The 112,045-nt window shown below is 41.0% G+C and overlaps 4 protein-coding genes and 1 long non-coding RNA gene across 7 annotated transcripts; 4 read left to right on the forward strand and 1 right to left on the reverse strand.

The window, feature by feature from the left end:
* Positions 1–378: 378 nt before the first annotated feature.
* On the reverse strand, positions 379–30,651 carry ADSS2 (adenylosuccinate synthase 2; the record flags this gene model as incomplete). Of its 2 annotated transcripts, XM_083496934.1 has the most annotated exons (13): positions 379–975; positions 2,004–2,153; positions 3,595–3,692; positions 4,183–4,307; positions 5,226–5,380; positions 5,688–5,814; positions 7,549–7,630; positions 7,846–7,953; positions 10,692–10,758; positions 12,890–12,940; positions 14,114–14,182; positions 16,650–16,752; positions 30,478–30,651. In XM_083496934.1, the coding sequence occupies 13 exons, from the start codon at positions 30,649–30,651 to the stop codon at positions 923–925; spliced, it is 1,362 nt and encodes a 453-aa protein (XP_083353060.1). In that variant the 3' UTR covers positions 379–922. The 2 variants fall into 2 exon arrangements, with proteins under 2 accessions (XP_083353060.1, XP_083353061.1); XM_083496935.1 differs by lacking the exon at positions 7,846–7,953.
* A 302-nt stretch (positions 30,652–30,953) lies between these two features.
* CATSPERE (catsper channel auxiliary subunit epsilon) lies at positions 30,954–82,908 on the forward strand. 2 transcript variants are annotated; one of them, XM_083496812.1, is made up of 22 exons: positions 30,954–31,219; positions 32,713–32,761; positions 33,176–33,249; positions 35,803–35,875; positions 37,756–37,838; positions 38,094–38,118; positions 39,584–39,661; positions 40,258–40,373; positions 42,163–42,652; positions 44,288–44,777; positions 50,371–50,810; positions 51,837–51,895; positions 58,845–58,920; positions 61,861–61,913; positions 70,709–70,753; positions 73,884–73,920; positions 74,545–74,624; positions 74,911–75,010; positions 77,394–77,492; positions 78,242–78,402; positions 79,871–79,924; positions 82,334–82,908. In XM_083496812.1, the coding sequence occupies exons 1-22, from the start codon at positions 30,957–30,959 to the stop codon at positions 82,518–82,520; spliced, it is 3,132 nt and encodes a 1,043-aa protein (XP_083352938.1). In that variant the 5' UTR covers positions 30,954–30,956; the 3' UTR covers positions 82,521–82,908. The 2 variants fall into 2 exon arrangements, with proteins under 2 accessions (XP_083352938.1, XP_083352939.1); XM_083496813.1 differs by lacking the exons at positions 70,709–70,753; positions 73,884–73,920; positions 74,545–74,624; ... (3 more) ...; positions 79,871–79,924; positions 82,334–82,908 and adding an exon at positions 59,555–59,763.
* A 2,919-nt stretch (positions 82,909–85,827) lies between these two features.
* Positions 85,828–99,372, forward strand: DESI2 (desumoylating isopeptidase 2). The gene is made up of 5 exons (XM_083497006.1): positions 85,828–86,550; positions 93,620–93,692; positions 94,206–94,299; positions 94,956–95,097; positions 95,857–99,372. The coding sequence occupies exons 1-5, from the start codon at positions 86,512–86,514 to the stop codon at positions 96,088–96,090; spliced, it is 582 nt and encodes a 193-aa protein (XP_083353132.1). The 5' UTR covers positions 85,828–86,511; the 3' UTR covers positions 96,091–99,372.
* A 749-nt stretch (positions 99,373–100,121) lies between these two features.
* On the forward strand, positions 100,122–101,428 carry LOC310704034. The gene is made up of 2 exons (XR_014524502.1): positions 100,122–100,821; positions 100,898–101,428. It is a non-coding gene; the product is annotated as an uncharacterized lncRNA (long non-coding RNA).
* Positions 101,429–105,142: 3,714 nt separating this feature from the next.
* Positions 105,143–110,919, forward strand: COX20 (cytochrome c oxidase assembly factor COX20). Its single transcript, XM_083497013.1, has 4 exons — positions 105,143–105,334; positions 108,141–108,255; positions 108,975–109,038; positions 110,112–110,919. Exons 1-4 carry the CDS (start codon positions 105,299–105,301, stop codon positions 110,245–110,247), a joined length of 351 nt encoding a protein of 116 aa, XP_083353139.1. The 5' UTR covers positions 105,143–105,298; the 3' UTR covers positions 110,248–110,919.
* The last annotated feature ends 1,126 nt before the right edge of the window (positions 110,920–112,045 follow it).

Below are 112,045 nucleotides of genomic sequence, written 5' to 3' on the forward strand. Positions count from 1 at the left end.
TATTTGCCAAGATGATTTTTAAAAAATCTATTTACAGTAAAGTATTGGCTTCAGTATTTATTTATCTAGGTAGCCCAATGTGTCCCTAACAGGACTGCCAGTAGCTCCTGTGTCTACATTCAAGGACCCGACTATGCATCCAGTTTCCGATAATCCTCTAAATATTTGAAATTTGATGGATTTGACACTAGGCTAATGAACTGATGGATCACTGGGCAGAAGGAATAAAAGCTGAAATGCAGAAGTATCATAACAGCTAAAAATGTATTAATGAACTCCTTTCAGTAGTGAGTATAATAGACCTACAATATGTTTTCTGTATCTTACTTTATAATTTAAGTTGTTGCACTGTTTACATATTAAACATCCCTTCCAAACTATCATTTCATAATAGTTTTAATAAAAACCTGTAACAAAAAAGAGTTTTCTTCATCATTATAAAATCATCCCTCTCTTTAATCACACATTACTACAGCAGCCATACAGGTAACAACAGCTTTAGGAGTACAAATGAGGATGTAAAACTCTGTGCAAAACTGCATTAATTATTTTAAGCATCTAAAATTTCAGGAAGTAACACCACCAAAAGCAGAGACAATAAAGACATATGGTCATGAAAGTAATATACAACCTTTGATTTAGAAAGGTAGTGTTGGGACAAACATCTGAAGGAGAAAAAAATCTGGTGGCACCTTGACAAATGGTGGCAATAGTGACAAATGCCCTGGAATTTGTGAAGTGATACTGATAGTTGCCAAAGTCTTTTACAGCAGTAACAATTATTTGTCCAGACCATCTTTAGCTCTTAAATACAATGTCCAACTTCCAAAAATCATTGCTGCTTAGGTTAAGAATAATAGATATAAGAATTGACAGTCTCTTTGTGGAGTGTGCTTTCTTTTCTTCCATTTATCTAGTATCTTTAGAAGAGCTGAATCATCGACTCCCTGGATTTTCCTACTCCAATCCATTTAACTGCAGAAAGAAAAATATATTTTGCATGACACTCTGAAGGAACAGATGACTTAGGATACTAGTGCAAATCCTACACCTGTCTACTCAAAAGAGTCTTACTCCCAAGGTAAGTGCATACAGAACTGTATTCTACGGATACTTTCAAAGACTTACCAAAATCATTGTTTCTCAATAGTCATGCAGCTACTTAAAGCTAACTGTATGATATCTTACTCTTTAATGTTATTTACCTGATGTCAGTAGTTCTGTTCCCCTAAGGCCAAAGCTTTTCAAGCAATTTTGAAAAGCATTACAGAATTGGTTACTGATTTCACTCAAATTAGTAATTGGTATTCCCCCCCCCCCCAAGATATAATCCACAAAATCTCGGTATATTTCACTAAAACATTCCCTTTTTAATATTATTTCTATTTTTTCAGTTTTAACAATGACATCTAACCAGAATGCAGAATACAAAATATCAGAAATATCACAAGTAAAAACTTAGCAAAGCTAGGAGCGTAATCTAACACATACAACTAGAAAATACTACTTTGATTAGAGAACAACAGCAATTACAGAATTTTATTCTCTAGTTCCTCAAGGTGATTCGAAAGGCTCTTCCAAATCTATTTAAATTAATGTCTCAAGTTAAAACAATTTCATTTTCAGGACTCAAGACCATGAAGTGATCTGGAAACAAGTGAACAGGTTTACAATGAAACAGAAATGTTATCCATGCTAGTCACTAGCTTGAAAGCCAAGACTTCAGATTCCTTGATTTATCTCTTTCACTGAGTGTGACTCTCAGGAATGACTAGTTCTAGAAATAGCTACCTACACAAATTATGAATTACTGTGAAGCAGTATACAGACCCTCAGAGCAACTTTACCAATTATGATGTTTCGCGTTACAGACCCAAGTCTACAAACCGGCAGTTACAAACATAGTGATGAGTAATACTCTCAATGACAAAGCATTTCCTTAGAAGTACTTCTGCTTCTAATAGATCCCTGAAAACATTTTTTTTTTAAACTGCTTTGCTTACCAGGAATTCCTAGTTCCATTTCTATAAATCGAACATAGTTTTGTGCATTTACAGGCAGTTCATCAAAAGTCCTTGCATTTGATATGTCTGTGTTCCATCCTGGGAGGGTCTCATACTGAACCTCTACTTTATTTAAGACTTCTTGGTTTGCTTTATTAAAAAAAAAAAAAGGCAGCAGTGTAACAGATAGTCTTACTGTTGACAATAATATCAGACTTGTTTAATCATTCAGATAAGCAAATTTTACAACCTCAAGTCACCCAAAGGAATAAAAGATGAAGAAACAAAAGAATGGCTGTGCAAAACAGCTCAGTAACCAACTTAACAGCCATCCCAAAATCCTTTACATAGGTGAAATATAGGGAAAGGAAGCTAACTACTGTGAGGGAAATGACAGATTCCCTATAAAGCAGAGATGATGAACCTTTTGGGTCCAGAGGCCAGATCTTAATCTCCTCCACCACGCATGACAGGTTGGTGAACCTGTCAAAGTTGGTCCATGGGAAGGAAAACTCCCATGGAGTTCAGCAGGGCTGAACTCCTCACGCAAAATTTCAATACTGCTTTATCCAGGTATCAGCTGTACAAGTAGGCAATGCAGCTGTATCTCTGTCTTAACATCCGATACCACATAAGATGTCAGGTGTAGGTCCGGTGGGTTTGTGGGGTTGTTGTTTTTTTTTGAAAATAGCCTCAGGAGCCAAATAAAGAGATTTGGCAGTCAAAATCTAAGCTTGGAGGTCAGATGTTCCCCACTCTGCTATGGGGGAATTAAGGGCAACTAACTATAGAGTGCTCTTCCCAAAGAGCCTCCCTTAGTACTTATATTAACATATTTTAGGAACTAGGCAAAGTATTCTCCTGGACATTTAATTGCTAATACCTCAGGTGCTCTTGTTAGAGCATTTTTTTCATTAGTTAATTTTATGGTTATCATGCTCATTTTGTTTGGGGTCAGTGGAGTTTTGGGGATTCATCTAACAAGTCCCATCAGTGGAAGCCTTGTACCATGATTTCAGCTTGTCCAACATGGTTTCTCCTCCGCACTCCCCAAAAATGGCTCGGGGTGTGTGTGTCAGAACATCCCACAGAAGAGGGGAGGGGGGAGAGAGAAAGAGGATTATTCTATTTGGCAATTTGCTATGCTTGCACAGACAGAACGACTGAAAGAGTGCAATGTTGAATTCCACTCTGACTATTCTGAGGAGTAATGTATGATCTGTTGGTACAGCATGAGACACTTGATCTCAGTTTCATGGGTTCCAGCCCCACATTGTGCAAAGGACTCCTGCACTGCAGGGGTTTGGACTAGATAACCCTCAAGGTCCCTTCCAACCCTAGAATTTTATGATTCTGTTATTTTAAGTATTATTTACTGTGTTTTAATATTTCACGTAATTTTGTACGAATCAAATTTTACATACTGCAATTTGCCTTGTGGCTTTTATATCAGCTGATGAATAAATTACAACAGAAGCAACAATAAAAACAACAGTAGTGAACCTACACTATAGTGAGGGGATACATCTAGCATTAAATATACCACTGGAAAAGTTATAGTATGGACACACACATGATCATATGTACTCACCTGGAAAATGAGGTATGATTTTATCATTTATTCTGTAAGCAACACCAACTTTAATTTCTGGAAATACATCCAAAATATCCAATTTGGTAAGAGCCAATCTGTTTTAAAATAAAATATTGATGTGTTAGTTAGGTATAGACAAATATAAGCTATAATCTTAGGAAGTAAATTTGTTTATTTTTAAAGAAAGATATAAATCACTAGGGCTTACATGGTTGCTTAGTCTTTGAAGCCACGCTTACCCATGTATATGTGACAGCCTACCTTTAAATCTTGCTTTAAAATTATAGACTAAAAAAAAGTAACCTGGGAAAACCCTGGAATTCCAGAATAAAAGCCAAAGAGAGACTACGAACATTTAACATCAGATAACTTTCTTCCAGAAGGAATATCATAGTTATTAGCATGGCAGCTGGCAAGTCTTACTTCAGTACTGTGACTTTAAAAACCATTTTGTCTTCCACAGTGAGTCTTCAAAACATTGTTCTTTACTTAAAGGGTGCTAGTTTCATTCCCATTACTTCGTATTGTTTCTACAAAGTATTATACTCTATTACAGTGCACTTGCTACCACTACAAACTACTCACGCAGTAAATCCATTGATCATGTGAGCGTATCTAAGCAACACCAGATCTAGCCAGCCACATCTTCTTTTCCGACCTGTGGTCACACCAACCTCTTTCCCACGTGTCTGCAGTAATTCTCCAATTTTCTAAGAAACAGAATATAGTCATGTTATACACTGGAGTAATATTGTTCATTTCTATGTAAACACAATTTACTGACAACAGAAAACAAAATCTACTTTACATTTCCAACCCCACATAGTGCACAAAACTTTTAACAAGGATGAAGATACAAGTACAGGAGCCACCTTTAATGCCAGGTATCAATGTGAAAATACCATTGAGCAGGCCATTTTCTCAACACTCCATGTTGATTCCATTGTATAATGCCTACCTGCTACCTCAAAGGAGTGTTGTAGCTCAGTTATTGTTTGTGAAGCTCTGAAATCCTTGGCAATCTTAAATTGCTAGTCCTGTTAATTCAGCTTGGAATCAAAAAGGCAAACTGGTTCACGTGCATCGTCACTAGTAATAAAGATTCTGCAACTGGAACTTAGTTAACAATTCTGCTGCTGATTCATGAGCAAGAACAGAATTCAGCTTGCTCTCCGACAGAAATATAGGCTCTGCAGGACTGAGGAATAAGCAGTAGTTAAAAACTTTTTAAAAGCACATATAAACACCCAGGCAGCAGATCTGTGGACTGAGAAACTTACATTTCAGACAGAAAGCAGCAGCACTTTAAAGTATGTGGTATACAGAATCTGATGCCTGGGAGAGTACAGCCATGCATACCTTAAATCATTGGTCTTCAACTGATGGGTCAGGAGCCACTACAGGGTCACAACCTGTTCTGAGGTGGGTCGTAACAAAAGCACAACCACCATACAAACATATGGTTAAAAAAAAAAAGGATATGGGTCCCCAAATGCATATTGGATTAAAGGTGGGTCCCAGGTGTTGGGAAAGGGTTGGAAGACCACTGTGTTAGATAATATTTCTGAGAACTGTACATTCATTTACTTTGTTCCAATAACTCACATTAATGTTAATGCTATACTTACATTGTCTTGTTCTGTGGGAAAGGCACCAATTCCAACTCTAGTTGTGTATGCTTTCACAACTCCATATACTTCACCAACGTTCTGTGGTGGCATACCCAAGCCAGTGCAAACACCTCCCACGGTACAATTTGATGAGGTCACGAAAGGATAAGTTCCTGTTTCAGAAGGGCAAGGAAGAGAAGATAGGAATGAACTAACAGTAGCACAATTATATAAAATATTGCATCTTTCTACTGAAAGGTAATTGAATAGCAAGTAAGACTGGTTGTTATTTAAAATGACAACACATCCTTAAAAATAGTGGTATACTTCCAATCCCAAGATGTACAATGAACATTCAATGTATAAGAACGACTATAATGCAACCAGTCTTAAACAGCTGTATTCTGCACAGTCCTTCAAATACACATGTAACAAGTACCTCACACATTGTGACTATGATAAAAAAGACTTTATACATACCAAAATCAATGTCCAGTAGTGCTGCATTTGCACCCTCTACTAAAATTTTCTTTGGTGGGCCGTGTAAAGCTTCATACATAAAGTATACACCATCTCTCACCATTGGTTTGAGCCTTTCAGTGTAACCCTAAGACAAACATGTCCTAGAGATTAGAATGTAGTAAACTACAATCTTCAAAACACACTGTAGACACTGTACCAAACAGGCAGGCAAATAATTATTCTAGTCTTGTAATAAAATAAAAGTGTCATTTGCTATTTGTTAGCCATGTCAACTATAGGCTATTCTTTGTGTCAAGGAGAATGTGCATAAGAACAAAGCATTTATATGTCATTCATTAGTTCTTTCTCAAGTTAAAATTATTAAGAGTCCTGCTGGATCAGACCAAGAGTCTAACAACTAATCCACTATGTTGTTTCTAACACTTGCCAAATATCTGCAGAAAGCTCACAAAGAGAGCAGGAAGAAAAAGTCTTCCCCTCTTTGTCCCCCCTGCAAGCACTATTTAGGGACACACTATTTGTGAATTTTGAGTGTCCATTTAGCTACCACAGCTAATAGCATTGGTAGACCTATGCTCCACAAAATTTGTCTACCACTGTCACTGCCACATCTTGCGACAGCATAATCCTCAACTGAGCTATGCACTGCATGAAGAACTACCTTTTCATGTTGTGTGTGAATGAGAGTCAGTAGAGCAAGGTGGATGCTCCAGAGGAAGACACCTGATAAAGGCAGAAGTTGCATGACCTTGGATAGTTCCAAGCAACACTGTTACAAATCCATTTCAGTCAGTGTACCTCTCATGCAGTAAGAGGAAGAGTAGAAATGAATGTGCTAGTCACTTCACTGTGTTGGTCATTACTATTACCCCCCACACGCTGGAGTGCAGACATCTGCAGTGGGGCACCTGCTGAACCTAGTAGGCCCCTTGCGAACTTGAGAGCCCTGCATAAGCAGAATTCTAAATCTCACAGGGAGGCTGCATAAATATGGCAGCCTCCCTACTGCAATGACTGGAGAATAGCAAAGGAAGGCATGATGGGGCAACAAAGGTATCAGGTAGCACATCTGCCCCGTTTTTGCTCATGTGATTCTACCTCTGTCAGGGAAACTAACAATTGAATATGATTACAGTATGCCTTTTGTCCATTTCCCTTGGGCCAGACTATCCCTCCTAAGTTCTGCCTACTTTTTGAAGAGCAGAAAGCTTTACAGGTCTAGTCCTCTGGCATGAAGTTTAGCACTCCATTACATCTCAATCAGCTTCTGCCTTATGAATTGTCTGTATTGCTGAACAGGCATAGGTTACTGTGACGTTCAGGGTTGGGGTCATGTCAAGGTTCACTGGGTGACCCTGAGTTCCAATACTATAAGAGAGAGAAAATGTGTTTTGATCCATATATTTTCCCAATACCAGGAATGACTGTATGCAAAAAAGGCTTTAACCAATGATTTTCTGATGTAGGGCACAAACCTTTACCAAGCTATACACTAGCTCTCAGAAGAATTGTCACATCAGTGTAGAATATGAGCTTCTAAAAGATAAAAAGACCACAGGATTCCTTTTCTACATGAAATGTAAGATTCAGCAAACAGGTTTAATTCAGTAAATAACTGACTACTGTGATAAAGCTACTGGGTCATTTGTTTCTGACTTATGATAACCCAAATGCAGGCAATTTGCTAGTTAAAGCAATAAGTTAACTGACTCTGCTTGTGTGTCAGAAGCAGTGTTTCTTTATCTTTTTATCAGAAGAAACATACAAAGATAAATCCATCTGTGTGTGTGTGTGTGTGTGTGTGTATGTATGTATATGTATATAATGGCAAATAATTCACAACTCCTCTATAGTTTACCTTCAGTCTTTTCAATTCTCCTTCAATGTCTATCTCTAAGGTAGGGTAAACAGACTTGTACTGGTTGGCCAACACTTTGAATCTAAAAAGTAAAATAAGTACAAATAAATTATGCTTGCAACAGGTTTTTTTAAAAAAAACCTTGATAAAGATTTTAACTTAACACATGTGAAAACAAAAAGAGACTCACAAATGAGAGATCCAGTAAGGGATTTTTTAGAATATGAAAATCAGAATATACAAGCCCTAGTAATAAATTTATTTGAAATATTTACATTACTCTAGAGAAGTGGTTACCTTTCTGAAAATTCATTGAAGTCAGAAACTAGATCACACATTCTGAGCCCACTTCGAGCTGCTTTAGAAGAATACACTGGACCAATTCCCTTTTTTGTAGTTCCCAAGCTTTAAAACACAAAAATAAAAAACATACACATACTACACAATCTGTGACTATCAATTCAACTAGGTTGTTGTTAAGTTTCTAAAAATAAAATTACTCTGGAAGTATGTTGTACATACTTGGTAGTTTAAAATTATCATTCACTGAGGTAAAACATTTCCCCCAGTGGGCACCCAGGAGAAGAGAAGATTAAGAAGAAACAGAATGCTGGCAGGTAGTGCAAAACATCCTCAGAAGTGTTACTTGTAATACTGATATACAAAATACTTAAAAAGCTACAGTCTAAACATTATTTAGTATTTACCTTAAAGGATGAACGAACATATTATCACATTGTTTATATGTATTTCATATGCATTTCTTCTGTGCAAATCTCAATGAATTTTCTTAACAGAGACTGTAGTGGTGTGAATCTTAGCATGCTAAGAGTGAAGAGCTTACTTAAAAGTAAAGCAACATACAGGGTATATCTCAAACGTGGTGGAACACTGCTGAGAACTGAGACTAAACAAAAACAACACTATCATTCAATGTGGTCAGAATAGTTTATGCTTTTAGACCACGGTTATATGGAGTAAGGAGCTCATTATTTCCTGTTATATGACCTGCACTATACTTTTCTTCTCAGCATGGCTACTGCACATGATAAACCATTTGCCTATCTCCACCCAAAGGCTATAAAACTGCTCTGTGCCAATCTTCCATTAAAAAGCCCATAGAATTGAGGAAACCTATTCCTGGTCAAATTATGAATCAAGGATCTTGGATGCCTAACTGTAAAGTCTGTCTTAGAACTGTGTTGCCTGAACCAAGGCTAATTAGTCCTTCTGTCATAGCAAGAGGTCTTAAGACAACTCCAACAATTGGTTTAACAAACTACAAGTTGTCCCACAGATGATCAAACAAACCATGGAATGTTTCCCAAATTTTTGTTTTGTTTTCCAGCTGCTTTTGCCGCAAGCCTTTAGTAGTCTGGTGAAAATCTGGGGTGGGATGAGCAAATACACCATTGTTAAGGATTCTGGGTTCATATGTAATAGCAAGCCATAATTTAAATCAAGGTTCATAAGCCATCAATAAACCATGATTACAGATCATGATTTGATGGCAGTGAACAAACCATAGCTAAGCTATTGGGGAGGTTCACACAACACTAAGTTAAGGTTTAATCAACAATGGTTAGGTATTGTTTGCAAAACAAGCCAATGGCATCAATCAAGAAGTAGGACAGGTTGAGATTTGCAATGTTAAGAGTAAACAAATCACAGATGAAAAAGGGAGTGGAGAAGAATGTAAACACAGCCTGTTATGAGTCTCATACAATGACCCAGTCAGATTTTGTTTTGTCTATATCACATTCTGTGATACTAGCAAAACTTCAGATATGCAAATTTACAATACAGACAGGCCAAGTTCTGGAAAATGGAAAATGTTAACTGCACAACCAACTTTTTCACAAAAGGAGAAAATTTTCCTTAAAAGAGCCACTATCATTAATGCAGCAGATCAATTCCCTGTCAAAGTAGGGCAACAACCTAGACTTCTAGAGTCCATTCGTTATACTATTCCTAAGTATCAACAACCACAGAACTCTTGAGTCAGGTTTGTATTATTTTGATTTATTTTAAGAAGACATGATTAATAGTTCAGTACTTCCCCACTCCATCCATATTTGCAAAAGGAAATATGTCAAGTTTGATTCTTGCCTTTTTAAAAACAATCAGCTGTGCAATTTAAAAAAATACTAACTGCATGGATGGAAATGAAATCAACATCTTTATGTTGTACTAGTGCCTAGGAATATATCAAGAAGAGAGGGGTACCCTTAGATCTACAGATTTAGCACCGTCACCATGATTGAGGAAGGATACATAATCCAACGAAATAACATGCAAATAAACAAGTCCCACCCCAGGACAGGCTGACAGGATCCTGACCAAGAATATTTCCTCTTTTGCCCATGACCAATCTAATTCTGAATGTACAAAGGAATTAAATGTGCTAAAACCCAGATATGACTTTTCAAATTTCACAGAGGGTGTGAAAGTTTCCCAATCATTCAATATCATACCACTATCATTTCAATGGATCAGTGTGGGGTAGAAAAATAAAAAGCACACACACTAGTATTTCCTAGTTCTGACCTTAATTCATTCATCATAACCTTATCACATGACATCACCATTACGCACATTAGGTAAGAGAGCTTAAGAGCCTTGAATCTCTGGAAGACACCCAAAATATTCTGTACTCATTATGCTGTAACATGATCCCAGAGATTCAGATACATTTCCCATTCCTGCTGAAGAACAAGATTCACATCAGTGATAAAGAGCAACAGTTTTACGGGTATGCTACTTGGAATTTAATATATGCTCTGCAAAAAATATATCCAAGTGAACTGCAAAGGTATTGAGGCTTACAATTTAAGAACAAAATTGTTGTGCAAAAACTTATGTCTTAAGTGTATTCTAAAGTTGAAGAGAATTTTGTTGCGCCCTTGAGGTTGAAAATAAACTAACTAATTTTGAATCCTTGAATCACATGTCTTAAAGTACATACAAATAAGTGGGAATGTACAAGTGTCCCAGATTTCCTTGCAAAAACATTAAGAAAGAATCTTATTGCAATGCACCCTTATTGAATAGATTCTGGAAGTGTACTGGCTGAAAGGCCCTCCCGGTCACTCAAAATTTCTTCCAGTATTTACAATTAAGACATTTGACAACACATAACATACTTCTTTCCTGCTTGCTCTTGTCTTTGCTGTTCCTGGATGCCATCAGCAGCTTGATGGAAGTCAAATACTAGGAATTTGAAGGGTACAAAATGAACTCTGTTGTATTAATACCTGCATTAAGTACCAAACTAAAGTAAGCTATTATTTCTCATTAATGTATGCCAAAGTATTTTGGAAATCATCATTTGTTCTAGATATATAAACTTTAAGTAACAAGCACCTGGAGAAAATACAGCTGTTTAGTAAAATAATATTTTAGAAAAAGCACTTGAATTTGTGAACACAAAAGTCAAGGCAAACAAAAGTATGCAAACAAAGCACTACAGTATGCTACAACTCAAGAGATGCCAGTCAAACCTTTTCTGTTCAAAAACATTTGCATTTCTCCAGGGCTACTGACATTCCAAGCATCTTAAAATTCTCTTATATTGCAGAAGTTATAGAGGCTGAATAGAATACATAGAATGCATCTTGTTATCCCAATAACTGGGGGGTTTGCACTAATCATCAGGGACGCGGGTGGCGCTGTGAGTAAAACCTCAGTGCCTAGGACTTGCCGATCGTATGGTCGGCGGTTCGAATCCCCGCGGCGCGGTGAGCTCCCGTCTTTCGGTCCCAGCTCCTGCCCACCTAGCAGTTCGAAAGCACCCCTAGTGCAAGTAGATAAATAGGTACCGCTTTATAGCGGGAAGGTAAACGGCGTTTCCGTGTGCTGCGCTGGTGCTGGCTCGCCAGAGCAGCTTCGTCACGCTGGCCACATGACCCAGAAGTGTCTCCGGACAGCGCTGGCCCCTGGCCTCTTAAGTGAGATGGGCGAACAACCCTAGAGTCGGACACGACTGGCCCGTACTGGCAGGGGTACCTTTACCTTTACACTAATCAGCATCAATATTCTAAGACTGACAAAGGCAACAAAGAAATACACCAAAAGGGTGGACTTGCTTTGTCAATGGCCGCACGTGTTGAAAGGGGCTATAAACACACAATTATCTGAAGTGGAAACACATTTCGAACATTAAAGTGAAAAGGCTGGTTTTAATATACCCTGCTTCTTATCAATATTAGGTAACTTTATTACACTGCTTAACAATCTTTGTTTAAATTGGTTAATCTCTGTGATACAACAGCAGTTGCTAGTGTTTTAAGGCAGGCAGGGAGGGAATTGTTCCTGAGAAACTACTTAAGAACCATGCTATTCATTGGTGATTTGCAGCAAAGGAGGGGACAATCCAAGGGCAGCACAATGTTTTCTTGTCTCCTGATCAGCTTAGCTGGATAGATTGGGGAAATGTCCGCCATCTTCATCTGTTATGAGTTTGCTAGACCTTTGATGCTTGCAGTAGAAATCATTTTATGTGCAGAAGAGAAAGCCAAGGTACTTCCTCCCTTGCATTTCTTGTTTGATGGGACACCAAAAAGGTAGACGAATAAAGACACGCTTTAGGCTAGATGTTGCTCATGTTGCCATTTGGTCACCCCTGGTATAAATTGCATTAGTATGCAGTATAGAAGACATAAAGGTAAAGGTAAAGGGACCCCTGACCATTAGGTCCAGTCGAGGACAACTCTGGGGTTGCGGCGCTCATCTTGCTTTATTGGCCGAGGGAGTCAGCATACAGCTTCCGGGTCATGTGGCCAGCATGACTAAGCCGCTTTCTGGCGAACCAGAGCAGCGCATGGAAACGCCGTTTACCTTCCCCGCTGGAGCGGTAACTATTTATCTACTTGCACTTTGGCGTGCTTTCAAACTGCACATTTATTTATACATAAGGCAATAAATAAGATGATCCTCCAACCATTCATCTTGACAAATTCTTGACATAAACATTCATTTGTGGAAGAACACATTTACTATAAAACAATTACCAGTTTAGATAAAAAACACCTCTTGTTTAAGAGTTTGATTTCCACTTTGATAGCCAATGCAGTATTTGATACCAGAAAGCTAGCTTTAGAACCCTGTCTACTATGTTGGGAGGCTGTTCTCTTTCAATAGCTGCTGTTGAATAATGTAGGGGGGTGTCTACATTTGAAGTGGGCACAACAAAAGGCCCCACTATGTGCATGGAACATTCCCCCACAGCCCTTTGTATTCTAACCTATATTACTGCTAGATATTTACAAATGAAAAACAAATCAGAGCTAGAGATTAAAAAATATTTTGAATCATTTAATATATTTCAATATTTTTTACTTACCAATATGAGCTCTGTCAGATATAATTAATCTTTTTTCCCAACCTTCCAATCCTTTGAAAAGCAACAAAAGAAATATTATGGGGGGAAACACATTTAGAAATCAGTTACTTTTAATGGCCAACAACAAAATTCTATGCATTTTTAAAGAGAAGAAAATTCCACTGCCTTTGGTGGTACTTACTCCCAAGTAAGTGTGCAAAGGATTACAGCCTAATGTGATCAGTTGAATGAAGAGACAGTTTAGAAAATATCACAAAACTAACTCAATGTATCTTGGAAAAACCAAACAAATTTCAGTCATTGCTATTTGTCTCAAACATACAATATCTTGAAAATGGATCTATATAAAACACTGGCTTATGAACACTCTAACTCGCAATAGAAACACTAGATATTTATTTAATATTACTTCTTCCATTTAAATTCTATTTCATCATGTGGCTTTAAAAAAAAAGTGGTGCATTTAGATAATCTGAACACTAATCCAACATTCTTGGCCACTGAAAATTTTAAAATTATATACAGCGTGTATTTGTATTTTATTTTTTATTTTTTTAATAATATTTATTGCTTTTACAACAATTTAAACACTACAGAAAACAAAGAAAAAACAATACATTACAATACAAAGACACTACCTTACACTAAGACATTAAACTAACAAGACAAAACAAAAACAATTTTAAAACACATCAACAAAGAAAAGAAAACAAAAGAAATTTCAATGTTTTATCTTTCTTTCACATATTTCCATGACCTCCTCATACCTCCCTTTTTGTATTCCACTTCTATTAATTATTTCAGCAATTCCTTTCCATCTTCCCGTTTCCTATCCTATAATTATCTTAACACATTTCAGCCTTATTTTTCTTTTAATACTCTATTAATCTATTTGTACTTAATTCCTTATAACCTTTCTACTAAAGCCATATCACTTCATTCCAACATTCTTCTAGCATTCCTTAATTTGTATTTGTATTTTAAAGTGTTGTATGTCATATACCACTTACTTTAAGTGCTAAATAGAAATAAATGGGGGGGGGGGAATTCTGAACAAAAGAAATAAATCTTTGAGAATTGGTTACTTTTTCCCTCAATGCACCAAGTGGATACCATCAGGCAACTCAGGAGCAGAAACACATTGGTAATTACCAAGTTCTGCTATATACCAATGCGAGAGAATCCTCGCCATCTCCCTACGATACCTTAGAAAGCTGTTCTTACCTTTTCCTTTTTTAACATTTTTCTCTGCTTCTTCAAACAATCCTGGCAAGTGAATTACCACACCATTTCCTGGGGAAAACACGAAAAGGGAGTGATCAATGAGGAACACAAGAAGGTTAAAAGTCTCAAAAACCCCAGTTTTGACCTTGCAAAAAGGAAAAGCATTTACCGTATTTTTCGCCCTATAGGACGCACCTAGTTTGGGGAGGGGGATAAAGGAAAAAAAATTATCCCCCCCCCAGCCGCGGTAACTCTCCCAGGGCTCCCTAGGCTGCAGATAGCTTCCCGAAGCGCGGGGCACTCTGCTTCAGTGCACCCCGCGCTCCGGGCAAGCAGGCTGCTATCCGCAGCCTAGGGAGCCCTGTGGGAACTCCCGCGGACTCCCCAGGCTTACGGATAGCTTCCTGAAGCCTGGAGAGAGAGGGGGGTTGGTGCGCACCGACCCCTCTCGCTCTCCAAGCTTCAGCGAAAGCCTGCATTCGCCCCATAGGACGCACACACATTTCCCATTCATTTTTGGAGGGGAAAAAGTGCGTCCTATAGGGTGAAAAATACGGTAAATACTAAAATATATCTTATATTACTTACTTTTCAGTTAAAGTCTAGGGCATTGGTAGGCAAACTAAGGCCCGGGAGCTGGATCCGGCCCAATCGCCTTCTAAATCTGGCCTGCGCACGGTCCAGGAATCAGTGTGTTTTTACATGAGTAGAATTTGTCCTTTTATTTAAAATGCATCTCTGAGTTATTTGTGGGGCATAGGAATTCATTCATTTATTTTATTTTTACAAAATATAGTCCGGCCCCCCACAAGGTCTGAGGGACAGTGGACTGGCCCCCTGCTGAAAAGGTTTGCAGACCCCTGGTCTAGGGCTTCAATCCAATGGTGACTTTGTACAGTGGTACCTCAGGTTACAGACGTTTTGGGTTACAGATGCTTTGGGTTACAAACTCCGCTAACCAGGAAGTGGTTGCTCCAGGTTAAGAACTTTGCCCCAGGATAAGAGCGGAAATCACGTGCCGGCAGTGCAGCGGCAGCAGGAGACCCCATTAGCAAAAGCACGCCTCAGGTTAAGAATCGTTTCAGGTTAAGAACGGACCTCTGGAACGAATTAAGTTCTTAACCCGAGGTACTACTGTAATCACACGTATAAGGCACTGAAAGCACCCAATATTTGGGTAGTAGGGCGGGGATGTGGGAAAAGGAGCACAGAGGGCTGGTGTAGATTAGAGTCATGTGCGCCACTCTATACAAGCATTAGTGCTTTCCACTAAAGGTAAAAAGGACCCCTGGGTGGTTAAGTTCAGTCAAATGAAACTATGGGGTGCAGCGCTCATCTCACTTTTCAGGCCAAGGAAGCTGGTGTTTGTTCACAGACAGCTTTCCGGGTCATGTGACCAGCATGACTAAACTGCTTCTGGCACAATGGGACACCATGATGAGTGCCAGAGCACATGGAAACACCATTTACCTTCCCGCTGCAACGGTACCTATTTATCTACTGGCACTGATGTGCTTTCAGACTGTTAGGTTGGCAGAAGCTGTGACAGAGCAACGAGAGCTCACCACCATTGTGCAGATTCAAACCGTCGGTGTTATAGAGCCCCAAAGGTATTTCCTAAACTGGGAGTTTATCTTTTGGAAATATGATCCTGATATAAAAACCTAATTTGGCTCAAAGCTCCCAGTAGAGGCAAGGTTGAAGACGTGGTACTTACTTGCATAGGAGCCAACTACTAGGGGACAAGGTTCCTTGGCCCCCCCCCATAAAATATTTGAGAGGGCTGCCATCCAAAGTTGACACCCTTGCCCTCCTCCCAGTATTTTATTCAAGTTGGCACCCCTGCTTACTTGGAAGGGCAGGGTCACATCCAGAAGAGTTTAGTCTGATAATCTAGTCCAGGGATAGTCAACCTTTTTATAGCATCTTTCTTGACGGCAAAATTTCCTTACTGCCCACCAGTGCTCAATGGAAGGAGGATTCAGCCTGTGCCGTAGAACCCCTACCGCCCACCTAGAATCCTGAAATGCCCACTATTGGGCGGTAGGGACCAGGTTGACAACCCCTGATATAGAGGTTAACAACCGGACAAAAAAAATGGATTTTACGCATTCTAATGGTAGCCAAGAGGCTGATATTGAAGAACTGGAAGAATAAAGACATGATCTCCTTTAATCAGTGGATTGATAATATGATAAGACTTGCAACCTATGAACGGACTGCTTACAGACTCTGCTTGGATAAATACCAGAATATTTGGAACAAATTTATACAAAATGTAGTAGGCTATTAATATTAATATTTACATTAGTATTAAGATAATAATATTAAATTTATAAAAGAATGTATGGGTTAGGGTATTTTTATATATATTCATATGTGTTTTTTCCCCTTTACACAGTTGTGTGTTTTGTTTTTTCCTCTTTATGTATCACTTACTGCTTTATATTTGAAAAAAATTCTATAAAATAACAATTACCCCCAAAAAAGACTTCAGACTGTAGAGGTACAGTATATTCTGAAAAATACTACTTACCAATAAAAGCCGTAACTTTTGGATTGATGATACCACTGGGTAAGAGATGGAAATCATATTCCACAGAATCTACTACGACAGTATGCCCAGCATTGTTGCCTCCCTGCAGGTAAGATAGGATGTATTATTCTTCATTTTTTCTTAAAATAGTTACTAAAAGCTCACATTAGAACTAACAACCCTTTCATACATGTTGTTCCTGTCTGTTACTTGGAAGAAAAACAAATCAAGCTACTTTTTGCTTAACTTGGTAACATAAACAACAAATCTCAAACCTGTTACTAACAGTCTTGAATGTATTGACAGTTGATTGGTCACTGATTTAAACTTGCTTCTAAGATGTATTTTCATTTACAAATACACCCACAGCTTTTCAATCAAATTCACAATGCAAAAACTGTTTCTAAAGAAATAAATGCAAAAACTAAGCTTCACTGTGTGTCATGTGAAGTCAGTTGTTTTGACCAATGAAAGACCTCATTACTCCTAAAGCATTCATATTTTAATAAACTGTCGTAGTTGAAACACTGGTTCAGAACCAATGTGTTATGCTAACTATAATTTTAATATATTTATACCTCATAAAATTTATACACTGCTTGATTGTAAAAAAAAAAACCAAAAACTCAAAGCACCAAGAAAATTACCGTATTTTTTGCTCTATAAGACTCACTTTTTCCCTCCTAAAAAGTAAGGGGAAATGTGTGTGCGTCTTATAGAGCGAATGCAGGCTGCACAGCTATCCCAGAAGCCAGAACAGCAGGAGGGATTGCTGCTTTCACTGCGCAGCGATCCCTCTTGCTGTTCTGGCTTCTGAGATTCAGAATATATTTTTCCTTGTTTTCCTCCTCCAAAAACTAGGTGCGTCTTGTGGTCTGGTGTGTCTTATAGAGCGAAAAATACGGTAAAATGAATCCACTTGAATTGACAAAACTGCCACAAAGAAAACTCACAACTTACTTCTGTAGTGTGATGTTTGATTTTGGAAGATATTCCTTGTAAAAAATATGAGAACCCACGCCTTGGATCCATGTTTTGTGGCACGGCAGCACTGGCAAATGCTAGGTTTCTTATTTTTTTGTTCAGTCAACCAAGAGACAAATGTCACATTTTCAGGAAGATCCATTTTACTGGCTCCAACCTGTGTGTGCATGCATGTGCCAAAGAAAGTGCACGCTGGTTTTCATATTCTGCTTTCTCCTTTCCTCTCTCTTACTCCAGCCTCTCTTCCCCAACTCCTGTGTCACCCAACCTCCAGCCCCCTCCTACTTCCTGCCAGCAATTCTACTTTCCTTTTGCAGTCTCCCATCCGGATAGTTATCCTTTCTCCCAGTTTTCGGTTCATTTGCTCAAGTGTTGTTCTGAGGTTTAAAAACCATACAGAGATGAAAGACAAAATGAAGAACAACACTTTCCCTACTTCCTCTTCCATTGTTTGTTGATCTGAGGCACACTTGGTGCTTAAGTAGGAAAGTGTGTCACTCTTCACCACTTCTTTCAGCATTATGTATTTTTCAAAGAAAAAGCACAAGCACTATCGCCACCTCATGAAGGAGGGGGCTGCAGAGATTTTTCAGGTGGTAGCTGAAGTCTTCAAAGGAGTCATTACTGAATTGGTAATTCCAGTAAAAAGCAACCAAGCGTTACCATTTTGTAACCTATTCTAATGCATAGGTAAACCAGTACAAGGATGATTATTTTAACACAGAAATACTAATAATTTGTAGCAAATAATTGGACAACCCTATGTGTGCTTCCTAAGTCCTGGTGCTTTCAATGGGGTGTATTCACAGGTAAGTGAGCACAGAACAATAGTCACAAGCATTCTTGTTTAGAAGGAAATAGTCACAAGCATTCTTGTTTAGAAGGAAATTCATTGTGTTCAATGGAATGCTAGAGCACATAGTCCTCTTTTGTTAATTAGATAATACAGTACAATCCTAAACTCACTGAGAGTTTAGGATTGTACTCTATTATCTAATTAACAAAAGAGGACAATGCTTTTTTAAAAAATTAGGCCAGTTTAACTGTGCTGTGTAAGAAACACACAGAATGTTCAGTGACTTTCGTGGTTGAATAGCTAGTAAAATATGCAAACACAGCATTCCAATTATGTGAGCATACTGGGCATATTTTTTCTGACAAGATTTACCTTGCAGTAGTCCACAGTGCCAATATTTATAGAGGTCTAGCATGCCATTTCTGCCATGTCTTAAATGTTCAAGAGATTCATAAAGCATTTCATTGGCAGACTAAACCATTAATTCATTTGCCTTGCCTATCTTATCTTTTTCATACATCTAGAAATTTAGAATCACCTTTTTAATCACCTCATGAGAATTAGAAAGGGGTTTTATACATGAGTTCAGAAAAGAAGGATGGTGTTCTCTACAAACTTTTATAATCCCATCCTCATATTCTTAAATAAAGTCAAAAGAATAGTACATAAATTTCAATGAGTTGTATCCATTGAAGTTGTCACACTCATGCAAGGGTTTCTGTTCGTGCAGTAATACTTCCACTGGCATATGGACGAGGGGAGGGGGGAGCGCACCGCACCGGGTACCATTTGGGGAAAGGGTGCCATCGCAACCGCACTCCCAGGATGCGCACCACACAGAGGTCCGTTCTTAACCTGAAACTGTTCTTAACCTGAAGCACCACTTTAGCTAATAGGGCCTTCCGCTGCCGCGGCATGATTTTTGTTCTCATCCTGAAGCAAAGTTCTTAACCCGAGGTACTATTTCTGGCTTAGCGGAGTCTGTAACCTGAAGTGTATGTAACCCGAGGTACCACTGTATAGTGAAATCTGACTTCTAATAAGTTCTGTTACCTTTAAAACAATTTAGGTTTTATTTGATCTGGAAGAACTCTGAAGTTTAAGAAATGTATACAGAGCAAAGCCTTCAGCAAAACATATGATTCAAAATTAGAAAACTGTATTTGGCCTGAGTGCGTTGGTATGTTATCTCTGCAACCATGTTATCTCTGCAACCATAAGGACTAAATGATAAGAACAGCATCCAAAGCTCATCCTGCAGCTCTCCTGCCTATGCTGTTCTTGTAAGACATGATGCCGTCTTGCCCCAAAATGGCAACTAGACACTCCATTTTGGCAACTGTAACCTTGGTTTAAGGAGCTATTTGGTGCCCAGCTTATATATCTGAGTTTCTAATGCTGGACATAGAAATGATCTCAAATTTCAAACAGCAGAGTAAAGAGGTACATCTGCAGCATACAATGAAAACCATATTGTAAACAGCCCTGCGACCCTTGGCTGAAGGGCAGCATAGAAATCTAATTAACAACAACAACAACAACAACAACAACAACAACAACCGTAAATGAAAGTAACAACCAGACTTTTGTGGGGAGGGAATTCCACAAGCATCCCTTTCTTAAGGAAATTAGAAATTATAGTGCCTATAAATCAATATCAATGTTATTTTCAAGCATCTCAGAAAGACTAACTTTGGATTCCAAGTTTAAATAACACTGATCTGAAGAGGTAATGCTATCATTTGATCCCATAGTATCTTTTAAAATTGAAAACATTTTATACAAATAAGAAATGTTCTATTTCTTACATTCAAGAATAAGAAATGTTTCTCAAGTCTCTCTAGAGCTGCTCATCCAAAAGAGCTACAAAGCTCATGTCCTTACTTGAACTTCTTTCCTAGCAGTAACCTAATATGCCAGTTTCTCTTGCTGATGAATAGTTGTGAGCTACTTGAAACTGTGCAGGCATTTCATACATTCAACTTCTGGGGTAGAGGGGTGGGGAATCAGTCTCCAGTATTACTCTCCCTTTTAGTAAAGTGGGTCTCCGGCATCGAACCACACTGGGCACATGGAGCAAGAAGAAAGCCAGAATGGGTTCCTGGGAAACAAGGATCTCTTAAAAAATCTTGCATTTGGGGAAGGGAATCTGCCTGCCTTCCCCACTCCAAATATTAGCTTAAATAAGAGTTGGCCTGTGTGCATTTGCTTCTGTCACAGCAGTGTTTCGCAGATACTGTGTTGTGCTGCCTTGAAAGTACTTGTTAGAAAAAGAGGTATAAATTACAGAAACAAATTCATTCAGAAATTACTTTCTCTGAGCAGTTGCATGGGGCCAAAATCCCTACCTCAATTACCATGTGCGAGCAAATGGAAGCAGAACCTCTCTACTCCTCTAAAGTGGTTGTTTGGAATATGGATTTCCCTCAAGAATTTTGCAAGCCAACATGCTTGTACTTCCTATTAATAGTTATTTGTTTAATGAATTTTTATCCTGCCCTTCCTTCTTGGGGCTCAGAGCAGCATTAAAATAAGCTAGTGCATGCTGCTGAAATCATGGAATTTTTATTCCTTCTCCCAGAGGCGGATTTAGGGCAGTGTGACCAATTCCGCAACACTGGCCACCGAGCATAGTGGCCGCTGCAAAGCATTGCAACTACAACATAGTGAACTGAGCAGAACAGAAGGTGAGATGCATGGGGTGCCAAATTTTGGCCTTGCAGAGGGCGCCACTAAAATTTGAAAGATCAAAGTTCGTCCCTGCTCCTCCGTTCCAACTGCTGCCATGTCAGGGAGGAAACAACTCTGAGTCTGTCTTGTTGTCACATGTGAATGTGGGTTTCCCCAAGCAAACAAGACTGTGGGTACTTTCCTCCCTGACACAGGTGCCTGAAATTTCAGCAATGGGCAGAAGCACACTGATTCTTCACATTAAATCATAGCTTATTTTAACTATGGTTTAATGTGGCATGCAAACTGGGCCAATCAGCTACACTTAGATAAAACACTACTTTCAGTTTTAATTTAACAATGCATGCCATGTTGGATAAAAGCAGCAATGCAAAAGTCAGACGCAGACGGAAAGGTCAACAGGTATCTCACTCGGTTTGCCCGGGGGAGGCCAGTTACCTCTGACTGCGAGCTGAGATACTGACATGCCAGACCTGCATTGTTAAATTAAAGAGAATGAAATCTCCACTTAGGCTGCACAATTGACATCCACCTGTACAATGACACTTCTTTCTTCTTCTCCTCCATGCAGTTCCACATGTGCCCCCAAAATCTGCTAACACTCCCAGCAGATTATGGGGGTGCACACAGTAGAGGAGAGGAAGGGGAAAGACAAGTCCGCCACCAATGTCACCCACCAACCGCTGCTCAAACTATGCTACCAGACAAATAATTATGATAGCCATATGGAAAACAATCACACAGCATCAAAACTAGCAGACTCTTAGGCAACATTCTAAAATCCTTTCAGTCCCCAGGTCTGTACATTCCCATATAAGCAGACTAATATAGTAAGTAGTTAGAAGAGGAGTAGAAATGACAGGCTGCATAACATGTATCAAATCCAGAGGAGCACTATAACTATTCTAGTATGAGCTGCACCACAACTTCAACTATGCATATCTATAAATCACATTAGCTACGCTTACTATGGATATCCTGTGTATCAAGTGTCCTGAGGGCTACAGCTGAAAGGACACATGTGAAATCTTAGCCAAGCCTGTGGATTGCAACTACACTCTTAGTAAATTTCTGCTGAAAAGGTTAACAGTATTTTCCATGAAATGGAACAGGATTAGACTTCAGAACAAGCTTGAAATCCAGATTTTCCCAAGCAGCCAAATTCTAAAACCTATCACAGAATGATTAGTAATTTATTTCTTTATTTATTTTACTTGTAGTGCTTATGCCATGACCTCTTAAGGCACCATAACATTAAAAAATAATTAAAACACTATGAAATAGATAAGAGTTACTAAGATTGGTCAAATATGTAAATATGTTTCCCCATCTCTTCCATGTTCCAACTTCCACTCACTTCTGAAACCTGCTGAGTCAACTAGATGTTACATCCCTCAAAGCTGCCGCTTCTTCACTGGGCTGCTGCTAACGCCCCTCATAGCCTCTGTTGGCAGATGAAGGAAGCACCAGAGGAAGCAAAAGTCTAGATAGGGTTCAATATATTCCCTATCACAAGTATTCCATCACACCATTTGCAGAAAACAGTGAAGTTTTATACACAAAATAGACTGCAGTTGTGGAATGAATAATATTTTTTTAAAAAGAATTGCCAATTGCTCAGATCATGTTTCAGACATGAATGCAATCCCTGACCACAAGCTGATAATCCTAAAGTATCTTAACTGCTATGCATGTTGACTAGTTGAGTAAACATATGTCAAAGGAAAAATGAGATAATATTTTAACAAATTAACACTTTACTGCAAGAAAGCCTGTTGATTACTGGCATGGTACATTACAAAGATTAATTTACCACTACACTGTTGTTTGCAATTATATATGATCAAATAATCTGACAGCTAGAAAGACAGGCTTATTTTAAAACTGCAGATGTAATCACTGGGACTCTTAAAAGAAAAAATCTACACAATAGAAGCCCTTAGGATACCTAGAAGTAAGCTACCTAAGAAAATAAGTTTGTTTGTTTGTTTACACAAAAGTGTTTAGAATTAAAATCATTTCTATTTTTAAACAAAAGATAGTGATATCCTATCCAGTTGAGCAGTGGAAAGTCTGATCCCTCCAAATCTGTGATATTCGTATCAGTTTTGAAAGAACCCTGAGCCACATAGCTCATACTAGGAGAATGTGATTAGCAAATGGATTAATGCAAGCTTTTGGTTCTGTTTCATGCCCAAAGAACTACATAATGCTACCAGTGATGACGGGTGGAAATAATTCCATTGAGCTTTTCCCTTTTCCTAAGTTCATTAGCAAAAATGAATGGATCTTAATTGCACATAAAAATTAGGCAAGCCTGGCAGTTGTGAAATTGTTACTTTTGTTTATTAGATACAAGGAAAATAAGCATGATAAATTAGATCACACTAGGGCATCAGACCATTTCCCATTGAAAAATGAAAATTACTTTTCACAAGTTTGATAATTTTTCTATGCAAATTAAGGTAATTTCCCAAAAAAAGCAACACCAATGGAAACTATAGTTGAGGCTCACAATTTAACAATCTGAGAAAGTTAAAATGGTGCATGAAGATGGCAACTGATTCCACTTAAGAACATATAACCACATTGGCTCAGTGCAGCAGAAAACCATGCACCAGTTCTGCACACTGTTGGAGGCATGCTTCAAATCAAATTAACATCTTTTTTTAAAAAAAAGAATTTATTTTAAAAAGAAACCTCAGTTTCCCATGCTCATTTGCTAATTTGAAAGCAACTGGACTTCAAAGCCAGTTCCTTTGATGATGTCACAGCTTAACAAAAGTTTCAAGGTATCACTTAATCACTCACTCATCATGGATCACTGCTGCTTATCAAACCAAGCCATTAGCTAACAATGTGAACTCAGCAAAGAGATTGCTATCAGTTATACAGAGGTAATTGCTTAAAAAAACCAATCTATCATTACTCTTACAGCAGATTTATACCAAGGATGTCAATCTTTTTTAGAGATTTGTAAAATGCTGTAGATTAAAAATTCTCTAACTAAAAAAATGAGGAAGTTATAAGCAAATGGTGCACTACTTTACCAATGAAAACTATGACCAGCATTCAGCATACTTTGAACTACCAAACCATCTATGCTATTGTTTTTGTGAGCAATAAAAGGCATTAAAAACATGCAAGATCCTTAACTAAAAGCACACAACCATTAAAAAGAATATTTAAACATGTAGATGAAGTGATAAGAAGCACTACACCTCTGCAGAATTATAAGAAATAAAGCATGCTTACTCATGATTCACTAAGTCTTTGGCACCTGATAATTTTTGTCCACTTCCCTCCCCTCTACATTATATGAACAACATAGGCAAGTGTTTGCATAAATTGTGTCCACCTGACTTTTGGTAATTCCCTATCATAACGTAGCCCCCACTGTTTAGAATTTATTGGCTCTTCAGATATGTTTTTCAGGGGATACATAGGAAGGAAGGGGAAAGGTATGTTGCCTCAGGAGGCTCCCACTTGCACAACTTTGGATCCTACACAATATATGGGCCCACTCTTGAAGCAGCAGCAGCAACAACACCATAGCCACCTAACCTTCACCAGAAGGTCCCAGGGCAGGATGCAACTATGCAAAATAAATTAAAAACAGTTTAACAGAAATTACAGTCACAACTAGAATGGGTCCAGATAGATAGATAGATAGATAGATGGATGGATAGATAGATATACAGAGACAGACAGAAAGTCAAATATCAGGTTAAGCTCATGATGAAAGCTGTATAATGAAGGTACCACAAACCCCTCTGTGGGTGTCTGCCACAGAGCATGCTTCCTCTCAGGGTACCCCGCAACCTCAGCTTTTGAGGGCAGAAGAACTACCAAGAGGGCCCCAGTGTTCTGAGCTTAACACCAGAGTGTGTCTGTTGAGAAGGTGACGGCTGTTCAGATATTTGGGGCTTAAGTCATTTAAGGCTTTAGACACTAGTGTGAGCACCCTAAATGACATATAAAAATGAAGAGGCAACCAATGTAGCTGTTTTAAAATAGGAAATATATGTGTTATAAATGGAACCCCAACAAGGGATTTGGCCTTTGCATTTTGGACCAATTGATGTTTCTTCAAGGGCATGGGGGACAAGATGAAACCCTGCAGGACACTACAGAACAACTCTTTTTGAAACTGTTCCTGGAGGTAAGAGCAGAGCTACTGAAGAACAATGCCCTGAACTCCGACCTGCCTGAGAAGCTCCAGAAGAATACCATGGTCAATAGTATCAAGGCCACTGAGATCAGGAAGAACAAGAAGGGTTGCACTTCCCACATCTCTACTGCAAATGTCATCAACCAGGGTGACCAAGGCAGTTTCAGTGCTATGACTGGGCCTGAAGCCAGACTGGAATGGATCCAAGCAATCACTTTCTCCCAAACATATCTGAAGCTGTGCCACAACACGCTCAAAGAGGGGATATTTGTTACTGGGCGATAGTTGTCCAACACATCTGACTGCAGGGAGGTCTATTTAAAGACCACTTTTTAATGCACCACTTCAAGGCGGGTACTTTCTCTCCTCCAGGGAAGCATTAATCCTCAGACACACCCAATCAACCCCCTACAGCTAAGTCCAAGAAGCCAAGACAGGCAAAGGTGAAAGGGGCAGGTGGTTAGTTGCATATTTTACAATCAGCTTGCCACATCCTCAGACCACAGTAATTGAAACCAATCCAGGACAGAAGGATCAACCAGTGCTCCATTGGACTTGCTCTGCGGTATCCAACTCTGTCCAAATTACAATTTGCCCATTCTATACACAAATGCAACAGCTATCATTTCCTTCCAACGATGGCTGCAAACAAGCAAAGCATAATATGAAGAGATGCTCAGGGTTAGAGATGTGATGGGGGGGGACACACACACAGATTTTTTGAAAACCTACCGCTTCCCTGCAATTTTCCCAGTACTTTTCCCAGGCCTTCACATCTCTACTCAGGGTGTATTATACTTGTTCCTAATGCTAATAACCCATCATAGTCTAAGGTGCAGTGGTTCTGTAAAGATGAATAAGGGGAAAATATGCTTATGAAGTAATACTGCCGATGACTTGGTAGTATGTGATCTTTGTAAGAACACGCAGAATGTTGCTCAATGAGAAACTGATGTGTGGTTCTTGTTCCCTACTTCAACAGTTAAACAGACTTCAAGGTTTAGCCATTAATTGCACTTCAGTAGAAATCAGACTCACCACAATGATTTTTAGACACACTTTATGACCAGATTTTCAAAAGTACACAATATTTTTACAAGCTACATTTATACATTTTCCTTTAAATGCAAACAAGAAAACAATGTGCAGCATATGCTGTACTGTATTGTAACACTGGCAATATGTTATCACCTCAGCAAATAATCTAATTTGCTTTCTCCTTATCTGAAAGTTGTTGCATCAAAAGCAGGCATTGGAAAGCACCATTTTAATAGAACAAACTGGGATGAGATTGTGTGTGTTAAAAATCTCACTTCTAAGAATTGTTAAGGTTTCAGATTTCTGTGAATAGGACTATTATTTAAGTCAGAGGTAGGGACTTGTGGCCTTCCAATGTTGTTGCAAAACAGAGTGCTGTGAGAACAGAATACTTGGACTAGATGGGCCTTTGCTCTGATTCAGGCTTTTCTTGTGTTCTTAACGTCCAACATGAAGAAGTGTTTGCCAACCATTTTGACACTTTTTGGTTGTCTTAACAAAAGTGTATTAGCCTTTCAATCTTTTCCCTTCTTTCTCAAGTGATCAATTTACTTGAAAATTTTATTTTTCTGGTATTTTTCTTTGCAAAACCATAGGTTATTTCTCAAACCTTATTTATCTTGCAAGTTCACACCAGACAGATAAAAAGCCAGGATATTAACTGTTTTTGTCCCATAGTAGCTAAAAGTGCAGCTTTTTATAAATGTTAAGACTTGCTGAAATTTTTCAGCTTCTTCCAGTCAACGACAGTTTGCAAAAGATATGTAGGACTATCTTTATGAGGGCTGCCCTTGAAGAAAACTCAGAAACTTCAACGGGTTCAAAATGCAGCAGGCAGATTAATGTCTGTGTTACCTTCAGAACTCATATAATCCATGTTCTAGATAGCTGTATTGGGCTACCAGTTAGTTTGTTTTCATGCTAGATTAACACTCCAAATGACTTATTCTTCAAATATGTGAAGGACTGTCTCCTCTACAGGCCCCCTTCCCCTTGTGAAGATCTGCAGAGAGGGGCTTCTTGGTAGTTCTTCTTCCCTCAGAAGTTGCGGGTGAGAAAAGGCATGTTCTGTGGCAGCCCTTAAGTGATGGAATTCTCTCCCCCAGAGGTGCATCTGGTTTCTTATACAGCTTTCAGCAAATGTTGAAGATGTACCTCTTTATCCTGGCCTTTAACACCCAAGATGTGTGTTTTCAGTACTGGACCTATTCTGTAACTGGTTCCAAATGTTTATAATTCTGAATTTTAAATTGCTGTAACTCTGCTGGTGAAGGGTAAGTAATACATTTAATAATACTAATGATATTTAACTGAACTGTAGCTTATTAAGTGGACATTTATTCACATATATTTGGGACCCATTAATCCTACCAGCAACACTGGCTTTCACTGTCCTTGGGATCAATGTCAGAAATTATTATGGTGCTTTGTCTCTCCCACCAATCAACACACAAGGAACTCTAGGACTGGTAGTTCTCAAGAATCACACAGAAAGATTGGTGCTTCCCTGTCTCCCCAACTCTTAAGTCCTAGTTAAACTACACAAACATATTATCTTTTAGAGAGGAGCATGGGTCAGCAACTCACTTTTCAAAATGTTGCTTCATCTGCCTTAATGTAGCTTCTTATTGGCTTCAACAGATCTTGTAAGATCTGGTCCACAAGTACATAAACACAGGGAAATAAATATAGTCAGGCAATTTACTGTATATTTACTGTAGTAAATTTACAATTTACTGTAGTCCCATTTCCTCACTTGGAGAGTAAAGGGATTGTAGCCTAAGCCGTCACTCCTTCAGATTTTCAGGCTATAGTAAATTAGGGTGAATGTACATTACTTACATTAATAACCCAGGATAGTCAGGTGATATATTTCCACCTAAAAGAAGGGACATAGTTCAGTGGTAGAGCCAGAGCTGGCCTCATGCTGGGTGCCCTGCCACCTCTACCAGCAACAGAGAAGCGCCCTTGGGTATAGCGTATGCATGCCAGATATCCTTGGTATCTTCAAAGCTAGGCTGAGGAAGGCTTCTGTCAGAAACCCTGAAAACACCTTACAGTACATGTATTAGCCAGTGTCAACAATACTAAGTTAGATAAATCAGTGGTCAGACTTGGTACAAAGTAGCTTTCTATCTCACCCATCTACCCACCCTACAGCTAGGGATAATGCAATCTAGGAGAATGCATATCTGGGAAAGGGAACAAAACGCACAGCTCTATAATTTTCAAGTAAGACACAGAACTGAGATTTGGGGATCTGTTAGTTCAGGCAGAGAAAGCATTCTTGAGAACTGCCTGTCTCTGGAGATTTTATATGACACTGTATATATGTAATTAAAAGTAAAATAATTCAAAATTCTATAAATCTCTGCTGAAATGGAAGGAAATCCAGATAAACACTATGTCCCTGGAACTTCTCACAGCTCAGAAAAGTGAGACAGAGCATAACAGTGTATTACTAATTTCAACACAAGCAACTATGATATGAACAGGTACATTTGGAGCTGATAAAAAAGAAAAGTGTGTATAAACTTTTGTAGCTTCTAAATATGGGGTGGTATTCAAAGTGAGTCCTGCTCAGAGTAAACAGCCATGACTAATTTAGGTTCATTAACATCAAGTTGATCTACTTTTAAGCAGGACTTAGCTGAATACAACCCATCAGTATTTGTGGCAAATATATGTACAAAGGATTATGCACATACTTTCTTTTTTACATCTGTATAAGAGAAGTGTCATGTGCAAAACAGTTGGATCAGATTCTTAAAAACAACAACATGGCAGCCTCAGTTTTTTCTAAGTAGTCTAGGTATGGCAGGTCTTTTGATTTTTTCAACTCCTAAGCACAGAATTCCTACTTCATTGTTTAAGGCTGAGAAAGCACTTCCAACCTGAGCATGTTCTGAAATACACAGACTACAATTTAGAAACAAAGCACCCAAAGAATTGTGTATGAACTTCTATGGATTCAACAGGGCACTTTGCATCACCACCTCTTGAGCTTCCTGCTCTTTCTCCACCCCTCCCCTGCCCTTCTGAAGGCTGGAGAATCCTAAGGCTGTGTAAGAGGCTGCATTAGTAAGATGAAAACAACCCATGTTTTGTTTATGCAAAGCAGAGTTTTAGGCATGCACATGGTGCACTTTGGATCCTAGGTTGTCCTGGTTGCAATTCTGATAGAGACTGCGGGGCCATTACCTGTTCTTTGGATTATCCGTTTCCATCAAAATCACTTAATGAAAGATAATAGACGTTTTGATAAGGATTTTTCAATTGAATTTAGGATCTTAACATTACCTGTATTATTTAAACAGCATTATCCACGCACTTGGAAGAAATTAGCTATACCAGATTGGCCATAAGAAGAGGGAGAAAAAGAGAGAAGCCTGGGTCTAGGATCTCTTTCTTTAGACATCAGGTATCACACAGAGGGAAAGAAAACAGGAGGACGCTTGTTTCTTATTTTGGGCAGGCAACACAACAGGAGCGGAACACCTGAGATGAACCTCTCCTCCCGCCAGTGAACTCATGATGGAGCCTCAAGGAAGACAACAGCCTCCTGGCGAAGGGGCTGGCCAAGGCCTTGCCAGCAGCTCCTTCAGCCGCCTCTTTTCCGCCGCTGCATTTCGTTCGCCTGGGCGAAGAGCTGCCGCTGCTGCACTGCAGGGCTGCCCGAGAAGAAAAAGAAGCGGACGGCGGGAAATGGCCGTAACCGTCAGAGTAGAGAGAGATAAAAGAAACACCGGGGGGGTGGCGGAAGGGAAGGAACAGGTCGCTGCCGTCCTTCTCCACCGCCGTCCGTCACAAAGCAGGGTAGTCGGCCGGGGTGGGGAGGCGGCTCCGCGGCTCCAGGCGCTCGCAGGAAGCAGCAGCCCAGCTCAGTCGCAACAATGGAGGAAGCGGGAAGAGCCGGCTATGCGGGAAACGAAGGGGAGAGGCTCGCCCTGACGGCCAGCTGGTTAGACCAGGGCAGCGGGTAAAAAGCGCGGCGCCCGGCCTGAGCGCGGCAGTTACCATAGAAACCGAGGCGGCGGCGGCGGGAAGAGCCGCGGGGGGTCCGCTCTCTCTCTCTCTCAGAGGCCCGTCGCCTCCCCGCGCGCGCCTCCGGGAGAGTTCAAGGTGACTCGGCCCGCCCGGCTCCTCACCTGGCACCTGCAGACGATGTCCGCGTCCTGCGCCAGCAGGTCCACCACTTTCCCTTTGCCCTCGTCGCCCCATTGTGCCCCCAGCACCACGGCCACTTTATTGCCGGGGTGCCGGGAGGCGGCCCCGCCGTTGGGGATGGTGGCGGCGGCGGGCGTGGAGCCGCTTTCAGACATGGCTCCCGCAGGCGAAGGTTTCCGTATTGCTCTTAAGGCACATGCGAGGAGCAGAGGAGGAAGCGGCGCGCCCGACTCCGCCGGCGACGGCTACCTCATCCCCGCCTTCCCTCACAGTTGCCGCATCCCGCTCCAGCTCCTGCTGCCGCCTACCGGCCTCCCTTTGGCATCCGGCTCCTGCGCGTGTCAGGAGGCCCGCCCCTTCATCTGCATAATATGTTAAATGCCGGCGCTTCGTGCCCATATATAGAAGGAACTACGCTGCCCATAGTGTCGCGCGGCTAACTTCGCAGTCTCGCCGTGAAATGGCCGCGGGTCATGCTGGGAAACGCAGTCGCCCCGGATCTCGCCTCAGCTGGCGGGACGGCGCGCTGCTCGCTCGCCCCACTGTGGCCGTCCGCGCTGTTATTGGAAGACGCAGAGCGAGCGCGAGGCGGCGTCGGTTGCTAACGGCGGTTTGGGGGGCCGTTCTTTTGGCAGCGCTGATGGCGCGCTTTTTGTTCCCGCTTGTGTGGGCCAAGCCCCTGCTGCTCTGCCTCTGGTTGAAGGGATGCTGGGCAGTGTGGAGGTGCGGGAGAGAAGGATGGCCCGGGGGGCTGAACGGGTTGGGAAGGGGATGTCAGAGAGGCAGGTTTAAGGGTGCGAGAGGGGAAACGAGGAAGTGGGGGTGTCCATGGCTCAGGGTAGCGAGCGGCCCTCATGGTGAGTGCAGGTTGCATCTTGTGAAGAGAAAGGTAACAGATATGAGGCAGAGCACTCCCCTAGCCGGCCACCCAGGGGCCGTTACAGTGGTACTTCGGGTTAAGTACTTAATTCGTTCCGGAGGTCCGTTCTTAACCTGAAACTGTTCTTAACCTGAAGCACCACTTTAGCTAATGGGGCCTCCCGCGCCACCGGAGCACGATTTCTGTTCTCATCCTGAAGCAAAGTTCTTAACCTGAGGTAATATTTATGGGTTAGCGGAGTCTGTAACCTGAAGCGTATGTAACCCAAGGTACCACTGTACTTCGGTTTGCTCACTCTTCTCAGTCCGAGAGCCCCATTTGGAATCTCCTCCGAGGGTTGCATGCCAGTGGTGGGCATAGTGAAAGTGAGCACAGCCAATGCGCCCACTCTCCGACATGGAAGGCGGCTGACAAATTAGGTGAAGGGAAGGTCGTCTGGCAAACACACTCACACTGCAGGGGTCAGAGATCTTTGTTGCTAAGATATGTTAGGACCTGACTCCTTACTAAGATACATTATTTGTCTATAGTGAATAGGTTTATTAACAGAACCATGTTACCATGTTGGCAGAGATGAACTGAAAGCAGGCAAACCATCTTATCCAGTTCTCTGCCATATTTGTGCTGGTATGGCAGAAGTGAGGACAGAGTGGAATTTTCCCTCCTCCGGCTATTTCTGGTTTTTATTTTTGCAGCCAATTTCCCTCTCGTTATTTCCAGTGGAAGAGAAACTGCATGTACACAGGGTTGGCATATATTTCCCCCATTTCAGATGCATTTCAGGGGACGGAGAATGCTATGGATCCATTCATTGGCAACATGCCATCACCAGACTACCCTCAGCATGCACCCTCTTTGCGTCTACAAACACTGGAGCTTGTAGTGTTGGAAGGCAAGGACTAGAATTTTCCATGACAGCAGTGTGGGAACTCTCACAACAGACCTCTCACTTTACCCTCAGAGAAGGATCAGTGGTCTCTGGGATGTCCTCCCAGGACATCCCTGGGACTGCTTTATCCTGTGAGATCAGCAGAGAGACCTTCAAATATTTTCTGCTTCTCTTGGTTTATTCAATTCATACCTGAGCAGGGGAAAGAGGCCAAAAAATCCAACAGATACCAACAGATAAAGCAGACAGCTGGATACAGTAATTCTTTAAGGAAGCAATGAATATCTACCAGTAATTGATCAGACCAGGGTTCCTCAAAGAAGCCAAGATATTTAAATCACAAACTGCATGTATAGTATAGAGGTGTGCGTGTGCTCATTAACATCGAAAAACTATGAAGAGTTTTGCCTTTGTTAATGAGCACCTTGTTTTTTACTGTCTTTTCAGATATGAAACTTCAGTAGGGCATTATATTCTATTTACTGCAAGAACTGGTGTAAGTACTTCATGTTTAAGACTACTGTCCATACATAGGCTAAGATCTAATTTGGCAAGTAGAACTGGGTCAAACCTTGAACCACCTTGTTACTGTAACTTTACTCATTCCCACCCCGAAAGTCAAGTGACTTTCGCCTGCCCCAATTTTCTCCCTTACGAGGGGCAGGGAGGTCTGGTGGGGGCAGTGGGAAACCATGACCCATCCCTAGTAACAAGGAACATCCCAGAATTTGGTCATTCCACTGTCATAGCTTTCAAAAATTTACAAAAGTAGGCTGGAGAATTCACTGCTGAATTCCAATTCATGCAGAAATCCAACACAATAATTTGTGCCAGGATTCCCAATATTTGATTAAAGTCATTTTGGCAGCTTTGGGCTTGAGTGATTCCAAGTTATCTTTTCTTTGTCTAGATACATTTAGTGTTTGAAGGGCCTTCATTTGTTGAATGGGAATTTTCCGTATTATGTACTATTGATGATAAAAGGTAAGGAATGCAAAAATGTGTAACACAGATGTGGGGCTGTCCTGGGGGAGTGGAATAGTGAATGCCTTGTGTTCTATGTGCTCCATGGGGAGTATGCTCAAACATGAGCCCCAGTTGAAGACAATACATGCTATATTGTCTATATTGCGTCACAGCTGTGTGATAAAGGTTAGACTAGGTCTGTGATGAAGAAAAGTCCTTTTGCAGGAGGTTATTGGTGTTACGGTTCTTCCACAGTGACTTGCAGATGGAAAGAAGGCTTTTTCAGGAGGCTCCAATTAGGCTTTCTCCCAGTTGAGATCAAACACCCTGGGATCTCCATCTCCTGACTGCCAGTGGTGCCACTCAGGAGTGGCCAATGAAAGTCTCTTGGAGAGCCATTGAGGGTTGGAAAGGAACTGAACATAGGTAGTTGCTTCCATTCTCCTAGTGAAAATGGCAAAGATGTTTAGGAAAGAAAATAACAGATGCTGGAGATGTAAGGAAAAGGAAGGAACATTTTATCATATGTGGTGGAAATGCAAATGTATTAAAAAATACTGGGAAATGATAGATAATGAATTGAAAAAAATGAACTTTATTAAGCACCCTGAAGCCTTTTTGTTGGGTATCTCAAACCAAGAACTGCCAAAAGAAAAATGGATACTATTTATGTATGCTACAACAGCGGCAAGAATCTTGATTGGACAATATTGGAAGAAATACCATCAAAGGAAAATGGCAAGAAAAATTGATGAACTGTGCAGAATTGGCTAAGCTAACACAAATTTACAGTCAATTTGCAGAAACAACAAAATGGACTGGATTCACTGGCAGGGTTTGAATAAACGTTCACAACTTTATTTCAGTAACAGATATTTTAGAGAAATGATAAGGGAACTTTTATATAAGAAAAGCAGGATACAATAAATAAAGCTAAATAACTCAGCAGGGGGAGTTGAGGGAAATCCAGAGGAGGGAGGGAGAACAATGGTATATAACATGATGATTGAGATCTGTATCTTTATTTGTTATAAAATTCAATAAATATTCATAAATAAATGGCACCTTAAACCTAGGTTATGGGTCCAACAACGGATAGTTGCCTCCATTCTCGAATGACATACAAGGGCTTAGTTGTTCCCACTGTTTCTTTTCCTGATCCTAAAAAGAATGTGTGGAAAGGGCTCAACTCCCTGATGGTGAGGACATGGCAGGGCATGCAATAGCCACGCATCTTTCGATCCCAGCCAACCCTGCACCACTTTGTGAAGCTGGGATCTGATCTGAATCATTCACTCGGTGACAGGATTTTGTGTCAGGCCTGCTAATAGGTCAGAGTTAGAAATCTGAGTTGAAAAAGTGAGTCAAAAGTACTGGGAACGTCTTTTATAGAATCGGATTTGGCAGATGCAGGTGTTTCCTGTGGTAGGCAGACCAGGTTGATCATTACTGCTCCAGTACTGAGACATGACTGATTGGTGGAATAATCAATATCTTGGTCCCATTCTAAGTGTGGGGTTGTCAATTTTATTTTTAAAGGAAAATATGTCCAGGGTCTCATCGTAGTTATTATATTTATTATTGGTCAAATTAATATTGCCAGTTCCAAACCTTTTAAGGGGTGTTGCAATATCCATCAATTCCCTTTGGCAGTTTAACTGAGGTTCCATCTGCTGGACTTTGCTCTGATTTCCTGTATTGGTTATAGTCTGGGGGCTTCTTGAGTATCTTTTCTGTTTATTCCTCCCCCCCCCCCCCCCGAGCTGCGGTGTGTCATCCATGTAGATAATGATTTTCTTCCTTCATCTAAGAGCATTCTAATTGGGCATATAGAAAGGGAAGCAATAAGCCTCTTCATTCTGAGCTGCATACTGGGTATGATGGAACTTTTGAAGGTTAGCAGCACTGTCCAAGTTTGCTTAGTACCAGGGAGTTTGTCATACTGTTCAGGGTCTACAGAATGTGGATCAATGCATGGTAGATATAGTTTAATGAATGAATAATCATACTTTTATTTCCCCATCTTCCTTGGCTTAGAGGCAGTGGTGCCTCACTGGTCCCAGTCTCCTGGGCTGCTGGGCAGAGGCTGGGGGGCAGGAGGATGAACTTTGCCTTCGCTCGTCCCTGTCCCCGTCCAGCTCCTGGGCGGGGGCACACAGAGCATGTCAGCCCCCACAATATACAGGTGATGAGCACTCACCCGGTGGTGGGGGTGGCGCCCCCCTCAGTATTGAGGGGGGCTGACCCCCCTGCCCCAAAATATTGAGGGTCTGAAGCCCCTTCTGCCCCCTATACTCAGCACCCCTGTTTAGAGGGATATTTGCAATTTGCAGCATTACTCTGTTACTTTGTAATATTAAAATGCTAGGAATTATCTGAGTGGAGTTTTATCAATGGAAATATGATGCTAAAGCTGTTGATTATAAAATGCATAAAACATAAGAGGACCAAATTACAATTGAATGGATCAATATATTTTTCTATAACTAATACATATATTTAGGGCTATAATATATTGTCAGTGCTAAGCAACTTCACACTAGACATGTTACTTATTTTTTATTATGCTAGTTCACGTACCCCAGAATTGAATTGTCCAGTTGCTGGAACTCATATGGTTAAACCAAAGATTGGGGGGTCTCTGGTAAGTTGTGAATAGTTTCTGTTTAGTTCCTGAATTACTACTGTGGTACAGTGGTACCTCGGGTTAAGAACTTAATTTGTTCCGGAGGTCCGTTCTTAACCTGAAACTGTTCTTAACCTGAGGTACCACTTTAGCTAATGGGGCCTCCTGCTCCTGCTGCTGCTGAACCGCCAGAGCACGATTTCTGTTCTCATCCTGAAGCAAAGTTCTTAACCCGAGGTACTATTCCTGGGTTAGTGGAGTCTGTAACCTGAAGCGTCTGTAACAGTGATTGAGTTAGCTAGTAGTAGCTCCCTATTCAAAATTAACCTACAGTTTTTCTTGCTCAAGTAGTAGGGTGAAATGAGTGGTGGCGTATATATATGTTATATAATCCACTTTTAATATGTATCTTCAAAAAGTAATTGTGACCGAGAACCAACAATTTACTTCCATCTTATTCAAACATAAGTTGGAACTTAACTTTTGAGCAAGCACGTAAAGAGAGTATATTCTGGATATTGAAAAGGTTTTTTAAAATGTATTTAAATGTTTTCTGCTCATCTTAAACATCTGAGATTTGAATTACAGTAAAAAAGTCAAAAATAAAATAATAGGACAACATAAGAAATACTCAAGACCATCAAAGGAAACTATCAACTAAAGGGATAACAAGTTCTTAGTTGATGTCTTAGAGATGTACCTCTAGGACTTGATCAAATGTTCTTGGCATATAGCACTTACTTATACCACTCAAGTATTATACTCTTCCATTTGGAACTGACTCAGTCCATTAATTGCTTTGTTATTCAGATAGAAAGATATATCACTGGTGGTTTTTCATCTTAGAGAGGGGGGAAATTTGATTAAGCTCATACAGCGACTTAACAGCCAGTGTTAGAACACATTATGAGATTTGATGGCAGAACAGATACCAGGCCACATGTTCTGTTATCTTAAGGGTATACCGTAGTCCTCAACGATCATTCACTGACCCTTCTCCTTGCATCTTCTGATGTAGTACAAGCAACTCCCTGTTTGCACAGAGAGCTGTGTTTCAGGTCACTACGTGCATCAGCAGTCACACATAAGCCTGTTCCACCCCCTTCCAGGGCCGAAAATTGTCATTCTCTGTAAAGAGAAAAAGAAATGTAGACAACAAAATAGGACATAAGACAAAAGTATTATTGGAGGACAGGCAAAAAAGGCAATTGTATCCTCCTTGGGATTGTGTACAAATTTAATTAATAATTGACCAAGTCATACTATAAGTTGACCCAGTGAAATGAGTTGGGAATGGGCCATAGCTCAGCGAATCAAGCATATACTTTGCTTTCAGGTTCAGTCCTCTATATTTCCAGGTCTGGAAAGATTCCTGCCTGAAACCCTGGAGAGCTGCTACCAGTTATAGTAGACGGTGAAGGTAAAAGACCCCTGGATGGTTAAGTCCAGTCAAAGATGACTATGGGGTGCGGCGCTCATCTCGCTTCAGGCCAAGGGAGCCAGCATTTGTCTGCAGACAGCTTTCTGGGTCATGTGGCCAGCATGGCTAAACAGCTTCTGGTGCAACGGAGCACCGTGATGGAAGCTAGAGCACACGGAAACGCCATTTACATAAACACCATTTACGTAGACAGTTCTTAGCTACTTACTTAGTGGTCTGACAAGCAGCTTTGTATGTTTCTATCTTAAGTCCATTGATTTCTGTGGGTCTACTCTGACTATGAGTGACTTAATTACGGTAGATAAAATTTGTAGACAAAACAGAATTGTAACATGCTACAGTATGTGAAATGCAAGATTACTGACACCAGTGGATTTCAAACTCCTTATACTGTAAAGTAAAATTATTTCATTTGCAACAGAATAAAATATCTAACTTCCTTTCCTTTCCCTTTTAGACATTTCAGGATAGGGAACGCTACTTGACTATAAATGCTGATTTAGATTGTTTCTTGTGGTATGTGTATACTTCCTTCACAAGGTAAGATGAAACATACTTTTCATCATGATATATTCAATTGCATACAGTTGCATTTTTTCTTTGAGAACATTTCCTCATTATACACACTAAACATGATAATGTATATGTGTATCAATAATGGAGATGTATTAAGCAGATGTATTAAGTTGAATTAACAACATTCATTTGCTATAAGCATTCCTAAATTATCTTTGTTTTGACCATTTTTTGAAGTTTTTTTATGCTCACTAAATATTCAGTTTTTTTACTTTGTAGATCATCATTACATAGCGCTCATGTGGTAAGAACTCTGAGATATGTATGTGTCTTATTGCTTTATGTTGTGATTCTAAATACACGCCCCAATCTCAAATATGTTTGCAAAATTGCATAACCATCAGTTCTGTTGTATGCCCAGTACCAGTTAGTGGTTCTTTGCAACCATCAGCAGCACATCCCCACATCTAGCTAGGAGATATTACTACTTCTCAGAAATTTAGAATCAAACTCTTGGGAAACAAGACCCATTTGTTTTAATGCAGGGATGGCTACCCTGCGATTCTCCTGATATTGGTGAACTGCAGCTTTCACCATCTCTGTCCAACATGGTCAATGTTCAGCGATGATGGGAGTTGTAGTTTAGCAATATTTGGAGGGTGAAAGGTTAACCACCTCTGTTTTAAAGGAATTTGTTTTTTAGAAACACACATTTAGAATTGAACTGGAGTTCAGAATATATGTATAGTGACAATTAATGGATTTATTTATAGATAAATTGGTGATATGAATGCATTAGAAAGATAATGCATTTATCCCAGTAATGTTGATCTAATGAATTATTATCTTTTGGCTCGGTGGCAATTCAATGCATAATTGTTCAATAGATTCCTAGCACACTTCTGCCATGACTGAGTCATGTAACATTTTGAATCTTAAACTTTGAAGTCCCAATTTTAGGGACTTCCAGCACTGTTTGAAAAACTTTTGCTATTTGCAAAGAGCTTTCAGACAGTCCACTCTGGAGGCTCAAATGTGGCAGGGATGGTCTGTCTGAAAGCCCATTGAAAAGACAGCTGTTTATTCTTCCCACATCACCTCATCAGGAGGGGGGGGGGGGAATGTGTCTTTTTGAATGATTGGCTGCAGACATCCTGCATGCAACTGATCCTTCCAAAAGGGTCTGCTTTGTGTGGCTGTGCATGCCTTTTTCCTCCTGTTTGCAGACAGCCCTTTGCAAACTGCCCCATGCTGCTCCTTCCAGAAAAGGATGAGCCCTTCTTCCATACCCTCTCACCTTTCCACCTATGAAGATTAATTTCCTATCTTTATTAATTTTTTATGCTAAACCTAGCAAATCTATTGGTTAAATTATGGCTCCATACTCAAAATGGCAATATATTGTTTTAATAGAGATTTTCATCACTACATCCTGTTTTCTGTGACTTTGCTAAACCATAGAATTACCTGATGTCTTTTTCTTAAAAACATAATGTTATCTCAGTTACTCTTTGCACCTGTTTTCAGCCATGAAACGCACTCTCAGTACTTTTGCACTTGGATATCTTTGTTATAGGAAAATCATATTTCCCTGAATGCTTATAAAACTTTAAACTTTAAAACAGGGACTATTAATTTGCTTTTAAATAGTCAGCTTACATACATGGTTAATATAGTTCTATAACACAAAATGGCTATAATTCACAGGAAGAAACAGTATCGTTCAAATTCATCAAAATTTGCAAAATTTTTCATTTTTTATTTGCCAGACTCTGGTTGTATGGATTTATGACCCAGAAAATGCTGATAGTAAAGAAATGAGCCATACTGCGAAAGGACCACCAGAAGTATGTTATCCTCCCTTCATAAACTAACTTGAAATGGGAAGTAATGAAATATCCATATTCCTATGGAAACAAAGGGCTATATATTCAACTAAATAATTGCACCAGTATATAATTGTATTAATTAAACTTTAAAATACGTTGTTTATGTATTGGTTGTATTTTTTCATTTTTTCATAAACTGTCCTGGAAGCTCTGCCAAAGGATGGTATAGAAATATTTTAGATAAATAAATAATCATACCTTCTATTTAAAGCAACTTTTAGTATAATTTGTTTGCCTAGTTTATTAAAGTATTAAGGTCACAAATTGCTTTCACTAGCAGGCCATTGATTTACATCACTGAATCTAAAATTTCCTCTGGTCCAAGATAGCTATCCCAGTCACTTCCAACCCAATCGATTGATTGTTGACATGTAGAATTATTATCTGAAAGGAATGTCAATATCATATTTATTTAATATTAATACTTCAGGTTTGAGCCTGGTCCTGGGAAGTACCTATTTCAAAGATAGCATTTTAGATATGAAAACAGATAAGACTTTAAAAATATATAAGCAAATTTTGAAAATATGCAACTCATTCCATTTTCTAAACAGCATTCTAAGACACTTTCCAGACAGTTCTTGAATTTGGGACAATCACCTTCAGTTAAGATGTTTCACCTCAGTGATGACAGCAGAGAATCGGAAGACTCAGAATATTCAGATGACGGGTATTGCTCATTTACATTTTTCTGAATTTGTCTTTTTAAACAATCGTTTTAATTAAATATTTTCTTGAATTACAAAAGTACATACAGTGTCTCAGTTTTCCGTTCATAGCATTTTTTCAACAGATCAGTTATATTCGATGTGAGGCACTAACATTATAGTTACAGGTAGGTAGCCATGTTGGTCTGCTGTAATCTAAACAAAATAACAAAATTCCTTCCAATAGCACCTTAGAGATCAACTAAGTTGTTATTGATATGAGCTTTCGTGTGCATGCTTCTCCTGAAGAAGTGTGCATGCACACGAAAGCTCATACCAATAACTAATGTTATAGGCAGTATAAGTTTGGGGAAGTTCACGCCCTCAGATCCCCACTGTGGGTTGCAGTGAGAGCATCATCCTTCCGGAGTTCCACTTTGGGGCGGGGTCAGTTTATGTCTCTTTCCTAGGCACCACCCTTTCTTTCTTTTCTTTTCTTTTCTTTTCTAATGGGTGGGGGTGAGACACAGAATGAGGGGGGTATCTCCTACCCTTTTCACAGGGCTAGCTCTGATGATGGTCTTAATCTTATAAGCACTTTCAAAAATCTTTTTTAAAGAGGTATATGTAAATATATATATAAATTGCAATTCAAACTCTGACTCCACCAGGCTGGAGGAAGGTAAGAATTTAGCACAACCCCCTAGTCCCCCAAAGAAGGGGAAGCCAAGGTGAGAGAAGTCCATCTTCCACCAGCAAGCAGCTTGGTGGGCAGAACTCACATGCACTGCTGATCCTCCTGGTGTAACAGTAAAAAGGGGTGTGTGCTATGGAGCGGTTTCCTAGGCACCATTTCCAACCCTATTCAGACAGCAGCCATGCCTTCACAGCCAGGTGGACTGCTCTTGAGATGAGCCCAATTATCAATAAGCACAACACAGGCCAGATATAAACCCTGCATGAGCCACCCACGATTATATGACACCTCTTATGGTGTGGGACAAAACAATATGTGAACTGAAACACAGCCACCCTTCAAAATTCACACTTACTGTACAGTTTTTGAAATTTGGTATGCAGATCTCCAATAAAACAGTGTTTACAAAATTCATATATTAGGAGAAAGTGGACATAAAAATGAATATAGTTATGAAAATGAAATACAAAAATGCATTGTATTAGGATAAATTGCAACAATGTTTGTATTAGTCAAAACTGCACACAAAAATGTGTTTAGTAGGAGAAGTTAAAACTAAAATGCCATGAATTTTCATTATGATTTTGAAAAAGAAAATTCACAAATTGCTGCAGAAATATGGAGAACCTAAGACTGGAAAAATGAGAATCTGAAAGAACTAAAATTGACAGTTCTTTCATTCCTAGTTTTGAGCTTGCTGAGACTATTTTCAGCATTTCTAAAGACCTCGTTGTTGCGTACAGAACTATTTATTATTATTTTATGAGTGGAGTTTCAGATTCTGCCTGCCATCTGCATTAGTTATGTCATTCGCTCAATACACAGATTTTTGAGCAAATGAGATAGCTCAAGAAATGGAGTCTCCTTCCAAACTCTAGTATATCATCTGTCAATGTTTGCAGCTTGGTGCATATGAATAGTTTCACAATAGCTGTATTCTACATGCATTGATAATACAAATTTTTGAACTGCTGCTTTTCTATCGGTGACATGCACTGCAATCCTATAAGATAACGTGGAATTATGTTACATAGATCCTAATAGAAATTTCCATTTAACATGCTTGGATTTAGGGTAATAAAGTGTAATCATATGATACTTTTTTCTAATTTTAGATACTGGGAGATTGACGTGCCTAGCATTTCAAATTACATCATTGGAGTAGTCATTGGAAAACCAGTTACTTTTCAGGGTTGTTTTGTTGCCCGGACTCCTTTTATCATGGCAAAATCAGAAATTCCTCCAGTCGACGTACATGATGTCTCTATCTCGACTCCAGCTGGTAGTCAGCTCATGATAACTTGGTCTGCATGTCATACAACTAAAGCAGTTGTGGTGACAAATTATGGAGCTTTCCTAACACATGATGAGTTCAGACATACAAAAAGAATCACATTTCCCTCCACTGTATTAGATCCAGCTTTAGCTCAGAAAGTAAATGATGTAGCCATAGTACAGGTACACATTGTATTTTTAATAGACAGTTCTGCTTATTTTATAAACAATGACAAGATGTTCAGAGTTGGAAAACAACATAAACTTCCAGAAAGTGGAATTCTTGGGATAAAAGAAAGAATCTGGTGTCTAAGGAACTATCCAGTTCAAGTGAGTTATTCAAAATATTTTATATTTTAGAGGGTTCATGTGGACTTATTTTTTATTCATACCACCACAACTTAAAAAACATTGCAGCCTGTTGCTGCCCAGTGCTTCCAGGATGCGGTAGTTTAGCACTGTAAAGCATATCCTCTTGGTTGACAGGTAGCACACTCAGAAAGCACTGGCTGCAAGAGGAAGGGCTTTCCTTCAGTTCCCAGACTCGATCTGTCTGGTTAGTAGGTTAGCAGCCACAAAATAGCATTCAACAGCAACTGAACTTAATGAATGTCAAAAAAAGGGGAATAATGTGACCAGGAGCCAAATGGCAGCAGTCCACTGAAGCCATTCAAGTATGACCTTCCTCCTCCTGACCAAGAGCTGAGGCACATAGCTGAGACAGGCCAAACAGCTTTAGGGAAATGACTTGGACAGTTTATGTGCAAAGTTTTCCCTGCAGTTTCAAAAGGTTTCCTCTCCTTCAGGATTTTTTAGCAAACTCCTCATTATGGGATTTTTTATATGCCTACCACTTGCCAAGTTTGTGCAGCATCACCCTACTACCCTACAAATGGCCATTCTCATCAAGCACACGCACCATTCTCATGGTGATGCAAGAAGCATCCAAAATGCAACTTTTCTATAACATAGAACCAGTTGTAGTCAGGTTCTGCCAAAAAAACAATATCCAGAAGAATTTTTAACAGGTGCAATGTTTAAGGCTAGTAGAATAAAGTGAAAGGAAGATTCTAAACCCCTACCTCAAAGGAGCAAACGGAGATCTGTGATCAGATCAGATTTCCTTACATTTTGGCAAATAGGAAAAATGTACGTGTATAGGCATACATTTTTCCTAATATGGCAAATAACAGTTGGGGTGGGGAAAATACTATTTATATTGGGACTGACTCTTATCTGCATGCAGCTCCATGCACTCAGTGTTTAAGTGCAAATCTGTTATATCTCAAACTGTTCTTACCGTATTTTTTCATGTGTTAGAGGAGGTTTTTTGACTCAAAAATTGTGTCCAAAAACTGGGGTCATGCTATACACAGGTAGTGGCATGGTTAGGGAGAAGCAATGTGCCCGCCAGCCAGCCGGTTGGAGGGACTGCAACTTCCCCCGATGCTGCAGCGAGCGGGAAATGATCTGAGGAGTGTTTCCTGCCCGCAGCTGCATGCGGGCTGTGTGCTGCCAGCCAGCTGGTTGGCGGGAGCGCAACTTCCCCCAATGCGACTGCGTGCGGAAAACACTTCCTAGATCGTTTCCCGCGTGCAGCGACATTGGGGGAAGTTGTGCTCCCACCAACCGGTTGGCCAACGGAAGCGCAACTTCCCCTGATGCCACAGCATGCAGGAAACGAACTAGGGAGTGTTTCCTGCCCGCAGCTGGGGGGGGGGGAGAGAAGCTCCACAACTTTGTGCCATTTCCCCTCATTTGCTTAAAATTGAGTCCCCCAAAATAAGGGGGAGGATCTTGTACATGGGGGCATTTTATAGACGGAAAAATATGGTACTTTTCAGTGAATGTTTTGATATTGTTTATGATAAATTTAAGACGGAGCTTTAAGCAATACCTACAGTGTCTGAATTTTATTATTTATCTCTCCCAACGCTTCTCTCTCTATCTCATCCGACACCCAAGGTGCTGGAATCAGATTTAAGTGAAGCAGTCCTATGGACAAAAACAGAAATATTCCTCATGTACCCATCAAGAAATATAACTGATATGTTTACTCTAGTCATGGAAGTAGATGTCTTAAAGAGTCTGACAGGATTCAAAGACCACGTTACTTTAGCTGTAATAAGTGCTTGCTATGATTCAGTCCCTTCTGAAATTTCAGTCTTACTGGCTTGTACTGGATGCAAAACCTCCACACAATTATATGTGGTAGGATTTAATGAAGACGAGGGCCACTGGTTCTTGAGAGATCTTTCCCTGCCTGCACCTACAAGTGACCCTCTGCAAATCGAAGTTGTGTTTGGAGCATCATCATCTATGCTGCTGTGGTACAGTGACAAGATTATTTATTCTTACAAAGGAAGCAAATTCACCGGATATATTAAAGACGCTGAGACAGGCGCGGAATTATCAGCAACAGCATTAGGAACAGTTATTCATCAAGTTGTTATTGGTTAAGTATAGTATATTTTGATATAAATTACTAATGGAAATTGTTGTTATTTTAGTTGATTTTGGCAATTATAGTGTGTAACCTAAGCCATAAATGCATAGTGTTTGAAAGTACAACAGGTGACTCCCCATTTACACAGGGGTTGTGTTCTGAACCCCTGCGCATGTCTGTGAAATTGCGAGTTGCCTGTCAACTCAACAAAGCCCCTCTGACTCGCAGGGAAGAAGTTTTCCCACGTCTGCTGAGCCTGTCGATGAAGACCTGCTGCCCCTCCAGCTCCCAGGAGCCAAAGAGACAGTGGGTCTTGCACAGCTGATGCACAAGGAAACTTCTTTCCCGCACATCAGTTTAGCTGGTCAACCAAGCCCTGCTGCCCTGAAGCACAGCTAGGCTTTCCAGCTAACAGCTGATGCGTGGGAACTGATGAGCTTCAGCAAAGCCCCGCTGCACCTCCAGCTCATGAGGAGACCCTCCCCAAAGCCCAAAGGGGGTGTCAGAGGCTCAGTGGGGCTTTGCTGAAGCTCATCAGTTCTCCCCCCCCCCCCAATATCTGGGTTTCCAGGTATTCCACGTATGCACAGTCATGTGTGAATTGAACATGTGTAAATGGGGAGGGGGGAATCTGTATGTCCCTAGATAGGCAGGTGTTTTTATAGTAAAAAACTTCCTAGGAGAATTGCACAGCTATGGCAGTTGAATACATCCTGTTCAATCCTTAGGGGCTAATACTTAGGGCCTTTTTGAGTCTATTGTAAACAAAGTTCTAATGTGTGAGTAGTTATATGAATTAAGCCAATAATGGCTTGGAAAAGCTTAATAAAATCCATTCAATTTACTATACGTATCAGTGGCAGACCACTGGGGCTCTTTCCGTAATGTATTCCTGTTATGTATCAGAGATTATGGCTATTAAAGCTATAAACAAGATTCTGAATACAGTGCAATTGGGGGGCCCTCAGAGGAGGGGAGCTTAAGGCAGTATACCTGGCATAATAATAATAGTAGGAGTAGGAATAGGAGTAGTAAAAAGCTGTGTTGGGGTGGATACTCAACTGCTGCATCCAAACCCTGCTCAAAGCACCCTTGCAACTTGGAGTTAGAGTTCTTCAGCAGATTTCCTGATCTTTATCTCATGTAGAACTGGATTTTCTCCACCACAAGAAGGAGTTTCAAAGCTTTACTGTAGAACAGTCTTAAATACTAGTTAAGGTAAAGGGACCCCTGACCATTAGGTCCAGTCGTGGCCGACTCTCGGGTTGTGGCGCTCATCTTGCTTTATTGACCGAGGGAGCCGGCGTACAGCTTCTGGGTCATGTGGCCAGCATGACTAAGCCACTTCTGGCGAACCAGAGCAGCGCATGGAAACGCCGTTTACCTTCCCGCCGTTGCGGTATCTATCAGAAGAGAGCAACAGGAACAACAGGGATGGACAGAATGTTCCCAGGAAAGGCAAGGGTTAAGTTCTAGCTCAGATTTGGAGGAGGGGAGATACAAGCCAGCTCGAGCAGGAGGTTGGAAAAAAGAGCGGGAAAGCGAAGGGAAGGGCGCCTTCGCCATTTTGAGGGTGGCTGGTCATGGAGAAGCAGAGCTCAGAAGGTATCTGAAATAAGTGACTCTGAGGAAGAATAGTTAAAGATAAGGACCGTTTAAAAGTTTGTTAATATATAATAAAAATTTATAAAAGAACAAGAAGCGTTTGTGTGGTGATCAGAAGAGGACAACAACCAGTCCTGACACCACCTAGCACTTTATACAGGAGGAGTGATCCTAGCTAACTTAACTTCATATACCAGCTTCTGGACTGTGTACCTCAATTCTTTCCAAAATTCTGCCAGGGTCACTAGTATGTTTTCAGGAGTTTGTATACCTGAAATAAATATAAGGTGTGGTGATGAGTGCCTTGCAAAATTTAGCTACCAGATGTATGTAATGACATTATCCTAAGTAAGGGAATAACAATACCCCAGGTTTCTCTGACAGAGGCTGCAATATAGCTCAGTTACAGGAGACTCACATTTACAGTGGTACCTCGCAAGACGAATGCCTCGCCAGACGAAAAACTCGCAAGACGAAAGGGTTTTTGGTTTTTTGAGTTGCTTCGCAAGACGATTTTCCCTATGGGCTTGCTTCGCAAGATGAAAACGTCTTGCAAGTTTGTTTCCTTTTTCTTAAAACCGTTAATACCCAGGGTGCATTGCTTGAAGAGGTGCAGTTGCGACTTGACTTCGAGGAGCAACTCATAGCACGCGGTGTGGTAGCCTTTTTTGAGGTTTTTGAAGACTTTGGTGATTTTTGAAGCTTTTCCAAAACTTCTTTTGCAGCCATTTGGTAAGTTAAACTTGTAAAACTTTTTTGGGGGGGTTTGGATTTTGGGTTGGGGTGTTTGGAATTCAAGGACTTGGTGTTGGGGAGGGGTTTGCAAGAATCTGGAAGCTTGTGTGTTTTTTTCTGCATTTTTATGATTTTTTGTAACCATTGGGGCACTCTGCTGTTGTTAAAAAAAAAGATTTCTGGATTTGGATTTCTGTGTGGTGGGTGGCTGGGGGGGGTCAGGGAATTGTTGAGGAGGGGTTTGCAAGAATCTGGAAGCTTGTGTGTTTTCTGGGAGGTTTGGTGCTTTTGAATTTTTTGGATGTGAAGCACTGATTTTTTGGGGGGTGGGGTTTGCGAAGGTAGGAGCTGTGCTGCCATGGGGCTCTGCTGCTGCAGAGGCCGGCGAGAGGAAGAAGGAGAAGGTTACGCTGGAAATGAAGGAGGAGATCATCCGGAAGCACGACGGTGGAATGCGTGTGACAGACCTCGCCAGGGAGTATGGGAGGAATCCATCGACCATTGGGACCATTCTGAAGATGAGGGAGAAGATCCTTGCGACTGATGCAGCCAAGGGAGTCACCAGGATCGTGAAGAACCGCCCAGCTGTTCTGGAGGAGGTGGAGAAGTTGCTGCTCATCTGGTTAGAAGAGAAGCAGCGTGCAGGGGACACAGTGACTGAGGCCGTCATTTGTGAGAAGGCCAAGGCCTTGCACACAGACCTCGTCCGGCAACAGCCAGGAACCTCTGTCGAATTCTTAAGCCTTATCAGAGGGAAACTGGCCACTCTCCAGGCACTCGGCTTAAGATCCTTGTTGACCTCCCCGTCTGCGTCTCCCGGCAGGATACAGGCTAGGTCACTATCGGCGATCCTCCTCAAGCGTGAGAAGAACACACCACTTTCCCCTCCTCCCTGCCTCCCCAGGGAGGGGAAAGAGTCAGACAGAAATGTATTTACATCGCTTTATTTCTGTCCTTGCAGCAGTACAGAAAAACACGTCTGCACTCATCAGACTCCAAACAGCAGAGAGAAAAACTCCACCCCTATACTTCCAGTACAGGTCAGATGACACACTGAGCTAACATCCGGTGCTCAGTACAGTGAATAGACTGTCCCTTTGTTCCCATGGTACAGTCCCAAACATCAACATCCTGTTTTGCATTCCAGCCAGCTGCAGCTCGCTCCCGCATTGCTGCTTTTCCGTAACAATCTCAGGCGAGCCAGAAGTCTTCAAGGCAAGCAGAGGCTGGTTTGACCGGTTCAAGACGAGATCTGGAATCCACAGCGTGGTCAGGCATGCAGAGGCTGCCAGTTCTGATGTTCCTGCGGCTGAAGACTTTGCAGCGGAGTTCCTGGAGGTTGTGACAACGGAGGGCTACGTTCCACAGCAGGTCTTCAACTGCGACGAGACCGGGCTGTTTTGGAAGAGGATGCCCAAAAGGACTTTCATCACTCAGGAGGAGGCCAAGTTGCCTGGCCACAAGCCCATGAAGGACCGTCTGACCCTGCTCTTCTGTGCCAACGCAAGCGGCGACCTGAAGATCAAGCCCCTGCTGGTGTACCACTCGGAGAACCCACGGGCCTTCAAGAAACACAAGGTCGACAAGGAGCAGCTGAGTGTCATGTGGCGATCCAACAGTAAGGCTTGGGTCACACGTGTGCTGTTTGTGGACTGGGTCAATCTTGCTTTTGGCCTTGCTGTCAAACAGTACCTGCTGGACAACGACCTGCCACTGAAGGCTTTGCTTCTGATGGAGAATGCTCCTGCTCATCCTAAAGGCCTTGAGGAGGACTTGTTGGAGGAGTTCAGCTTCATCAACATCATGTTCCTGCCGCCTAACACCACGCCACTGCTCCAGCCGATGGATCAGCAGCTCATCGCCAATTTCAAAAAACTCTACACCAAGGAGCTTTTCAGGTGATGCTTTGAGGTGACTGATTGCACCAACATCACCCTGCGGGAATTCTGGAAGGACCACTTCAACATCGTCACCTGCTTGAAGATGATCACCACGGCCTGGGACTGGATCAGCCAGAGAAATTTGAATTGCGCTTGGCGCAGCCTGTGGCCGGACTGTGTGGCACCAAGTGACTCTGATGCACCAGAGTCAACAGTGGTGCAGGACATTGTTTCCTTGGGGAGGACCATGGGCCTGGAGGTCACAGAGGAGGACATCAGCGAGCTGGTGGAGGAGCACGACCACGACCTGACCACCCAGGAGCTGGTCGAACTGCAGGCAGAGGTTGCGCAGGAGCAGGCCTCGCTGGAAGAGGAGGAAGCAACTGAGGAACGGCTGTCCTCCAAAGAACTGAGGGACATTTGCCATAAGTGGAAAGATGTGCAGGCTTTTGCACAGCGGCACCACCCTGACAAGAACCTGACACGTGACCTTGCGAACACTTTTGATATGAGGGTCATGTCGTCTTTCAGGGAGGTGCTGAAAAGGCGGATGAAGCAGCAGACCATGGACAGGTTCTTCAGCAAGAAGCAAAGAGTGGAAGAGGAACCTTCTTCGAGTTGTCCCCCAGGGTCTTAGAAAATGTATGTACAGTACAGTACACTTTGTTGATTTTTAAATGCTTTTCTGTCATGTTTAGAAACTTAAATTGTTCCTTCAATTTTTGAAATGCTCTTTACAGTATGTGTGAATTTAAAGAGCACTTAATAAACTCTTTTTTTACCAAATTTGGCTTTGTTTGGACTTTTTTTGACCATAGGAACGCATTAATTGATTTTCAATGCATTCCTATGGGAAACCGTGCTTCGCAAGACGAAAAAATCGCAAGACGAAAAAACTCGCCGAACGAATTAATTTCGTCTTGCGAGGCACCACTGTATCCCTGAACCCTAGTTTGGCTGCATGCTGGAAGGGTGGCTGCCAAGAAGTAGCATTAATTGGTCATCCTACAGTTGAACAGGATGTTTGCACATTGTTGTTGGATATGAGAGAAGAAAATGTGGCCTTCTGAAAGGAAGAATAATGTGTGTTCCCAATTTTAATTTAAAACAATGTGCCCCAGGAATCACCTTGGAAATGAAAGACACTATACAAATAATTTTAAGAAATAATGAATGTTCGGAATCACAAGCATATATTTTCTATAGATAATTTTTGCCACAATTCAAGGCAAATTTGTACTAAGGACAAATGTTTGTTAAAACAATCAACCATTGTTACTGAAAAGATAAGAATTGTACTTTTATTGATAATAGTAATATAATTATATACATAAACCGATGTTATATTAAGCTCTATCTATTTTTCTCTCTCCTTTTTATAGGCAGTGCTGGAAACACTGTGATTAAAATGAAAAACAATGACATGTTTTTCTTAAAGTTTAATATGAAAGATGTTCTAAAGCTCAGTGCTTGGGAAACTGAAGCCAGAGACTTTGCCGTATATGTGAATGGGCATGGTGACTTCTATTTGCTCATAAACAATGGTACTCATATATATTACAAGGCTTATCCACTGAAAACTGAAGTACTTAGTGCCACAAATCCTTTAGGAGAGGTCTGTCCATATATATCATTTCAGCACAATATGGAAGCAGATACTTACTATCTGGATATGGGAACAAATATGACCTTTTGGGCCCAGATTGTCTTTCTGGAAAATGTGGGATTGTCCACAGAAGTTACAATCTACAGGTCACACTTGCTGAAGCAAAATAACTCTATTCAATATGAAATAGCACGTGGAATTTGTACTAAGAATCAGGTAGGTGAATCTTGCATTTTTCTTCCTGTGTGTTTCTTTCTTGGGTCAGGCTGTCTGGTTCAGACATGTTACTGGCTACAGACACATGCAAGGCTATTAGCATGTTTCTAATTCAATGGGAATTCCATGGATGAACCAGATTTATGAACTCACACTTCTACGTGAAGCTATAGATATGGCTGCAATGATTTCCTCAGTCGTGATAGCTCAGAAAGGGGCTATTATAATACAGTGGTACCTCAGTTTATGAACTTAATCCATTCCAGAAGTCTGTTCTTAAACCAAAACTCTTCTTAAACCAAGGCATGCTTTCCCTAATGAGGCCTCCCGCCACCGGTAGCCTTCGACCATTCTTAGACCGAGGTAAAGTTCTCAAACCAAGATACTATTTCTGGTTTTGCTGAGTTTGTAAACCAAATCGTTCTTAAACTGGACTGTTCTTAAACCGAGGTACCACTGTAATATTTTAAATAACCAACTAAGAACTAATATAATCAAGTTCTATGATTCACTAAATACATACAAAGTTGCACATGAATATTCTAAAAGATGTAATATTCCATATAACTTTACTTACATTACAGGGATTCAAATGTCTAGGATAAAGTGGATTTTATATTTTATATAATTTGAAGTTTTTTTAACTTTTAGTATCCTGTTTTATCCTGCCCACCTAGCAGTTCGAAAGCACCCTTAAGTGCAAGTAGATAAATAGGTACCGCTTTATAGCGGGAAGGTAAACGGTGTTCCGTGTGCTGCGCTGGTGCAGGCTCACCAGAGCAGCGATGTCACACTGGCCACGTGACCCGGAGGTGTCTGCGGACGGCGCCGGCTCCCGGCCTCTAGAGTGAGATGAGCGCACAACCCTAGAGTCTGACAAGACTGGCCCATACGGGCAGGGGTACCTTTACATTTACCTATCCTGATTTATTATGATATAATGAGTAATGTTACTTGCCTGCAGCCCTTAAATATATGGTATTTTAAGACTAACTATCCATTATTGTTGTTTATTATATCTTAAAGACTGTAACACTTTATCATGACCATGATTATTCAACCGAGGGAGAGTATGAAGATGGAATGTAAGTATAATGATAGTTAAAATATGAAAATGCTTAACAATTTATTGGTTACATTTACATTTCAGAAGAGTCAATAGCATAAGCACACTGAAGGCTTATTGGAACTAGCTCAGGGCTGGGGAACTTCTTTTTTTCCAAAGACCACGTTCCATCTTGGGAAGCCTTCTGGGAGCTGTTAATTTGGGGATCCTATCTATTCTTGGTTTTACAAGTGAGGCCATGGGTTTGGTCCAAGTCCCCTTCTGAGATGGACGACCATTTTTCTTTAAGATCTCTCTTTTTTACTATGATGAGAGCTTTGGCATTGTTTAACTACACCTTGCATTTTCAAATCATCAGTCAATACTCTCAAATGAGGTAAATCAAGCGCAATATCTTTTTTCATTGTATCTGTTTCAACAATGGATGGTTCAAAATTACACATATCAAAATATCAATATGGGTTACAGACCCAGCCTCCCAGTGAAATTTATTGTTGTGCCAGCCATATAAGTAGCAGTTCCCACAAATTCATTTAAAGGTGTTTGGTTAACCACAGTAATATTCACAAGCTATTCTCTGAGTAAAGTACATTCAGCAGCTGAATCCTAAGGTGTCCTTTGCAGCTCAATTCCTAACTAACCCCCCTGTTGTCCACAAGGACTTTAAATATGATGTGGTTGTAATGCTACTATTATAGTCCAATTCTGACAGGGGGCTACTGGAGTTTAGGCCTCCCTTTCATCTGCTCAGAACATGACCATAAGAAGAACCTGCTGGATCAGGCCAACAGCCCATCTAATCCACCATCCTGTTGTCACAATGGCCAGACAAGTGCCTATGGGAAACCAGTAAGCAGGATTCAAGCATAAGAGCACTCTACCTTCCTGTGGCTTTTCAGCAACTGGTGTTCTGCTGCCTCTGACTGTAGAGGCAAAGCATAGCCATCATGGCCAATAGCCATCAATAGCCCTCTTTTCCATGAGCTCGTCTAATCCTCTTGTAAAGCCATCCAAGCTGGTGGCCATGACTGCTTCCTATGAAAGCAAGTTCCATAAATTAACTATGTGGTGTGTGAAGAAGTACAGTGGTACCTCAGGTTAATTCGTTCCGGATGTCCGTACTTAACCTGAAACCATTCTTAACCTGAAGCACCACTTTAGCTAATGGGGCCTCCTGCTGCTGCCGCACCGCCGGAGCACGATTTCTGTTCTCATCCTGAAGCAAAGTACTTAACCCAAGGTACTATTTCTGGGTTAGCGGAGTCTGTAACCTGAAGCGTATGTAACCTGAGGTACCACTGTACTTTCTTTTATCCCTCCTGAATCTTCCAAGATTCAGCTTCAGTGGATGCCCACAAGTTGTAGTGTAATGGAGAGGAAGAAAAACTTTTCCCTATCCACTTTACCGTGCCATGCATCATTTTAAAAACTTCCATCATGTCACCTCTAACTTGCGTCTTCTCTAAACTAAGAAGTCCCAAACGTTGTAACCTTTCTTCAAAGGGGAGTTGCTCACCAAGAAGCAACCAGAACTGTACACAGTAACATAAATGCTTTCACAGTATAGATTCATATAATGCCATTTTGATACTGGCAGCTTTATTTTTAATTCCTTTCCAAATGATCCCTAGCATAGAACCACAATGTTCCAATCCAAACCAAAGATCTTGCGCTGGGGGTTAATGCACAGACATTTTTCTATTCTGAGTTGCAGACTGAAACCAAGAGCCTTGCTGTGGCTCAGTACATAATAGAGGAAGAGCAACAGTTCTCTGAATGGAAAGAAGTAGAGTCCCCCAAGGATTAGTATTGGCACCTGTGCTTTTTAACTTGTTCATAAGTGAACTAAAGTTAGAACTAAGCAGTGAGGTGGTAGGGTGGCTAAGACTGATGATACAAAACTGTTCTGAGTCATGAAAACAAAAAGAGCTTGCAGAGAGCTCTGAAAGCATCTCTCCAAACTCAGTGAATTTCACATATATGCTCATGGGGTCTGGAACTGGAGGTGACTGATCAGGAATGAGGCATTGAGATCATGATAAATAGCTCAATGAAGATGTCAACCCAGTGTGTGCTGGCTGTGAAAACAGCAGATTCTTTACAACAGTGAAGTACTCTAGAAACAATTTATCAGTCTTTTTTATATAATGGAACTCCATCAAGATGTTTTATCTGACACCCAGCTTTCAATAACAGATGCCAGCCTTGACCCCTAATATCTAATCCACTTCCCCTTCTAGCAAATTTCCCCCACAGTCCAGCATATCTATTTATCTATTTTCACCAGCAAGCCCATTACAATTTCTCTGTTGCTGTTTACTCTATCTCCCCTGTAATCTTTTATTGTCAACACACCCTGTGCTGTTAAAATTGTTGGCTATTTGCAGTATGGTAGCGCTGCAGAGAGCTTGCTGGGGAGACCATGCATTAAAAAGGGACTCAAAAATAACTTAAACAAGGTTTTAATAACAATAACAAAAACTCCTTATACACTAAATACATCAACAAACCAAACCAGACCCAACCACCAACCCATCCCCCAGGGTAATGGGAGAGCTAGGTGCTGTTCCTTATATACTCTACCCAATTGCTGACACAGTTTAATCAGTACAACTCAGCAGCACCTGCAATGTTTCACATCTGTAAAGCTGGGTCTTGTTATTTTGCTCTGGCCCCTTAAAGACATACACATGGAGTGGAACAGTGATGAACCTTTACATTTAAAGAAACCATTCAACAAAAATATGTGAATGAATATCCTTACTATCACACTTTTGTTTCCACTCTTCTTCCCACATATCATCATCATTATCCAAATAAGCTCCAACAATTCAACAAATTGGCTTCTGAGCATGGAGCTGTTCCTTCAACACCCCTCCAAATTTCTATTAGCAACCTGTTGCTTTTTTAAGTTGCTGTGTCAGAACTTTCACAGGTCCTTGCAAATCTGCTTTTTCTATTTCATGTCCTCCAACTGGCATTGTAAATGTTCATTACAGCTCTCCCTACTCCTCAGACAACCTCATATTTTCAGCAGCTGGTCCCAAATTCTGTGCAATTACTTGGTTTTCTTCTCTTTCAAAATTATCACCATGCATTCACATATTTTTATATTCCTGTTCCTTAGTGGCTAAAGCTAGTTCTGTCTTTGCAACAATCTACCCTTCAGTAAGCTAAGCCCATTAGATCTAGTCCTATCTTCTACAGCAGCAGGGAAGTGTTTGTCATATTCTAGGTGACAGCTCTTCCAGTATTTGAAGGGTGCTATCAGGTCCTTCTCAGTTTTCTGTTCTGCATGCTAAATATACCCAGTTCCTTCAACCTTCTCTCATATGACTTGTTTTTTATACTACCTAACATCTTCATCACCCCATTCTCATTTGTCTATATTATTGCATGCCACCCTAATCTCCAAGCAGTGTAAGATTCCAGGCTTACCCAGGATTCAGTTTCCTTTGCAATGAGGGACACTGGAGACTGTGGTATCTTTATGATATATGGTTTATTTACACATATATACAACATGAGCTCAAGAAGGTGTTGCTTCCCCCATAGCCACAGCCTTGGATTCAAGCAGAAATCAGGCATGGCTCCTTCTCCCAGCTGCCCAGCCTGCAGCCTTGCTTCTAGCTTCTAGCTTCTAGCTCACATAACTCAGACCTTTGACTCTGGCTTTTGTCTTTCTAACTACCAGCGAGTTGAAGTAAGGGGGCTCATCTATTTGTCATCTGACACAGAGCCACTTCCTTTGTTGCCTTAATGGTTCATACTTAAAGGGACACTACCCCACCAGGAAGCTAGCCTGGCTATTTCAGGAATTGAATCTGTGCTGGATCCAGGAATTAGGAAAGGGCTCAGGCATACAGCCTCCCATCTCACCCAGCAAACCATATCACTCTTAAAGTGTTGTGTGCAGAACTGGACACAATACTCTCATGTGAGGTCTAACTAGTATAGAATAAAGAGGAACTACCACTTCTCATTACTGGGACATTATGATTTGATTGAAGCAGCCTAAAATCACATTAGCCCCCTCACAGCTGGATCACTTTGCTGACTCACATTCAGCTTATGGTTTATTACAATCCCAATAACTTTGTACTACTGCCAAGCCATGTTTCCTGACATCCTTCACCTGAAAATTTTAAAATGTATTGCAAAAATGCAGATATTTGCATATGTCTCTTGAGTTTCATTTTGCTATTTTTGACCCAGCTTTCCATTCTATCAAGGTCATTCTGAGATGTTAGGTAGCAATTCTGATTTTTGTGCCATTGGCAAATTTCATGATTCACTCCTTCCTTTCATCTACATGAAAATGTTGAAGAAAACCAGGCCCAGACTAGAGCCCTGCAGCAGCACATTCAAAGTCTCTCTCTGGGTTGATGAGGAATAATTGATGAGCACTTGTCCACACTTAACCAGTTTAGTAAATAAAATAATATGTAGACCTTTGTCAAATTCTTTTCTGAAAGTAAGAGAAATAAAAATCACAGCATTTCCAAAATCCAAAATCTAGTAACCTAATTTTTAAAAATGAGTTTATTAGTCTGGCAGGATTTATTCTTGACAGATTCATGTTGGCTTCTATTAATCACTGCAATTGTTATCAAGATGCTTACAGATTGATTTCTTTATAATCTTTTCTAGTATCTGCCCATAAATTTGAGTTTGACTATTCTCTTTCCTTTTTGTGAAGATTAGTACATTTGCCTGTATGCATGCACCCTAAAGCAAGAGGCTTGCACTAATGCAAGATTTATTTATTTTTAATAAAACTAAACCCTTTGAACAGCTTGCTTCTTCCGCAACACATCACAGCCTGTTTTTTAAAATTTGTCTCAGTTTGAAACACAATCTGCCACATGGCACGGGGAGCTGATATAAAGTCTGCCTAGTCTCCAAGAACTAGTTTCACATTCTTTGGATCCAAGCCATAGTTTACAATGTGAAAACTCTGGGGAAATTGCATACCAGAATTATGTAACTTATTAAGGCAGAATTTTGTTTTTCCTTGGCACCATACGTAATTTAAAAGTATTTCTCCAGGACACCAATTTAAAACCATTTCTATTTGGGCAAACTGGGCTCTAGCATAAGATCCAAAGCCTAAAACTATTTGCATTTCCAACTTTGGAAATCTAATATTTGAGGAAGCTGTGGGCAGTCTTAGACACATCAGGTTACTGATCAGTTTCTCTGGTGTACAAACAAGAAAAGGAAAAAGGTACTCAATGAATGGTGTTGTCCTCGCCACATAAACATAGATTGTATTAAAAAAAAACAAAAAACTTTTGTCCACTTACTTTTGTCTATAATGATTTACCCCAAACATATTGCTCAGACAACGTTCAAGAAATTCCAAATTAATTGTATCTCAGCTAGGGCACACATCTCTGAATAGTTAATGTCCAGCTGATGCCACTACGTAAAGATTATAGGGTTCAGTTTCCAACCAAATCCCCCAAATTGTATGCTGCCACCATTCTTGTTAAGAGTCCTTTCCTTCAGGCCCAGGAGACGCCTGTAGCTCTGTGGGATCCCTGTGAGGTTCCAGGGAGCAAGAGCTAAGTCACCATTCTTTGCTGTCTGAAGCCTCCAGCAAAAACAACCATTTGTATGGTAGCTAAGTATGATCAAAGAGATCTAAGGCACTGGTTTACACCAAGGCAGTTTTCCAAATAACCACATTAAAATGCAGAACATATATGTTTAAGAATAATAAAATAATACCGTGGTAAGAACCCTGCTACTAAATAGGAAGAAAATATTTTAGGAGGTCAATTAAGAAATTAGAAATATAATGGAAAATACATTAAAAAAAAACAAAAAATCGGACAGCCTAAGCTAAGATACTTCATCATCACGCTCTGACTTTGCAAAGAGATGTGGCTTGACAAGTCAGTTCAACAACCAAAACTCAGAATACAAGATGGGCATAAACAGGAGGCTAGCAGAGGGGCTAGTCTGGGGCAAGGAATACTACAAGGTAGATTGCTTTTATATATTTTTGCCTGTTATCCCACTTCTCAGCCAATTACAAGGCTACTTAGCTGCAAATTTCCAGAACCTAGGTTGGATGATAGAGCCCTATGACAGCACAGTGGAAAAATGTAACTTTAATTAGTAAATGACAATTTCTGTCCTTGGGATACTGGTACAAAATAAGCAGATGCAGTATATCTTGGGCCTGCTATCTAAGGGTCCGAAACTGCTATCTCTTGCTTGAAGGCCTCACCCATAAGTCTGAAGTTCTTAAATGAACCAAGTTTTACCCACAAAGAACCAAAATTTGACACACAGATTCCCAAGTTGGGCACAAACCTGGCATGGGATCTAAAAATCTTGATATCCCACATCCTGTTGCTTAGCACTGGATCCCTTTTGGGATGTTACTATAAAAGCTTGAGGTCATTATTTCAGATAGGAAATCAATATGTAGAAACAACAATTCTCATGCAAAGGGGTTTTTAGTTCAAAGGTCAAATGAATGATAAATACAAGTGGCTGCACTGACAGCAAACACCATCGCCAGATTTGTGGGGGCCCTTAGCATACCCCCAGCCGTGTCTGTGCACCATGTTGCAGTGGGTAGCCATGCTTCCACTCTCATTTTCATCATCTCTATCCTGTTTTGGCTGCTTTGCCAGTGTATCTTTGCTTGTGGAACAGTTCTACTGACAGAGTGCTCTGTTGGCAGATTGTGGGAGTTCCACTGGGACATCGGTCATGCCAGCAATATATGTTAAATTCTGAAAGTATTGAGGTGCTTCCACCAGACCCTGAATCCCCCAGCCAGAATCTCAAGTATAAGACGGAACTCTTAAAAACTTAAGTTTGTGGATTTGAATTTTGGGAACAGATAATGAAATAAATATCAGTTGTGAAAGCAACACATAAGTATTATATAAAGGATTAATTTTAAGTGTCTTAAATATACCTGTTTTATGGCTGATACTTCCTTGTAGAATTAGTTCAACGGGTATTATGACAATTGAAGTGGAACCTTCCCTCACCGGAAGAACATGTATGACTCCCAACAAGGTAAGTTTTTAGCATGAGATGCTAATCTTTCTTTTTAAAAAAGGATGAAAACAACTGAATACCATAGTACCTTAAGCACTAACAAATACACTGTTGCAAAAACTTTCGTTTTTTAAAAAAATACCTGATAGAGATCTTTAATGTCTGAAGATAAAGTTGGCTTGGAGGACCACGTGGTGTGCAGAAGGGTAAAAAACAACATTAGAGGGGAAATCCTAAGGGGACCCCCCCCCAAAAAAAACCCCAATAAGGACAGAGCCGCATACTGCTGCTTGAAGTGTGTAGGAGGATTACAGACATTCCCAGTGAGAGGAGGGATGGAATAAAATATTGTGAGGTACAGGATGGCTGATTGAACAGAACACATGTTCATTCCACACATTTTGTTAAATATTCTTGTTATTCCCCACCCCCTGGGCAGCCTATCCTGCTTTGCTGCCTAAGTTTAAATGAGAATTGCTGTCCCGTCCCCCCACTACTTCTGCCGTCATGGTGCCCCAGCTCTTGCCGAACTCAACAGGAGCCAGGTGGTGTGGCCCCTCTTGAAGCGGCCCTTCCTGAATCCAGAGGTTTTAGAAAGCTACCACAATAATAGCTGATAGAGGTTGCTGACTGCCTGGTCCCCATTTTTCAGTATACAGTTTTGCCATTCATATTGGGCGGAAGGACAGAGGTTAGATTAGATAGAAAAAAACTCCTGGCCACAACCTGGATCGTCAGGAGCAGCTGTACTCTAAGCAGCATTTGGCTGCATACATACTCTATCAAGGGAAATGCCTCAGTCAGTGGCAAGGGCTCCAGCCTCCTTGGATCCTCTATCAACATCAGTTCCATTTTATCCAGGTTCAGTTTTAGTCTTATTCTCCTTATCCAACAGACTGTAGCCTTCAGACACCAACGAGTTCAGGACCAAGGATGCTCTGGTTAATGGATGATAAAGAGAAAGAATGAAGCAGAAAGTTAGGCAATGTCATGATATTAATCATATCAAACTCTTAAATTCCACATTCTCTCTCCCAACAGTTTTGCATAAATAGTAAATGACAAACATTACCAAATAAAAAGAGCCTCACAAGACACAGTTCTGTCTCCACTATCTGGGTACATATTGAGAGGTAAAATTAAAACCATCTCAAGTGTTTGCCTTGGATAGTCACCAGCAGTATAATATCTGATAATATCTGATACTTCAACGATATCAGGTACAGAAGCCCCTGAGAAGTCCAATAAAATCAAGATGTTGCTGTGACTTTCAGAGATTGTCCAACAAAACAATCAAAATACTCACTGTTTTCAGGTAGCTGTTTATTGAGCTTATTGAGTTTATCCTGATTTGTTCACACTTTTTGTGGTTGTGACAATATATGACATTGCCATCTAGTGGTTGTTAGCATATACTCACCAGTGCAATTTTTGTTAACTTTCCCCTTTCTGACTTTTGATGGTAAGATAAGTGATGAAAAATTACACAAGATACCAACTACTAAATGGCAGTGTCATATAGCCTCTCACAAATTATGTGCAAAAAAAATCAAGACGAATGCTCAATAAACTGCCCATCTGGAATTACTGTCAGTCTAAAAATATTGTCGTCATATGATAAAGGGTTGAGGAGGACTCTCATCAACGAATGTGTTTGTTTGTTTGTTTGTTTGTTGAAACATTTTTATACAGCCTTTTGCCCAAAGGCTTCAGAATAACATAGCATAACATACATACATTCATAACATAATGTAACAATCAAAAAATATAAAAGATAAGAAGCATAACTGTCAACCGTCCCTTATTTGGTGGGAAAGTCCCTTATCCCAGCGCTGTGTCCCGCTGCTGTCCCTTATTGATGATGTCCCTTAAATTTCCTGAATTTCAAAGGAAGCAGCTTCTCTCCCTCCATCCCTGCCGGCCAGGGAGGAGGGAGGTTCCAACTGTGTTGCTTGGCTGCATTGCTCACCCAATAAGGAGTCTAAGAACGACTGGAGGGTGGAGCTTGCATGCCTTGTGCCGATCAAATCGGCCGCGTTGCCTAGGGACTCGCCTTTGCTCAGCACTTCCCAGCGGAGAGGTGACGGTGGTTTTCCTTACTGCACCCCCTTTGCCGGGTTGCTGCGCTGTGGGAACCACCGCTTGAGGCTTCATTATAGCCTGCTATTGTAGGTTTAAGATGTTTCAGTTTTCCAGGCTCAGTCTTATATTTAACTTTAACTCAGTGTAGACCCGTTGAAATGAATAGCTATAACTAATTAGGTCCATTAACTGCAATAAAAGTTAGAAAAATTAAAGACAAGCCTAACCCCATATACTTGGAAATGAAGTGATCAGTGAGACTTAATCCAAAGTAATTATACTAAGGGTTGCAGCCAGAGTACCGTATTTTATGAATTTGCTTTCTACCAAGAGTTAGTAGTTTCTGGGAGAGTGAACTGCTTGACACCTCCAAATGAGGCACAATTTAGCCAAAGTTGTACATTGATTTCTTTAGGAGATAATAATAATAATAAGTAGTAATAATAAAATTTTATTTATATCCCACCCTCCCCAGCTGAAGCCGGGCTCAGAGCGGCTAACAACATTAAAATGATACAACATTCCAAAATCATTTCATTATAAAATCAATTCAAATCAGATTAATGACAGTAGTTAAGTATGTGATCAGTGGGACTTCTCTAGCCATGTTGTGCATTGGAATGCACATTAAAAATGCATTATTTTATTTGTTACATATATTTTAATACTGTACTTCATGCATGTAAATCACAAAAATTGGCTTTCAAATGTCAGCTTTTAAACCTAGATCTGTGCTGTCTCTCTCCCCTCTCCCCCCCCCCCGAGTGCCATTACAGTGGTGTGAGTTTGAACAGAAACTATTTTTCCCCACTGATATTTTGGCCATTGTGTGTGATGGCAGAAACTGTCAGCTTACTAGAATGTGCTTCTTTTCAGGTAGCGCACATAAATGTTGGTTGTCCTGTATTTCGAGACCTGGTTATTGAAAAGCAAGTAACAATGCTATTTTTTCCTTCTTCCTCCATGTTCTACATTGCAAAAAAAAAATAATTGTAGATACTATAGTCAAATTGTGTGCTGTAGGGTTTTCTTTGACGTTGACTGTATTGTATAACTGTTCCTATCTTGTTTATTAATTGTGGTTCACTATGAGTTTTAGCCACCTCAGAAACCCTGTTTTGGGGGCAGATGAGTGAGATACAGGGACGCGGACTTATAAAAAATATTGGGGGGGCCCGGGAAAGCTCATGAATAATAAATAAGCTCATGAATATGCAAATAAAGTGGCGCCGCCTCCTCGTGAGCGAATAGGGGAGAGCGTGCTGCGCCTATTAATCAGCTCCAAAGGAAATTGGGTGGAGCTTTTGCTCGGGAGGGAGGGAGGGCAGGAGGCATGCAGCCCGCCCCTCCCTGTGCATTTTGGGCTGGGGGAGGGGCGGCGATGGCGCTCTGCTGGAGGGGCGCCGGAGATTATTGGGGGGGCAGAGCCCCCCCAAACGAATTTTTGAGGGGGCTCGGGCCCCCTCAAGCCCCATGGAGTCGGCGCCTATGGTGAGATAAATTAACCTGTCTGTGAACGCAAGGAACACTTATGTACCAGGACCAACAAGGTCTATCTAACTGCAGCATCCTGCTCCCAGAAATCCAAAGTGAGGCATGAAAGCAATAATATTCCCTCTGAGAAGGCTGTTCAGTGGCATCATGCTTCCAAACTTGGGGGTTCAAGTTACCGTATTTTTTGCACCATAACACTCACTTTTTTCCTCCTAAAAAGTAAGGGGAAATGTCTGTGCGTGTTATGGAGGGAATGCCTACGGGTGGCATGCCTACGGATTTTCCTCCTCTAAAAACTATGTGCGTGTTATGGTCGGGTGCGTGTTATAGAGCGAAAAATACGGTAGCTCTCTCAGCTCATAGCTGTTGATTGACTTATCTTTCATAAACTTGTCTTGTCCCTTTAAGAGTCATCTAAGCCAGTCACTGTCACCTCACCACAGCTTGTAGCAGTGAGATCTATTAATTATGCCTGCTGTGAAGTAATACTAACTTTTAGCAAATTCAGATAACTTAAAGTTCCTTCATATTAATCCTAGGCCTTTTGAGCCGGATTTTCCTGCTGCGGGGACAGTTTTTATTTTTTTTATTTTATTTTTTTTTTTTTTGCATTTTAAAATTTTATTGGTTTTCAACCAGTTATACATTTATATCCATATCATAACATTCTTATCCATTTTGGACTTCCTTCAACGTTACTGACATTCATTCGTGGTTTTTTCCTTTCATACGCATTTCGTTCTTACATATTGCCGTTATCCCACCCTTCCTACATTATTTGTAACCGACAATACTTATTGATTCTTTACAGTGCCTCTTTTAACCCCACTAGCGTTGTATTTACATCACAGTTGTTTTCCCGATACCCCACAAATTTCCCCCAGTCTTGAATAAACTTTTGGTCTTTGGCATATCTAATTTTCCCTGTTAATTTATCCAGTTCCACATATTCCATCAATTTTTCTCTCCACTCTTCCACCGTAGGAATTTCCTCCTGCTTCCATCTCTGTGCTAACACCATTCTTGCGGCCGTTGCCGCGTACTGAAAAAGTTTGCGATCCTTTCTTTCTATGTCGTTTCTTACCATACCCAATAGGAAGATTTCTGGTCTTTTAACAAAGGTGTATCTCAGCATCTTTTTCATTTCGTTATAAATCTCCTCCCAAAAACTTTTAATTTTTTTACATTCCCACCATTGATGGTAAAATGTCCCCTCTATCTGTCTACATTTCCAGCATTTATTGTCTACCTTGTACATTCTTGCCAACCTCACTGGTGTCATATACCACCTATAAAGCATCTTCATCATGTTTTCTTTCAGAAGCGTACAGGCCGTAAATTTTATGTTCACCTTCCATAACCTTTCCCAGTCCTCCAATTGGATATTGTAACCGAAATCCCTCTCCCACTGGACCATCACTGATTTCACTTCCTCGTCCTTCGTGTTCCATTCCAGCAGTATTTTATACATTTTCGACAGATTTTTACATTCATTGTTCACTATCTCCTTTTGATACCTAGACTCTTTTTCCTCATAACCCCTTTCCTTCACCTCCTTTTTGAACATTTCATTAATCTGAAAATAGTGCAACCAATCATATGTAAAAACTTTAACCTGGTCATATGGTTTTACTTTCCACTTTCCTCCTTCATTTATCACCATTTCTTCGTATTTTCCCCACTTTCCTCTCATGTTAATTTTCTTTACCCCCATTATCTCTAACGGAGATAACCAGTGAGGAGTTTTGGGTTCTAATATGTTTTTATATCTATCCCAAACCTCTATTAGAGCGCCTCTGAAAACATGGTTACCGAACCCCTTATGAACCCTCTTTTTGTCGCACCAGAGGTAGGCGTGCCACCCAAATCTGTTATTAAATCCTTCCAGGTCTAGAAGTTCATTATTTTCCAATTTTACCCACTCTTTTATCCAGCACAAACATGCTGCCTCATAGTACAGTCTCATGTCTGGTAAGGAGAAGCCACCTCTTTCTTTTATATCAGTCAATAGTTTAAATTTAATTCTGGGTTTCTTCCCTTCCCAGACATATCTTGAGATCACCTTTTGCCAATCTTTGAAGTCTTTTGTACCTTTTATTATGGGTAAAGTTTGGAACAAAAATAACAGCTTGGGGAGCACCATCATTTTAATCATTGAAATTCGTCCCCAGAACGATAATTTCATTCTGGCCCAGGTCTCCATGTCTTTTTTTATTCTATTCCATACTGGGGTGTAATTATTTTGGTACAGATCGATGTTCTTTCCAGAAAGCCATATTCCCAAGTATTTAACTTTTCTAGCCACGTCAATCCCTGTTCTTTGTTGCAGTAGTTCAATCTTATCTTGGTCTAAATTTTTGACAATCATTTTTGTTTTCCCTTTGTTCAATTTAAATCCTGCTAAGGTTCCAAATTTCCCCATCTCTTCCAAACTCTCCTTTATACTTTCCATTGGCTCTTCCACAGTCAAAACCACATCGTCTGCATAAGCTTTAACTTTATACTCATTAACCCCTAATGTAACCCCTTTAATTTGTCTGTTTTGCCTTATTGCATTTAGTAAGGTTTCCAAAATCACTATAAATAACAGTGGCGAAAGGGGGCATCCCTGTCTTGTTCCCTTAGCTATTTTAATATCTTCAGAGATGACGTTGTTGACTATCAGTCTTGCTTTCTGTTCTGTGTAGATTGCCTTTATACCGTTCAGAAATTCCTGTCCCATCTCCATAACCTCCAGGTTTTTCAACATAAAATCCCAGACTACATTATCAAACGCTTTCTCAGCGTCTACAAAAATTAGGCTTGCTGGTTTGTCACACCTATCTGAAAGAAATTCAATAATATTAACTATATTCCTTGTGTTATCACGTATTTGTCTTCCTGGCAAAAAACCAGCTTGGTCTTTATGTATAATTTTTGATAGTATCTTTTTTAATCTTTTGGCTAGAACGCCAGCAAAGATCTTATAGTCCGTATTTAATAAGGAAATAGGTCTGTAATTCTTAATCTGTGTTGGATCCGAATCCTGTTTTGGAATTATAGTAATAAAGGCCTCTTTCCATGTTTCAGGGATGTCCCTTTCTTTTAAGATGTTATTCATTACTTCGGTCAGCGGGGCTATCAACTTATCTTTCATTTCTTTATAGTAGCTTGATGTAAACCCGTCTGGGCCCGGTGCCTTCCCTCTTTTCAGTTCATTAATCACTTCTTCTACCTCTTCTCTACGTATTAGGGCGTTAAGTTGTTCTTTCTGATCTGTCGGGATCTTCTTCAACATCTTTTCTTCCAAATATCTTTCAATTTCCTCCTTGTTATTCCTTTCGTTATTCCTATATAATTGTGTGTAAAAATCCACAAACCCTTTTCTGATTTCTTTCGGGTCTGTAATTTCTTCCCCATTTAATTCAATTTTGTTAATTAATTTTTGTTCTTTCCTTCTTTTTACCTGCCAAGCAAGCCATTTTCCCGATTTATTTGCGAATTCAAAGTTTTTTTGTCTTAACATTTTTATATTCCGTTCGACCTCCTTGTTTATTAACATTGCGAATTGGGTTTGTAGAGCCTTTATTTCCTGCTTTATCTTCTCATTATTAGGTTTTTTAATCAATTTTTGTTCATTATCCGTAATTTGTCTCAGAATCTCTCTTGTCTTTTTTTCTTTGATTTTCTTTTTCCACGCATTTTGTTGGATACAAAGGCCCCTCATCACTGCTTTAGATGCATCCCATACTACACTCATTTTTGTCCCTTTATCTGAATTATCTTGAAAGTATTCTGACAATTTTTTCTGTATTTTTTCAACAAATTTTTGATCGTCCCAGAGATTATCGTTCAATCTCCATCTGAAAGTTCGTTCTTCGAGTCCTTTTATCTCCATCTTAATCGGGTTGTGGTCTGAAATAACTTTAGCTTGTATTTCAATTTTTTGGATTCTTGGTACTAATTCGTTCGACACCCAAATTTGGTCTATTCTTGACATTGATTGGTTTGGTTCTGAATGGTACGTAAATTGTTTTTCTAACGGATGCCTAAATCTCCAGATGTCAATTAGGTTACAGTTCTTAATCATCGTAAAAAAGGTCTTTGGTAACTTCCCTTCATTGTTCTTTGTTTTCCTCAATCTATCCATTTCTGTTGAAACCACGCCGTTCAAATCTCCCATTATTATAATTTTTTTATCCATATATTCAAATAGTTTTTCTTCCAATAATCTGAAAAATTCTGTCTTATTCCCATTTGGGGCGTAGACTCCAACGATTATCAATTCTTCGCCTTGCCATTTAATCTGAGCCGCTATTATTCGTCCTTCCTCATCCTTAAATAGTTGACGGGACTCAATTTTGTTTTGGATATATAGAACCACCCCTCTTTTTTTCTTTTTATCTGAGGATATATATTCATTCCCTAACCTTTTATTAATAAGGATCTTCCTATGTTTTTTGGCCACATGCATTTCTTGAAGGCATATAATATCTAAATTCTTCTTCTTTAGAATACGTTCAATTCCGTTCCGTTTCTTCTTATTGTTCATTCCATTAATATTCCAGTTCCATAATTTTAACATCATTCTCCTTACCACTATCTAAATTTAAGAGTTTACACTTAAAGTCTTTCTGTCTCTTCTCCTTCTTCTTCTTCTCCCTCTTCGTCCGACTCTCTTCCGCTCTGTTCTTCTTCTTCACCTAGTTCAGATTCCTCCCTCCTTCTTAGTCCTCCTTCTGCTCCTTTAACCTCTTCTTCTCCTTGTTGTAGTTCTTTGTATCTTCTTGTGAATTTTCCTATTTCCTCTGGGCTTAACAATCTTCTTCTAACTCCTTTGTAGAAGAAAGAGACGCCCTCCGGAAATTCCCATCTAAAGTCGATCTTGTTTTTCTTAAGTAGTTGCACCAATGGTTTGTAAGCTTCTCTTCGTTTCAACAGCCTTATCGGAATGTCTTTGAATATGATTATATAATTCCCATCGATGTAAAGTCTTTTCTCTCTATTCCTTTGCAAAATCAGATTTCTCATCTCTCTATCCTTAAAGGTAATTAAACAGTCGCCTGGGAATTTCTTTAATCTGTTTGACTTAATTTTCATTCTGTAGGCATTCTGTATTGTCATTGCCAAATCTTCTTCCGGAAGCTCCATCCATTGCGCGATTTCTTTTGTTAATCTTTCTCTTATATTTTCATTTTGTATTTCTGGAACTTGCCTCAGCCTTAAATTAACCTCTCTCTGTTTCAGTTCATTCATTGCGATAGAATCTTTAATTTCTTCTTGTATTTTGTTTAAATCTGCAATCTCATTCCTCATCTTCTCCTCTTCCCTTTTCATCTCTTTCATTTCCTGTTTTGTCTTTTTTAATCCTTCATCCACTCTCCTTGAGACCTCCTTAATCTGTCCTTTTAATTCGCTGACTGTCTCCTCAATCTTTTTGTCCATTTTTCCTATTTTATTATCTACCTGTTCTAACTTCGTCTCCAAATTCTTTTCGCTTTGTTTTATTTCTGCAAACATCTTCAATATTTCTGTTCTAAATTCTGTTTCCTGCTTTGAAGCTCTCCTGTCTGTTGGAGTCCCTCCCTCTCCCCCTTTTTTCTGTGTATGCGACATATTCCTCAATGTTTCAATGACAGATATGTACACTGTATTGTCCTATATAATTAAAGTTACAGCACTATTATATACTGTTAAGCGCTATTAACCTGACCACCAAAAGCCAGGAACTATCACCTATATAGGGAGAAAGGAGCAAAGAGAGAGAGAGAAAAAAAAAAGGAAAAGAGTAGTACACAACAAAGATAGACACCGAAATGCCGAACACAACTTCCTTAGGTTTTCACCTCAGAGTCCTAGATGTTATCTTAATTATTGTCCCTTCCCCCACCAATTTGGGGGGGTTGAATATCTGTCCACGTTCTTCTTGCCCCTATTCGGGCTAATCCAAATCGGGTTGGTCCAGCTGATCTTCTTGCCCCTTTTCGGGCTAATCCATCAAAAACGCTAAACAGGTAGAGCTCTACTTATGTTCTGAGTAGTCCAAAAGACAGTGTCTTTAGTTCAAGTAGCGGTCAGCTTACCACTTCCAATATAGTCCAAAATGTAATCCAAATTTTATATTAATACTGAATGGTCCCAAGGGTGTAATCCAATAATAATAATAGAGGGGGTATCTCTCCAACACAGTTCTCTTATAGATATTTCACAGAGCCTAAGTTACCACCTTCTAATTTTCAGCTTGATATTGGTTTGCAACACAGATAGAATAGTTCCACCAACATCAACCACTAGAGGGGGTAGCTCTTCCAGCTTAGGGAGAGATAGTCTTTACCTCCTTTTCCACGCAACCTATTTCCAGCTGTTCAATTTGGTTTGATTTGGTTTTTAACTTTGGCTCTCATTAACTTAGAGTCCTTAGCAAAAGTTTAGAGAGCAGAGAGCAAAAACAAACAGTGGTGAACATAAAAAAGGGGGCCTCCAGATACTTTTCCCCCTTTATCTGAGGGTATTTTAAAGTGATTTAATATGGCGTCGGAGGTCCTTCTTACTTTCCAGTTAATATGGCGTCGGAGTTTCTTTTAACTTAATAACCTCTTCGCAGAAGTGTTCACCAATAACCCTCTCTATTTCCTGTAACTTCGCTGATTGTAACTGCTGAGTTCCTTTAATTCACGCAGTTCCTCTGCTCCCCTTTGTTTCTCCTTTTCTTCTTTTTCTTTTACTTAGCAAAAAAAGTTACTTTTTAACTTAGCTCAAGTCCAAACAAAACACAGGGGAGACAGTTACAATAGCCGCTAGCGGCAACTTACTTTCGCTTTAGGCTCTGCAATCGGTACTGCGTCTTTTTCACTGAAGCCAGACAGACCGCTGAACTCGAAATCTTCTCCTTTTTAACCGGAGGCTTCCTTATTATATTAAATCACCAGTTCTCCAAATTCTTAGTAGCAAATCCGGTTTTCTTTGTGTTGAGAGCGGAGCGCTAATCCCTGCAGGCTCGGGGCTTCGCTATTCTGCCGCTGCAATGGCTGCCCGATTGTCTGCTGCCCGTACCGTCGCTCTCTTCACCTCCTTCCAGGGGTTACCTGGCGACCAGGCGGGCAGCTTTGATACCGCCGGGAACCTAGACCTCTAGACACCCTCCAGAGGTTCAACGGGGGGTTTTCTGCGCCCTAAAAACCCCCCTATTCGATCAAAATAGCTAGGGCTTTCTCACCGGAAAAAACCCTCGCCTACCACGGGAGCCGCGCTCACACCGGAAGTCCGCGGGGACAGTTTTTAAGCCCTTCACCTTGCTTATTGGGGTCTGGGAAAGTCACGCAAGGCCTTTGGAAGGCAGTGGGAGGCTCCCAAAATTTTGGACAGCCCTCCAAGATTTCATTGGAGGCTCCCACAGCCTTCCAGAGGTCTCCCACATGCTTCCCAGAGCCCAGTAAGCAGTGCCTGGTGTGGGGGGCGTGTCCTGCAGTCAGGGGCAGGGCGATCTGCACCCATGGGTGCGGGGTGAGCCTTTCCAACGCTTGGAGCCTCTCCTCCCCCTCCCCCTCAGCTGTAGGGTGGCTGAGGGAGAGGCAGTAGGCAGACGCAAGTCCCACGCTGCCGTTTGAGGCAGGTTTGAACCTGCAGGTGCCTAAGCCACCACGTCACTCCTAAAAAGTTTTGTGAGCCCAATTTTTTTACAACAACTCATTTTGTCATACACACACCCTCAGTGATGAAACTTGGGGCGGACCACACACCCTGCACCCCTCTTCCTCCGCCACTGCCAGTAAGATAGGGATAGTCATGTGGTGGCAGTTTCAGGGGTCTTCCTGCCTTTGCATGCAAACCCTTGGAATGTTACCTCTGTGTAAGTTGCAAGCCAACTGTACACTCCTTACTGAAATGCAAGAAACTGCATTTGTACTGATATTCCTCCAGCTTTAGAAGATGCTTCTGTCTATGTAGGCATTCTCTTGAACTCTTGACCAGAGTTCTCTGTTTAAATTGCTGTGTTATTTTAATTTGATTGTTTTATTGTGTATTCTAATTATGGATGTTTATATTTTAATGTTTGTGTAATTTGTTTTATACCTCATAAACCTTTAGAATCCTATTTTGGCATTCAGCTATATATAAATGAAATTATAAGAATATTAATAATATATAAAATGTAGAAAGACCATAATAAATTCTGTGCTATATTTTCAAACTTATCTTTTAATCATAAATATCTTTATATAATTGTATTTCTCTTTTTTTGTGTCCACAGACCCAAAAATTGTAGCAATCAAACTTTTACATTCAAAATACCCGCGTAAGAAACTTCATATAAAATATGGATGGAAATAAATTGTTTTCGACTGCTATTCCAGTTTATTTAAGTGTTCTGTAGGTGGTAGAGTACAGGCATCATTTTTTTGTTTTTTTAATGCTGTCATACATCAGAGCTGCCAACTCTGATACTGCTGGTTATCTCTGAGACTGAGATAGTGAATCCAGATACAAAATTCCTCCCTCCAAAAGATCATCAAATCAGGCAGTATTTTAACTTTGCTGGTAAACCCATTTAGTCTGTCCCAAAACACAATAGTGAGCTTGCTACTAAGTCTTTTGCTAAATTTATACTCCACCATATCCTTTTGCTGTATGGAAAGTGTAAATAAGGTAAATATGTTATTTTATTGGCCCTAAGGTAAAGGTAAAGGGACCCCTGACCATTAGGTCCAGTCGTGGCCGACTCTGGGGTTGCAGTGCTCATCTCGCTTTATTGGCCGAGGGAGCCGGCGTACAACTTCCGGGTCATGTGGCCAGCATGACTAAGCCGCTTCTGGCAAACCAGAGCAGCACATGGAAACCGTTTACCTTCCTGCTGGAGCGGTACCTATTTATCTATTTGCACATTGACGTGCTTTCGAACTGCTAGGTTGGCAGGAGCAGGGACCAAGCAACGGGAGCTCACCCCATCGCGGGGATTCGAACCACCGACCTTCTGCTCAGCAAGTCCTAAGCTCTGTGGTTTAACCCTCAGTGCCCCACGTCCCATTGGGGGGGGGGCATAAGCTGTAACAAAACTAATACATCAATAGAAAACAAAACTTTAAATACAGTAGCTGAATAGGTATATCATAGGCAGATATGACAAGAACCATGAATCAATATACCTGTATCTGTTGTCAAGACTTATATAATTATTCATTAAAACACTCCACTTTTACTGTACATGTTCCACTGTAAGGGCAAATAAAGCCATCTTTCCAGTTCTTTTCTTTTTACTGTTGAATGTTAAGACTTCAGTTTTGAATTGAGTTGTGTAAAACAAGTTTTGGGAAGAAGCTATTTTATGTGTGTCTTAAGTCACTGTAAATAGGACAACTCAAGAAACAGTGGGATAGATCTTCTTGTGAAATATAAAGTCTTGTGAAATATAGAAACATTTCTGCATCAGGCCAAAACCCATGCTGGCCATTTTCTGCCTTGCTAGTTGAAGTAGTCCAGACCCCCCACGTGTCCCTATTTTCCAGGGACATCCCTGATTTAGAGAAACCATCCCAGTTTCTGATTTGATCCCAGAATGTCCCATTTTTCCTTAGGATGTCCCTATTTTCATTGGATAAATTTTGGAGGGTATGGACTTATCTAACCCCCGAGCTGTCTGAAGGCAATCCTGTATAGGGAAGTTTTTTTATGTTTAATGTTTTATTATTCTTTTTATATGTTGGAAGCTTCCCAGGGTGTTGGGGCAACCCAAGAAGATGTGTGGGATATAAATAGTAAAATTGTCATTATGGAATGGGACATCCCTATTTTCAACAGAGAAATGTTGGGGGGTATGGTAGTCATTATCAGGGAAAACATTTTACAAGTTTAATGATAAACAATAGAGAAAAAGCTCTTTAAAAAACGAATTCTATTTTATTTTATAGGATGCCTGTTCTCAGCCATGTTCCATAGCTTGTTTGTTTGTTTGTTGGATATTTTTTTATTATTCTCCAGTGAAAAAAGGCTTCCAGGGTGGTTTACAAAGAGCAGTCATAAAATACCCTGCTCTTGGGTTTATAATCTAAAGGCCATGACACAAAAGGGAAAGGAATTGGGATAAAGGAGTCTGGGGAAGCAAAATCAGAAATAGTAGTCCCTAGTTACAAAACACTTTATGATGAGCAGCTGAAATTGAGCGGGGGGAACAAGGAGAGAAGGAGCTGGAAGTTGCTGGTTTGTCAGGTAAGCGAAAGTGGCTCCATTTACCTTCTCATCCTCAATCTGCTAAATTTTTACTCCTGATTTTCTCGTTTCACTTCTTCCTTTTGAGGACTGAGCATTCAGGAATTGCAATGGAGTGCATAGCTATTTAGTAGTGAAAAATGAGGAGGAAAATGGTGGAGCAGTTGTGACTCTAAAATTTAAAGTGTGAGACGTAATCACACACTATGGGCAATAACTTCTATATTAAGCTGCTGGGAAAGATTATCAGGGGGTTTGGGCTGGGTGTTCATCAGTATGCCCAGCTTGACCTCTCCTTCAAATCTGAGCCAGTGAAGGCAGTTAAGGTCCTGTGTGAGTGTCTGGAAGCGGTTGGAGGATATATGGCGGCTAACGGATTAAGGTTGAATCCTGACAAGATGGACATACTGTTTTGGGGGACAGGAGGCGGGCAGGTGTGAAGGACTCCCTGGTCCTGAATGGGGTAACTGTACCCCTGAAGGACCAGGTGCGCAGCCTGGGAGTCATTTTGAACTCACAGCTGTCCATGGGGTTGCAGGTCAATTCTGTGTCCATGGCAGCTGTCTACCAGCTCCACCTGATACGCTGGCTGAGACCCTACCTGCCTGCACACTGTCTCACCAGAGAGGTACATGCTCTGCTTATCTCCCGCTTGGACTGCTGCTATGCTTTGAAGGTGACCCGGAAACTACAATTAATCCAGAATGTGGCAGCTAGACTGGTGATTGGGAGTGGCCACCGGGACCATATAGCACCAGTCCTAAAGGATCTTCATTGGCTCCCAGCACTCTTCCGAGCACAATTCCAAGTGTTGGTGCTGATCTTTGAAGCCTTGGCCCAGTATACCTGAAGGAGCATTTCCTTTCCTCATTGTTCAGCCCAGACACTGAGGTCCTCCTCCAAGGGTCTTCTGCTGGTTCCCTCACTGCAAGAAGCAAGGATACAGAGAACCAGGCAGAGGGCTTTCTCGGCAGTGGCACCCTCCCTGTGGAACACCCTCCCTTCAGATGTCAAGGAAATAAAACACTATCTGACTTTTAGAAGACATCTGAAGGCAGCCCTGTATCAGGAAGATTGGTGGGGGAATAATAATAATAATAATAATAATAATAATAATAATAATAATAATAATAATAATAAATTAATAAATAGATAGATATATAGATAAATAAATCAAACATTGTCCCTACCATTGAAAAACTTTATTTTTTCCCTCACATTAGGAAATATCGATGGGTCAAAACACAGGGAGAAGACTGGGTAAGAACTACACATTTAATTTTCAGTTATAGCTCCCACTAGTGGAACACTTTCCCTAACCAGGTCCTGCTTTTGGCACGAGGTAAAAACATACCTACAAAGCATTTGAGAGATTATTATGGTTTTGCTATTACAGTCATACCTTGGAAGTTGAATGGAATCTGTTCCGGAAGTCCGTTCAACTTTCAAAACATTTGGAAACCAAAGTGCAGCTTCTGATTGGCTGCAGGAAGCTCCTACAGCCAATCAGAAGCCGCGGAAGCCCCGTTGGACATTCGGCTTCCAAAAATAGTTTGCGAACTGGAACAGTCACTTCCAGGTTTGCAGCGTTTGGGAGCCAAAACATCCGAGTACGAAGGCATTTGAAAACCAAGGTACAACTGTAATGGTGTTTTTCTGTTGAAGGTTTTTCTGCTGTTTTGTGGCGTTTGCATAGCTTTTATTGTAATACAATGTACTTCTTTCTGATTCTCTGCCATGCTTTATGCTTTTAAGTTTTGTAAGTCACTTGGAGACTCCTTAAGTGCCAAGCAACTAATAAAGTGAATAAATAAATATGTTAAGTATACTATTGATGCAAATAGAAGGCAAGGAGAGATTTATGTTAACCTACCTTTCTCCTAGGTGCAAGAGTACAATTTTCTACTATTTGGTTGCCCAATAGAGGTCCATTACGCACGTCCATTTCGTCCTACTGTTCTCTTGTAAGCAACTTTTAAACACTATAGACCCATGGAAAATATGTATTTATATATATTTATTCGTTAAGCCCTTTCTTTGACCATCCCAATCAGATGAAAGATAAAAGAGTGATAATGCAGCTATTATCTTCATTACCACAATTCCCCACCAGTTCCATATTTTTAAAAATTGCCTTATTGGCAAGAACTCTGGCCTACAATAGTGTATACCCTTAGTATGGTTTTTTGTTGTTTTTGGTCTTTTTTTGTCCTTTACAGAGACATGACATTGTATTTCTGTTCTTTCTAGATATGAGCGTGAAAACATGATTGGGACTGTTGAGGCAAATTATATCTTGTGGGAGATGAATGGCAGGAACGACTACCATTATAACACAACAGTAAAACAGGTGAGCAGACATTTGTACACTAACCTTTCAGGTTAATCAAGAATAAGAGACCACCTGCCCAATTTTAGACCTTAAGATCACTTAGATCAACTGGGGGGGGGAATTCTCATGGCACCACACACCCCATAAAATGTCTTGGGGCAATGACTTCAAAATCAGCATTTTCTGCTGTTGCTCCTCAACTGTGAAATGCCCTTCCATCTGCCATTCATGAAACAGCAACCACCAGTTGCTTCAGATAGATGTATTGTGAAGACATATTTTTGCCCAGGCTTTCCCCGACATCTAAGATTGAACCTTTTTTACATGTTTGAATCTTACAAATTTCTGCTTTATTCACTTTTGAATGCTTTTATATTGCCGTTTAACTGGTTTGAGGTTGTGTTTTTATTTTAGTGATATGCCATATTTTTTGCTCCATAGGGCGCACCGGACCATAGGGCGCACCTAGTTTTTAGGGGGGAAATAAAGAAAAAAAAATTCAGGTCCGGGAGCGGAGGCAAGGTTGCGTAGCCTAGCCGCCACTCCAGGAGCTTGCGGGCTGGGGGAACGCTCCGAAGGTTTGCGGATAGCTGCCTGAAGCCTGGGGAGCGAGAGGGCACCGGTGCGCAACGACCCCTCTCGCTCTCCAGGCTTCATCGAAAGCCTGCATTCACTCCATAAGACGCACACACATTTCCCCTTCATTTTTGGAGGGGGGAAAGTATGTCCTATAGAGCGAAAAATACGGTAACCTCTTTGAAATAGTAAGTGGTATATAAATCCTTTTAATAAATATGAATTTTTGTTTACAATAGGGTTTTTTAATGGATGTTGTTTGAATCAGTCTTTTACACAGCTCTTGACAGTGCTAAAGTAAAGGTAAAGGGACCCCTGACCATTAAGTCCAGTTGTGGCCGACTCTGGGGTTGCAGCGCTTTATTGGCCTAGGGAGCCGGTGTACAGCTTCCGGGTCATGTGGCCAGCATGACTAAGCCGCTTCTGGCGAACCAGAGCAGCGCACGGAAACGCCGTTTACCTTCCCGCCGGAGTGGTACCTATTTATCTACTTGCACTTTGACGTGCTTTCGAACTGCTAGGTTGGCAGGAGCAGGGACCGAGGAACGGGAGCTCACCCCGTCGCGGGGATTCAAACAACCGACCTTCTGATCGGCAAGTCCTAGGCTCTGTGGTTTAACCCACAGCGCCACCCGCGTCCCTCTTGACAGTGCTAAATTGATTTAAAAGCAAATTCTTCAAAACTTTAGAAGCAACATGTTTAATAAACAAGGCACAAGTACTGAAATAACTGAATCATCGAATTGCAGAGTTGGAAGGGACCCTGAGGATCATCTAGTCCAACCCCCTGCAATGCAGGAATAGGCAGCTGTTCCATATGGGGATTGAACCTGCAACCTTGGCATTATCAGCACCATGCTCTAACCAACTGAACCTGCCAAATGTATTAAATTCCTTTTTGTGTAGCATGGTGAACTACACACAATTTATTCAATACCTGGTTTTTAATAACAGAACAGCTGTGTACAGCCCAACAGATATAAACTATAAGCTGCCTGCCCAGAAATTGGTTTGTTCGTTCCAATTAGTATGTGAAAATAGCTGCCACTCACGAGTTATCCTCCTGCTTCCTGACTTCACTTCCCCCTTAAAAGTTATCTGTAGTGAGTATAAATGCTAAACTGAGGGCCAAAACGTATGTGCTATTGCATTTAACGTATGTAATATTTGCATCTGCTCTGTCCAAATTTGAGAAAACACCAAATACGAGAATTCTAAGGATCTATGAAGTCGGCACACTCTAATGGACCCTTCTAACCTCTAGACCAGACACCTTATCAACACTACATTTTTAAAATTACCATGGGAAGAAATATCAGAGTCGTCAGAATTTTTAAGGGCCACAAAGTCCACCACAGATTCCTAGCCTGGGCCAGTGCCTTAATTGTTGCCCAAAGGTTTTGGAGGCAGTGTCCATTGGATCCGGCAGACATAGGTCCAAACAGGCAGTGGAATGCAAGGAATACATCTGTGTGTCCGCGCGCACACACTACCAGAGAAGCAAGTAGATGCGGTGGTGGCTTCTGGCAAGCTCTTGTGAGAGCCTCCATGAGACCATATAAGGCTTCCGAATGCTGGACATGACCTTACCTGAGATCCCAGTAAGGTTGACAAGGTGTCAGGAGGCAAAACAGGATGGACTGAAATCTATGAAGGGTTGTATTTGTGTTACAATGCTTTAAACTTTTATATTTTCCAGTTTCATTAGTATCTATATCAGGCTTAAGAGATTGATAAAATTTAAATATGCTGTACAGCTGAGACTTTGGGTGAGACTGTGCATGTGATTTCTGTTTTACTCTGTGCATTTATATTCTTTGAACAGGTACGCTGTTTGAGCAAAGCACAAAATATGTCTTCAATGGTTCCTCAGGATCTAGAAAGCATTACTGCATATACTATAGATCGCTATTGGGGGAGACATGTAAGAAAATGTATATAATAAGGAAATTAATAATATGAATTCTGAAGCTCTCATGGTATTTTGCCTATGAATATTGATCAGGACACACAAATTAATATTCAAGAGGCAATGCAATAATACTTAGGGCACAATCCTGTGGTCACTGGCAGTGCATCTCTAGAGCTATATGATGTTTTGGATCTCCTTCTCCAAAGGCAGCAGGTGGTGCCGTACCTTGAAACAGGAAATCTGACCTTGTAAGGCACCTATCAGCCCTGTAGAAACATATGTAGCCCTTATCTTACAGATATCAGTAGAGGTAAAAAGGGGGCATGAGTCCAGAGCCTTCCCCTTCTTCTTACACACGCCAAACAGAACAAAATATACCCCATGGAAACAATAGGTGGGAAATTGTAATGTTACCCCCACCCTCTCAAAAATGGCCAGAAAGGGAGTTCCACCCTTCTATCCACCCTGTTTGTGTGTCCCAAGCAGAGCTTTAGATATTTTGGATCTTCCATCTTTGGTCTGCCTCCTACCCACCAGCTTTGCTGATGTTCTGGATTTCATGATTTGCCAATATTTTGAAAACTATAGTGTCTTAAGCTGTACCTAATTATTTTTTCCAACCCAACAACTATGGAATCAGCTACTTATTTATTATGGAAACACTTTAGGACATAAAGCAGGTATATTATTTGTACTTACCACATTCCTCACGTATTATGGATGTTTGTCTTATGGTAAATTAATTACATTTCCCCACCCAGAATTACGTATCCTGTTTTATGAGTGGTGGTGCTGGACTTCTAGGAACACTAGATAATCAATATGAACTCATGAACCATTCTGGCATCAACTCTATCATTTGGCCTCAGGACTATGCTGGCATTTTCTTGTTCAGATTGAAGATAATGGATCCAAACTACAGGTTAGCTTTAACATAATTAGCAGCTGTATGGTTAAATATCTTCTTTCTTCTTCTTTGGTGATCACTCGTTGCCAAGTAAGATTGTCTTCCATAAACACGGTTTTAACAATGAGTCCGTGACTGTGGAGGCCAATTTTGGATCCACACGTCCTTCCACAGTGGGGACATTGGTTTCCGGGCAGGAGTTGATCACGGTGTGGATTTGCCAAGCGTGCCTTCCTCTTAACACCTTTCCCCTTGCATCCTGAGTTTGAGTGTCTTCAAAGCCCATGACACATTTGGTAAAGGCTGTTCTCCAGTTGGAGCGCTCGCAGGCCAGTGTTTCCCATTTGTTGGTGTTTATACTACATTTTTTTAGATTTGCCTTGAGACAGTCTTTAAACCTCTTTTGTTGAATATAATTATACCTGAATGGAACATGTTTATAAATTTGTAATTAAGTTAATTCCTAAGTGTTTGGGACGATACTGAACTCGTATTCAAAGTAGATCCATTGAAATCAGTGGTCTTAAGTTACTTAAATAGTCCAGTAGTTTCAATTAAATAGTTAAATAGTTTCAGTGGGTCTTCTTTGAGTATATAGAACTAATATTGAGTGTCATATATGGTGTACATTATACAACAGGTCAATAGCAGAGATGACATCTGTTACTTAGGAACACAATAACATAGCAGATTTTCAGTTCAGTGTGCTGAATATCACCCAGAAAACTTTAGTTATTGGATGACAAATACAGTAAAACAATTTAAATAAAATAAGGTACACAGAACTCTGAATCTCACTCATTTTGTGTTATGGGAGGGTCCTGGCATATCGCCTCTGCACATGGGCTAAACTGATGGTATCCAAGGAGGAAGACAAAATCAGTCAATCTGCAAGTATAGTTTGTTATCAGTTCTGCTTTCTTTTACACACAATATTTTCTTAGAGTAGAATAACCTCACACACACCCATGCAGTGTGTGTGTTCATCTAATTTAATCTCTGTACAAACAACAGCAATTACAGCTTCTTATGTACATATGGAAAAGCAGTTACATAACCAATCTCACAAATGAGATTGTACATATGTACGTATGGAAAAACAGTTACATAACCAATCTCACAAATGAGGGTGCTGGGGGGTGTGGCTGTGGGCTGTGGTAGCATGCCCTTCTTCTTATACTCATGCAGAGAACACATGCTGATATGGAAGGAGAATCGTCCTGTTCATGTTGGTTAAGGCTATCAAGGACTACTAGTATCAGTAGCCCCGTCTCTGAAGGGCCCAAGTGTATCTGTCACCACTCCTCTCACAGTATCATCACTGTCATGAATCTTACACTTGATTTTTCTGAAGCAGTAATCGTCTAAAATTTGACCCTTTCGGGGTTCCCCTCTAATTATAAGATGGTTTCCCTCTCATTATAAGACTGTTGTAGTTTACAGTTATGAAAAATAATGTTTAGTCTCTCATTTTTTATTCCAGCTTTTGTCCTTATGAAGCTTATTTTGCAGTTCGGACACATGGCATCATTGAAAGGTAGGCATTAGTACCCTTGATTTGTTGGCATGAGATCAAGCATTAGTTCCTTTTCCTGCACAAAAGTTTGGTAAAAATCCTGATACAAAGATTAGTAAAAATCCGTTGAAAAAACTCCATGTTCTGAAATCTGGGAAGATGTATTTACTTTCTACACTCTTAAAAAGCCTAGAGGCTTGCAGATTTTTTTCTAATTCAATGGAAGATTGATAATATGAATGTTAACATTCTCTGTGTGTAAAAAATTGACTCAGAAAATTAGATCATAAGCTAAGGGAGTTTTATGAAAATGTACAATTTCATCTTCAGGTCCAACCCTAGATGTTTGATGTGGAGATGCTCTCAAAAAGTGATCCCTTATGCATATAAAAGCCACACAGACCATGCTACATTCAATGTATTGATACTAAGAAGTAGCTATTAATGACACACTTTTACTACAAATACACTGAAAATTCAAACAAGCAAGCAAATTATGTTCCTCAATATGCCAGCCATGTGTTAAAATACCCACCCTACTAAAAACAACAAAAAGTGACACCTTGAAGACTAAGACATATTGTGGTAAAAGCTTTTGTCAGTTACATAAAAATACATAAAGTGAATCCTCCAATGACAGATGTGTGTTTCTACATAGGGAATGTGGGATGGAGGTGGTGGAGTTGAAAGGCCACAAAATGCAAATGAATTATATTTCTATGCAAAGCTTAATATAAGTAGGCAATCATTTAAAACAGCAGGAATTAGCAACAATGTCATCTTCTTAGCACTTATACCCAAATTTATCACCACTTACAGCTGTTTTGAATTTGCACTTTCACTTTGCATAGAATCATCACACACTTGCATTTTTGCTTTACTGATTATATATTTTTCTACTCTATCTGCAACCTAAAGATGCGCATCATTAGTTTGATTATGTGGGCTCTTGTACACAAAAGCCTTCAACACTGTAAATCTAGTAAGTCTTTCAAAAGGTATCAAGAATTTATTTATTTTTTCCTTCCCTAAAGCATTCTTTTTTCTCTCACACATGCAACTAGAAATATGCTTACTACAGACTCATGGAAAAAAATGTGATTTCTTACTTATTTTGCTTCTACTTCTATCTGATCTCTCTATTCCCCAGCTAACTTTCCTTATTTAGCTTACAAAAGAATCCAAAGTAAGTCTGTAACTTCTACCATCATCCTTGGCAAACTTTAATAATAGAGCATTAATTTGGATGGGAGAGGAATTATTTCTAACACCTGCGATAAGGGAATTTATTCCTGTATCCTTACCAGAATTCACCATTTTGAGTGCAAGGTTTTTCTTTTAAAAGAACACAGCAATACTTTGTACAGTATACAAAGCGTATTTGCCATTTTTATCTCTATGGACCTCAGACTGGTTGAAAGGCAGGATATACACATGAATTAACAACAATAGCAATCATTGAGCCAGTTTGTTTGAAAGCAGGGCAAATGTTTCTTGACACCTAGGGCTCTGCCCAGAGGACAAGGTGGAGCCATAATACAATCCCAGCAGGTGCACATAGGTGCTTTGAGATCCCATTGGACATGCAGGCAGATGGTAGAGGCAGTTGTCTTGTTCAGCAGCAGAATGCAGCCTTTGGAGCATAATAAGAGTGACATGGGTTCTTTTGAGGTGGAGCTAAACAGGAACACTCAGGTAGCAGAATCCCTGCTTCCATTACTGGCATTTCAATCTCTTCAGTTCCATTCTACGGAGTCTTGTGGAGAGAAGATTACATGTATGTCAATCCAGCAGTTGCTGCTGCGGTTTTGGAGTCACTGCTCTGACTTCTGCAATGGTGGTTGTAGCTATGGTGGCCTTGGTGGGGATGCAGACAGCAGCTTACTCTTATATGTCTTTGTGCCAGCTGCATATTTCCCCCTGGAAGGAAAACGACTAGGAGATAAATTATTGGGATATTTAATAATGGGATATATACCCCTTCTTGCCTATCTCCCTAGTCCCACCCACCCACAGTTGCTAATCTGTGGGATAGATTAGCCATGCTGTGCCAGGTTGGTTTGGTTCACTGGAGCAGTGCCTGGAATGGGTTCCGATTTCCCCCTTGAAGAAGGGTTGAATATGGCATGCGTGGTGAGTGCACAGCAGTGTCACGTTTAGGTGAGAGGGGCACAAGCAGCTATAACACCCCAGCTCTGTGTAGGTGTTCCAATAACATTCTACATGTATTGGAATCTAAACAAATAATTACCTTCCATTCAGTGGAGCTTGTGACAATAAAGCATTCTATTTTTTTTATATTTTGTTGGAAGCCACCCAGATTATTATTATTATTATTATTATTATTATAATAATATTATTATCATCATCATCCAGTTGCTCATTGAATGAACACACAAACACTTATGTTCCATTTTGTTTGTATTTTAGCCTAAACATGCTTAAGATTGCCGGTTGGGCTTGTCTGATAGTTGTTTTCTTTTTGGGAGTCCTTGCCTTCAGCTACTATCGGTATGTGAAATTATTTCGGGCACTCCATTTTGTGGACCCAGTGTTGTCATTTAATTCAGAGATGACTTCAGCAGTTTCTTCAGATGAAGCAAAGAAATATGAGTAACCCAGTTACAAATTATTACTTGTACTTATTAAACTGTATATGAACATACAATACTGTAATGTTTTTAACAAATGCTGTAATGTTTTAAACAAATGTTGTAATGTTTCAAACTAAGTATACTTTTAAACACAATTTTCTAACATTCTCTAAAACCCTCAAAAGCTGATCATCTTATATTTTTCAAAATCCCAATCCCAAATTGGTCCATTCCTTCTGTGCAATAATTTTTTAACAATAAAATAAAATATTTATTCAGGAATGGTTCTGAGATGTTAACAATGACCTCTGGATACTCAAGAACTGAATCATTAGCACTGGTTGTTTTTTAAATTTTTGTTTTATTGAAGATTCTATTGTGCTACAAAATAAACAGACAATGGAAAGAACATATAGTGTCTCCACTTTCAATTTATAGAGTTTTTCACAGTAAGTGAATGTTCAGTAATCCTTAGCACTGTTCATAGTACTATTCATAATGGTGGTAGATAAGTGACAGGCTTGGGTGTTAGGACAAAAGTCTGTGAACAAATATTTATAGCAAGCAATAAACGTGTTCTCAAACTCTCTACCTTCCATTCCAATTTGATATAGCTTAAAATTACAGTGGTACCTCGGGTTAAGTACTTAATTCGTTCTGGAGGTCCGTTCTTAGCCTGAAACTGTTCTTAACCTGAAGCACCACTTTAGCTAATGGTGCTTCCTGCTGCTGCTGTGCCGCCGGAGCACGATTTCTGTTCTCATCCTGAAGCAAAGTTCTTAACCCAAGGTAATATTTCTGGGTTGGTGGAGTTTGTAACCTGAAGGGTATGTAACCTGAAGCGTATGTAACCCGAGGTACCACTGTACTGAGACCCACCAGTCACAAAATTGTAGCAGAGGGAGGCAGACTTTGGCGTAATCAGCTAACAATTACTGGCATCATTTTCTACTGATACCTAATCCTTCTTTGAAATTTCTCAAGTTTTTTGCTTCAGAGATTTTCTTGTGACAAGGAGTTCCATAGCTCAGTTTCATTCATGCTAAGAGCATACATTGGCTGTGAAGGCTGTTGAAATTCAGCCTCTCCATTTTAGCCAGAAATTTGCTAATTTGGAGTAGAGAAAGATTTTGCTTTATATTTCCTCCTCTCATGTTTCCCCAAGTATTTTTATCCCTTGTCATACTTGTGCCTTATTCTTCTCCAAACTGCCTGTTTGCTTCAACCCTCCTCCCTGTTCCTTTAGCATTGACTTCTTCCCTCTATAACAACTTTTCTATTACCACTTTATTGTTGTTATTCTTTAAAAAAAATTAACCCTGTATCTCTCTCATTTCTTTCAGCATCTTTCCCCTGCCCCCAGATGAGGGACACCACATTTCCCTCCCCCTCTAAACTTCTTTGTCTCCCAGCCACCTTTACCTAGCATATGAGGAGCTGTTGGTATGGGTTTCAGTCCAATCAGAAGTCAATGGCATAATAAGGGCCAGGGGGAAGGAAGAGTCACTGGGCAAGCTGTGACACTGAAGTTCCCCATTGGTCCTTGATACATCATTCAATAAACACTGGATACGGCAAAATGTGGTTTAACATGAGGATGGACCATTTAGCGTTTGTGTCCCCCCAAGTGTTACTGAACTCCTGACAGCTCCATAGGAAGGTGCCTTATACCAAGTCAGATCATTGGTCCAACCAGCTTAGTACTGTCTACACTGACTGGCAGCTTTTCTGCAGCATTTCAAGCAGGGGTCTCTCCCAGCCATGCCTTGAAATGCTGTGGATTGAACCTGGGACAGCTCATTGGTCTTTCGACCTTGATTTTGAAACTAGACTGTCTTTTCTTTGGCTCCCAAATGCTATGTACAAAACAGGAAAGGAGATAGGGCACCAAAGGGCCGCTCCACGGTTTACTTATGATTCTTATGGCCCCATCCCTTTATTTGCATATAATGAGCACATATATATAGAAGGAATTATGTTTTCCAAGGTGCTGTGAAATGGCTGTGGGTCATCCTGGGAAATATATTCTTACTTCAACCTGTGGGAGTGAGCAGCCCCACTCAAGTACAGTACAGCAATCAGGTGCTCTGTTTCTGCACCGCCATTGGTTGATACAGAGAGATCACGAGGCAGTGTTGGTTGCTAAATAGTAATTTGGGAACATTAATTGGGCAGCACTGACAAACTGCTGCTGGGCAGTGTGTGGGAGCAAAGGATGGTACGAGGGGACTAAGCAATTGGGAAGAGGATGTCAGGGGAGTGTTGTGCCAGGGGACAGCAGACCTTTCTCATGGTGATTACAGCTTGTGCCCAGATAAAGAATGAAAAAGTAACAGACAGGAAGCAGAACACGACCATAGCCATATTTCACACCTGAAATGTTAATTGCATCCTTATGCAGATAACACGGATGTGGTGATCACCATCTATTTGTTCATAGGTTTAAAACACTGCTACTGTAATGAATTTATAGTCCTGTTCAAATTATAATCTCATTATGGTGAAACTGACTATGAATTAGGCATAGCAACTGTCAGCCTCATGTGCTTTCCCTACTTCTATTCTTTGTAGATGAGAAGAAAGAGCTGCTGCTTTCACTTTGGAAGAAATCACAGTTCTCTCCAACGTACAAACTTGGAACTGTCGTTTGATAGCCTCACATGTCGTTTGCCAATTCCTTTGCTTAAACCGAATTTCCCCAGGTTGCACATAACAAGAGTCTGTGATTTGTTCTAAAAAGAACCTCCTTTTGCACATGAAGGAGAGGAGGCCAGCGATTGATGATGTTAAGCGCCGCTTGCGAGGCGAGGGGAAGAGGAATGACCAGAGTGCAAGTGGGTTTGCAGGCTGTGTCTGAAGGGGAGGAAGTGGGGCGGGCCACTTGAACCCCCGCTGACCCGGGAGTAAGACCCACCAGACTCAAGAGTAACTTAATTCTGAGTAAGCACGGTTGGGATTGTACCGTTGGGCTCTTTCGGGCAGTTCCTTCCCTTGTCGCCTTGCTGCTGCTGCCGCCGCCAGCTAGTTGCCCTCCTCTTCTCCCGCTTGCCTCCCTTCCTAGCAGAAGCACTGCAAAGGGGCTTCCAGATAGGATCGGGCGCTGTACACGCCCGCTCCTGAGCCCCCTCTCCTCCTCCTCCCTATTCCAGCGGGCGCACAAGGCCACAAGGAAGCAAAAAGGCTCGAATCCTGCGTGCGCCCTGCTCTGAGCTGGCTGGCTAGCCTCTCATCTTGGGGCAGCTCCCCCGCCACAGAAGGGCTTCTGAGCCCCTCAGTCAGCTGAGGGCGGCGGCGGCGGCGGAAGCGGCGGCTCCTTCACATACATCTCCCTAGCGGCAGCGAGGGCGCTCAGCCAGCTGCCCCCGCCTCGGGTCACACGAGGCGAACTTTCGCGCGGACATTCGGAAGGCCGTTGGTCGAGGAACCCTCGCGCATTCCAGCTGCCAGAAGAAGGCAGAACAGGGGAAAGGGCTCCCGCTTCTTCCCTTTGGCCTGCCGGGAAACATGCCTCCTCCCGCCGCGCTGCATGCTGGGGGTTGTAGTTTGGGCGCCTCACCTCCCCGGCGCTGAAGATGTGGGCAAGCTGGAAGGGCTCCTTCGCGAAACCCGTTGGCCGAGGGGGGAGGAAGGGGCGCGCGGGCGGCGCAACAGCCGCTCCTCAGGGAAGGTCACTTTCGCGCGTCCCCCGCGGTCCGTAGGGGCGGGCGGCGGCGGCGGCAGCAGCCCGGAGACAAACAAGAGAGGCGGAGCTGCGCTGGGCCCCACCCGGGTGCCGGTGGCGGCTCTCGGCTCGCGTCTGCCGAGCGCGGGGCGAGGAGGCTTCGTGGGGACGCGGCCCCGGCTCCCCTCTTTCCCTCAGCGGAGGCGGCTCCATGCTGCCGGCGGCTCCGTCGCGCCCCTCAGCCGGAGGCCGGACAAGGAGGCGGCGGCCGCCCGGGGGGCCTCCCGAGAGCGCCCCGAGGCCGCCGCCCGAGGCCTGAGAGGGACCCCCGCCTGGAGTGGCGCGAGGGGAGAATGGCGAACCAGCTGGTGATCCTCAACGTCTACGACATGGTGAGTGGGCGACGGAGCCGGCCGTCGGGGGCCTGCCTGCGTTTGTCCCCGAAACTCCCCGCCAGGTTCAACTCTCTCACATTTCCCGGGCTCTCTTTCTCATCTTTCGCCCTGGGCTGCTGCTGCTCAGCCTCCATAGCTCCTTCCTTTCCCAAACGCCACAGGAGTATCCTTCTGCGGCTCCGCGGCGCTCACATGTTTCTCTCCCCCCCCCCCCTTTCCATACATTGCTGCAACAGCAGGATGCTGGTTTAGATGCTCCTTTCATTATCCCCTTCTTGCCCTGGAAAGGTACAATAACAATTTGGAAGCGAGGGAATTGTTAAGGGCTCCAAAGTTATCGCAACAGGTGTGTGAATTTTCAGTTGCCTCTCCTTGGGTGTTGGATTCGTGCCCATCTCCATCTTTGGTACTTTGAGTTGATCTTTGTAATGCCATGCATACAAAGAAAGAACGATAGTGTTTTAATAAGGATCTATCAGAGTTGACCAGAACACAATCCTCAAGTTTCTTACACTCTTCTGAATTGCCTTGAGGACTAAAGCCTTACACCACCATTTTTGCATGTACAAAGAACCTAAGCTGGTTGGGGGGGGGGCTACTTAAAAGATCAAATGACAAGACCTGGACACAAGTAGAAACATAATATCTTTTCAAACAGGTTAGCACTCGTGTAGTCAGGTGGCCTTAAAGTCTAAATTATAGTACTGTACTGGTTTATCATGTGGGGAAAACATTGGAGATATTTAACTCCCTGTTGCTTTTGGCTAAAGTGTTGCAATCTTTTACTTTGCCAGCTCATAAATGACACACACCATTCCTATCTAGTTATCTGACTTCTTCAGCATTGCACAACAGCTTCTTAAGAATTGCAGAAAGCCAGTGTGAATTGAGTGAATTGACTGTCAGAACAGAAGTGAGGAGACCTGGGTTCAAATGCTTACCCAGCCATGAAGGCAGTTGTTCACTATCTCTCTGCCTAAACAACCTCACGTGAGTGTTGTGGAGATAAAAGAGGGATTGCAGAGAAATATGTATACCCCCTTGAGCTTCTTGAAATAATGATGGGATATAAGTGTATTTTAAAAAATAACTTGAAAAAATACAGATAGAACAACTTTGATGTTGTTGTCAAAGTTTTTTGAATGAGTGAGTGTTTTTATTAGCTGCAAATTTCTACAGCTCAAAGAGTAAATTTTCCCTATTGTTTAAGTTCAAATAAATTAGTTTAGCCAGAATGGCATTGGATAATAGGTGCACAGTCTATTGACATGCTATTCACCTGGTCCTAATGTTTTATACCTTGGCTAACAAGCAGCTGAAGCATGGGTTGCCCCATCAAGTAAAACAGTAGAAATACTTAACTAACTGACCAGTCACATCAGTTCACCCCCCCCAAAGTCCTGTTCCACCCAAGCAAAGTCCTGTGACCCCTAACAAAAACCCTGGCTACACCCATGAGCTGAAGTAAAATAGCTAGAAAACAGGGTAGTTAGTTGAAAGTAGAAGAAAATTGTGGCATCAGAAACTTAAAGGGCTGGAACATTTAAAGTGAGCTGGAACACTGAGAAAGTGCTAAAGTGCACAGAAGGGCACTGCAGCAGAAGCCAGGAGGAGACCAAATGAGACTCAGAAGCTGAACAGAGGGTGCAAGTTGATAAGTAGTGGCTTGGATAGGGAAACAATCCAGAACACAAAGGGCTGGGAGCATTTGTCCCTGCTGTTTGTTTGTTAGCTCTGATATGTAGTTACTTATATTGTAAAGTTAGGGCTGGATTCAACTTGTGCTAGCAGGAGGCAGCACAACGAGTCCTGCTAGCACAATGGGGCTTGTACTGATGGGGCAATCTTAATAGCGTAACGTTGAATTCCACCCTTAGTTTTAATGAAAACTGTTCAACTTGTATTACTAAATCCTTAAGCATAGTTGCTGTAGGGGGAAAATCAGTTTGAGGTCTTGCTACTCACCACATGCTTAAGTTCCATGTCACTCCTACCAATATTAGGAAAATGTTGAGCTACTTAAAATTCATAAGGTTAAAGGTCTATTTAGTGGAGGCAACCAGAGAAAAATAAAATGGCCACTTGGTAGTAGTGGCAAAGAGAAGAAGCGGTGGGGTAGGGTGGTTTGTCTGGTTTGCTTTCCGCTTTTCCTTCTCCCAGTGCAGGCTATAACCCAGGCCATTCATGGAGATTAAGACTGCTAGTCGTTATGGCTTTTTTTACCTCCAGGGTTGGAGGGAGTGCAACTCTAAATATCAGTTGCTGGGGATCACAAGCAAGGAGTGTCCTTGTGCTCATGTCCTTGTTTGTGGGCTTCCCAAGGACAAAACAAAATGCAGGATCAGATGGGCCTTGGGGTCTGATTTACGTCATGAAAGTTTGCTATCTCTCCAGCTATCCCAGGCATCACCAACGTTTTTGGGCCTAAGGGAACATATGCAAATCTAAGAAACTGTTATGGGCACAACACACACACACACACAAATTCACAGAATAAAAATAGCTAGAACACCTAAACACCCGTGCCAAAACAAATAAAACAGACATGTTTTATTTGCATATTATTTGCACTCATACAAGCAGCCCCTGCAACCAAAAAAGAAGCCCCAAACCTTGATTTTTTAAAAACAAAAAATTGGGACAGGGAGTCTTGGCAGCAGCTGGAGATGTATCTCAGGGTGCCATGATGCCCATGGGCATCACATTGGTGACCATGGAACTAACATCCTCTTTTGAGGATGAAAGGAAGGAACCCCTGCATTCCTTTTAGAAGTGAAATCTTGTAATTAATAAACAAATACAATTTCCCCTCCCTTTGCTTAATCTCATTTGTAGGAGGCTGAGAAGACTTTGCCCCCTCCTAAAATATTTGAGGGGGCTGGGGCTGCTCAAGTTGATGGGCATTGCCATTCAAATGGTGTGCATGCACTGCGACATATGATTGATTGTATAGAGCATGGCTTAACTGCCCACCCCCCAAATATTTTATTCAAGTTGGCACCCCTGATCCCATTGCTTTTTATCTCTCCCCGCCCCCACTATTTTAGGAGTTTTGTGTATTGCTACCAGAATATTTCCTCTTTACCTTCTTAAACTGCTGCCGAGTTCAGCTTCTCTCTCCTGTTCCATCCCTCTACCTGGTACTGTGTTGTCTTCTGCATGACACACATGGATATACAGTGGTGCCTCGCAAGACGAAATTAATTCGTTCTGCAAGTTTTTTCTTCTTGCGAGTTTTTCGTCTTGCGAAGCACGGTTTCCCATAGGAATGCACTGAAAATCAATCAATGCCTTCCTATGGAAACCGCCTTCAGACCAGGTCCAGGGACAGTCTGTCCCCCGACCTCTTCTGAAGGCTGGGGGGGGGGACAAGGGCTTTTCTTCCCACCGCCAGCCTTCAGAAGGCTGTTCTGAAGGCTGGCGGTGGGAAGAAAAGCCCTTCTCCCCACCTCCCGCCCCGCAAGCTCCGGGGACAGGAGGGCTTTGCTGCCAACCGCCAGCATTTTAAAAGTCCCTGCTGTCCCAGGGCGATTTTAAAATGCTGGCGGGCGGCAGCAAAGCCTCCGCTGTCCCGGGGCGATTTTAAAATACTGGCGGGCAGCAGCGAAGGCTTCGCTGCCGCCCGCCAGCATTTTAAGATCGCCCGGGTCAGCAGAAAAGTCTCCGCTGCCCCGGGGGCTTTTAAAATGCTGGGGGTCGGTAGCGAAGGCTTCGCTGCCACCCGCCAGCATTTTAAGATCGCCCGGGACAGCGGAGAAGTCTCCGCTGTCCCGGGAAGGCAGGCGGGGGGGAGCAAAGACCTTTGCCCCCCACCGGCCTTTAGAAGAGGTCCAGGACCTCTTCTGAAGGCCGGTGGTGGGCAAAAGTCTTTGCTCCCGACCGCCAGCATTTTAAAAGAGGTCCCCGGAGATTTCCCTATGGGCTTTCTTCTTGCGAAGCAAGCCCATAGGGAAATTCGTCTTGCAGAACGACTCAAAAACGGAAAACTCTTTCGTCTTGCGAGTTTTTCGTTTTGCGAGGCGTTCGTCTTGCGAGGCACCACTGTACCCTTGTTGCACCAGACTTGAAATGCAAGAGGGTGGATAAAAAAAGCCATCTTCCTGTGGGAGCCTTGCAAATCTATTATTTTTACATTCTTCAGAGTGATTGTGACCCAAATGTAGTAGTGGTGTATATATTGGATTCTTGTGCATTCTTCCAGAAGCTGTCTACTTCCCTGAGCATGCTATCAGAGTGAACAAATTCACTGCCATGGTTGCTTCCCTGTTACGGAATGCACATTAATTTTTTGTTTGCATGTTCAAAAACAATGGGAATTATTTCCCAGAAGCAAGAAAACCTTGCTGCTCTTGTAATCCGTTTCCTGTTGTCTTTTGCTTAATTCCATCCATTTTTCTTCCTCCTTTCCTGGAGGGCTGTTTGTATGATTATAAAGTGATTTAATTGCCTTCTATAATGCAACTTTTGCCTAGTTCACAAGAAATTAGATGCAATGGACATCTAAGTTCTCTTCATGTCCCAATCTTTCCAAAGTGGCTATTCTGACTAATTAGTAATCTTGACAATAATCTACAATTAGGTAATAGTGCAGCCTTGTAGGTTAGCCCCAGAAAGGAACTAGCCTAGCTAGATGGTGGACCGAGATGTGTTTTGTGAAATTCATTGTGTGAGGTATAACTTTCAGTGCATGGCATTTGGGAGACAAAAGCCAGAAGTGCTCTGATCCCTTGTTGTTGGCAAATTACTATCCACTATTTTTTGTTAACCTGTAAGTAATTAAATGTATATGCAAGCTGAGAATCCTAAAGCTATTACATAAAGACTGCATGAAGAGAATGCTCTGTAAAAGTCCCAATATGTGAAAGTCCCCAGAGTGTAAACTAACACCTAATGTATTCCCTAACTTTGAACAGTGTATCCTGGATCAGCAGAACCTCCCAAGTAAATTACCTTTGGGTACAGCTGTGACATATTGACTGATTATGGGGAGACTTAGAAAGCTAGAGTGAGGTTGTATTTTTTTGTAGCAAACAAAAAAAGGCACACGTCTACTAACTTGTTTATTTTTCAGTTTGTTGTATGACTGGTTTGGGAAGGTTTTCGAAGATCACCTAATGCAATCTCTTGTGTCTAATATGCTCAAAACATATCAGTTTTTTTCTATCCCTAGTTCAACCTTTTTAAAAATTTATTTTCTATCCAACTCAACAGTGTACCTGGATTTAAACTAATACCACTGATAAAAATCACATATTTTTCAGAAATGAAGAGTAGCTAACCAAGAGGGCACATCCAAAAAAACTATTTAAAAGGATATACCCAAGTTATTGAAGCAGGCACTCTGTACCATTTCCAAGACAAGCAGTGAAGCTTCCTGATCTAGTGGTTGGGGGGACAGTTGCAGTGCAAACAGAACCCACCAAAAATGCAACTGAGAAAATTTCATCTGATTGCCTATTTAGACCTTTTTCAAACATAAAATTGTGGTTTAGCATTATAGGCAGTTTCATGTGAGTGTCAGGTTTGTGCACTTGCTTCTGGCATTGCTGTGAGAAGTTTAGAAGCATCCAGTCCCATATAAATTCTCTGTAGAAAAGAAATTCCTCATTGGGTGAATTGCCTTGCCTATTTCAATTCCTGTATCCCCTTTCGCCACACATTATATGACTTCTCTTAATGTGGTCTTAATTTCAAGTCTTCCAAAAGAAGCAGTGGGGCCAGACATCTGCCATGATCCCACCCTGGTGACCATTTTTTCTGTAAACACTTTATTACCACAAATACCGGTAGTTCCCTTTTACAAATTAAGTCCATGGCAGAGGACGTAATTTTCCTTGTTTGTAGGATAGTCTGAGGGAACTACTAGACCTAACAGGACTAATGCAAAGGTGGTGGCATTTGCAGAAGGTCTGGACTCTGGGCAAGAGCTGTGGGGTACATTTCTATTCACAATTCCCTGCTGCCCCTGCATTTCCCATGCAGCTGAGTTTCTTCTAGTCTCAATTGTACTTTATATTTGCTGCATGATACTCAGTTTTGCAATCTTCATACATTTAAAGACATATTTTCAGGGACTGTTTTGGTCCATACCTTCAACATGGCTAAGCTTTCGATTCAGGTACAGAAGGTAATTATTTGTAATCACCGTGCCAGGGCAGTGGGGAACTAATCCCCTCTCAGTGAAGTTCTTGTAATTCTTCTAGTAGATTGGCTGCAGATTCAGTGGAACACAAATTCCATGGGTTTTTCAGAACGGATTACAGTTGTACTTATTATTGTTTTATTGTTCAGTATGTGCAGTTTCTGTAACCTTGCAAACAAACACATGCATTATGTCAGTGTTATTTATCAGTCACAGGTATTTTTAAGGAGAGGCTTCTTAACACAGTTTTGACACCTTGCGCACCATACAGTACTGCCGAGACAGGATCCCCTCCCTGTTTTTGTCTGTCCAGTCGCCTGCATTTTGTGTAGCAATGTTAATAAAGAGACAAACACTTGAAGACGTAAAGGTTTAATCAAACAGCTAAGCATTGCTACTGAGCTGAACCAGAAATGAACTTAATATTTAATGGTCCAGCTCTGCTATTAGCTGATATTTCCAGTGGTACATGAAGCCATCACCTTGCTGAACCTAAGTAGGTCCAGGTCTTATCAGTGCCTTGATGGGAGGCTGCTTGGAAATCACATATTCAGTAACTTGGGTTCTGTGAAGGAAAATGGGATATAAATATAATAAAAATAATAAATAGTTTTCTGCCAAATGCAATCCAGTGCTGCCCGTTTGTACCCTGAAGGTTCTTTCAGTTCAGAGCTGTGGTCCTGTTGAGGCTCCCACTCATTAAAGGGCCAGGGGAGGTAATTTTTGCCAATTCAGCCTCACCACTGTAGCCTCATGCAGCATCTTTAATTCTGCTCCAGCTCTCCAGAGGACATATTAAGCGAATAAAAGAGGCTGCAAGAGGAATCTGCAAAAATTCTCTCCCTTCTTTCCATGTACAGGGCTGACCTCGTGAATTAGAAAACCGTAATCACAATCAGTTAAGTTTCCCATTTTCCTTTTTAGTACTGGATGAATGAATACACTTCCTCTCTCGGAATTGGAGTATTCCATTCAGGAATAGAGATATATGGCAGAGGTATGTATCATGCTTTAATCTCACATTGGTGCAAAGAAGCAGCTAATGTACATAGGATATGTAGTGGGTGGGTGGGTGGGTGGGAGGGAGGGAGGGAGGAAAATAGCAGTGTCTCCCTCCCTACATTTCACCATCTTATTTCTGCAACAAATATTCTGACTGTTTATTCATGGTGTAGATCATTATTGGGGAACCTGTGGCTCTGCAGATGTTGTTGAACTCAAACTTCCATCAGCCTCAGGCAGCATGGCCAATGATCAGATCATGCCTCTCCCATGGTTTCTGCATATACTGGCCTCAGCGTAATTGTTATGGGAATTTAAATCAGTGTTCTCCAAATGTAACGTAAACTTTTATATAAATGTATAAGCACTGACATTTGTACATATAAACTACTTTGTAGCAGTACTTCAGTTTTAACGTACAGCTGATCAAAGCATGTCTATAATATCACCAGAAGTGAAAGTCCTACTTACAATGAGTTGTGCATAAAATCCTGATTTTGTATTTCAGAATTTGCTTATGGTGGACATCCATACCCTTTTTCTGGAATATTTGAAATTTCTCCAGGAAATGCATCTGACTTGGGAGAAACATTTAAATTCAAGTAAGAAGTTCTTTCATTTATTGGTGTAACCCAAAATATGTTTGGGCGATTTAGATTCAGACGTCTGTTGACTACAACCTGCTAATTTTGAATAGTATTTTTTGAGCAACCAAATGTATCTACCCATTGCCTCTTAATATGAGATATGGAACTTAATGTAATGATTAGAGTGTTGGACTATGGCCTGGGAGACTGGGATTCAAATCCTCACTTTGGGCCAGTCACCATCTCTCAGCCTAACCTACCTCACAGGGTTGTAGAATGAGGAGCATGTACACCACCTTGAGCTCCATGGAGGAAAAGATGATATTTATAGTAATAAAAAAGTGATATACAGTATAAAGCACTAAATAATTTTAACAGGCCTGTGACTGCATAATAAATGATTGATTATACATTTGTATGTACACAAATCTGGATTTACAGAGAGATCTCTTGGATAAGAGCAAGGAAGTATTAGTGTAAAAGTAGTGAGGCCTTGTGGCATGAAGTTCAAAAACAACCAGAGGACAAAAGCAGTGAAGTTCTGTGTTTAACACGATAATTTTTGGAGGTGTGTGCATGCTGTCAAGAGCAAACAGGGAATAAAAACATATCCAGTCTGATTTGCAACAACTTTCTCTCTCTGCAACTGACTCCACCCTCTTTTATTTTAGAGAAGCTGTTGTTCTTGGAAGTACTGACTTCATGGAGGAGGATATAGAAAAAATTATAGAAGAACTTGGAAAAGACTTTAAAGGAAATGCCTATCACTTAATGCACAAAAACTGCAATCACTTTTCTTCAGCTTTTTCAGAGGCAAGTATTATTTGTTCAGCCTGGGCCATTACTTTTATAAACACTTTAGTACTTGTAGGCTACATAGGTTACATATGTAATTTTAATGTGTTTTCCATCAAGGACTTGCTGGAAATAAAATGGTAGCAGCAACACTTTTCACTGCCACCTCCAGAGAGGAAGCTCTGTGGGCTTTTAACCCAGCTGGCCAAGTTATGAAAAAGAGTGACCTTGTAAGAGTAATCAGCCATTCTTTCTCAAAAGCAATTGGAAACCTTAACTTTCCCCCCAGTTGTTTACATTCATATAACTGGAAAGAATGTACAAAACTGCATTTTATAAAGCTATACCTTACATATAAATGACTCATACAGAAAACAGATAATTATAATTTTCATTTGATAATTTGAACTTTTGAAACAGCATTAATGAGTCACTAAATTATTTGTCATACACTTACTCTTTATCTTACCTGGGAGTTAGCCCCATTGAACTGAAATAGAACATGGCATGGCTAGGATTGCACTGTTGGGGTAAAAAAGGTCATTCAAAAATATGTTCAGTTTTTGATGCCCAGCATACTGTTATTTTCAGAATGGACTGCGTTGTCTCAGAATTAGATTTAGTATTCGTTTTGCCTGTCTCACAGGTAACATCAGGAAGGGTTCATATTCACTGTACTATAATTGACAGGCATTTCAATTCAGTGATCTGTATTTCAAGTATAGAAACTGACATGTACTTTAAAAAGCACTGGATAACTTGTGGCATTTCATATAGATTCTCTGTGGAAAAGAAATTCCTCGTTGGGTGAATCGCCTTGCCTATTTCAGTTCCTGTATCCCCTTTCTCCAAAGTTGCCTACCAAAAGAATGGCTTACACCTGCAGCTCTTCAGTCAAGTGTAAGCCAAGAGCTTCAGGAAGAACTGGAAGAAGCAGAAGATGCAGCAGCCTCAGCTTCCTTGCCAAAGTCAGCATCAGGGGCAAGAACTGGACATCATGCTAAAATATAGGTTTAGTCCAAAGTTCCATTACACTGAAGCCTTTGGAAGCCTTGTCAGTAACTGACATTATTACAGAACTTCAGAGAGTGGCCATTTTAATGTCTTTGGTATGCAATTGATTCTCCAGCTCAAGATGATGGTGTTCCACTCAGGATTTTATGTGTAGTGGGGAAAATGTTTATGGGGGAAATGGGAAGGACTTATGGTGGAGCTGCTGTCTTGATTTTCATCTAATCAGCAAGCCTGGACTAACTGAGCAGAAGTTAAACTGTTTACAGTATTGTGTGCTGCTGTTTACAAGTCCCACAGGGACACCTGCCATTGAAAGATAAATTTTAATCCGCTCAATTAGGCCTGCATGACTTCATCAGCCTCAGTGGATGAATGAGCAGCTTTGTTTGTTGCTACCTTGGAATTGGGCAGGACAAAATATTTCACTTCCAACTGTTGCTGATAATGAAGCAGGGAATGATGAATACTATGTGTAAACAGGGTACATAATTGTCAATACAAAGAAATCTGTCCTAGTAACCAAGGAGGTTACCTTAGTATGTATCTGAGAATATCTGTTCCTAAAACTGTGACTTCTCTGTCAGTTTTTATCCACTCATGCTGAGTGAATTAATATTTTACTACAAAGCTGAGTGTGTTCTCTCTGGTGTCAGATTTCAACCTCCTTTTTGCCTCATGTTTTTGTCTGACTTAGAGATGCAAAATATCATTCTGAACATCAAGTTTCCCCCCATTAAGATCAAATAACAGTGCTGTTTCACATTACCTAGAACTATAGGAGGAATACAGATGAATCATGCAATTAGACATTAACATTAGATAACATAACATTTGGTTCATGACTGAACTCACTTTAGCAGTGTGAGTTTTGCAGCTAACTTAACCAAATGTAAGCTGCTGCTTAAGAGAAGAGTCTCTTAATAGAAACATGAAGAGAAATGGAAAGTGCTTTGTTTAGTTTTCCATCAGCAACATTCAACAATTACAGGGAATGCAAAGGTTTTCTCCAGCTTCTGTGTTCACAACAGAACCAATGACAGCTATAGGTGAGTTACCGAGATGTTTCTTTTAGTGACATAGTTTTCTTAACTATGTTAGTCTAATAGCAACTATCAAAGACAAATTGCATTCATCAAGATAACAGAGGAATTCATTCTATTTGGTATCTTTCCCCAATGTTAGCATGTCTTCTTCAGGAAGAAGGATACAGTAGAATTAATAGCAAATTGGAATAGGTTTTAGATTTTTATTATACATGCTGCCTTAAGGATCTTGCATTTAACTGGGAAGAGGCCAACTGGAAATTATGTATAAACAAAGGTCTGGTGAAGAATATGTAAATAACTCTTACTTGTGGTATTACATTGCTGGGTTTGTTGAATAAACTCTTCAGAGTAGATGACACAGTCAGCTAAATTGGGAGGTATTTTGTTGCTGCACATTTTGGACAACCTGAAGAAAAGAGGGCTAGTTAATTTGTTCATAAATTTACATTATGTTCTGGCATATTATTTTACAAATACAATCCCACTGAAAGTATAAAAATGCTATTGTTTCCAATTAAAAGGGCATTAGATATTTTTCTAACCACTTCAAGTTTTTACATACACTCATTTGAGGGAGACTTTGTTGTAAACAATACTCAGGTATGCAACATTATCCTGTTAAAAGTCAAACAATAATAATTCTCAAAAATGTGAAATAATGAGCATGTTCCATATTTTAACCAACCTTTTTTAGTAAGAAACTAAATTATCTTTAACAGTGCCATTATGATTGCATTTTAACCATTCTTGTTTTGTCAGTAGCCAGCACAATCTGCTTAAGCTGCTAGATTTTTTTGATGCCACATGTTTAACCCTACACTCTTTGTTCTTTAATTTATACTTTTTGATTAGGATTCTGAGAATTGTACCCTTATGATTGACAATCTACTCATGATTGCCAAATTATATAAAGCATTTCTTAGTAGAATGACAATGGGATAGATGAGAGGATTTCTTTGAACTGCAGGTGAAGTGGAAATGGAATTTTCCACCTTGGATCTGAAGCTGTTAATGAAGCTCAAATGTTAACAAGATGAGCTCTGATCCAGAGCTGTCTGTGTGCTGAAATGCACACAGCATTCCTCTATTTGAAAACCTCCCAACTTATTTCAGTGGAAGGGGCAATTTGGTGAACATATTTATTGACACTTAAGGAATTATCACCTATGTCGAGGCCCTTGTGAGGACTTATGAAGCAGTTGTGCCTACATAGGATTGCTGGATTTTGGTAATTCTGTAGCTTGTCATAGTTGTTTGGACAAACATTAGGAAGTAGATTAATCTCCATCAAATTTTTATCAAAAAAATTGGCCTTGTTCTGATCATATTCACAGCACTGTATATGATACACACATACTTTCATACACATCGATAGCATGCAAGCAATGCAAAGATATACATGACACAGTAAGTACAGTCATTTTTAAATAAATAATTTGGTGGTTCATTTTGAATACGAGTTCCCTGTTAAGCCATTTAGTAATGATCATAGCCCCATGAACAAACTTACCATTTGAACCTTGAATTTGGTACATCTTACAAAGTGGTGGTAGTCTTATATCTTACCACATGTGCTATGCTCGGTCTCCACTTGATTCTTTAAAACAAACAACCCTGCCAAAGGCTGTTCTCAAAGCAATAGTTCAAGTTACCTTTCACCAGCATTACTACTCAGCAGGGAGTACACTGTCTGCCAGTGGCCAAAGTGTGCATTTAAAAACTATAACACTATTCTCAGCTAAGAGAATACTGGATATCTGTGGGGGTTTTCCAACAAAAACAAACGGGTAATAGAAATACATTCAGGGTTCTCTGATCTGTCAAATTCCTAATACTTGATTATTTTTCTTTAAGATAGATTACTGTTGTTTGGTGTTCTGTCTTACTAAAGCCATTTTTATTAAAATGTCACCCTTTATTCAGGAAGCCAAAAATAAAATGCTACATTTTGTCAGTTTGCATCAGTAAACTGTATAATGGTTTGATTATAACAATGCAGTGGGTTTCCAACATGCAATAGAATTGTAATCACAATTGATAAGAAAAATTTCACTTTTAGACAGTTAGATACTGAATTTTCACTGACACTTTTTGTAACTTAAGATAAGTTTACTGTAATGCATAGTATTTGTATGAAATAGTCAGAGAATTTGACTTTTGTTACTTTGACATGTCAAACTATTATAAACTTGAATCCATCCATTTATTAAAGAGAAGTTTTTTATAGAACAAATCACATGTGTTCTGTTCTTGTCAATTTAAATATTAGATTTCAATTGGTCTTTATATACTATTGCATTATTAAATCTATTTTTATATTTTGGGTTAAAAGTATTAACATGCAAGAGTGAACAAAGTCTTTCCACATGACAATATTCTTTTTAACAGGTTTTTATTAAACAGAAGCAATACATAACTATAAACTCTATAAGGTCTTTCAAAAACAATTCATATTCAGTGCCATACCATGATGAAGGGGTGATCACTGGAGAGTTTCAAATTAAACTATTTCAAAAGAGACTTGAGCAATGGGAACTGATGGTGGGGTACAAGGTACAAGGGGTACAAGGGGTACAAGGATGGCTAATGTACAAAAAAAGAGAAACATAACATTTATCAGAAGGTTCACAAAATTTATTCTTATCTAGATATCAAAGAAAAAAAGGAAAGAACAAGCACCACTTTAGCTAGTGGGGCATTCCGCTGCTGCCGCACTGTCACCGCCTGATTTCTGTTCTCATCCTGAAGCAAAGTTCTTAACCTGAGTCTGTAACCTGAAGCATACGTAACCTGAGGTACCACTGTACTTTGAGATGGAGGGAGAGACACGACATATTCATGATGGTATTGGGCAACTATCGACTCCCAATTGAAACATAACAGACCCATATGCAACATACCAAAAGAAATCTAGTCCAACATACAACTCCAATATATAGTGGCAGGTCTCTGGCAAAAAGGATGGACCTTTCCCGCTCCTTTCCTGAAAGGTTAAAAGCAAAAAGCAAGTCAGAAGGAACCAAGAGGAAAATGAGAACAAGAGTAGAAATTTGGAGAACAGGATGCAGAATGCAAGAGAAACTGTAGGAGGGTGGGGAGTGAAAGTTATAAGTGACAGTTGGAGAGAGTGAAAGGAGCAAGATGATTAGAAAAGAGCAGAACATGGTAAAATAGAGGGCATAAAAAGATCCTCCAGTTCATACACAGAAAAGGAGGATGGGAATAGAAATAAATCAACCCCTGCCTTTAAATAGAGGGGCAGCTATATGATGCATCAGATGCCAGGAAGATGTGAGGGTAGGGGGGAAGTGGCAGATGAAGCCAGATCATCTGAAATGGGTGAGGGTCCTTGCCTCTCAAGTGAACAAGGCCTTGCACATTCCAGTTGCCTTTTGTCATCCTAACGTCTGATCTCAACCCCAGAATGGAACTACCAACTTTTGAACCAGATGGAACAGTTACTTGTCTCCTGCAGCAGAGGGTACATGCACAGCACATTTTAGCACCTCTGAACTGGCCTTTCATTTACTGTGAAGTCACTAAAGCAATAGTGATGTCATCAGCTTTCATAGAAACAGAATACAAATAATTCTTGGATAAATAGTTGCATTTCACTGCCAGATATATATTGTCCTGATCCATGGAAATCTATTCAGTTTACAAGACAAAACAGTGTTATGAGGTTAGTAAAAAACATAGATGCCTAATGATTAAAGTTTTGACTTAATCTACAATTAATAAGATTTTCCTGTCCGTAGACTTTGAAAGGAAAACACCAACTTCAAGCAGAAAGGCCTTCTGAAGAATAATGGAATTTATTAATATGAGTGTGCTAGAACTGTCAGAAAAACTACCTCAGCTAAGAGAAAATGTCAAGAAACTGAATGACAGATTCATGGCTTTGCTAAACATCAACCCAAAAATGCAAAAAGCAAAAGCAGCGACTAAAGGGTACATCAGCAGTGATAACTACAGGTACTTTAAGCTATTTTTTAGAAAAAACCAACAACTTAAGCAGTACAAGGAATTGAAAAACAGGTTTGAAAATAAAAAAGACAAGAAAGATTGGAGCAAAGGGAAACTTGCTGCTTTGCGGAGACTGTTTAAGAGGCTAAGCACCTGGGGAACCCAACATAAAGAAGAAATAGATGAAGATCAGGAACTGATTCCACTAGATTTATTTGATGTTTCCTGTGACACAACATAGGTTATATGAATTTTCCCTACTCTTCTCCCCCCCCCCCTACTTCTATGCCTAAAAAAATTTAAAACCCATTGAAAAGAACAAACTGTCCAGCTTTTCAGTGTTATTAATGTACAGGACCTATTTACTGGGAAAGTGATGATGATCTGGGCTGGCTTTAAAATAAGTTTGAGAGAAATGCTATGAAACACGTGATTAGTGCACAAAAGCGTGGAAGCTTATTTAGTTCAGCAAAGTAACAGGAAGCATGTCCTTTGAAAATACTATCAAGACTGATCACGTAACAGGAATTTGCATAGAAGTCAGCTTTGCCACCAACACAAAAGGCCGTTTGTGGGGAAAAAGCTCTGCATCCAGCATCTATGCTGCCTGAAGTGTGACCAGTGCTGCTGGTTTGAGTAGCACAATCACTTGGGGGGCTCCATTCACATATTCCTGCCTTCCTGAGAAGCTGTCAGCTTGGATGGCACTGTCATCAGAAGAGGGAGATAGTTCAGAGACTGCAGGAGCAATCACTCAGCCTCCTGTTACATTTACAGTTTCGTAGTACATCATTCGCCAGCTTCTATTATAGTTAAAACATTCCTACCACATGTAAACCTTCTATTTAGACTCAGTGTTGCCCTGAGGAAGGGCAGCTTTACAAGCATTAGTTGACACTGCCTGTCATTGGCTCTTTCCACCTCCTGTTGGCTTCTCTGACATCCACACCACCTGTCCCAATGGGTACCAGCCACCACTGACAACGTGTATGCTTGCCACCCAGAATAGCTGGGGCAACCCAGTCAGATGGATGGGGTACAAATATAACAACAACAAATGCACATTTTTACCTTTTTAAACTTTAAGTCACTATGTGTCCAAATATTATCCAACCATTGTTGCAAACCATGATTACATAATTGTTTGGAACTTTGAAATTATTTAAAACAGAGATTTGAAACATTGCAGGTGTCAAAGAATAACTAAGCAGTATTCCTGCAAACAGGAAAAACAAGCTTCCTCTCAGTTCAGTGTAGATAAAAAGACCAGACTTCCACCCAAAGTAGATGAATGTGGGTCCACAGCAGGCTCACCTCTAAAATTATGTCATCAGGATGCACCCTGAGTAAAATGAAGAGACGATCTACATTTTTTTTAAAGCTACAGCATCTTCACAGACAACCACCAGATGGCATATGGAACTAACTTTTCATTCATTGCGGATACAGTATCTGAAATCTGTATCTTACGAATGTCAGAAATCTTTCAGGTCAAATAACTTAGGCAGTCCCCTGTAAATATGTGCTTTCCCCCTAAATCTCTGGGCAGTGCTGTACCAGCAAAGTGAGGAAGTCACTGTAAACTCCTTCTCTCCTCATTCCCTTGATTTTCTGTCAGCTGTCAGTCACGCTCACGTAAACAAATTTACCTTGCTTTTCCAAATTATTCAAAATAGGAAGTATGATACAATAAAATAACCTCTTTACATTTTCTTGTAAAAAGCCTAATAGTCTGTTTAATATATCTTATATAACTGCTAAGAAAAAAATAATCAATGTATGATGATCAAAGGAAAAATGTATTTATTTTTTGGTTACACTTCTGTGTCTAACATAACTTGTATTTTGATTACTGAAATGAGCCTTAGGATTTGTTTCCTGTGGCGAAAGGCGGGGGGGGGGGGAATGTAAGCCTAGAAAAAAAAATCCATCATAATTCTTAAGTAGAACTATTTCCATTCGCAAATACAAAGAATTAAAACTATTTTAACTATTGGGATAATTTTTGTGCATATTGGATTTTGACACTGTAGATTCCTTTTCATCAGTCACTAACCTATGCAGTTTTTAAATACAAAACACAGCAAGAATCAATTATATCCCTTTGCAGCACTCCCAAGTGACCACAAAGTGCAGGGAAAGAGGCTTTGTGCTGGCCAACAGGCAACGGCTTTTTCCATCTGCCTTCAGCCCTAGGAGCCTTCCTAAATTGAAGGGTAGCTTCTCTCTAGCCAATAGATAACGCTACTCAGCTTATATCCTCTTGGCTTTTCTTACCTCGTACTCCATAGAATTACAACATGGTAGAGTTGGAAGGGATCCTCAAGAGTCATCCAGTCCAACCTCCTGCAGTGAAGTAAATTTTGTTGCCTTGTTAGTAAAAAAACAACCACCGCCTGCTGTGTTTCTCTGTAGTTGTGGTCTCACAAGGATTCTGTGTGTTTTTCACTTATGTCTGGAGCAGATGTGGGTAACTGATGTGTTTTATAGAGGCCAGGACAGTGACGGATTTATATAAGCTAAACAAGCTGTAGATTAGGGCCCCACTCTCTTGGAGGCCCCCCAAAAATTTAAAGGGGAAAAAACTTTGATCAAATACATATTTTGTTATGTACAAATGGCTTTAGATACCTAGTAGGTCCATAATACCTATTAGGTCCATCACCTTGCCAACAAAGGTCCGAATAGTTAAAGCTATGGTTTTCCCAGTAGTGATGTATGGAAGTGAGAGCTGGATCATAAAGAAGGCTGATCGCCGAAGAATTGATGCTTTTGAATTATGGTGCTGGAGAAGACTCTTGAGAGTCCCATGGACTGCAAGATCAAACCTCTCCATTCTGAAGGAAATGAGCCCTGAGGACAGATCCTGAAGCTGAGGCTCCAATACTTTGGCCACCTCATGAGAAGACTCCCTGGAAAAGACCTTGAAGTTGGGAAAGATGGAGGGCACAAGCAGAAGGGGACAACAGAGGATGAGATGGTTGGACAGTGTTCTTGAAGCTACCAGCATGAGTTTGACCAAACTGCGGGAGGCAGTGGAAGACAGGAGTGCCTGGCGTGCTCTGGTCCATGGGGTCACAAAGAGTCGGACACGACTAAACGACAAAGGTCCAGAATTTACCACATAGCATATATTCAACACAAAAAAGCGACAATTTGCTGTTGACAGCTGGACATATAAAGGGTCCCATTACCTTCAGTAGCTTAGGGCCTCATCAAACCTAAATCCGGCCCTGGGCCTGGACGTATGTCATAGTAAGTGTTACTGTGCTATAGGAGATCAGAGGCGCTTTGCTCTGACCTTGGTGGTGGTTCTGCTGCTGCTAAGCCATGGTTTGCTTTAGCGAGTCATCCAAACTTGGGCTCTTCGGGGGTTGTCATTTACAACTGCGAGGGAGGGGAGGCTGAGAGAAATCCCTACGAGGCCTTTACAGCTGGGTCATCCTAGTCCACCCCTCGTCACCACACCACGCCCATGTTTCGCGCTTTCGTTTCGGAACTTTTCGAATTCGCATGCCCGCCTTTCCGCAGACGATAATAGAAGTCCATATAACATGAAGATTTCTTCCAGAAGAAGCAGCAGCCGTCGCGGCTTACTTGCGAGAACGCCCCACAATTTTCTGGCCAGCCTTATTATGAAACACTTGCGGCAGCCTTGCCACCATGAACGTGGCTGGCCCGCCAACCGCCCTCGTTAGTCTTTAATTGCTGCTGGTTTATCCTGAGGCGCTCCTCCCCCCGCCCCGCCCCGCCCCGCCCGCCATTAGGCGCCATCAAACACCCTGACGCGACGACGTTCGTGGCGGGAGCAGGACGCGGGAGCGCGCGCGAGGCTGCTGGTTGGGAGGTGGGGGAGGCTGAGAACGGAGGGAAGCGGCGCGCTCCCGCGCAGGCGCGCGCGCTGCTCCGTGACCCATCTCACTGAACAAAGGATTCCTTACTCGAAATCTCCTCTCCAGACCTAAAATGGCGCCGGCCCTCTCTCTCTCCGAGCACCATAGAGATAGAGGAGGGGCCATACAGGGGAAAGGAGGGGGAGGGAGAAAAAAACCCGGGCGGACGGCAGAGACGGATGGGTAGAGCGGCCGCCTTCGTCTGCGCGAGAGGCCTCTCTGCGCAACTCAGGCTTTAGGGCTCTGTGGTTGAGCTGCTGCGGTTGGTCGGCCGGGAGGAGCCTGGCAAGCGGGGTTGTTATGGCGGGCGAGGAAAAGGTCGGGGACGCGGAGAAGGTAAATGAGCTGGGAGCGGAGGCAAGGCGCCGCCGGCGAGCTCCGCGGTGGCTGCTTATGGCCTCCCTAGTGTTCGTTGGCTGTGTGGACGGAGGAAGGGGCTGCGGCTTCTCTAGCGGGAGCGGCTTCTGTGCCGTCAGAGCAGCGCGCGAACCGCCTCGACGTGACGAGGCTCGCAGGGCTCGTGGAGCCAAGTGTTGCCTCCCCAGCAGCGGACTCCCGGTAGCCGGGTAGCCTTTTTTCTGTTGGCCCTCCTCTTCCAGCAGGTACACGGCCTCTGAGCGTGGAAGCTCTATTCAACCGTCGCGCCTTATCGCCCAGATAGACCGCTCCTTCCCTAGGAAACCGAGCCTCGCTTCAAACCACTTAATGCCCGATATATTTCTGAGTCCACATAACGCGTCGCACGGACATAAGTGGACCATAATACTCGTTTTGTTTACTCAGGTTCCTTTGTCGCAATCCCTGGCATTTCTTTTCTTTTCAAAAATACTAATCATTTAAAATGGTTTATAATCCTGCCTTCATCTTCGAGGAAACCAGAGGGGTATACTGAAGACATGACAACCGTAGCTCCAAAGAAATTTTGATCCTTTTTTTTTATGCCCTGACCCTGAATGTTTGGGCAGACAAGTGGAGGCTTTTCTAGCTGCAATCCAATGCACACTTACATGGAAGGAAGCCTCATTGCGCTCAGTGGGTTTACTTCTGTGTAGACGTGTATAGGATTGTGCTATAAATGGAACCTCTGCTATTGGAAGAAAATGTTTTCCTTTAGAGCAGATGCATCTATAGACCTGCCAGCTTGCTGCAGCCAGAGTAGAGGAAGGTAGGGGAAAGAATTTTTCCTCCCATTGTAATGGTTCAGACCAATTTTGTGAGCATGTTGGGTGGAGGTGGGCAAAGCAGTCTTTATGGAAGCTTCAGATCCACGACTCTCCCAATACAACCCCAAAATGCCTTGTTTAGACCTGCACTGCTTGTGAGACATCTGCGCTTTCCATTTTCCAAGAGGCCTCAACAGCTTAATGTTGTTTCACCTGGAAACTTCTCTCCAGCTGTACAACAGCGCTCACAGTTTCCTATTGCCGCCCCCCCCCCCAGCGGGCCTTCAACTGGTTGTAGGATTGCAGCATTAACTTCTTCCCCCCCCCCCCAAATGCAGTGGTACCTCTACTTATGTTCGCCTCCGGTTACGTATCCCTTACTAAATGCAGGTAAAATAAAAATGCCAAATTTAGAGCACTCTTGTATTTTTTAAAAAATGGTGATGCAAAGTGGAAATTTGTATAGGATTTTCTTCCACTGCATCACATGGTGCTGAGAATTCAATAGAATCAGCATGCGCTCACTCCTGTCAAAACTCCAGGAAAGATAGGAACCACTGCAATGTGGAGCCTTCCAACTCAGAAGGATGGCTCAGTGTCACTGATCAGTGCGTCAAATCCTGAGAAATTCAGCAGGAACAATATGGTCATGCTGCACTATCCAAACTCAAGTATCCCAAGGTATGGTCTGAAGGTATATGAGGCCACCATGAAGAGAGAGAGGCGGGATATCAATGTAAAAATATATATACAAAAATCAAGCATAGCCGTTTATATACCACTTTGGGAATGATTTTGCCTTCAGGTGGATGGTAGCTGCAAAAGATCAAGGTGATTTGATGCATGCTTTGTCCGTTGGTATGAGAATGACAATGAGAATAACAGAATAACTTTTCAACAACTTCACCCCACCCCTTTAAAAAGCTACTGGAGAATAATGTAGTAAAATAAATTAGTTTCAATGGTTGTGTCCTTTTCTTGTCCTTTTGGCCCAGTGGGAAAACTACATGTTTTTTTCTTTTTGCTCTACATCACTATTAAAGGGACAGGAATCATCTACTGCAGTGTTTCCCAACCGGTGTTCCACGGCACACAAGTGTGCCGCGAGACGTTGCCTGGTGTGCTGTGGGAGGGAGGCGGGCGAGTCGGGCGGCGAGAGGCGGGGCGGTGGCGGCGAGGAGAGGCCGCCCAGCGCGGGGCTCTCGCTGTCTGCCTGCCTGCCTGCGTGGCGCTGACGTCACGGGGCTGTAACGTGCCCCACATAGGCACACGCGGGGCGGCGAGCGAGCTCCCTCCCATATCCCATCGCCGCTCGCTTCGGCCGGCCTACTGGGCTGTCGCAGGCGGAAGGCCTGCGCATGCGCGAGGTTTTCGCGCCTTCGGGATTCCCTTCACGCCTTCCTCCTCCCGGGTCCTTGAGAGCGCGGGAAGCGGCAGCGCGAGACCGGCGTTGAGCCTGGTAGGTATTGCGCTTGCCAAGGCAGTCATTTGGGAAATGAAAACTTGCAAAGCAAGCAACCAGTTCAATCTGAAGTACGTGTATGCTTAATATCCTGTATCTGAAACCTGTTCTGCCCCCTCCCCCACACTTGGTGCCATTTTCATCTACACATGCAGCAGAGTAAGTTGACCCAGAATAGTACCAATTCAGATGGCAGATGGGAGAATGACAGTGCTGAATGCTTTCCCATGTAGAACAGTCCTTGCAAATAAAAACCTAGCATATTTGGAAGAGGGATGCTAGCCTAACCATTACCTTCTATGCTGTTACTATTTTTTTATTTTTTCTTACATAAGTAAAAAGTGACCTTTCCCCATCTGGCATGGTGGTGTGCCTCGAGATTTTTTTCATGAAACAAGTGTGCCTTTGCCCCAAAAAGGTTGGGAAACACTGATCTACTGTACTAAATGCAGCACTTCAGAAGGTTCTGTACATAACCAGTGCATTGTTTAATATGATATATTTCATTTCTTTCAAGTCTTTTAAGCTACTGGGAATACTTGACGTCAGAAATGTCCCTTGTGCTCGAGAATCAGTGCTCTATGGCTCATTGGGTGGTCTAACTTTGGGTCTTGGACACTTTTTGGCAACTAGTAAGTAAAAGTAAATCTGCAGATATTTCTTTTTATATGTAATATTTTCTTTGTTTCCATTCTCTCTTTGTTTCCATTCTCTCTTCTGGTAATACTTTGCTCCATGCAGCAATTAATACAGCGCAACAGCTGACATAAAGTGTTGCTTGCTTCCTCTCTAAAAACCCTTCCCAGGAAAGGTGTACATACAGCACAATCAGTCTCCAAAACATTGCATACCAATTGTTCTTTAAAGTTCTTGGGGTATTCATAAGCATACCTCAACAGCTGAGAATAATTAAGAGGGTTCCTTTCTCTTTCTTTAAGAATAGTTTTTATTAGTTTCAATTAAAGGTAAAGGTAAACAATAATAGCCTCATTATAACAATACCGATATATAAGAGGGTTCCTTTCTTTTGCAGCCAGTAGTTCTAGAATCTAGTCTTTGTCTTGTTCAACAGGCTGCACTTCCTCCTTTATTCAAATTTTATGAGGTTAGTACATATGTCAAATTACCCCAAATTTTCTGTAGTTCATTCTGTTTTATGTGTTGTCTCATTGGTTTGTGCAACCATGGTATCAAAAAGATTATGCAAAGCCAACTATATCTTCAGAAATAGTTGGCTAAATACTTCTAAAATATATTTCCTATGTTGTTTTTCTGTTAGTTCCTTTTCTTCTTGTCCAATTGTTTTGTTGTCTACATAACTTACAAACGAACAAACTTCTTTTCTGCCTAGGCAGAGTGAGACGATCCTGTGACTTTGGAGTGGGAGGTTTTATCCTGACAACATTAGGATGTTGGTATGTATGTTTCTGAAATTCTCAGACTTGTGTTGAAGATGTGTGCGGATAGGCTTTGGGTGGATTCTTCCTGCAACCCTAGGAGCCAACTCCTAGGAACCTATGTCCCTTTGCGCACCCCCTAAAATAGTTGAGGGAACCAGGTCCCCTAAAGTTGATGGGCATTGCCATTCAAATGATGTGTGCCATGCCTTATGAATAATTATGCAGCATGGGGCTTACCTGAGCCCACCCAATATTTTACTCAAGTTGGCACCCCTGCCTACAACTCAGCACATGTAATCACACTAGTGTACCAGGCTATTCCTGGAAATACGACTTATTTGCACCTTCTGCACCCTACTCCAGCTGTCCATTGCTTGGGAGGGGTCTTTAAATAATACGGTGGTACAGTATAACAATCCAAATTCATATCCAATATCTTCACTGATGCAGCTGAGAGATGGCAGACTCCAATGTTGCATGAGTGGACTTGTTTCTGCAATGGAGCATTGCCTTCATCTACTTTCTGCAGACTCTACATATCTCCCCCAAGTGCCTTCTCTCCCAAGCAGATTTTGTGGGCATTGTTATTTTATTAAATTTGTATACTGCCCTTCGTCCACAGATCTCAGGGTGGTTCACAACATAAAAAGTTTTTTAAAAACCCCAAATAATAATGAGCAAAAAGACCAACCACCAATAAATCTCCCTCCCATCAGCACTTTTAAAAGGGTATAAGATGTTCATAAGCCAAAGGCCTGGTTGAAGAGGAATTTGTTCGCCTGTTGTCTAAATGTGCATAATGAAGGTGCATATAGTGGATTGAGAGGACGTGAGGAAAGTGAAGTCCTATTGTGCAGGCAGAAGCCTGTTCCCTTTGTACAAAGCTTTTTTTAACTTTTCCCTATGTGCACATCTATTCCATATTTTGTTTGCAGAATACAGTTACTTAAGAAAAAGTTGTGTAAAGCATTTCTCTCTTCTTCAAAGTACAGGCTGGTTCAATACTATACCATCTGAATAAATACTGGGAATTCTTATTTAAAATAGGATGGGGATCATTCATTATTTGTTGCCTTTTCTTTATTGAGGGTCTATTGTAGATACAGTAATGCAAAACTAAAGATTCAGCAACGAATGGTTCAAGAAGGGATGAGAAAGAAAATTTTGTATGAAAGCACCCAGTTTGATCCAGAAAAAAAGAAAAGTGAAGAAAGCCGTTCTTGAAACTGCACTTGGTTGTGAACATTTCTAAGCACAATACGAGCCATGGCTCATTTGCCGAGCATTTGGAAACAGTTCAGTTGACTGCCCTGAAGCTCCAAATTGTATTTTTCATTTATTCTCACTTTCAAATCAAGGGTGAAGTATATGTAATCTGATTTACTTTCCTTAGGGAAGGGGCACTTGATGTTTAACCCAGGATTCTAGAGCAGCACAAGGTAACCGTGATGCTTGTAACTTCTTCAGAATGTCTTAAACTAGTGTTGAGCTGGAAGCAATTTGAGTTTGCAAGGTTGCTCAATAATGTTACAACTAATCTAAAGTTGCATACAAGCATCTTTTTCCTCAATAAAATATATCACTTGCATCATGTTCTTTCATTAGAATACTGTTTGCGTTAAATTAAGCTAAAGAAGGGAATCATTCTAGGAAAGTACTCATTACCCTCTTTCTACTCCAGAGAAAAAGTTATGCACTGTGTTCTGTACTGAAATCATGTAAAAAAAACCTTGTCCTTTTACAAAGCCTTTACCCAATTGTATATATGGTAATTATAATAGCAAGCAATTCTGTTCGGTCTACTGTTTGAGAATAGTGGCTACTGTTTTCCATACCTTTGACCGCTTACCAGTTTTGTATGCTGCTTGTACAATAATAAAAGCATCCTTAATTACATTTGGCCCTTGTATTTCTGTTTAGCATTGCAAGTGCTCTTTGCAATATTGTGTAGAATTAATCAAAATAAATTTAAGAGCTAGGTGGGCGAGTAGGAATATACTTAAGAGCATTGTGCGATGTTTTTACTGTTAAACATTCTTTGTGCTGTAGAGGTCTACTCTTCGGGGGAGGGGGGTTGTAAAAAGTTGTTTGCCTCTGTTGCTTTTGAGAATCCCTGCAGCAAAATTATTTGTATGGATTGTCATCTAGGCCTAGCTTCCAAAGCCCATTATGCTTTAAGAGTTTGTAAATGTATCTTGTTTTAGCAGTTCAACAAGTGATCTGGGTAATTACTTGTATAGGTTGAGTTTCATATTCATTAAGTGAACTTTTAAAAAAGAATAAAGTTCAGTAGAAATGATTGTAAATAAATCCAAGCGATCATTTTATATCCCTTGCTACTGTAATGGTGATTTAGTAAGATGTTGTGGTACTTTGCTCCTGAATGAAAATGCAGAACTAGAAAGATATTTGTTCTGATGGGCTTTCCTAGCTGGATGAATGAGTATCTAGTGCTAACTTACTGCCTAAAGTCTGGTTTACAGAACCCTGTGCCATTGCTAATAAGGCTTGCACAAAACAGTTATACAGATAACAGCATGCATAACAATTGAAAGTGAACTTGATATGCTTACAAGTCTAACCAGAGGCGCTGCGTAGACCTAATGCAGAAGAGCGATCTCTACATTAACATAGGATGTTTTAATGCAAGCAAAAAGTACACTCTTTTCCATGGCCCATTTTCGTTTTGTATTTTTATGCTGTGAACTGCCCTGTGATTTTTGGGTGAAGGGTGGTATACAAATTTTATTACCCAATACAATATTCCTGCAAGTGGTGAACTACAGTCATACTTTGGTTCTCGAACGTAATCCATTCCAGAAGTCCGTTCGACTTCTGAAACATTTGAAAACCAAGGCGCAGCTTCAGATTGGCTGCAGGAGCCTCCTGTGCTCAAGCGGAAGCCATGTTGGAAGTTTGGCTTCCGAAAAATGTTCGAAAACCGTAACACTAGCAGGCTTTCAGTGTTTCGGAGCCAAAATGTACAAGTACCAACACGTTCAAGAACCAATGTACAACACTA

Source organism: Podarcis liolepis, assembly GCF_965112155.1.
Source record: "Podarcis liolepis genome assembly, chromosome: 3".
Taxonomy (NCBI): Eukaryota; Metazoa; Chordata; class Lepidosauria; order Squamata; family Lacertidae; genus Podarcis; species Podarcis liolepis.

Excerpts from the sequence above, each read along its gene's own strand:
- COX20 (XM_083497013.1), top strand. The coding sequence starts at position 105,299 with ATGGCGGGCGAGGAAAAGGTCGGGGACGCGGAGAAG. Across the intron at positions 105,335-108,140 it reads AGGTCGGGGACGCGGAGAAG|TCTTTTAAGCTACTGGGAAT; the intron begins GTAAATGAGCTG and ends ATTTCTTTCAAG. Across the intron at positions 109,039-110,111 it reads CTGACAACATTAGGATGTTG|GGTCTATTGTAGATACAGTA; the intron begins GTATGTATGTTT and ends TTCTTTATTGAG.
- DESI2 (XM_083497006.1), top strand. The coding sequence starts at position 86,512 with ATGGCGAACCAGCTGGTGATCCTCAACGTCTACGACATG. Across the intron at positions 93,693-94,205 it reads AATAGAGATATATGGCAGAG|AATTTGCTTATGGTGGACAT; the intron begins GTATGTATCATG and ends TTTGTATTTCAG. Across the intron at positions 94,300-94,955 it reads GGAGAAACATTTAAATTCAA|AGAAGCTGTTGTTCTTGGAA; the intron begins GTAAGAAGTTCT and ends CTTTTATTTTAG.
- CATSPERE (XM_083496812.1), top strand. The coding sequence starts at position 30,957 with ATGGCCGCGGGTCATGCTGGGAAACGCAGTCGCCCCGGATCTCGCCTC. Across the intron at positions 42,653-44,287 it reads TAAGGAACTATCCAGTTCAA|GTGCTGGAATCAGATTTAAG; the intron begins GTGAGTTATTCA and ends CCGACACCCAAG. Across the intron at positions 70,754-73,883 it reads TTTACATTCAAAATACCCGC|GAAATATCGATGGGTCAAAA; the intron begins GTAAGAAACTTC and ends CCCTCACATTAG.